At 42.7% G+C, this 144,179-nt stretch overlaps 2 protein-coding genes across 2 annotated transcripts; one reads left to right on the top strand and one right to left on the bottom strand.

The window, feature by feature from the left end:
- Positions 1-17,153: 17,153 nt before the first annotated feature.
- On the top strand, positions 17,154-22,612 carry IL10 (interleukin 10). The gene is made up of 5 exons (XM_043964295.1): positions 17,154-17,402; positions 18,680-18,739; positions 19,047-19,199; positions 20,847-20,912; positions 22,520-22,612. Exons 1-5 carry the CDS (start codon positions 17,154-17,156, stop codon positions 22,610-22,612), a joined length of 621 nt encoding a protein of 206 aa, XP_043820230.1.
- Positions 22,613-74,323: 51,711 nt separating this feature from the next.
- On the bottom strand, positions 74,324-141,658 carry MAPKAPK2 (MAPK activated protein kinase 2). The gene is made up of 10 exons (XM_043962487.1): positions 140,982-141,658; positions 82,861-83,000; positions 82,332-82,396; positions 81,256-81,335; positions 79,677-79,803; positions 79,031-79,106; positions 78,342-78,466; positions 77,873-77,958; positions 77,656-77,736; positions 74,324-76,431 (listed from the first exon to the last, which is right to left on the bottom strand). Exons 1-10 carry the CDS (start codon positions 141,327-141,329, stop codon positions 76,288-76,290), a joined length of 1,272 nt encoding a protein of 423 aa, XP_043818422.1. The 5' UTR covers positions 141,330-141,658; the 3' UTR covers positions 74,324-76,287.
- Between the last annotated feature and the right edge of the window lie 2,521 nt (positions 141,659-144,179).

Raw genomic sequence — 144,179 nt, 5'->3', positions numbered from 1 at the left:
CTTACTAACTGATCTTGGTCTCATGCCACTTGTCCTGATTGATCTACTGCTCTGGGCCATTCCACCCAAATATCATTCTGCCGCTTGTTGAGGTTTTGTAACATACCCATTTGCCCTGCGGAATACAGTTCTTTTTTTACCTGGGGGATAAAAAAGACTATGCCAGCTATGCCAGAAAAGACACAACAGTGAATGAGCTCTCTAGAAGGAAGCGAGATAAGATCTCAGCTCAACTCCAAGAGACACAGAGAGAGAGAGGCAGAGGCCCTAATCTCACCCAAGGGGAAAGTCTCTCAAGTCTCTACAGAAGCAAGGTGGAAATCAGGAACGTGTTAAGAAGCCGGATTCCCCCACATATTTATAGCTTCCAAAGTCTTTTTTGTGTGTGTGTGAGGCAATTGGGGTTAAGTGACTTGCCCAGGGTCACACAGCTAGTAAGTGTTAAGTGTCTGAGGCTGGATTTGAACTCAGGTACTCCTGACTCCAGGGCCGGTGCTCTATCCACTGCGCCACCTAGCTGCCCCTCAAAGTCTTCCTTTATCTCCCCCTAGTGTATCCTCTCCCAAAAAGTGTCTGGGACCCCAGCTTTCTCCTTAAAAATCTTTGGCATTAACTCTGCCTCTCATACAAGTATGCAGAGTTGTTTCCCCAGCTCTAATTAGGAGTCTTGACCCCCTCTGCAAGTGCCCCAGTCTTGAGTGAAATCTCACTTATATACCCCATATACATGACATATATGTATATGTATGTGTGTGTATTTATGTAACTATGTCTCCATATGGGTATGTACATATGATCATTTGCTCCTTTTTAGAGGTCACATTTCTGCTTGATCAGCCCTGTATGTGTCTGTGCGTCTTCTCTATCAGACTGAGAGCCACCTCCCCACCCCATATTTGCTCCATCAAACTAAAGGATTCCTGAGGGCAGAGACTGGCCTTTAGGTCAAAGGCATGTACAGTGGCCTGTGCAAGGTTCCATTCACAATGAGTATTAGTACAAGCTACTGACCAACTATTTCTAGCCAATAGTATTCTTTTCAGTCTTCCCCTGCATAGTCCTACAGTATCATAAGATCCCATAATCTTAAAATTTAGATCTCAAAAGAAATTTAGAGGACATTTTGTCCAACAATCCATCTCTTCATGGCCCATAAATCTCTGGAAATAATAGCTCCTAAGGAGAAGAATGTTGGGACTTAGAGCTGGTGGAGACTTTAGAACTCTTCTAATCTCACCTCACTTTACAGATGAAGAAACTGAGGCACAAAGGAGGGGGAGTGTTGCTCATGGTCACACAGCAGCAAGATTTTAACCCATGCCCATTGACTCAAAATGCAGTGGTTGTTGAGCAGTATGGGCAGACCAGCCAGGAGAAATTGTCCTTTCCAGTACAGGAATCCAAAATTTTACCTGTGTTGGGCATGTCCCCTGCATCTGGGATACAAGCACTCCATTCTCCACTGAGGAAAAAGCTACATTACACAAGTCCCAGGGCATGAGCCAAGAGCTCCTACGTGACATTTCACCATCTCACCCTATGGCACAACAATTTCACAGGTTTGGGGGGGGGGTTTGTTGTTGTTTTTAAACCACAGGGAGAAGATAATTTGATGAGAAAGAGAAACTTCAATGACAAAGATGGTGAAGTTGGACAGAGCTTTCCAGTAACATTCTTTCCGGCCTGAAATTGGCTCTTGTCAGCAAATGTAAGCTCTCAACTTCTGAAAGGTGATCATCTCCCTCCCCCACCCTACTATCCTTCCAGCCCCCACATTGAACACTCTTGAGGAAAAGGCCACATCATACCCTACTGCCAAGCTGCCCAATCCCTCTGCTTTCCACTGCTCTCAGCAGGGCTGACTCAGACCGAAACTTCAACCTCAGGGGTGCCGAGGCTGAGGCCACAAAAAGGAAATACAGGTGAACGTACCACGGTGGAGTGAAGAACAGGTTCAAATTTCCCTTACAGAATGGGCACCTCCAGAGAAGGGGAAGGGAGAGTTAACTGGAAGGAGCAAAATAGGGGTAGGCGTGATGCCAGGCAAACAGAATTGGGGGTGAACACCAGGATCAGATGTGCTGACTGTCTCCCTTTGCCATAGAGAGGAGGAAACTGAAGCAAAGGAAGTTCAGCCCAAGGTCAAACATTGAATCAGAACCAAAGTAGGGACTAGAATCCAATTTTCTTTACTCTTATCCCTGTACCTTTTCCACTGGGTCCCACTAAATCTCCCTTCACCCTGCCCCCAACTCTTCTGGAAGGTCTACGAGCTGCTGGAAGGATGAGACTGCTGTTTGTCTTCCTTTGTATCCCAAATGCTTGGCAAGGTTAAGGGTACATAGTAGGTGCTTAATAAGTGCTTCTTGATGGACTGGTTGGAGTGGACATATTTAGTGAACAGAGCGCTGGATTTGGAGCCAGAAAATCTGGATTCAAATCTGGAGCCTCTGCCTGTGTGACATAGGATGTCACTTCTCCTTCCCGGGCTTCAGTATCCTTATTTATAAAATGGACCAGATGAGCTCTAAAGTCCCTTGAAGCTCTAAATCCCAAGGTCCTTTTCCTGAGAATTCTTCCTTTTCAGAATTTTACAAGCCATGGGGAGGGAGGGAGGGAGGGAGGGAGAGAGAGAGAGAGAGAGAGAGAGAGAGAGAGAGAGAGAGAGAGAGAGAGAGAGAGAGAGAGAGAGAGAGAGGTCTTTGACTTGGATTCCAAACTACTCCTAGTATATATTCTTGCCGGCCCATTAATGTGGTCATGTCATTCCTCTGTGAAAGCATCTCCTGTGGTTCCCCATTACTTTACAAGGTAAAGTCAGACTCCTTGGTCTGGCTTCTATAAACTGGCAGTTCCCTGCCTTCCGGACTTGATCAGATAAGCTGTAGCCTAAGGAGACCATTCTCTGCCCCTCCCCAAATACCAGTTTTGCTGTTCTGACTCATTCATTGCCTCTGCTCAAGTGGGTCCCAGAGCCTGAAATGCCTCGCTGCCTCCTCTAGGAAGTCTTCCCTGATCCCTGGATTGGTCATAATTTCGTGATTCTCAAATGAATTGACTATGCAGTCCTTTACGTGATAGCTTTCTGTGCAGGTCTCTCATCCCCTTACTAAGGCTTTAAATTCCTTGAGGGCAGGGACTATGTCTTGGCTAAATGTTGCATCTCTCCCATCATAAAATTATAGATTTAGAATTAAACTTTAGAGCTTATCGAGTATAACCCCTCCCCCCAAAATTGTGCATATGAGGAAACTGAGGCAGATAAAGTACTGGTCTTGGGTCACCCAGCTAGTAAGTCTCTGAGGCTGAATTTGAACTCAGGTCTTTTTGACTACAGGATCAGCGCTCTATCCACTGTGCCATCTGTCTCTAAGCTATAAAAAGTATTGAGGGATAGGATAGAAACGGATTGGTATCATAGAAAGAGCAGTGGGATTGGAGTCTGAGGACCCTGTCCTCTGTCATTACTGGTTCTTTGACCTTGAACAGGTCACTAACTTCTCTGAACCTAAATTATGAAATTCTGGGATTATTTGTTGCTTTAGAGCTAAAAATGACCTGCAGAAACATTCACTCCAAATTTCTTGTTTGACAAATAAGCAAATTGAAGTTCAGTGACTGATCCAAAGCCATACATTCGGTCGATCTATGGTCAAACAGGGATTTAAACCAAGTCCTCTGTTGAACAATCTCAAGCTTTCCACAATTCTTTGCTACTTCTCCAGTGGCATTGGACCAGCTGGGGAAAGTTTCCTCCAGATTTTACCATCTATAAGATAGATCCAAACAACAAATAATACAAACATGACTTCTGCCCTTCAGGAGCTTATGGGAAAATGTCCTGGAAGTACAAAATGGGAAGTAAGGAGCCTTCATTTCCCCCACTTTACAGTTGGGGAAACTGAGTACCTCAACAACATGGTGTTCCTGTCATAGTCAAATGGACAAACTAGAGATTGAACTAAAGTCTAGATATACTTCTTGCTGACTTGGTTCATTCTTTTGTAGCACAGAAGCCCATTTTATCAAAGCACCAAACCTCTCTTGGTAGCTGCAAAGTCAGCTTGACTGGGGGAATAATTTGCTTGCTCAGCGTGAGTAATTTAGAAGGCAGGCCCTGGTCGGAAAAGTTAGGAAATGTTTGGCTCTTATTGGCAAGGAGATAGCCTGGCCAGAGCTAACCAGAGTCCTTGACATTCATTTAGGGATGTGAAAGTTGACCAAAGAAAGAAAAGAGAATGAAAATGAAAGGAACACTGGCCCCCAGAACACAGAGGAAATAAGGAGGGAAAGACAAGCAGATCTTTGCAATCTGAACTCTCAACCCAGGCCCAGATCCAAATGCCAGCCAGTGACCAGCTTCCAATCTGGTACAACCACGGGACAGATGGCAGGAAGCCATTTCTGGGAATAGGTAAGACCTTAGGTCTCAGCCCAGAAACTCCCAGCCTCTTTCTGTTCTCAAACCACAAAAACTCTGAGTGTGAAACACATTCGCTTCCATGACACACATTGTGTTCACAACGAATGCTGAATCGGCCACTTGGAAACTCTGATTAACAGACTCTAGTCACAGGCTGCCAGCTGGACCTACCTCTTCGTCACTTGGGAGTGAGAGTCCTGTAGATCTGTCCCTGCCTTTTCCTTTTGGACTGCTCTCTCCTCCTCCATCTCATCCATTATTGGAAATAGCATTGGACCAGAATCATCTGAATTCTAATCCTGGCCCTACTACTACCCATTATACCAGTAGAGAGTCTCTGGGCAAATGGTTCTCTTCTCAAGCCTCAGTTACCCCATTTTTTAAAAATGGGGAGAGTATTTTCACAACCTGCTTCCCAAGGTTGTTATGAGTCTTGAATGAGAGAACATATGTGAAGTTCTATCAGAGAGAAGAGATTTAGGGCTGGGAAGTCCAGAGGTCTCATTGTGCAGGGGAGGAACCTGGGGTTCAAGGAGTCTTAATGATATATTTAATGATATCCTCTAGTTTACAAATAAGTACCAGAAACAGGATGTGAACCTAGGCCCTCTGATTCTGCCATACCACACAGCTTCCTTAAACAAATGTCACTTTTTTAAGTAGTAAAAATAATTACACTATTGAGAGAAAGGGTGTGACATAGCCAGTCAATCAACAAGCACTTATTAAGAACCAATTATTGGGGGGCAGCTAGTTGTCGCAGTGGATAAAGCACCGGCCCTGGATTCAGGAGTACCTGAGTTCAAATCCGGCCTCAGACACTTAACAATTACTAGCTGTGTGACCCTGGGCAAGTCACTTAACCCCAATTGCCTCACCAAAAAAAAAAAAAAAAAAAAAGAACCAATTATTCACCAAGCACTATGCAAAGCCCTGGGGATACAAAGGAAGGCAAAAATCCAGTCCCTGCCTTCAAGAAGCTCCCAATCTAATGGAGGACACAACATGCACATAACTAGATATATACCAGATTATATACATATATTTATGTGAGTCTGTGTAAGTATGTATGTGTGTATACACATGTATATGGAGGAGAGAGAGGAAGGGGGGAATGAAAGAGAAAAAGAGACAGAGAGGAGAGGGAAGGGGAGGAGAGAAGAGGACAGGAGAGCAAAAGACAGGAGAGGACAGGAGAGGAGAGGATGGACTTTCAGGGAGGAGGCATTAGCAGTGGGCATAGATGACTTTAGAATCAATAAGACCTGAATTCAAATCCCTCTTCTGACTCATACTGGTTGTATGACCTTGGGCTAGTTACTCAAAATCTCAGTGACATAAAGCAACTCTCTAATACCTATATGGAAGAGTAGGGGCAGAGCTGTATTGGTAAAGAATGTTCCTCAATGGAAATCACAGGTCCAGTTTAATTGTCATCATCACCTAATTGTGCATGATGCTTGGATACTCTTAAGGAGAGTGATATGGAGATATTCCCTGCTCCTAGGAGAACTCGTAATCTAATCAATCAACCTAAAAGTATCTATTAAGCTGAGGGGATATATAGACAAAAAAGAAACAATCCCTACCCTCTATGGGGAAAATAATATATACAATATAAACATATATACACGTATGTGTGTATACATACATGCGTATATACATGTATGTGTGTATACATGCATGTGTATATACACACACACATATATACCAGGTAATTGGAAGGAGGAGGAGGTACTAGCAGTTGGAGGTAGTAGGGAAGGAGTGAGAAAAAGTTTCACATCAGAAAGACACATAAACAGAATTCAGAACATAAACACTAATCATAGAAAGAGATCAACAGCTAGGTATCCATATCATTAAAGGTCAAAAGTTGAGAGAGAATTTCAATGGTAGGAGGCAAGAATGAGTATCTAATTTGAGTAGAGATTAGCTTGGATGGGGTGAATTGAAAGTCACTTTTTTAGTCAATATGAGAATTTCATGGAAGCAGTAAGATTCATTTATAAAAAAAGTATTTATTAAAAATCTAAACCAAAGATTTTCTACTATTGCAGTCAAATTTGGGGAGAGAAAAGCCACCCATATGCCCTTTTCTCTTGAACACTCTTGTCAAATTCCAACAATGACACCTTTTTCCAGGATATAAGATACATCTGACTCCCCAACATATAGGGGGATTGAGCAGACTTTAGGGAGATATAGTTCTGGAAAATATGTAGGTTAATTACTGAATCCAGTAAAAGTAGATTTTAGGAACCAGATTGGCAAACAGGAGAGTATCTAGGAGAACAACTACTTATTTCCCCAGGTTAATTCAGACCCTTCCTCTCCTTCTCATCCCCTTTCAGGACTGTTACTACATCATATACAATGATGCATAGACCAGGCATCATTGCCCCCTCGTTGGTCCATCATGTTGATGAGGTCACATAGGATGGCTCAGGAAACTCAAAGGGGATCCTGGCCAGCCAGAGAGAGTGGCAGTAGTCATGCTGTGCAATGCAAGAAAATCCTTCTGCTCCCAGTTGACTCTAACAAGGGACCAAACGATGCCTTATAACTCAAACTAACAGGATTGTTCTCAACACTAAACGTCCAAGTTTGAATTGCTCACCTATGCTTAAGAGAAGAGACACAAAGAAAAACATCATCAACAAAAAGACACAAAGCCAAAGACTCCTCTAGACCAATCCACATGCTCTATCTGCCATATTGAAACAGTTATTATTTCTGACTTGAGATCCACAGGGGCCCTCATCAAACCTCTACTGGAAATCTCAGACAGACATAGTTATAATTTACAGATCCAGTCAGAGCAAGACAAGAAGCTGTTTCTCCCCCTAAACCCTTTAAGCCTGTGCAGTGCTGCACCCTCCTAAGGGCATTCATCCATACGCCCAACTCCAGGAAACTCTTTGGGTCCCTGAGGTTCTCTGGCTTTTCCTCCTAAGTTCTTATTTCAGTACTCTGCATCATAGTCCCAACAAAGTCCACATGGCATGGTTCACAATGGTCTCCCACTGTACAAAAGTCCCAAGCAATTCCTTTAGCACAATCCTTCAAACTAACCCACAATTAGAGTGGGGAGGAAGGGAAACCTGGGTCTATCGGCTGAAGTTACCACCATCATTCCCCTAAGTTTTAAAAAGACAACACAAATCCAACCAAACTCATCTCTAGTTGTTGAATGGCCACAGGCAGTTTATAGCCTAATCTACCAGGGATGATGGAAGATGCCCTCCAATAAGCAGCCATCCTCACTAGAGGCATCACCAGAAGCATCCCCAGAAACACCAAGGGGACTCTCCTTCCTCTGTACTGCCCACCTCTTATTTCAGCAAGATCATTCTGACCCAATCCTGGATGACTTTGCCAAATAATGAAGAAATGGCCTAACTTGGGCCAGTTCCCTAGCTGGAGTTCCTATACTGAAATGAAATGAAACATTCATCGGAGATGTGATGGTTAATGAAACATTACTTAGCCATGGTAGGGGAAGGATATTTAATAAAGATGTTCCACAAAGACTCCACATTGATTCAGCTGAGGCTAAGCTCTCCTGCCTCTGGGTTGTTGATCATAGCAATCCATCAATCAGTTTCTGGGAGAAGCTGGAGATCTTTATAGATTGTGGTGCTTATGTGACCAGGAAAAAACTATCGGTTGGCCCAAGCCTTTAGTCCTCTGAACAAAAGAATTAACCCAGCCCATTTGGTGGGAGACTGTGTTACATATTCCACTACCCTAACTACCTGGCCTTGTCATAGGCTCAAGACTAGCTCAAACCTTCTAGGCAACAGATAGAACTAGCTCTTCAAGAAAAGAGCTTGGATGGCTAGACTATAAGCTCCATGAGGACAGGTACCATGTTGCAGTTCACTCTAGATGCTTAGACCAATGCTCTACAATTGTTATCTGTTTAATAAATTCTTGTTGGGAAGCAACATGAGATAATGGAAAGAAATTGGGACTTGGATTCAAATCCTACCACAAACGCATTACCACATACTAAGGGTATGGTTATGGACAAGTCATTTAACCTCTTAGAACTTCACCTGTAAAAGGGGATTAATAATACTTGCACAACACACTTCATGATGTTCTTCTAAGGGAAGTGATTTTCAAACTTTAAAGTACCATGTAAATGAAAGGTGTTATTTTTTGTTGAATAAAGGAGGGACTGTCCCCTGTAGAAAAAAATCCTAAATTCTCTGATCCATCTTTCCCTTGTTTTTCATGAGTCAGCCAGATACCTAGGGTGCTGCCAGCTCAAGACCTCTGGGAACAAAAAATTCGAGGTCAGTGGGTTCCCCAAGAAAAATCCAATTGTCTACTTAGGGAAGAAAGCTGGCACCACAGTTACATAAAGGGGAATTCCACTTTGGTTGTCCAAAGAGCAGCTCTTCCGCTGTGGTTTGCAATGTCCTCTTGGCCTGCTTTGGACCCAGAGTCCAATTTTCCTAACTCTTGCCTGGTTTAGGCAAAAAGACCAGTCAAGCTTAGCGCCCTTATGATCCCTGAGAAGATGTTTCACTTTTAACCTGAGATATACCAAAGGAGGAAGGAAGACAGTCAAGTGCAAGCAATTAAATGCCAGAGATTTCCTCATTCTGCCCACTCTCCCCCTCCACCCTTCCTTTCCAGGGTCCTGCCTTTCACTAAATCCTATTGCAGAACAGCTACTGAGAAATTCTGAGCTTTATCAAGGTCAAGGAAGGTTGTATAAGTGAACAATGAGACATCAAGCAAAGATTGCTGCCAGAATGAATGTCCTAGAGAAGAAGTGAAACTCTTACCATCAGCCAAAAACATAAGCATCAACCTAAGAAACAAGTTGACCCCAACACAGGAGGTAACTCAAGCTGAAGGAATCCCCTTTGATCCAAATCAGAAACCATCCTGAAGGCTTGAGTTTCAAGAACTCTGCCAGTAGGGGGTGAGAACATTACTGGAAAGCTCCAAGAGAATGGGACATGAGTTATCTTCCAACACCTTGCTGAGAAATAATTCCATAACTCCCGACTCAGAGGACAAATGAATGAGATCAATTCCTTGTAAGAAACAAAAGGGCATTCTGAAAGGATGTCCAAGGGAGAAGGAGGATTCCCTCTCCTTTCAGCCTCCCCCTCTTTCCTTAGTGAGTCACTTCAAGGTCTACGTCTTAACAATAGTATTTACGTTTTCTTGAGAGAGAGTACCTAGATAGATGGTGCTCTGTGACTCACACTTGGCCTTAGCCCCTATTTTACCCCTGGCCTGAATCCTACTGTTCCAGCAATTGTAACTCAACCTCAAAGTTCCTGAAAAGTGGATGATCTGCATCATTCACTCTCATGCAAACTGAGGATATAGGACTTTCAAGACTGAGTAGCTGTTTTTAAAAGGAACAAGAGGGATATTTTTGTTGATAGTATTTTTTCACAATCAGAATAAATAGAAATTATTGTTTTTTATTATCATCATCATTACTAATATTCTTACTATGCCTTCTTACATGACACTCAATCTTTCATTTTAGAGGCAGCAAGGTGTCACAGTGGGTAGAGAGCTAGACCTGGAGTCAGGAAGACCTGAGTTCAAATTTGTTCTCAAACACTTAGTAGCTGTGTGACTCAGGCTAAGTCACTTAACCTGCCTTAGTTTTGTCATCTGTATTATAGGGATAATAATATCACTTACCTCCCAGGGATGCTGTGAGGGTCAAATGAGATAATGTTTGTATAGTTCTTTGCAAACCTTAAACCATTTTATAAATATTAGTCAATTATTGTTGTCATCTATCTTTGCACTAGCCATCCTCCATGTACTCCTTCAACACCATCACTTGGAATTCTTACTTTCCCTCAAACTTCCATCCAAACAGGAGTTTTTATGTGAAACCTTCCTTGATGCTGCCAAACATTAGTGTCTTCTTAGACCAAATATACATGTGTGTGTATGTGTGTATGTATGTGTGTGTACCTGTTTGGTTTCTCCTGGTATATAAACTCCTGGAGTTCCATTTTTGTACCTGTGTCCCCAGCCCCTAGCATGGTGCCTGGAACGCAGTAGACACTTAAGAAATATTTGTTGATTGATTTAATATTCAAAATACCTTACCTTTGGCATGACACTCCTACCTTCCTGACGCCCTTTCCAGCCAGTTTCTCATTTCATTCTTATACCAACCCTGTGAAGGAGAGAATGTTTTGAGCTCCATTTGACAGGGGACCAATCTGGGACCCAGAGAGATTAGTTATTTTGCTAAAAAGTCACTCATTGATCTTGGGCCATCCAGTTGTATAGTCCATTTGGAATAAGAAAGTGGCCATTTTAAGTGCCCAAGAGCCACTGTGGGCATCTATTTCCATGACTGGAAAAACATTTCCATGTGGGCATTCCTTGGAATTTTTTATCTTTTGACCTGGATCTAGGATTTCAAGGAAACTCCTGACTCTCCATATCAGAATTCTTCTGTAATTTAGAGTCTCATAAAGAGTTGCCTAGGGCATGAGAGGAAGATCATATTTAGGACTGTGAAGAATCTCAGAGGCTATGTCATTCACTCCCCCCCCCAACTCCCATTTTACAGGTGAGGACACTGAGGCCAATGAGGAAATATGACTTGGTCATGATCACATAGTTAGTATGTGTCAGAGACAGGGCTTGAACTCAGGTCTTCCTGACAAAGACTGACCTTCTATCCTGGGCTAAACTTTTTCCACCTGGTTCTAATCCTCTGTAACAAAACAATGGTTACAATTTGATGCAAAATTGGCCAGATTGTCTGGTATCGAGGGATTGGGGCAAGAAGGAATGAATCAGCTTAATCAACAGAAGGCAAGGTGAGTTCTGGGACATGCCCATGGAAGAATTAAGATACTAGGGGAAGTAACTCAAATCTAGGATATATCATCAAGGGCCAAACTGGGGAATCTTTTTCAGAAATCCATAAAAATAGGGGGAGGTTGCCATTACTTGGGAATGATATGGTACAGTTTTGCTGGGAGGCAGGGCATGGGTGAAACATTATCCTACCAACCCATTTAATCTATGAAATGGAAACACACAAGAATGGTTCATTCTCCTACTACAGCAGAATATGGAGCATGTTCTCTTTCTTCTTTGACCAGAGCAAATTACTAATTGTATTAACTCTCGGATGTTGCAGTTCTTACTAAGTAACCCACACCCTCTAACTATTAGGCAACCACAACTTTATTCAGGATATCCCAGATTGGGGGAGGGGGAGGGACTGGAGAAGAGTGGGGGTTATGTAACTCATTGATTCTCAGAAAAATGATACTATATTCTGAATTCTGACCCAGTTAAAATTTGAGAGAACATTCTTTTACCCTTTGCAAAGTGTGAAGTAAATGCTAACTCCATCCCACACCCAACTTCATGCTGTTCAAAGGCCCATGAGGATTCACATACAACATAGGTCTAGAGCAATAAAGGACCTCAGAGGTTCTGTAGTCTAACCCCCTCATTTTACAAATGAGGAAACTGAGGCCCAGGGAGATGAGGTGATTTGTCCATGGATGTGCAGGTTCTGAATGTCAGAGGTGGGATTTAAATTCAGGTCCTCTGACTCCATGGTCAGTGATCTTTCCAATATACCAGTGTTGTCTTAACAGACTGGCTTTGTGGGTAGACATATTACTCAGCCTTACAGGCAGGTAATATGTATGATGTGAGTCCCTCTTCATCCCCCAAAATAACTCCCCCAATTACCTGATTCCTTACATTCCATTTTAATGGGATTGAGAACTAGAGTGCCCTCAATTTTAAAGATAAGGCAAATATAGGGGCAGCTAGGTGGCACAGTGGATAGAGCACCAGCCTTGGATTCAGGAGGACCTGAGTTCAAATCCGGCCTCAGACCCTTGACATTTACTAGCTGTGTGACTCTGGACAAGTCACCCAATTGCCTCACCAAAAGGAAAAAAAAAAAGAAAAGATAAGGCAAATAACTCAGAGGAGGAAGGCAACTTCCCTAAGGTCACAGAGCTAGTTCTGTCTTCACTCCTACTAGTTCAGCACCAAGGTCTTCCACTGCATCCCAGGCCATGACCAGTCATCCCGATTTTCATCTTGCCACTGGACTTCCATGACTCTGGAAGATTCTGGAAGAGAGAGTGAGGATGATGATTTGCGCAACTCCACCTCACCAATTTACTCACAAGCCTAGACATCACTCATTCATGATGTCATTGTTCTTCAGAAACGAAGGATGAACAAGTGTTTTTTTTCCAGTAGTGTCTTCACCAAGGTCATATAATCATTAATGATTAAACATCGGCCTTCTAACTCCAATTCTTGGACTTTATCTCCAGCACCCCACTAAAGTCTTTTGAGTTAAATGTGGCACTTTCCCTGTGGACCTCTTTTAAATTGCAAATATCATTAAAAGGGGTAAAACACCCAATACTTTAGTGTGACTAAGCTTATCCAACAATAGTTGGATCCTCAGGAGACCGGGCGCTGCAAAGCAGAGGAACACTCAAGGCCTCCTGGTAGGAAAGGTGCAGAGCCCCACACACATCACAATGTTGTGAAGGGCCAATCTTAGTGAACATGAATACTGTAGAAACTCCATTTGCCAGATTACCCAAAGCAGTACAAATAGTGGACCCAAACTGAAAAGAGCAGAGTAACTAGCAGAGGAAGTCCAGTTTTCTTACTCCTCCCTGGTGGCATAACCAAGTTCTCTTTCACATTTCATGTCAACATCCAAACTCTGCCAGGGGAGTGACTTCTAAATCTGTCCCACCCCATTTCCTAGAGGGGTTCAGATGTCTGACTCCTTCTAGGTTCCAAGAACACTGAGGGCAATGACAGAAATCCGCTGGTCCTCAGCCTGGTCTTCACAGTGATTTACATAAATTCATAGACTTTAAGGGGTAGAAGTGCCCTACATCTCTCATTCCTCCCTCTTGCCCATGACTCCACTTAGCTGCTATGTTGCTTTAGCAAAATGACACCTTCATCATTCTTTGAACTCAAGCCTCAGTTCTATTCCCTCCACATAGGTCCGATGAGTGCAAATTGTAATAAGAAACATAATACCTTAGAGTCAAATATATAGAACTGGAAGAAAACTTAGAGGCCATTCAACCCTCTCGTTTTACAGATGGGGAAACTGAGACCCAGGGAAGTGACCTGACTTGCCAAGGTCATACAGCTGGTGTGAGAGCATGACATGGTGGAGAAAACTTTGCAATTGGAATGCCACCCCGCCCCAATCCTAGGTTGGATCTTGTATGCAAGTGCCTTCCTTTGCTGATTATCTGCAGTTTATCCTGCTTATATCTTGCTGTACAAGATAACCCTAACCCTGTACATAGTTGTCTGCATGCTGTCTCCTTCATGAATCAGTCAGTCAATATCTCACCACTATGAAACTTACTGATTGTATGATCTTGAGCAAGAGGAACTAAGCCAGAGTTTCAGTTTCTTCATCTGCAAAATGGGTATAGTAATGCATGTGCCACATGCATCACAGGTTTTGTGGTGAGGAAAGTACTTGTAAATCTTAAAACCCTAAAGAAATGGAGTTATAATTATTTCCCTTCATATATTTATAGAATACTTCCATATACATTATTCCAACTGATCTTTACCATCACACTGTGAAATAGCTTGCTGTTCAGTCATTTCAGTCAAGTCTAGCTTTTTGTGACCTTCTTTGGAGTTTTCTTGACAGAGACTGGAGTGATTTGCCATTTCCTTCTCCAGTTCATTTTACAGATGAGGAAATTGAGGCAAGCAGGGTTAAGTGACCTCCCTAGGGTCACACAGCTAGTCAGTGTCTGAGGTCGGACTTGAACTCAGGTCTTCCTGACTTTATGCCTGGTACTCTATCTATGGCACCACCTAGCGGTATTGTGAAATAGAGCAGGCATTATCACCTCAATTTGACAGATGGGGAAATTGAAGCATATAAGCAAGGTGCCTTCCCAGGAGTAGGTGACTATTTGTCACAGAGCCAGGAACTAAAACCAATTCATTCTTTTTCCCAGTACATCACACTTCTTTCCAGAAGAGACCCTTGGCTGAGAGGCAGAGGATAATCAGGATAGAGGGAAGATACCCATCCAGGAAAGAAAAGGGAAGGGAAAATATTGAGATCAAAGAGTTCCCATTGACTTCAAACCCTAATAATCCTAGGGAGCACTAGAACATTCTTCTGCCCTCCTGGCCTTGAAATATCCATGTTTCCTGCCTCCAATTCTCATATCAACAAGTCAACGAGCATTTATTAAGCCTTTACCATGTGCCTGGCCCTGAGCTGGATGCTGGGGACATACAGGCAAAAATCAAAACAAAGCCCATATTCTCAAAACACTCATGGTCTCCTGGCATTTTCTCTGGCTAAATCCTGTGCCTGGAATTCTCTCTCTCCTCCTTTAAGTCCCAACTAAAATCCCATCTTCCCAACCCCTCTTCATTCTACTGTCTTCCTTCTCAATTATTTCCCTTTTAACCTGTACATAGCTTATTGGTTAATACATCTTTGCTGAATGTCTCCCCCATTAGATTGTGAGCTCCCTGAAGGCAGAGATAGTCAGTCTTCTGCCTCTTTTTGTATCCTGAGTGCTTAACACAGGGCCTGACCCATAATACTCAGAGAGGAGACCACAGGCAAACAATTATGTACAAACAAGATATAGGCAGGATAAATTGCAGATAACCAAAGAGCAAAGGCATTAATCTACCAGATAAGCCTAGCACTGGGATGGTGTGACAAGTGGAGGGGTAAGAGTGCCACATGACCACGAGTCATAGACTTCTCTATTTACATCATCCATGTCACTATTGTCTTTCCCTTTTCTCCCCTCAAATATTCCTATCACAACTCTGCTTCTCTGTCCTGAAATAGCTCTACTATGTAATTCCTCTCCAGCATGGAATTCCCTCTGAAGTGGAGGGAATTTAGTTGCTAAGGTAAAGGTTGAGTCAGAGAGAGAAAATTCTCCAGAATAGATGGGAGAGATAATTTCTGTTCCTAGAACGGGAGGGACATTTCTACCTGACTCCCACTCAGCTCCTTTCTATCATCACCTCTTTAGTATTTATTCTAATAATAATAATAGTTAGGAATTACATAGTGCTTTAAGATGTGCAAAACAATTTTTTATCTCATTGGTTGTTATAACAACCCTTTTTCATCATCCCAGATAAGAAAACTGAAGCACAAGGAAATTAAGTGACTTGGCTGGGGTCATATAGCTAGTATCTCAGGCAAGATTTGAACTCAGGTCTTGTCTTTTACCTACTGTGCCAAAGCCCCTAATTTCTATAGTCATACAATCCTTTTTTTTCTTTGGTGAGGCAATTGGGGTTAAGTGACTTGCCCAGGGTCACACAACTAGTAAGTGTTAAGTGTCTGAGGCTGGATTTGAACTCAGGTCCTTCTGGATCCAGGGCCAGTGCTCTATCCACTGTACCACCTAGCTGCCCCCATATAATCTTTTTTAAGTTAAACCTTTAGAAGAGAAGCCAAGTCCAATGTCCAAATCCCAGAAAAGTTGAGTAGATGTGAATCTCTCAACTTAATATCCAATTGGATGTTTCTTTTCGGTGCTTAACTAGTGTGGTGTCTCACACATATCAGATGTTCAATAAATGTTTTATTGATTGCTGGCCTGATGTCATTGATGCTTAAGAAGAGAAGAGGTACCCAGCTCACTAAGCTAAATTAGACGTGGTCTTGCAGAAGGGGGGAGCATAACTAGCCTAGGTCTGTACAATTCTATTAAGGAATATACTAATAAAAATTCCTGGGGCAGCTAGGTGGTGCAGTGGATAGAGCACCAACCCTGGATTCAGAAGGACCTGGGTTGAAATCCAGCCTTAGACACTTGACACTTACTAGCTGTGTGACCCTGGGCAAGTCACTTAACCCCAATTGCCTCCAAAAAAAATTCCTCTAAGCTGGAGACATTCAATGAAGCAGAGACATAGAATGGGCAGAGAATCCATAGGCATTCCAGCCTTGTGTTAGAGTAGAAGATCTTTAACATGGAGTCCATGGACTCTATAGGAGTCTAGATAGATTTCAGAGGGTCCAAAAACTTGGACAGGAAAGAAATTACTTCTTTATTTTATGTATTTAAAAGCATTCTTTTGAAAAGATATCCATAGGCTTCAAAAGGTTAAGAACCTTTTGTTTGAGGGATGACATATACAAGCCTGACTCCCCACACTTGCCCTATTGAGAAACTGACCTTCTCTTCATAGAAGCAAGAGTGGAGATTGGGTACTCTCTAAACTAAGCAGGTTGAAAACTAAGCCTTGAATGCTCAAACGGTATGCAACAGTGCTCAAGAATTTCTCAACAGACAGCATCCTGAAATGGGCTCACATCCACGTCACCATCACCGTTAGCAAGGAACATTCTCTGACAGCTTCAGGCCTGCACTCTTTGAGGTAAAAGCTGCATATTATGTAATAAGTACTGTACAGAAGCGGCAAAAAAAGAGAGAGATTATCTCCCCCCCCCCAACCCAAGTCCTAAAAATAGCCCTAATGGAGAAGTATACAACCACATGCTTGCAATGCAGAAATTTAAAAAAAAAAAACATAAACTCGAAGCATCAGAGCTTCTACTCCAATTCAGTGGAGGGGGTGGGGGGTAGTTGGGCAGTGGGGGCAGGGAAAGGGAGGGACTTTACTAAGAAAATCTCTGCCGGGAAACATGAGTTCTGTGGCTTTGATGAGGGATAGTCCCCATTGAGTATAAATGAAGACCAGCAAAGTGAAGGATAGTACCAGTAGGGCTTGCTCCTGCAAAACAGAGCTACCAGCCAGATCCCAGGACACAAAGCAAAGCCCTACCATGCCTACCTCGGTGCTGCTGTTCTGCTTGCTTTTCCTGACTGGCCTCAGCCCCAATTCTGCCTCAGAGGACAACTGCAGCAACTTCTCCATCACATTGCCCAACATGCTCCGAGACCTTCGAGCAGCCTTTGGCAAAGTGAAGATTTACTTTGTAAGTACACCCACCTGCTTGTGCTTTCCCTTTTTTAGAACTTGTCCTGAACAAGATCCCTCCCTGCTGGGGCTAAGCCTTCTGCCCATACTTCACCATCAGTTCAGTGAGTTGGGCAAAGCCTCACCACTAGACAGACAGATGGATAGATGGAAATATATACACATACATACATACACATATACATGAATAGATAGACATACATAAGTGAATGGATAGATAAATAGATCATTTCTAAGACATTTCCAAGCTTTGCAACACACTCACTGCTTTCTTGAGATCCATCAGAAAGGCAATCTTACAAATTTATAGAATTATTAGAATTATAGAATATTAGACCAGGTAAGGGATGCTTTGGCTCACTAGTACAACCCCTGCATTTTACAGAAGAAAAAACTCAGGCCTGGGAAGGTCAAGGACACCGGTGTAGTGACCACCAAGCTGTGGTTCCTAGTACAATGCTTTTTTTGTTACTGGTTTTGATGGGGTTCCCCCCCCCCCGTTTCCTCATATCTGATCTGAAGTGACTGAGCTTTTCACAACACATCCTGCTGCAAAGTTCTCCTTTGAGAGCACCCAATTTCCCAAAGATTAATTGATTGATGGGCTCTTGGGGATATCTATCAATGGATATTTTCAAGCAGAGGTTGGACTAGATGACCTCTGAGGTCTGTGATTCTATGGCACATGCTTAGAAAATCTATGCCAACTGATATCCTCCTTTCCCTGGGATCCTTAAGAACCTGAGACTGGGTGTCTAGTAGAGGAGGAAAGAAAGCACTGGGGATTGAAGGCAAAGGAACAGAACTGCTGAGCCCAGATCAGTGATGGGGATGGCCCTTTTAAAGAGAGTAGTTTTGGGGTTTGCAGAAATCAGCTGAGAGCCATTGGACAGGATCAAGCCTGGGAAGCCCACTCCTGGGGCTATGTCAGGGCTTTGTCTTGGAGACAGTGTGGGAAAGGGATGGAGAGAAGATCCAGCCAGGATGGGTCAATCTATTTATGAAGTGCCCACTGTGTGTGTGCCAGACGCTGGGAGTAAATGCATAAAGAATGAAATGATTCCCACTCACAAGTAGCTAGCATTCTGAGGGGGATCCTCTACTAAACCCAATTGTTTGGAGTTCCTATTGATTTAGGCCAGGGCCCTGCAGAGCACTAATCCCTGAAATATATCTTCAACCTCTAGACATAAAAAAGCGGGATCCAAGAGACAGCAGTATCAAGGGTACATGGTCACTTCAGGTTACTACATTCTAACTCTTTGCTTTTTACAGCAAACAAAAGATAAGCTGGAAAACAAATTGATAGACAGAACCTTGCTGGAAGACTTAAAGGTGAGGACTTTTCCATGTTCTGGGTAAAACACCTTGGGGCTCAAAAAGAAGATTCAGATTTGCTTATTGGCTGCTGGGAGGTCTGTCTGCTTCTCTGGCATCAAAAAGGGGAAGCTACAAAGGAGACAATGAGGTCTCATTGCCTGCTAACTACTGGTAGAGTGGGTAGGAGTGGGGCTTTTATCAACTCCACAGGAGACCTTAGAAGGAAGAGATTTCAAATCAGAGTTCATCTAGCATCTAGCATCTAGCATCTGCTTTCCCTTTTCCCCTCCCTCACAACTGCTCCCATTTTGGGTCCTCACAGAGTTACCTGGGCTGCCAGACCTTGTCAGAGATGATTCAGTTTTACCTGGACGAAGTGATGCCTCGGGCAGAGAAGAATGAGCGGGATGTCAAAGAGAACGTGGGCTCCTTAGGAGAGAAACTGAGGATCTTCAGACTGAGGCTCAAACGCTGTGTGAGTAGGAGAAGACAATGTACAGCCCTCCCAACACAACACCACATAGACACACACACAGATACATACAACCACGTACATACATGCACATGCAAAAATATACACAACCACATTTATGCAGACACACACAAACACATAACCACACAGAAAGACATATACAGAGACACACAGAAACTCACACACACATATACACAGAGACCTGCACGTGGGGATGGATGGATGGATGGATAGATATTCAACCATAAATATGCCAATAGACAACCCTGTAATCATAACCACCCAAGTAGAGACATACATGGAGAAACATACAAATGTACACAGAGACACAGTGACACAGAAAGATATGCAACCACACACAGAGGCATAAACTGTGAGACTCACAACTACATATGCGTCAATTACACAGAAAGATATGAAATCACATGGAAGCTTACCCACATGACCACACAGAGTCATATAACACACACACACAGACAGACATAAAGAGACTCAACCATATACACACATAAACATCGATACCCAAATTCATCCATGCAGAGAGACAGATTAGCTATTTATTTCTCACTGGGGGTGGTAGTAGGGCAGGGAGGTAGTTGAGCATTTACATAGCATTGGCAATTTGCAAAAAGCTTTCCTGTCATTTCTGAGTCATTAAGTGAGTTTATTAACAACTCCCCCTTGCCCTTCTTTTTCCTCCCCTAGTCCCATTCCCCTGGGACTCCCCCATCACCACCACCACCACCACTTACAATTAGCAATCACTGAGCTCCACTGGGATGCTAACTTCTTAATATGCTGGATAAGAGGCCCTGGGCAAGAAGGATCTGGGGGAGACTCAGCCCCTCAAGCTCCTAAGGAAAGTAACTCAGACAGGGACCAATAGCACTCTGTTTCTTTTATCTGTGAGAATACTAGCGGCTTATCATTTCTAAGTTATTCTGGAGCAGGACTCAAAGTGGAAGTGTATGGGGTAAGAAGGCAACCCACTTCAATTCAGATAAGCCTAAGACTTGGTCTTTCAATGAGTTTCTGTGCCCATAGATAAATAGTTGAACTTCCTTATTTCTCTGACTGAAATTATAAAGGCATTTCCACCAACCCGCCCCCCCCACACACATACATATATACACAAACGTACACACACACACTCACATTTCCTTTGCTTGTTCATTTCCATATACTAATCCAGAGAAATTAGAACATGGAGCTTTGCAGAGAGTGTCTAGTATGCTCACTGGCTAAATTTGAAGGCTTCGTTCTACTGTCATACAAGATTGTTAGTGGTAGTTAGAGGATTGCATCCTCAGCTCTGTTGTGAGGGTAAAATCCAGGGTGGAGAGGCAGAAGATTGGATCTATAATCCCAACTTTGCCAAGGTTTCCTTATATGTAACTTGAGACTCTCCCTCTATTTAAAAAAAAAGTAAATATTCCTTACCCCCTTCTAAGCAAGGATGAGGTGAAGGGTGTGCAGGGTTCAGAGGTCCACAAGACATGAGGAAATCAGAGTGAGGCTGCCTGAGTGCCCCACTCTGAAGTAGGAAGAGAGGGGCCCCCTTACTTTATCCAGGTGGCCTGACTCCCAGCCTTTGAGATGACAAAGCACCCTGGAAGGACTTGCTCACCTGACTTTGATCTATCTTTACAGCACAGATTCCTGCCCTGTGAAGACAAGAGCAGAGCTGTGAAACAAGTCAAGAGCACCTACGAGAAGGTGAGTCCTGCTTCATGGGAGGTGATGGAGGTGAAGGGGTCATTGCACGGGGTCATTTGCTTCTGCCATCCCCAAGCTGTCCAAATTTTCCTGCTTTGCCCAACAGTCCCCCCTGTCCCCTCGCCTCCCTAGGCAAGTGTGGGAACTCAGCAAATGGTGTCAGATAGAAGCTGCTGTCTTGGTTACATTTTGTTTTCTGTGAAGTGTCTTTGAGGGTTTCTAAATGACTCCTCAAGGCATTCACAAGCCTGTACGGTCGGTTTATGCACCAGCTGGTGAACACCTCATACTAAGCAGTGGGGACAGTGCAAGATAGCTCCTCTCTTCAAGAAGCACTTACAGCCAGAACTCTGTGAACAGAGAATCATCACGTGTGCAGAGAACAGACGTGAAAAGAGGCACAGGCTCCCCCGGGCTTAGTCAGGCACACAGTAGTTGTTGCCGGAGCCCTGATATCATTCTGTCTGCCACCTACACTTACCTTAGCTGACATAGCTTGAGGGGTAAGGGGAGGCGGATACCCCCTTCTCTCTGACAAATAAAGTCCCAGCCCATAATTAATTCATCCAACTGCCAGAAATCCTATGATTTAAAGTTGGTGGAAGGAGATACAACCTACTGCACTGGAAAGAAGGGCAGATATAGATTCAGAAGGTGCAGATGCCCCCTCTAATACACAGCTTGTGTGACCCTGGAAAAGTGTGTGGTCCTCGGGTTTCTTCTCTGTAAAATAAAGGCTTTGCATTGGATGAACTATGATGCCCCTTTCAGCTCTGTATCTATGAACTAGGATGACTTTCATTTTACAGAGGAGGAAACTGAGTCCCAAAGAGATGAATCTTTTCTTCAAAAACTAGCTTCATGAGGGATGAGATGAAGGGGGCACAACAACTTCCCCCAAAGAAAGCCAGACAAGTACCCATGATTTGTAAGGACTATTCACCATAGTGAACATAATATAATATAATGTAATAGGCTTCAGCTATTCTCTGCCCTCCTAGGGAAATTACGAAAGGGCAAATTCTCCCACAGGTCACCAGTCAGGCTTTGAGAACCCTTTTTACTGTCCTCAATGAAGCTTTGGTTATACTTTGGGGGGACGACAACAACAACAACAACAACAACAATGATAATAATAGTCCTGTCGTAGTAGTAGTAATACAGTGCTTTAAAGCACTCATTTTACATCTCATTTTTTTGTTTGTTTGTTTTGTTTTGTTTGTGGGGCAATGGGGTTAAGTGACTTGCCCAGGGTCACAGAGCTAGTAACTGTCAAGGGATCTGAGGCTGGATTTGAACTCAGGTCCTCCTGAATCCAGGGCCGGTGCTTTATCCACTGTGCCACCTAGCTACCCCTTTTACATCTCATTTGATCCTCACAATAACCATGGGAAGTAGGTGCTATTATAACCTCCATTTTACAAATCAGGAAATGGAGACAGACAGTAGTTAAGTAACTTGCCCAGGGCAGTGTGTAAGTTTCCAGATCTGAATTCTGGTCTTGTTGACCAGAGGTCCAATGCTTCAACTGCTGCAAGGCCCAGCTATGTCAGCTAGAGTGTGAGAGGTCCAGATTCTGACCAAATGTTTCCTTCTTCCTTGTACAGCTCCAGGAACAAGGAGTCTATAAAGCAATGGGAGATTTTGACATATTCATCAACTACATGGAAGAATACCTAACAATGCATTTCAGTAACTAAGAGATCCCTCAGACCAGGAAAACCAAGATGGGGCCTTGGCTACAAACTGTCCAACAAAATGAGGCATCTCCACATTTAGACACCAGGGTTCCGGGTGAGCTGAACCAGCTTCTGGAAACCCCAGTGATGCCTCTTCCCCTCAACCCCTGGGCTATTTATTACCTTCATGGATACCTCATCTAGCATCTTTCTTTATTTATCAAACTTCTCTTTCAACTATTTAGAAAGAAGACATCTTTTATTTTTAAACTATTTATTGTTTGTGTCTGTTAAATTATATCCATAGGATGATATCCTGTGTATTTTAAAAAACAGGTTATAGGCTGTATGCATCTATGTGGATGGATATAGTTTCTTTTTTTTCAGGACTAATGGATTCCACTTTCTCACCAGTCAAATTTTATTCTTTTTCTGGCTCCCCTCACCTAGGATCCCAGGACTGTAATAACAGAGCTAGAAGGGATTTTAGGGGTTCTCTAGTCCAACCCCTTCATTTTATGGAGGAGGAAGACGAGACCAGAAGAGGCTTAAGTGATTTACCCAAGGTGACAGAGTTAGTAAATGGCAGAGTGAGAATTTGAATCCAGAGCCTCTGACAGGGAGTCCAGCAGGAGCTCCACAGCGCCATACCTCAGTCTCGTGGACCTGCTGTCATCATGACTTCTTTTTCCTCCTCCAGAAAGGGGAACTGACAAATGCCTTGGGCAACTCTCTCTCTACCAATGATCTGATTCATGCTCAAGAGGGATTTTAGGGGTTTTTTCCCCCTAATTATCTTGAAATCCCATCACACCACAGCTCCCCTTTATTGTACCCCATTCACATTTGCTACTTGCTTCATTCTTGGAGGCCAAAGACTATATTTTATTTTAAATGACCTGATTTTGGTTCTAATAGAACTCAATTTTAATTCTAAGGGTTATAAAATTCCTCTGGGAATTGCAGGGTATAATTTTGTATCAGAATTTTATTTTGTAATAAAAAGAAAGAACACTCATGAAGTGCATGTTGTCATTGTTGATAAAAACCGGGGGAAACTTGGGTAAATATCAGTTGGCCTGAAAAAGATTTGGAGGATTTTAGTGGACCACAGGTCAACACAAAGCAATTAAAAAGTCTAATACTATCTTGGACTGTTTGAATAAGGAAGTAACAGTCCAGCCACACTATTTCCTGGTCAGATCACATCTAGAGAGTTATGTTCAGGTCTGAGCATTACAGTTTAAGTACAATGATAAACTGGACATAGGAAAACAACCAGGTTGGTGAAGGACCTTGAGAGTTCATGCCAGGTAAGGATCATTTGAAAGATCTGGGAATGTGAAGGCTGGAGAAGCAAAAACACAAGTCAACTGTGATGGTTGTACTGAGGTATCTAAAGGATCATCCCACAGAAGAGGGATTGGACTTGTCTGGTTTGGTCGCATAGGACAGACCCAGCCACTGTGAATGGGAGTATGTGGCGGGGTTTTTCGAGTTAGAGCTCTCCAAAAGTAGAATAGGCTGTCTAGGGTGGTACTGAGCCATCTGTCATTGGAGGTCTTCAAGAAGAGGTTGAATGACAACTTTTTGGATAACCTGTACTGAACTTTTTTTAGGTATGGGTTGAATTGGATGGTTGTTGAGGGTCCTTCCAATTCTAAAATTGTAATTCTGTGACTTTTGCCTAATTGAGATTGCCAGGTAGCAGTATCCCCCGTGGGACAGATGCATTTGCCCTGCTCTGGTCTGTCTCACTGCTCTCCATTATGGATTTCCTCCATCACTCCCCTTTTCTGGAAGGGTTTCTAGACAAGTGGTCATGTGGACAGAGTTACAGTATCTGAATTTCAACAAGGACCTTTATAAAGTCTCTCATGATATACTTGTGGGTCAGATAGAGAGATGTGGGCTAGATGATAAAATATTTTATGGATTCATAGCTGGGAGATGACAACAACAATAGTACAGTGATGGTGGTGGTGGTGGTGGTGGTGGTGGTGGTGGTGGTGGTGGTGGTAGCAGTACTAGTACTAGTAGTAATACAGTTCATTAAGGCTTACAAAGTGCTCGTTTTACATCTCATTTGATCCTCAAAACAACTTTGAGAAGTAGGTGCTATTATAATCCCCATTTGTATCTGAGTTGTGTCTTCTTGATCTCATTTGGGGTTTTCTTGGCAAAGATGCTGGAATGATTTGCCATTTCCTTCTCCAGCTCATTTTACAGATAGGGAAACTGAAGCAAACAGGGTTAAGTGACTTGCCCGAGGTCACATAGCTAATAAGCATCTGAGGTCAGATTTGAATTTAGGAAGATAAGCCTTCCTGACTTCAGGTCCAGAACTCTATCCACTGAGCCACCTAACTGCCCAATTGATTGATTAGACCTGAAGGATTCACTGATCAGACAACATCTGGAAATTCATGTCTAGTTCTGGATGTCACCTTAAAGAAGAGACATTAATAAGTTAGAACAAATCCCAAAGACAGTGACCAGGATGGTGAGAAGAACAAAAGCCATGACATATGAGGAACTGAGAAAATTTAGCCTGGAGAAGAAGAATGGGATATGACAGCTGTCTTCAATTATTATAAGAGTTGCCATCAGAGAGATTAGCTTTCTTCTTCTTGGCCTCGGAGGGTGGAATTAGGAACAATGGGTGTGAATTAAACTTCTCTATTTAGGCTTGATAGTAAGAAAAATGCCCCCAAATTAACACCATTTAGAAGTGGAATGGTGGCGGGGAGGCTAGGTGGCGCAGTGGATAGAGCACCGGCCCTGGAGTCAGGAGTACCTGAGTTCAAATGCAGTCTCAGACACTTGACACTTACTAGCTGTGTGACCCTGGGCAAGTCACTTAACCCCAATTGCCTCACTAAAAAAAAAACAAACCAAAAAAAAAAAAAAAAAGAAGAAATGGAATGGGTCTTTCCCAGGAATGAGAGCTTGAGTAGGCAATGGAGTAGAAGGCCTCTGAAGTCTCTTCTAACTTTAATGTCTATAATTAACATTTTGGTCAACCTGCTGTCTCAGGCTGAACTAGCAACAAACTAAAATTCCTTCTCGTTGTGGTTATTTTCATTATAGCAAGCTGCTCCCTAGCTGTCTCTCTCCCATTCTCGATTTGTGCAGGCTTTTAAAGCTAAGTGTAAGATTTTACATGGAAACATATTAAATTTAATCTTATTTGCTTTAGGCCATCCTTCCAGCCTGTTGGGTTCATTCGAAATCAAGGGACAGCCAGTGTGTCATCTGAAAATTTGATAAATATGCCTTCTATGTCTTTGTCTGGGTCAGTGATAAAAATGCTAAACAGATTAGAGCCAAGAATAGCCTTGGGTCACTCCACCAGAGATCTTCCTCCTAGTTCTTAAAGGTGACCCCCAGAACTAGGGATTTATGTGGGGATTTATGCAGTAAATTGGGGGTTTGGATTACAGGTCTTTTAGCTTTCAGATTCTAAGATAGAAAGAGGAAAATGTCAAGTGAATATCCAACAATTTATGATCTCTTTTAAGGACCACCAGCATGGATTCAGGAAGATTCATCTACCTAAGTTCAAATCTGGCCTCAGAGACTTACTAGCTGTGTCATCCTGGGCAAGTCACTTAACTGTTTGCCTCAGTTTCCTCATCTGTAAAATGAGTCAGAGAAGGAAATGGCAAATCACTCCGATATATCTGCCGAGGAAAACCCCAAATGGTGTCAGGAAGAGTAGGATACAACTGAAAACAACTAAACAACAACAAAATAAGTGTGTAGTAGGGGCTTCCCCCAGATAACTTTATTAGAGGTAGATTCTTAGACTTACATTCCCAAGAAATGCTAAGACTCCTATAATAAACATAAAGTCAACATGTGTCTAAAGGAACTTAGTTTCTCATAATGCTATGGGCCCAGGGCAGGAATATGCTGGTAAATGTTTAACTGGCTCTCTAGGAAAAACTATACCACAACACACTCATAAATTTAATCTGCATTATCAACATTTTACCCATCACTTTCTTAACAATCAACAAAACAAACCAAGCCTTGATTTGTGGCTTTTGACATTTTCTGATGCATGCTGTAAATGCTTTGGAACAAGTCGTGTAAATGAAAATTTAGCAATAGGTTCTGATGAACCTGAGTCCCAAGCATTGCCCTACCCTGGGGTCTATATGAAATGAGGAGGAAATAAGGGATTATCAGGATGAAGAGGTCAGCTATCCATGGGGGTGGCAGTCAGTCAATAAGCATTGATTAGGCATTTACATTATACCAGGTACTGTGCTAAGTTCTAGGAATACAAAGGCAAAAACACAGTTACTGCCTTCAAGAAGCTAAAACTCTAATGGAGGAAACAATATGCCAACGTGCCCCCCCCCCAATTGCATACACAAGACATTGACACGATAAATGGAAAAAAGAAAAGTCACCAGAAGTGGTGAGAACCAGAAAAAGGCTCCCTGAAGGAAATGGGCTTTTAGCTGAGTCTTGAAGGAAGCCAGGGAAGCCAGTAGGCAGAAATTAGTATGGAGAACATTTCGGGCATGCTAGCAACAAGGAAGAGTCCCAAGATGAAGAGGAACAAGAAGTGTGGCTAGATTGTCAAGTATGTGGAAGGGAGGGAGTCAGTGGAAGAAGACTAGCAAAGTAGGAAGGAGGCATATTGTGAAGGGCCTTGAAACACCAAATGACAGTGATCTCATGGTGCCAATGAGAAAAATCCAATCCACAGGGCAGGACAAGCAGGCTGCTGACTGAGCAGCAATGGACACCTGAGCCTAACAGAAGATAGAGTATACAACAAACCAGCAGTGCCACAAAGAGGGACCTAGAGCTGAAACAGGCATAAACCAGGCATGTGAATGCCCAAACCAAAACTCTAAGGGAAGCGGGTATTGCCACAAGATAGCACGTGACCTTGCTATCAGCAGAGTTCCTAAATCTTCACATACTACTTCCCCCTTAGTGTTCCGAAGCTTGTTTCTATAGGGATGGGAACTTGAGCCTCCACAGAAGAAGGAGAAGAGTCCTATTCCATGGCTGCTTGATTCCAAAGCAGGTCCTATTTCTACTGGAAAAAAATATGCTTTTTTTTGACAAATTCATTTTATTTTATTATTTTCCAGTTATATATTACATATAAGGATAGTTTTCAACATTTGTTTCCATTGGATTTTTAGTTCCAAAATTGTTTTTCTCCTCTCCAAGACAGAAAGCAGTCTGATATAGGTTGTATATGTACAATCACATTAAACATATTTCTACATTAGTCATCTTGTGAAAGAAGAATCAGAGCACAAAGGAAAAACCTCAAACAAGAAGAAAAAAAAAACAATCCCAAAGTAGAAACAGTATGGATGAATCTGCATTCATAATTCAGTTCTTTTTTCTGGATGTTGAGAACATTTTCTATCACAAGTTCTTTGAAACTGTTTTGGATCGTTGCACTGCTGAGAAGAGCCAAGTCTATCCCCATTGTTCATCACACAATGTTGCTGTTACTGTGTACAATGTTCTCCTGGTTCTGCTCCTCTCAGAGAGCATCAGTTCATGTAAGTCCTTCCAGATTTCTCTGAAATCCTCCTGCTCATCGTTTCTTAGAGCACAATAGTATTCCATTACATTCATATACCACAATTTGTTTAGCCATTCCCCTATTGATGGGCATTCCCTCGATTTCCAATTCTTTGCCACCACAAAGAGAGCTGCTATAAATATTTTTGTACATGTGGGTCCTTTTCCCTTTACTATGGTCTCTTTGGGATACAGACCTAGCAATGGTACCCCTGGGTCAAATGGTATGAACAGTCCCATAGCCCTTTGGTCATAGTTCCAAATTGCTTGGTCGAAGTTTTCTTAACCAAGTGATCAATCAACAAACATGTATTAAGCACCTACAACATACCAGGAACTACACTGGTGCTGGGGGTACAAATGCAAAGAATGATACAATTCCTGCTCTCGAGGAACTTACATGCTTGTGTGTATGTATGCATGCATGTTTTTTGCACATAAGTATAATGGGAGAGAATATATACATGTATAAATATAAAATCGACACAAAGGATTAGGACAGAGGACACTTGAAGTCAGGGAAGGGATCAGGCAAGGTTTCACACAGAAGGTAGAGCATGAATTGCATCTTTAAAAAAAGATCCTATGAAGCAAAGGTGCAAGGGGTGCATTCTGAATTTGGCCAGTACAAAAAAAAATGGCGACAAAAGATAGGGTTTCATGTGAGATGATCAGTCAGTTCAGCTAAAAATCATCAAGAAAAAGGAGTAATGCCTAGTGAGATTGGAAAGAGAAGTTAGGGCCAGGTTGTAAGGGACTTGAAAAACCAGAAGTGTTTTTTAATTTTATCCTCAAGGTGATGGGCAGCCACTGGCCTTTACTGGGTAGAAGAGTGATATGGCAAGAATTATGTTTAAAGAAAATCACATTGGCAGCTTTGCGAAGGGTGGGCCAGAGGGGGAAGATGCTTGGTGACCAATAGATGATTTTAACATTATAAAAATTGCAGGTAAGTGATGGGATCAGAAGCCATATCTCAACGGTTTGAGCAGTGAGTGAGAGGAGAGGAGGTGAAGAGAAAGTAGAAATGTTTTTTCCAAGGAGTTTAACTGAGAAAGGGAGAATAAAGGACTCCAGCCTGATGATATGGTAGGGTCTCATGGAGGTTTTTCAAAGATAAGGAGGCTTGAGTATGTTTGATGTGAGTAGGGAGGAAACCAGCACAGAGAGAAAGATTGAAGATTAAAGAGAAGAGGGGTATTTGAAGGATCAATCTGCTGGAGGGGTTGGGATTAATGGAGGGCATGTATCCAGGAATCGGCCCTGGCAAAGAGAAGGGCCACCTCATTATCAAAGATTGGGAGAAAGGACAGAAGAGTTGGGAAGGGTAGGTGATGTCAAGGGGTTTTGAGATAAAGTGAAGGGAGATGAAGTTCAAGGTCTCAGTGTCCCTAGTAAAAGAGGCAAAGTCCACAGCAGAGAGGGAGGGGAGCAGAAGGAGAAGTGGGAGGTGAGAAGAGAAAGTTTTGAACAGCTTAAGAGGTTTGTGTTTTCAGGGAAACTACTGGGCATTCTCAGGAGATAGCTAGAAACAAGCCAAATTGAGATATTCCCAGAGATGCTTCTGGATAAGGGCAAATATGAACCATGCTATTTATTAAAGAGAAATTAAAATAAATTATTAAATTTAATCAGTTCTAAATTTAAAATTTAAATTATTAAAGAGAATTTCCCCAAGATTGAACCCAATCCATTTATCCTTAATTGGCACATGGAACACAAGTAGATTTGACAAAGTGTTTTGCCCAGAGGCACATGGGTAAGCATTAATTTGCATAAATATTTCTCTTTTGACACTAAAAAACTGAATCTTCCCTCTCAAAATCCCCCAACACCAACCTTTACATGACAGTGTTGCATTATTGTTCCTGGTCAGAATTCCCATCGAAGCCAGCCTAGGCCTGGGGGAAGAGGCAAGAGAGATCAACCTTTCAAAGCAGGCTGAGCATATAGCCATAATATCAGGCCCCTGCATAGCATATACAAAGACTCAAGCTATTTCTCCCCTTTCCATTCTTCTTTGGTCTCTGAGGGAGCCAGAGGACAATGACTTAGATGGAAGGAGAGACAATAAGGACAAACTGAGTATTTTTAGAGTAACCCCAGCCTGGTTGTGACTATGGGGTCAGTTTTTCAGTAAGGCCTGACTCATTTTGGTTAAAGTAACCCTCGGAAGGAAGTGGAAATGATCAAAGAGACTACTATAACATTAAAAGTCAAAGTTTGACTAGGGTCCTGGGTGGGAAATTGATAGAGAAATTGTAAAGAGAATAAGGAACTAAAACTCTTCTGAGTTCTAGGTTAATCCAGGGAAGACAAAAAGAGGCAGAGCAGGCCAGTGGTATGTCCATTGACTTTCTTGGTGTTGGGCTCCTCGTGCTAGGCATCCCTAAACCATCTCCCCTTTCTCACCCCAGCTAATATACATATTGGTCAATTAATTAGACAGGCATACAACAGACACAAGGTTTAGCACATTCTTTTCATTGCCATTTAACTGTTAACAATCAAATATTGCCACACAAGAATACCCTCTATTCCCTACCCCTACCACTGCCACTAACCTAAATTGATCTAGCCTGTCATTATGAGTTCACTCAGCTAATGACTGGTCTCATCCTAATAAGGATATGGTAGCATGATGTCATGGGAAGAACACTGGATTTGTAGTCAGAGGATATGGGTTAAAATCCCGGATTTACCACTTACTTCCTATATGACTTTGGGCATAAAGTGAAAAGGGGTACCCTAGATATCTTCAAGGGTCCCTTCTATCTCTGAATCTACGTTCTCATGATCTAGGACAACAAATGAGTAAACGGCAATATCTTAAAGGACTAATTGAGTTTTGTCGGTGGGCTCCAGGAAGACTATAACGGCCCAGGATCCATAATAGCTCTTAGAAGTAATTTAGCTAATGATCCCTGGCCTGTGTGATGCCTGGCCTCCAAACGCACAGGATACAACATTTCCCGTGCCTCCAGAGACAAGCTAGCTGACCAGAATCCAAGAACAGCTAGCTGCTCAAGAATCCCAACTGAGGACCACCCAAGGTACCACTAGTGTGGATAAGAAATCATCCACCTGTCAGAAAGACCTGGGTTCAAATCTGGCCTCAGACATTTGACACTTACTAGCTATGTGACCCGAGGCAAGTCACTTAACCCTCATTGCCCTGCAAACAAATAATTTTTTTTTAAATTAAAAAAAAAGAAAAGAAATCACCCACTTTACAGTGCCACATTGCAAGCAGAATCCTTTTGACACACAGGCTTCAGGCACTCTCTCTGGCTGACTCTCATGCCTGAAATTCTCTCCCTCCTCATCGTTACCTCCCAGCTTCCTTCAAGTCCCAGCGAAAATCTCACCAACTACAAGAAGCCTGTCTCCAATCCCGCTGTGGGAATTTATTTTGATTTGGAGACCCTGCCTTTGGACTGAGATTAAAAAGCCTTAGGCCCTCAGGGTTTTTTCTGTGTGAGGGGCTGGTGCCCCTCCCCCTCCAAAAAAAAAAGCCCCATGGGCTTTTCAGGACAGCTGGGGGGGGGGGAAGCCCCAGATCCCTACGCCCTGAGGGGAGCTGCCCCGGAGATCCCAGGCTTGTCCTGCCAGGCCCTAGCATAGCCCATGCGGAGGTCCAAGGAGTGCAGCAGGGAGCACGGCCCCTTGAGCCCCGCTGGTGGCTGGTGGATTAGTTTGGCGTGGGGGGGGGGGTCCCAAGGTTTGGGAAGAGAGAAGGAACAGACATAGAGCTAGTGAGACAGTGAAAAGGGGCGGGGGGACACCGGAGGACTAGGACAACGCAGGGAGTCCGGAAGATTAAGAGGATGGACAGAAGGGGGGCTGCTACAAGGATGCTAAGGAGACTGAGGCTGTGTAAAGAGAGGGGCTGACAGAGACAGAGAAAAGGCTAAGAGCAAGGAAGAATGCCAGAAGGCTAGAGATGCGGAGTGAGAAAGGGACGCTAGAGATGCCAGGGGGTTGGCAACAGAGGTGAGGACGCTAAGGGGCTTTTCAGGGGGTCAACAAAGTGAAAGTGGCTTGGAGTTAGAAGTGAAAGTGAAGCAGGGAAGCAGAAGTGAAGGAGAAAAAGAGTGAAAGTTAGAGAAAGCTGGAGCATACCCTAAGGCAAGAGGCGGCAATGGCCCTTATTGTATTAAAAGCAGACAGATTGTATAATTTGCATTTCTTAACCCTCATCATTTACATTGATTTTTACAAATAAATTCTGCTTTGATTATTTAATTAAGAGGCTTCTTAATCTTTTGCTTATCAATTTGGGAGCAGAGCAAGTGTGGAGAAATTTTTAAACGGCCCATATTAAATTAATAGCAGTCAGATAGTCAGTTAGTCAAAAGTTCCCACATCAGTCCTCCAGTCAGATTAGGGCCCCCCCCCCCAATGCGATTAGGCCCAGCTAGTTAGCAAAACTATTCTTGTACCCCTAATTCTCAAGCCTTCCCTCTATTCCTATTTATCCCGTGTGTGTACACACACATGTGTGTGTATATGTATATATATATATCCAGATACATATGTGTACATGCATGCACGCATGTGTATGTATATATGTAAATATACATATATAGGGAGAGAGAGAGCGAGCAAGCTTATTTGTACACATTTGTTTGCTTATTGTTTCCCCATTAGACTGTCAGCTCCTGGAGAGCAGGGACGTTCTTGGGCCATTTTTTGTATACCCCCTGTTCTTCTCACATTTCCTGGTATATAACACATACTTATTGCCAAATTGACTGATTGGCAATGCCGCATAAAAGGTCGAAGGCTTTTCAGTGATGGCTGGGTAGCATTCTTGTTGCATCTCTGTGGCCCATTTTTATTTTATTAGTAACTTTTAAAAACCCCATGGGTAGCACCAACACATGAGCAATGTCTAAATGTGTGTATGTGTATAGATCTATATGTATTTATGTGTATATGTATGTGTGTGATTGCATGCCTGCCCATGCACCCTTTTCAGGTTCCTAATCAATACTTTGGGTAGTCAAAGACATTCATGACACACTTTTGATATCAGTGTTAACTGATAATAAGCGTTATAATAACTAATAACAATAACTACCCGAGGCAAGGAACACCCATTGACAATTGGAGTTGGCACTGGGTAAAGGTGAGAGGTTAGCCTGAGATGCAAAAATTCACCACAGATAACCCACAAAGTTTGTACAACAAGTCACATGTAAATAAGAGAGCTGACTTTGTAGGTATACCCCACACGAGGCTGCCCTGTGACAATGTGGTAAACGGGAAAGAAAACTGACTACTGTTTTATCCTGATTCAAATACCTGTTCTGAGGTGTATTAGCTAAATTATTATGGGCAAGTGATGCTCCTTATCTTAACTTTCCTCATCAGTAAAATGAGGGTGATAATACTTGAACTCCCTATCTCTCAGGGTTGTTCAGAGGAAAATTATCTACAAACCTTAAAATGTTATAGAAATATGAGTGATCATTATCATCATTTTGCAGAAATGCTTCGAATACAATTCTCTGTAATTTTGCTCAGCCCACTGTCCAGTCATAATTTTATTGATATGAAAGCAACACTCTCCTCCTGTAGCAGTGTTTTCCCTATGCTGCATTCAGCCGGAAAGGGAGCAAGCATTGATTAATTGCCTACTATGTGTAAGCTACTTTACAAATATTATCTCATTTTGTCCTCACAACAACCCTGGGAGGTAAGTGTTAAACAAGAAGCCCCTTGGAAAGGCCCTACAGTATCCCAACAGTGGAGAAAGGTGATTTAATGGATAATGAAAACAGGAGTTGCACGTTCGATCAATCAGTCAATCTCAATAATAATCAATTGAATGAAAATAAAGTGGTGTTTTCCTGAACATTCTCTATTCACTACCCAGTCTCTTTCAGGATCAACCTGGCCCTGGGCACTAAGGCCTATTCTCTACTGCAAAATACAAAAGTTACAGCAATCCCAATCATCCCAGCAGCCAGGTGGTGCAGTAGATAGAGCTCTAGACCTGGAATCAGGAAGACCTGAGTTCAAATCCAGCCTTGGACATTTTAACTATATAACCCTGGGCAAGTCACTTCACCTCTATTTCAGTTTCCTTATCTATAAAATGGAGATAATAATTGATCAAATGAGATACTATTCATCATGTGCTATATCAGTGCTAGTACTTATTCTTTTTTTTTTTTTTTAGTGAAGCAATTGGGGTTAAGTGACTTGCCCAGGGTCACACAGCTAGTAAGTGTTAAGTGTCTGAGGCGGGATTTGAACTCAGGTACTCCTGACTCCAGGGCCGGTGCTCTATCCACTGCGCCATCTAGCTGCCCCGCTAGTAATTATTCTTAACAAGAAGAAATTCCCCTAAGATCACTGATTACTACCTGGCATGATCCCTACTCTTCCATTCCCATTTTACCTATCAGGTATGAAACCTGAAGAATTGGAGAGAGAAATACAGGTTCTATAGTCTCCTGAGAGTTGGGGCGGGGACGCTGGAACCCACCAGCGGAAGCTGCTGTGGTTACCCCCGTCTGACAACTGGTAGAAGAGGAAAAAGTAAAAGACTTCCTCAAAGGTAGATGCTTCCTCCAAACATAGCCTCCCCTAAAACATAAGTCAGGAAGAGGTGTTACTCATGACTCCTTCTGACTCACCTTTCATCCAGTCAGAAGTGAGTGTGCCGTGAGTGGGTGGAAAGGGTGGTATTTGATCAGTTTGTAGCTACCCTTGGGTCTTACTCAGGGGAACTCTTCATGTTGGTCAGGGTCTGGTGGGAAGCACATGCTTGGTGTAGATTATGAGGTGGGAAAAAGGCTGACAGTCAGGTTTCTAGGTATTTCATTCCAGTGTCAGCTTACTGTAAAGAGCTTAGCACAGTGCCTGGCACATAGTAGGCATTTAATGGATGCTTGCCTCTCCCCTAACCCCTCCCTACAATAATTGCCTCTCCTATACTCTACCATCTCACCACTCCAGGCAGAGTGAGGCGATGGGCAGGAGGCAGAAGTGGGGAGGGAAAATCATAGGCTCTGTCAAGGGTGACATCATGGCTGCATTAGGCCCTGGGATAAGGTGAAAAAGAGAGAAAGAGAAGGCAAGATGAGGAGAAATGTAGCAATGATGATGACTAAGATCATAGATTAATTTCAAAGTAAGCAAAGTTTGCCTCTGACCCCCTGCTATTGCCCCTTCTGGGTCCCTGCCCCTTGCCTCCTTTCCAGGAACCCAATGCCTTCACGCTAGCCAAAGTCCTCTGAACAACTGCTGACATTGAACATTTTTACATTTCATATGATCCTCACAACAATCTGAGGAGATGGTACAGTTTTCATTTTACAGATGAAGAAACTGAGGCCTAGAGAGGTCAATTTATCCAAGGTCACAGACCTAGTGAGTGGCAAAGCCAGGATTGGACCTGGTTATTCTTCACCTCTGTGCCTCCCCAGCCCAGACTCGAGGTGCTATGTGTTCTACATGTCTGCCTCCTTCTCTCCTCTGCTCCATCGGCTTATCCCAGCCAGGAAAGCAGTCTGATTAAGCTAACCCTGCAGCCTTGTGAATGATGACCATTGTAAGAGGGTTTGTTTATAAATCCAAATGAGTTTCTAATTGGGTAGCAGTTCAGGTCTCCCAGAGGAAATATTTTCATATGGGACAACCTTTCCTTTAAACAGTCCCATTCGGCTCATTCAATTCAAGAAAACGTTATTCAGAATCAACTCTATTTCAATGGTATTTTGTAGTTTTACTTGCTAATATGAGGCACCAGACCTCCAAATAATATTAAATTCAGTAGTTTTTAAAAGCTGTTAGTTACTTAGGAAGCAAAGTGGTAGAGAATTACAAGTGTGTGGTCAAGATCTCTTCAAAGATTGAAATATCTGCATTCACCAGCTCTGTATCCGCTAGCTTCCTTTCACCTTAAAGCAGAAAGGAGTCCAAATTTTCAAACCTATTATTTTGTAAATGCCATATAGAAAGGTTTGTGCATGTCATCCTCCCATCATAATATGAGCTCCTTGAGAGCAGGGGTTGCATTTTTGGCTTTCTTAGCATGGTGATTGGCACATAGTAAGTTTTTAGTAAATACTTATTGACTGACTGATACCACAGGGTAGTGGTATTAAACTCAAATAGAAATGGGAGCCACTAATCTGTCCATGGAGTAGCTTGAGTGGTATAGTGGATAGAGTAATGGGACTGGAGTCAGGAAGACCTGAGTTCAAATGTGGCCTCAGTCACTTCATAGCTGTGTGACCCTGGGCAAGTCATTTAACTCTGTTTGCCTCAGTTTTCTTATCTATAAAATGAGCTGGAGAAGAAAATGACAAACCACTCCAGTATCCTGGCCAAGAAAATCCCAAATTGGGTCACAAAAAGTCAAGCACAACTGAAAAAGACTGGACAACAACAATTTGTATATATTGACTTAGTATTAAAATGGAATATTACCTATGTCTTACTGTATTTTTGTTTATTTTGTTAAATAGTTCCCAATTGCATTTTAATTTGGTTCAAACCACATTCAGAAGTATTGTAGATATAATGTAACAGGCCACATGTTTAAAACTTCTGCATTGGGAGAATAGAGAGACAAAACAACTGTCACCAAAGAGAAACAATGGGATCGATGATTTATTATCAAACAGAAAAGGAAGGATTTTTTTACTTTTAACTTTTTATTTTATGACACACTAATTCTTGAAGCATTCCATATGTTTGGGCAGCTTGGTGGCACAGTGGATAGAATTCTGGGCCTAGAGTCAGGAAGACCTGAATTCAGATCTGACCTCAGACACTTAATAGCTATGTGACCCTGGGCAAGTCACTTAACTCTATTTGCCTCAGTTTCCTCATCTGTAAAATGAGCTAGAGAAGGAAATGGCAAACCACTCCAGTATCCTTGCCAAGAAAGCCTCAAAAGGGGCCCAGAGGAGACAGGCTTGACTGAAACAGTTGAACAACAACATTTTATTGCAAATTCCATTTATTACTGCAACCTATACAGTCTACATCCTTAGAGACAGTTTTTCCTCAAACTGTGATTTCATTAACATTAGGAGTCACCTGAATATCTCTACCAATGAATTCTGATTGATCATTTTAGAAAGTTCCTATGGGAATGAGAGGTTAAGTGACCTGACCAGGGTCTCACAGCCAAAAAGAAGCAGAAGCTTGAATCCAGGATGAACTGTCAAGTTAAGGCCACCTATCTCTATGTCCACTAGTTTCCTTTCACCTTAAAGACAAGAAAGAACCGAAATTTTCAAATATATTGTAAACAAAACCATTACTGACTCCTTCAATTTAACATAAATGTATTCATTTAGATAAACATTGTAATGTTCCATAGGATGTCTATATACTATGCAATCATGAAATGTGCAATAGTGAAATCATATACTAAACCATATTGTCGACCATTATTGGATTGAATTTAAGGTATATGTCACCTTTAGCCAATATTGGTAGCCCATGTGTCAATTGCACCTTGACTCACTGACACAGTGGAACAAATCAACCAATTAATATTCACTAAGTGCCAGACACTCTGCTAAGTGCTGGGGATGCAGAGAGATAAAAGACAGTCCCTGCTCTCGAGAGAGGCAATATGCAAACAACTACATACAAACTATAAAGAGAATAAATAAATAAAAAATAATCAAATAAATCTTCAAGAGAGGGAAGGCACTAGAATTAAGGGGGGGGGTCAGGGAAGGGTCCTGTAGAAAGTAGTATTTTAGATGGGACTTGAAGCCAGAAGGCAGAGATGAAGAGGGAGAATATTCTAATGGGGGAAAGATGGTGAAGATGACCAGAGTCAAGAAATAGGGTGTTTTGTTCGAGGAACAGCAAGGAGACCATCATAGCTGGATTATAGATTACATAGGGTGGGGGAAGTGACTGAAGTCTAAGAAGACTAGAATGATGGGGGAAGGGATGGGGCAGCTTATAAAGGGTTTTGAACAGCAAACAGCAATTTTTTATACATGTATTTGACCCTGGAGGTGATAGGGAGTCACTGATGTTTATTGAGTTGGGGGAGGGAGGCACCTGACATGGTCAGACTTGCACTTTTGAATAAAAGGATTGCTTGGAGTAGGGAGAGACTTGTGGCAGGCAGACCCACCAGCAGGCTATTACATCAGCCCAGGTGTGAGGTGATGAGGACCTGCACCAGGGCGGTAGCAGTGTCAAAGAAGAGAAGAAAAAAAAAAAGAAGAGAAGAAGGTATATACAAAAGATGTTACAAAAGTAAATGATAGGCCTTGACAATAGACTGGATGTGTGGGGTAAGAGAAAGGAGTTGAGGATGACACTTAAGCTTCAAACCTGGTAAGTAGGAAGATGGTGGTGCCCTCAATAGTAATAGGAAAATTTGGAAAGCAGAAAGGAACGAGGTTCACCTTGGATGCCTTAATCGATATTAATTTCTGTGGTTCACTTTGCTGAAGGGTTGGAGTCAAAGAAACCTGGGGAGACTTAACAACTGATGAAAAGTGAAATGAGCAGAAGCAGGAGAATAATTTGTACAATAACAGCAATATTGTAAAGATAATAAACTTTGAAAGAATAACCTACCAACCAAATCATCAACCTCAGTTCCAAACAACTCCTGATAAAATGTACCATCTATCTCCAGACAGAAAGCAGATGGACTCAGAGTACAAATTGAAGCATATTCTTTTCTTTCTTTTTCTTTTTTTTTTTTTTTTGTGAGAGGCAAGGTGGTATGGCTAATGCAGGAATTTGTTTGGCATGAATAAATGTATTCAAAATGGTTTTTATTTTTCTTGCTTTCTCAATAAGTGAGGGAAGGGGAAGGAGTGGGGAGAAAATTTGGAACTGAAAATAAAATTGAATTGTAAAAAAAGATAATGAGACATTAGGGTATAGAATACATTTTATTTAACCCTCTGAATCAGGAAAATCTTCTCTTTCACAGAATCTTTGAGTTGGAAAGAACCTCAACGAGCAACTCAAAAAGAATCATCCCTTCAATGAACCTGATATGGTCATTCAGCCTCTGCTTAAAGACCCCCAATGAAAGGGCGATCTGCTAATTTCCAAGGAAGTCCATTTTCCTTTCTGACAGCTCTCACTCTTAGGAAATGTTTCCCAAACCTAAAGTGTCCTTTTTATAACTTAATAGGGGTAAATGTCAATTCTTACATTTGGCTTTTTAAAAAACCAACTTCACACATGTAGAATAGAAGAGGCAGGATTGGAAAGCAATTTGTTTGAAAAAGACCTTGGGGTTGAAATGACTGTAAACTCAATATGAGTAAGCAGTTTGATGTGGCCACCAAAAAAGTTAATTCAATCTTGGGTTGCTTTGAGAGGTTTAGCTTCCAGGAATAAGAAAGTGATAGTCCCTCTTCATGTTGTTCTAATAAGACAGCATCAGAAGGACTAAGCTTAATTTGGGGCATTTAAGAAAAACATCCATGAACCAAGGTAAGCTAGATGTGGTCACACAGAAGATAAAAAGATTAAACATTGACACTTGGGTGTCGGGGAACTTAAATGGATGAGAATGGGTGAATTTAATTCAGGTGATTGCTACATAGGTTACTGTGGGCAAAAATCCTGGAAGAATTGAAGTAGCCCTCATAGTCAATAAAAGATTAAGAAAAGCAGTACTGGAGCATAATCTCAAAAATGACAATGATATCTGTTCAAGGCAAACCATTAGAAATCATGGTAAGAAAAGTGTATGCCCCAACCACTGATGCTGAAGAGGCCAAAGCTGATCAGTTCTATGAAGACCTAGAAATGACATAATTTGAGAAAATAATGGGATTTGGCAGGTACTCAAAGGCCCCACCTGGAGATTAATCTAAACTGATTGAATTAAGTGAGAGTGATTGACTTCGATGATTAGCCTACTTAAAGTTAATTAGATCTTAACCACACCTGGAAGGGTATTGTTCTCAGAAGCTAAGCATTTTGAACTCAACATGAGATCACCTTAAAGTCCAATAAACCAATGGATTTGGATGATGCTAACCAATCAGCTTGAAGCAGTGTGTAAGGACCGCCTCTGCTCCAGACCTATAAAAAGCTTCCACACTCAGTTTGCTGGGCAGTTCGTGGTTGAAGCAGGCTCATGGCAGAGGACTTGAGGAATAACCAGACCAGGCTGGAACTCTAGGCTAGATAGGCCTTTTCTTAACTTTCTGAACTCCACGTGTTATATTTTTACTAATACCTAGTATGCTTTAATAAATGCTTAATGCCCAAAGACTGGTGCTAAAGCTTCTAAGTTCTAAAAGAACTGAACATAGAATAACTGATTGATTTAAGATTGGAAAAAAGGAATACAACAAGGCTGCATGTTGTTGCCTATTTTAATTATATATAAAGTACATCATGCAAAGTGCCACATCACCTTGCCAACAAAAGTCCATGTAATCAAAGGTATGTTTTTTCCAGTGGGAATGTATAGTTATGAGAGTTGGACCATAAGGAAAGCTGAGTGCCACAGAATCAACACTTTCAAATTGTGGTGCGGTGGAGAAGACTTTTGAGAGTCCCTTGGTTACCAAAAAAAAAAAAAGAAAAGAAAAGAAAAGAAAAGAAAGAACCAATTCACCAAAAAGAGAGAGAGAGAGAGAGTCCCTTGGACAGCAAGGAGATCACATCAGTCAATACTCAAAGAAGTTAACTAGCACTATTTACTGAAAGGTTAAATGCTGAAGCTGAAGTTTATGTACTTTGGCCACATAATGAGAAGCTGGGACTCATTGGGAAAGACCCTGATGTTGGGAAAATTAAAGGCAAAAGGAAAATGTGATAGCACAGGATGAGATGTATAGATAGTGTCATGGAAGCAAAAAACATGAGTTTGGACAGACTTCGGGATATGTTGGAGGATAGAAGGGCCTGGTGTTCGATAGTCCATGGGGTCATAAAGAATCAGACATGAATGAACAACAACAACAAAAATAACATTGATAAACTGGAGAGGATGCAGAAGACAACCATGATGATGAGGGGGTCTTTGGGCCATATCATGTGGAGATCCATTAAAAGACCTAAATTTGGTTAGCCTGGAGAAAAAAAGACTAACTTCAAATATTTGAAGGAAAATTGATTTCTTGGTCTCGTCATTCTTGGACAGTGGCTTGATGACATCTTTCCCCACCATGCTTTTGTGCTTTCTTAGTCTTAGACATGGGAGCCTCAGCTCGATCATCAAGGACCTTCTTTTGGGTTTTATCTGCCCACGGTTTCTAGACATGCTCCATGAGGATCAATTTATTCTTGGACTCATTTCCCTTTCCCTTCAAGTATAAGCTGTGGTACACATGGAAGGCAGTATTTTTGGTTTTCCCATCATGGGCAGAGCAAAGAGCATAGAATCATCATCCTCTTCAATCAGGTCACATTCTCAGGCATAAGAGTAGTGGTTGTACCTTTGCTCTGACAAAAGCAGAAGCTGGATGACCATTCCTCAAACATGATATAATGAGGATTCTATTCAAGTACTGATTAACTAGACAGCTACTAATGTCCCTTCCAGCTGTGCCATGCGGGGAATTCAAACCTCCTCAGTACCCCCAGCTCCTGAGTTCCCTCCCTCTGGTAAGGGAAGGAAGAGAAGGGGGGAAAGGAAATGAAGAGCTCCTTCCAGATCCTCCAGTTAGGGGGCAGCTGAGTGGCGCAGTGGATAAAGCACCAGCCCTGGATTCAGGAGGACCTAAGTTCAAATACAGCCTCAGACACTTGACACTTACTAGCTGTGTGACCCTGGGCAAGTCACTTAACCCTCATTGCCCTGCAAGAAAAAAGAAAAAGGAAGTATGCTCCAGATCCTCCAGTTAAGGATGGTGCATAGGGCAGGCATCTCTTCTTTTCTCACTCAGCTACACTCCTCTTGATTTCATGATGTTCCCTCAGAACTCCATTATCCAACAAGTCCATGTTAACACTGAAACTCACACCTCATCAGTGTCTCCTGCTCCTGGGACTCTTTCTTTCCTCTAACTGGAATGGGTAGAAAATGGAAAGTTAAGACTTCTTCCCAGATTTTCCATTTAAAGAGGGTGACCAGGGCAGACATCTCTTCATTTCCCACTTGGCTTCACTTCTCTAGACTTAATTATCCCTCTCCTACTTACAGCTTCTTTTTATGTGTCGTTTCCCTCCATTAGATTGTTAGATTATTTAACTTGAAAAGGCTACAAGCAAAGATTAAAGTGAAAAGAAAGTTGGTGCATGATCTTTTGTTTGCAGATGATTGTGCACTCAGTGCTGCCCCTGAAGCTGAGACAACAGATTATGGATTGAGTCTCTGCTGTTTGTGCTAATTAACACCAAGAAAAACACAAGCTCTCCACCAGACAGCACCACGCTATCCATACATGGAACCATTTGTTATAGCAAATGGAGAAACTTTGAATACTGTGGATAAGTTCACTTACCTTGGCAGTATACTTTCCAGGGACATACACCTAAATGAAGAGTTTGACACACAAATTTCCAGAACTAGCTGAATATTTAAGAGGTTCCAAAAGAAAGTGTGGTACATCTGAAAATGTACAGAGCTATTGTACTGATCTCATTGGTGCATGCCAGTGAAACCTGGTCAGTCTACTAGCACCATGCCAGGAAACTGTATCATTTCTATTTGAACTCTTAGGAAGATTCTGAAGATCACCTGGCAGGATAAGGTACCAGACACTGAGGTCCATTCTCAAGTTAAACTGCTAATCATTCAAACTCCACTGCAGAGAGCACAACGCCAATGGACCAGCTTCGTTGTTTGAATGCCAGATACACATTTGCCTAAAAGACTATTTTACAGAGAACTCTCACAAGGCAAGCATTCACATGGAAGTCTGAAGGCTGCCTCTTTGTGATTGTTTTCTTTTGGATGTTCACTAACGAGCTCTTTAGTCTCTTTCAGGAGGGGGTATCAAGTAACTTTTTGCCCTTGGTGGGGCCCACCTTCCCTCTGAACCTATACAGTCTACATGACTCACAGTACCCATGAAAGATTAGGTCCATGTTGCTCCTCTGTGAGCACCCATCTTACCCCATTAGGCAAAGCAGATGGTGGCGTCTGTGGGTGTCTGCACCTTTCTTATCCCTTTAGGCAAAGCAGATAGTGTTGTCTGCGGGCTTCTCTCCAGGTCTAAATGAAGCTGAGAGCTTCCATCTTCTTCTTTTGTTTTGTTTTATTTTTTGTAATCATTTCTTGTCAAGGCTCCACATTATTTCCCTATCTCTATCTCTGTCTGTGCACTCATTGGACACCAGTTCCTGATGCACATAATTCCATGGTAGCCATGAAGAAACACAGGCCTCTCTCCAGGTAAGACTAGTGCTTCTGTGCCTACCTATCTCCCTGACCCTTTAGGGGCTGTTCCCTATTGATCTGAACCCACCTCTTTGTAGAGCCCAAAGCCAGAGGACATCAAAAGGGCTTGAACTCTATCATCCCTGACGTGCACTCTCAGATCTTCACTTTTGCTCCAGTAAGCTGTGGCAGCCTATTTCCCCTAACAGGGCAATTCATTTATTAAGAACTGAAAGAGACCTTATAGATGATCTGATCCTTTATTTGACAGAAACAGAAACCAAGGCCCACGAAGATTGTGACTTGTGCAAGGATACTCATGGTGGCTGAATCGAATTGAAACCCAAGTCCTGATTCCAAATCCATTGACCTTTACACAGCATCATGTTGCTTCCCCCCTTACCCCTTCCCAGTTTACCCCAGGTCAGGCTAGAACACCCAAGGCCAAGGCCCCCCAAGGCCAAGGACCCCGGCAGCAAGCTGATGAGGAAAGGGAAAGAGTCTCAGTTATCGCTTCCCTTCACTTGGGGAAAAGGCTTAGGAGAATAACCCTGGGGCCAGGAAAACCATTTGTAACCCCCAGTTCCAAGAATATCGGATCCATATGGGGGAAGCTCTGGGCAGAAGGAAGAGACAGAGACTTAGGGTGGGAGCCTTTTTGGGGTACAGATACAGGAATCCTCAGTGGGGGGCCCCCAGATCAATTTCTGCACCACTCAGTTGCTCCTAATTCTATCCCCATGCTCAATAGCTCCTAGAAATGTTTGGGTAATAACTATTAAAGTCATTTATTTGAACTTCTTGTCATTATTGGCTAATTATACCACAATGGTGATTAATCATTCACTAAGTATAGACTAGATTAATTTTGTTATAACAAGCTCATGCTTATCTCCAGTTCATCACTATCCCATATACCACATATCCTATCAGTCGCCAAGTCTTAGAGATTCTGTTTAACAACATCTTTTGCATCTCTCCCTTTCTCTCAACTCATATAGCCACCATCCTAGTTCAGATCCTAATTGTTTCCTACCTGCACTACTGCAATAGCTCATTTTGGTAGCCCTGCCCCCAGTCTCTCCCCTCTCCAATCCATTCTCTACATAGCTATCAAACTGATATTCCTAAAGCTTAGGTATGACCATGTGTCATAAAAAGTTATAAAAATGGCCTTCTTAATGAAGGGGTAAGGGTAGAGAGGGAAGAAGGGAGATAATTTGGATCTCAAATTAAAAAAAAATACCAAGGGGGCAGCTAAGTGGTGCAGTGGATAAGGCACTGGCCCTGGATTCAGGAAGATCTAAGTTCAGATACAGCCTCAGACACTTGACACTTACTAGCTGTGTGACCCTGGACAAGTCACTTAATCCTCATTGCCCCAGAAAAAAAATTACATGTAACTGAGAAAAAATTTAAAAGCAAAAAAAAAAAAAAGAAATTATAAAAATGAAGAAGCGGGGAACAGCTAGGTGGCATAGTAGATAGAGCACCGGCCCTGGATTCAGGAGTACCTGAGTTCAAATCCGGCCTCAGACACTTGACACTTCCTAGCTGTGTGACCCTGAGCAAGTCACTTAACCCCCATTGCCCCACAAAACAAAAACAGAAACAAAAACAAAATGAAGAAGCATAGTCAGTATCAGAACAATGACAATGGAATTTATGATCATGGAAATGGAAATAACAATAACAAAAATCAAAACTGAATGTTGTACAATTATAAGGACCAAGCTTGGCTCTGAAGAGGAGGCATGAGAATGCATCTCCTTCCCTTCTTTGTAGAGGTGGGTTTGATTGTTATGTTGGTTTGATTGTTGTTCAGTTGTTTTCAGCCACATCCAATTCTTTGTGACCCATTTGGGGTTTTCTTGGCAAAGATGCTAGAGTGGTTTGCCATGTCCTTCTCCAGCCCATTTTATAGATGAGGAAACTAAGGCAAATGGGGTAAAGTGACTTGCTCAGGGTCACACAGCTAGCAAGTATGTGAGGCTGGATTTGAACTCAAAAAAATGAGTCTTCCTGACTCCAGGCCCAGCATTCTATTTACTGCACAATCCAGCTGCCTAGCTATTGGTTAGTTTTCTTGAACTGCTTTTTTTCCCTTTTTAAAATTGTTTTTTATTATAAGGAGTAGTTCTCTGAACAGGGGAAGAAGTCAGAGAAATGAAAGTGATGAAAAAATAAAAGTTATCAACAATTTTTAAGAAGAGTGGCACCACCACCAGTATCTTGTCATGGAAAACCCATACTCAGCTCCTCTAAGATTTTAGTCCAAGAAGGGCTTTCATTGTCTACTCTACCTGCCTCTCCCCCTACCAGTGCCCCAGAAATTTGTGTTTACACCTACCCAGTCAGACTTAGTCATCTTCAGAAGAGAAAACATAAGAACCACCATATTCTGAAAGAGTAACCTAAACATTTTTTCATCCCGGGGCCTCCCCTTAACCAATTATTCACTCACTGAGGCTAAATCTCTTCCAGAAGTAGAGCCAGGCCCAGGCAAGGGGCTCATATCTTTCATCACTCAAGAAGGACCTCTTTATTTTAAATGCCACCTCCAGCCAACTTCAGCATTCTTCCTTACTTCTCAGGGGAAAGGAAAAAAAAAAAAAGCACGAGGTAGCAGCCACAGCCTCACCCCTTCGTGTTAATCTAGCTAGTCTTTCCCATGGGTTCACGCACCCCTGATACAATCTATGTGGGTGTGGGCATGCATAATGCCTGTACACAAATGTGACTCAATCTCATTCTTTATTCTTTGCCTCCCATTGTTCCTCTCACCCCAGAACACCAGCTCATCTGCCCCATTCCCCAAGCCCCAGCTCAAACCCTCCTCCTCTGTAAAGTCCTTCCTCTTCTAAGAGCCCCTGCAAGACAGTGTTGAACCATGGCCCTCTTGCAACTGACTCCCTCTAGCAAGTTATGATAGGTTTTAAAACTGATGAGTGTTTGCCTTGTAATGACTCTCCTTTATGTGTGTATGTCCTGTCCTCACCATGAGGAGACATATTTCTACTGCATACCTCCAAATGCCGGTCATATGGTAGAGTTTAACAGATACCTGTTGAGTTTAAGAGAAAAATGAAACTCCACCCCTCCATCTTCCCAACCTTCCCACCACCCCTGTCCAAATAGAATCGAAAATGAAACCTCACTATAACATTCCCCATCAAAACATGGGCATTTTTCTATCTGAACTTTGGTCTCCCTCAGTGTCTATCACAGGGCTCTGCAACAGACATTTAATAAATGATTGTTGAATTAATCAATCAATCAATTAATTAGTATGGAACTCAGTACCTAGGAGGAAGTTCACTCCATTTTCTTCTTTACATCAAGCTAAAATATGCCTCCCAATAGCAGTCCTCCATTGATCCTAGTTTTTTTCTCTGGCGAATATCTATCCCTTCTTACAGTTAATATAGTGATAATAATAACTAACGTTTACATAGTGACTGACATGCTTAATGTGACCTTCACAAGGTAGGTACTATAGATATTTCATAGATGAGAAACTGAGACTCAGAGAAAGAAAGTGATTTGCCCAGGGTCACACAACTCAGAAGCTGTCATAGACAGGATTTGAACCCTAGCCAAAACACTGAGCAGTACAAAATCCTGCTTATCAACAGGAAGAAAAGGGCCTGTCCCAAATTTTCCAAGTACTCCATGTTAAGGGTAGACTTTTTTTTCACTATCTGGACATTTTAAAACTCTCCACTACTACCTTATTTTGGACACAGAGAAGGCTCATACCCCAAAACTCCAATCGAGTTTTCTTGGCTGAGAAGGAAGTCATTCTCATTTGCCATTTCCCTTTACCTCTCCCTCTCTTTCACTCCACTTCTAAGTCAGCCTTCACTCAGCTACAAAGCTTGGAAAGCCCACTACTACTTAATACACACAAAACACACATACCATATATGCACATGCACACACATCTTGGTCAGATTAACCCAGATTCCACTGGCAAATTGCTTTAGTGTGACATCTGGAATAGTTCAAAAGAAGGTCATCATGGCTCTGCTCAGATATTCAATTCAAGCATTTATTAAGTTCCTACCATGTGCAAGGCATTGTGATTGGGATCAGGATTTTTTAAAAAAAATTTTCTTTCTCTATACCAGCACCTCCCTGTATTCCTGGAAGAACTGAGTTGGAGTAGTTAAGTGAATTAGGATGGTTAGTGTGGTCACTGCCACAATATACATTGAGGGTTAATAAGAGGAAATGGGGTTGAAATTGTAGCAGGAAGGATTGAGGTTAGCTAACACTAAGCAATTCCTCCATACTGAGGAATATGGAACTCATACACAGGAGACTACAGTAAAGCTAGGAAATCAGTCCTGTAACCAACCGGGAAAAGGAAACAAATGACAACTTTTTCATGCCATGAAGGCCTCTTTCTATTCAGACTGATTAGTACTGGTTCTCTCTATTCCACATTTCAACAGCTACTCCTACAGTGCCTCGCAGTGTTTTTTTCATATGTTTCACAGTTAGGCAGTGAGGTTGTACAGTGGATAAAGCACTGTGCCTGGAGTCAGGAAGACCTGAGTTCAAATCCAACTTCAGACGTTTATTATCTGTGTGATCCCGGGCAAGTCACTTCACCACAATTTGCCTCAGTCTTTTTATCTGTAAAATGGGGATAATAATAGCACCTACCTCCCAGGGTCATTGTGAGAATCAAATGAGATAATAATTGTCAAGTGCTTAGCACAGTGCCTGGCACATAGTAAATGCTATATAAATGTTAGCTATCATTATTACTATTGACTTGTTTCTCCTATAAAATAATAAAGTCATTGAGGGCTATTTGCTATTCCCAACACATGATATTCCATCTCCTGCCTCATTGCCTTTGCACAGGCTGCACGCCATGCCTAGAATGCTCTCTCTTCTCTCCTCTATCCTTCGCAATACCTAGATCCCTTCAAGGCTCAGCTCAAGTGCCGCCTACTTCAAGAATCCCTTCCTAATTCTTGCAGTTGTTAGTATCTCCCCATAGTCCCCAAATCACTAGGTATTTATTTTGTATATATTGTGATGGGAATTTTTAAATTTCCTTTTATCAATTTTTATTATTCAGGGCTTAGGGCCATTCCTCCTGCAACTTTTGGTTAACTGAAAGCCTATCTTTTGTTAATATTAACCCCAACTGCCAAAACCTGCCTCATGGAATAATCATGTTAGGGAAGACTGTTTGACATCACTCAGAAGCCAAAGGGGAGTTTGACCTTCCCAAATTGATATGTTATTTGAAGAAGAATCCCAACTGTCCCTGACTCCTTTATTATCTTGGTAACATGTAAATATCTTCTCTCAATCAGCTCTAATTGTAACCTGATTTAGTTTATCTATAGAGTCTGTTTCATTAGATTTGTTTCCTTGAGAATTATGAGATTATAATTCCACTTAAGTCTGTTCAACTTTTATGACATTGAAGGAAGCATGGGATTATAAATCTGTCCTTTTTATCTTTTATAGTCTAAAAGAATGTACAAGATTATAACATGTAAAAGAATTTCTCTCTGACATGATTTTCTCTATAAAAGCTTACCAGAAAATTCTAATTTGAGTTTAGGTATATTTTTTTTTCTGAAGCCTGAATCTGAACTAAAGCATAATAAAACCTAGGTTTTTACCTCTAGAATTTCTGTTGTGATAGATCTATTTTGACAGCAATTATCTACAACAGGAGCTCAAAAGGAGATCTTTCTCCCATAACAATATCCTGTATTTATCTATCTATGAAAATGTTGTATTCCTTTAGTAGCATGTAAACTCAATGAGGTCAGGACTAGTACCTCCTACTGTGGACTAGATGGTCCCTAGGTTTCCTTCCAACCCTAAAGCCACAATCTGATGATTCTATAACTGTCACATTTGTATTTATAGTCTCAGAGTCTAGCACAATGCTTCAGTGTATATACTATGGCTAACAGGTAGAACATTTTCCTTAGAAACATCAGGATGAGTGACTCTAGCAAAGAAATTGGGACGATGGAGAGAGGAATCCCCTCCTTGCCATGTTCTACAGGAAGTTCATGAACATTACAGAGGTTCTTCAAGAACTCTGTCCTAAACAACTGCAGTGGTAATAAGCATATTAAATTAGGATGAGCAACTTGATTTTGCTTTAAGCATCCATTTTTGTGTATAGTTTGACAATGTTGCATATGCCCCTCAAATTTGGGGGGTTCATACCAAGGTTCTGTCCAGCCAGAGGCCATGCATCTCCCTTAGGGGTAGTAAGTTTCCATCAATAAAGGGCAGCTAGGTGGCACAGTGGATAAAGCACCAGCCTTGGATTCAGGACCCGAGTTCAAATCCAGCCTCAGACACTTGACACTTACTAGCTCTGTGACCCTGGGCAAGTCACTTAACCCCAATAACCCAGCCAAAAAAAAAAAGTTTCCATCAATAAGCACCCCCTTGAGCAAACATGGGATGTTCACATTTCCTAGTGCAGGGAACATGAGAATCTGTCCTCCTCAAGACCCAGGACCAGGCTGATGATGGGGTTTCACATGAGTTGTTATGGCTCCAGCTAAGAGTGTTTACAAGTTACACCTAAATTCTGATTGGTGATTGTTTACCAAAGCTTATGATGAAAATAAACTATCATTCAAAGCTAATGCCATAGGGGGCAGCTAGGTAGCACAGTGGATAAAGCACCGGCACTGAATTCAGGAAGACCTGAGTTCAAATCTGACTTCAGACACTACACTTACTGGCTGTGTGACCCTGGGCAAGTCACTTAACCTTCATTGCCCGGCAAAAAAAAAAAGGTGGGGGGGAGGGCAGATTGATAGAGGGGGCAGTCAGAAACAAAGCTAATGCCATTAGCAACTATTGTTCAATTTGTTTTTCAGATTTAAGGAAGGGAGACACACATCATTAGTATTTATTTACAAAATCTGGAGGTCACACATATATTAGTAGCTGTTTACCAAATTTAGGGGATATACATGTTATTGCCAAACTATACACAAGTACTTGCTTATCTTCCTCCAAAAAACAACTCACATAATAACCTTTTCATCCCAAAATGAGGCTGCCCATCCTAAATTAGCACACTTAGCCCTACTTCAATAACCAACTGCTAAGATCTAACTATCTTCTCAGCTGACTCTACCTGGGCCATTCCCCTATTTTAAAGCTCTCAGTCTCTTCCATTTGCCCTCATCTATGAGTGGTCAGAGAAAGGAAGAAGGGGATGGGGGTGCAATACTTACCCAAGGATAAGTCCATTGTCTCTACCAATCCTTAGTCAAATTTTCTGAATCTTTCATAAGCAAAAGCAGCATGCATTACGATTGAGGAGTAAGTAAAGCCTGAAAAGTTTTGGCTCACATCCTTATAAACTTCAAAGTGAAACACTGCTATGTTACTTAGTAGACTGAGTTGTTCAAGGATGACCAGGTTAACCCACCAGCTACCCCCCCACCCCACCCCCGCAAAGAAGGTCTCCTGAGCAAGTTGGAGAAGTTTCTCAAGGTTATGGTTTTTGTCTTTTGATTTTGACATTTCACAGGTGCAACAATTAGGCTGTCAACCAGTTGTGAATAAATGAATTTAAAAATATTTCCCATGTGCTAAGCACTGTTCTGGGTGCTAAGAATACAAATGTAGACTGTCCTATTCTGAATAGGGGAGACAACATATGAAGGTGAGTTCAGGGGGAGAGTGGCTAAAAAGGCCCAGTGGTCCTCAGTAACAATTGAAACCAGAAAGAAGACCCCAAAATCAGCAGGGCAGAAGAGACATCCCCTTACTAGGACTAATAATTGATTCATAGTTCATTATAGTAGTCTGAACTGCCACGAAGTAAACTGCCCTGGGAGCCAGAGAATCCCCACCCACTACTATTGGGATAGGGGAATTGGGCAGAGGGGCAGAAGTGGGGAGGGGACTCTATATAGGAATGGGAATAGGGAGTGAGCAGCCAGCTGGGAGGAGGAAGAGGATGGGGACATCAGCAAGAAGAGGGCTCCCAGAATTCCACTGAGCCCTCCAGTACCTGCTGAGATCTGGGCAGTGGATAAATTGAAGTTGTGGGGAGAAGAAAGAGAAGGGTTCCCCAAAGCACCTGCTTTAGTTATTCCTCACTCTCATCATGGGAGTGGCCCATCTCCTTTTCAGATTATACATTTTCTTGGTGCTGCTCCTGCATTCCTTGAGTTCAAATCCATGTGGCCAAGGATATTACAAAGGGAATTTCTGAATGAGGTAGGGGGTTAATTCAGATGACCTCTAAGGCCTCTTCTCATCCTGAACCTATGAGTCCTCTGCCTTTTGGAGGCCACCATAACAAGTGTTACATTTTAGCCAAGGCCTGGGGCCCTGGAAAGCTTAGAGAAGAGAACTCCGAGCTTTTCTCTAGAACAGGATCCTAGGCAGGGCAACAGTCATTATCCAATCATAACTAAATCAGATCACAGGATTTTGGCGCTAGAAGGGATGTTGGACATTATAAAGCCCCCTTATCTCATGTGACAGACAGAAATTGAGCTTCTGAGATGTGAAAATATTTCCCCAATGTCACACAGCTAGTAAGTGTCCAAGGCAGTTCTTTTGACTGCAAACCCAACACTTTCCACTGCACCACACTGATGCCACTGACAATTTGAAAATACGGGCATGAGAGCCAAGAGGAAAACTCATGCCTCCCTGGGGTTTTAGATGGGTCTTTAGAATTGGATCAAGCTTTGAAAGACAGGCACTTGGAAAAACACGATGACCAACCCACAATTCATAAGGACACCTAGTGAAACATGCTATCCACCTCCAAATAGCATGCTAATAGACTCAAATGCAGGTTGAAACATCTTTTTTTCCCCTCTTTTCTTTCCCTTACCTTTTCTCTTCCTCTTTCCTCTTCTCCTTCTCCTTCCTCTTTCCCTTCCCATCCCATTTGTTTTACTTGACTATCCATATTTTTAACATGTTTTATTTTTATTGCTTTTCAATGAGTGGGAGAGGGGGAGATGGGTCTGAGACAATTTGGAACTGAAAATGAAATAAAATTGAATTTAAAAAAGAAATGTATCAAGACCCAAAATTGAGCATTTAGCACTTGGAAAAAAAATTGGTTCAAGCTCATTTCTCTTGGAAGAGTCAGTTTCTTAAACAAGAAATATCTACAGCTGAATTCTTATGCTTCAGTCCCATCTGCCCTAAACTCTGTGGGCATCTTTGCTGAAACTTTACTGGGAGATTTTCATGTGTGTCTTAGCAGGAAAGAGAGATGTGGGGGCTTAAAGAGTGGTTCTAAGGGTGGGGGGGGCAGACAGACTTTGAAGAGGATGGGAAACGTGTGGTTTACTTTATTAAGGGGATGAAAAGCTGGGCCTAGGTTGAGGGACAGCTCCAGACTCTCTAGTCATCCTGATACAGGTAGCTTTGATGTTCTGAGAGAAACCCCTGTGACTCAGCCTCCTTTCACATGGTTACTGCTTCACTAGAAGGTGCACTTCCACAGCCTGTGGTAGATAACAGCCCCTACCACTTCCCATCATCTGCCTCTGGCCCATTGATACTGATCATCGCCTCTTGCTGAGCACTATCTGGCCATTTAGCACTACCCCTTCCCCACTCCCACCCCCCAAGTTCCGGACCAAGGGAATGGAGGAGTTGGGGGGAGGGGCTGGTAGAGGAAGTAGAACACAAGAGAATTAGAATAGCTGGTGTTTCTATAGTACTTTACTAAGTGCTTTGCTAAAAAAGCATCGTCTCATCAAATCAAAGCAGCACGCAGCTACTATTGGTATATTATATTATAGTATATATTATACTATTGGTATAATGGTTAGAGCACTAGTCTTAGAATCAAGAAGACCTGAGTTTGACTCCTTTTTCAGACACTTGGTAGCTGTGGGATGCTGGGTAAATCATTTAACCTAAGTCTGTTTCCTCATCTCTATAAAGTGAGGGAAATGAACTCAATCGCCTATAGAGTTCCTTCCGGTTCTCAATATATGAACCCATTTTAAAGATGAGGAAACTGAGGTGGAAGGTGGAAGGACGCACTTGCTCAAGGTTACACAGCTAGTGAGTGTCAGAGCCCGGACCTGAACTTGTGTCTTCTGGTCCTGGATCCAGGGACCTTCCTATTTTGCCATGCTGCCTCTCCAGGTGGACCTGGACAGGCTTATCATCTCCCTCCTTAGATTGTGAGCTCCTTGAGGGCCACTCTTTTTGTTTGTTTCTTATTTTGCATCTCCGGTGTTTAGCCCATATTAGGTGCTTAGTAAATGTCCACTGACTTTATTGGTGAGGTATCCACCATGGTAATGTAACCCCAGGAGTCCCCATGATAAGCCTGGATACCATTGCAGTTATATTGGACTCCATGATGTGTTTTCTCAACTCAATGGACTGAACCATCCATGACTTCCCTCTGCCTGAAGGAAAGAAGTCACGAGACAATCCAGTGTAGCCCTTCCAGCTGGGCATTCCTGGCTAGAGATATAGCAAACAATCTTTTATAGCTCCCCAACCTGACCCTGAGAAGTCTAGAAGGTTTAGCGAGTAAAGGTGAATCATTACCAAAGTTGGGGGCAAAGGAGGGGAGAAATAGAACAGGAACTTGGGGACATACCATGCATTTCTCTCTTGTAGAAACCTCAACATGATTCAATTCAACAAATAGGTATGAAGTATTTACTGCATGCAAGGCCCTATGCTAGGAATTACAATCCTTCGAGTCATAGCTAAAATCTCACCTTCTACAGGAAGCCTTTCCTGATCCCCCTTAAGTCTAGTGCCCGCCTTTTATCTTCTCCAATTTTCCTATCTTGTTCTTGTTTGGATAGAGTTGTTTGGAGCTAGGTAGCTCAGTGGATAGAGCTCTGGGCAAGGTGTCAGGAAGACCTGAGTTCAAATCTGACCTCAGACACTCACTAGCTATGTGACCCTGGGCAAGTCACTTAACCCTGATTGCCTAATTCAGTGAAAAAGGAAATGGCAAACCACTCCAGTTATCTTTGCCAAGAAAATCCCAAATGGTGTCATGAAGAGTTGGACAGGACTGAATAACAACAATAGAGTTGTTTGCATCTTGTCTCCCCCATTAGACTATGAACTCCCTGAGAGCAGGTGCTGTCTTTTACTTAACACAATGACTGACATATAGTAGGCACTTAATAAATGCTCAATGACTTATTGACTAGGGACATTCCTATCAATTTGGCCTACTTGTCGGAAGCTCCCTCCTCAAAACAAAGCAAAACAAAACAAATTTAAAGGCCTTTGTTCCCACTGTTCCCACAGCCTGTATTGTTCTCCTTCTTCCTCTCACCTATTGAAGGTTCCCATGTACTATGATATGCTATCAACTCAAAACTTAATTCCCAACATTAATCTAATCCATAAGCAGGTATTAAATGCTTATTGTGGACCAAGCACTTGAGATATAAACAGAAAACAGAAACAGTTCCTTCCATCAAGGAACTGATGTTTAGTCATAGGAAATAACATGTACATGAATAAGTGCATACAAAGTAAACTATCAGACACTCAGTTGATTGGAGAGGATCCAAGGAAGTCTGAATGTAGAAGGTGGCACCAGCACACAGTTTTGAAGAAAACAAAGGATCCCAAGAAATGGAGCTCAGAAGATACTAAATCCCAGGGATGCAAAGATGTGGGGAAAAGAGATTGGAGTATGGTGCTGGACTAGGAAAACCAATATGGCAGACCTTGATAGGACACTGTGTGTAATAATACCAGAAAGGTAGATTGTGGCCAAGCAGCCAGGTGGCCCAGTGGATGGAGCACTGGATCTAAAGTTAGGAAGACCTGAATTCATAACCTGCCTCAGGCATCACCCTGGGCAAGTCACTTAACTTGCCTGCCTCAGTCTCTTCATTTGTAAAACAGGGATGATAATAATAGTACCTATCTTCCAGGATTGTTGTTAGGATAAAAATGGAATATTTGTAAAACACCTAACCTTAAATGATAGCTATTATCATTTAAATTATTATCATTTATTTTAAATAATTTGTCATATATACTAAATACATTATTGATATTATAATATTTAATGATAATTAAAATTTTTAATAATTTGTTAAATTATTAGCATTTAAATGCCAGAGAGAGAATTTCTCTTTTCTCCCGGAGGTAAGAGGGGCTTTTTGGAGCAGTAGAACTTCATTGCCAGACCTTCACTTTTGAAAACTCACTTTGGCAACTGTGTAGAGGGTTAGATGGCATGAGGAGAGATTAGAGGCAGAGAGACCAGGTATAATAGTGTCTGGCACATTGTAGGCACTTAATAAAAACTTGTTGATGGACAAATGGATAGTTTAGGAGAGAAGAAATGAAGGCCTGAAATAAGGTGGTAGGGATGTGAGTGAAGAGAAAGGGACACCAAGGTACTGATTTGGCATTCACACTTTGAGGAAAGTAGCTGAAGTATTATGGGAAGGGGAAAGTGGATCCTGCTACCTCCTAAGATCCTAAGATTGGGCTTTTTCAGGCTTCCAAAGTAACAGGTGAGGATCACAGATTTACAACTAGAAGGGACCTTAAAACTCATCTAGTTCAACACCCTCATTTTCCTAAAAGGGAACTGAGGGCCCAGACTGGAAGAAAAGGTGCCCCAGCAAAACAAAACTGAAAAACCACAGGGCCATTTCTTCACTGATGCACATAGGGCCACAAAGTCCCCCACTCCTTTTACCTATTGGACATTCTCTTCTGGATTCATGCTTTCTGGAAGGCTCTAATTCATTAACATTAAAAGTTCATTTTGGTTTTTGTAACTTCAAAGAATTCAGAATATCAGTACCAAAATTAAAAGATACTACTTAATTTAAACAAAAACCTCGAGCCCTCTTTTTATGTTCATTGTACCATCATGTCAAGGAATTTAAATATTTTATTAAAAATCTGCCCCGGAAATGTCTGTTGAAACTGTGTGAAGCAGAAGAAAAAGAGGTTTGCAAGCGGAATGTAGAATTACCCACTGGTGATTATCAGATCACAGAATCCGTTTTCAGTAACAAAGAGGTACCAGAGAAGGCTTGATGCTCATTTTTAACCATTTCCCATTTTTTCATGCTGCTGAGAAGCTGGGTTTTTAGGCTGCTGAATGGAATGGGTGATGTTCTAGCAACAAAGAGTTTACCAGCTAAACTATTTAAATCCCCATTTTCACTTTAATCAAAAGCTAAAGGATGGTTACTTAGGCATCTGGCTATACCTCCAGCTAGGAGAGCTGTCAAAAATTAAGGACTCTGTGAGAGAAAGCTCATAACACTCTCAATGATCACAGTGATACAGTAAATATCAGTACTGGAAACCTCAAGTGATCAGTGCCAAGTGCTTAAACCCCTTTTAGGAAGCGGCTAGGTGGCTCAGTAGATAGAGCACTAAGAGTAGACACACTGAGTTCGAATCCAGCCTCAGACACTTACTAGCTGTGTGGTCCTGGGAAAGCCACGTAACTTGCCGGCCTCGGTTTCCCCCAACTATAAAATGGGGCTAATAACAGCAACCTACTTCACAGGGTTGTGGTGAAGATGAAATGAGATGTTTAGGGCTCAAATAAATGCTTGATTTCTTCTTTTCCCCTTTTAGGATCCACAAACCCTGATATAACGGATAGAGTACAGTCGTCACCTCTGACAAATACAGGCTGTATAACCCTGAGCACTGAAGTGAATTAACCATTCAATGAACCACCAAGAAATTCTAAATTGCAAATGCCTTGCTGGTCTGAGGCTTTTCCTGGTTTCCCCAGCAGCTAGTGTCTTCCTCTCCAAGATTACATTGTATTTCTTTATATGTGTTTTGTATATAACCTGCATATCTGTTTTACATACATTAGCATAACAGGTGTAATCAATGGGGTAACCTGGTCTGAATTCATTACACTTGAGTCCAGAGCTGGAACCCTGGTGGGAAGAGAGCACCTTCTAACCCTAATTCCATCTTTAATCTTAATTCTAATTGTTCCCTTTACTCAGAATTAGGTTTAAGGTGTCTGATGGATTAAAAATGGAATTAGGGCTGAGTTAGAAATAGAATAAGGGGGAGAGTCCTGAGATTCACACTCTGGGGCCTTTATCTCAATACACAGAAATTATAATTTTTAAAAAATCTTTTGATTTTTAAACTGATTGGATATTTAGATTTTTGATATGTTTCCTTTACAGATCAGTTTCTTTGAGATGACTTTTGTATGGATGTAGCTGAAGTACTTATCTGTTGTATTACTGTGCTCTTTGAATTATTTGTTGTTGTTTTGTCCTTCATTTTCAAAGAGGACCATGACATCGGGGAGATGATGTCATGACTTACAGGGAATTGGATTTAAGTGAAGGAGGGCTGTGCAAAGTCACCAACCTCACTGCCTCCTCCAGAGCCATCTGGATCCAGTGGCAAGATGTACATCAGTACGATTGGAGATGGCCCCAGATGTTTAAGGCAATTGGGGTTAAGTGACACAGCTAGTAAATGTCAAGTGCCTGAGGCCAGATTTGAACTCACATTCTCCTGACTCTAGGGCCAGTGCTCTATCCACTGTGCCACCTAGCTGCCCACAGAAGTTATGAGCAATTTTTTTTTAATCTCCTTCCTTTCTTTTTGAATTTCCTTCAGATTGATTTCATAGTAGCCCTAGGGAGGGGCAGCTAGGTGGTGCAGTGGATAAAGCACCGGCCCTGGATTCTGGAGTACCTGAGTTCAAATCTGGCCTCAGACACTTACTTAACACACACTTACTAGCTGTGTGACCCTGGGCAAGTCACTTAACCCAAATTGCCCCACAAAACAAAACAAAACAAAACAAAACCTGTGCCCAATGGACTTTGTTGAGATTCTTTGGTACAAGGCCCTGAGGAAGGACACTTGAAAGTACAATGCTTGAGGTCCTCAACTAACTTTCTAAAACTAGAGATGTGGACAAATGTAAAAATTATACCTAGCTAACTTTCTGGGAATAGCAAACATATAATTAAAAGAAGAGTTTGGTAATAATCAAAAGAGTCCCCTGACCTACTGGACTAGAAGCTGGAGGGGCCATTCCATGGATCATGCATAAATGTGGCCCTGAGATATCCACCTAGTCTGGGGAGAAATGCTTCGGGTCAGTGCTGAAGGAATCGCTCCATGAATTGATACATAAGTCTTTTATTGGTCCCTGTGGACTTGTACTTTGGGATGATATAGTCATCCTTTATTGGTCCCTTGGTGCCTATTACAGCATTGAGGTGGGGATTGTTTGATTGTAAAAGGGGATTTGCCATTGGGCCAATGTAACTCCTCCTCCTCCCCCACCCCATCTCTGACTCTGTCTTTCTCCCTCTCTCTCCTTCCCTTCTCTTTCTTCCCCCTCCACTGCATCAAGATTCTTTGAGCTCCTCTTCAAATTTCCATCAAGTGGTAAGGGAATCTCCCTCCCTTCTTCCTTGACAGCTAAACTATGGTGGCTATGAGCATGTGGCAAGAAGTACATCTGCTTGGCTAAGTGAGCATGAAGCTGGATCTCAAATCCCCACTTTGATCTTTCGTTTTGTGCCTAGCCAACACTGGCTCCCTCAGGAAGTCCAGAGTCACTGAAACATTGAAAACATCATCTCTGACAACTGGGAAAAGAGCCAGCTATGGAAGAAGAACCCTGCTCTTGAGGAGGAATTATTCATCTTTCCCTAGTATCTCTTTCAAAGTTCAATGGGAGAGACAGTAGGTGATATCTCCCCCACCCCCCACCCCCACCATCTAAATCAGCAAAAGCAATAATTTTCCTAGTATCAGATACAACTACTCAGCAGAAAATAAGCCCTTAAGAATAGAACTCCAGAGTTGAGCTGCAGAGAAAATAGTCCCAAGGAACCCAATCAGATGACATTCCCTCCAGAAATGCTGTACCAGAAGGATGAATTGGCTTGGCCAGATATTCCCTATACATATCTCCCTACTAATGGACATTGTGTCATGTATACTTATTCACTAGCACTGTATTTATTTGTTGAAGAGTGAGCCCCAGGTTTATTGCAGGGATATCTTGTTACTACTGTTCAAGCTAATCCATTTCAGTAAATGCTTTTGCTTTGAACTATCAATGGTGAATAAACAGGTCGGGGCTCATTAATTATAGTTTTAGGAGTGTGGTCCCATAGAGTACCTTGAACCCACAGCAGCAGCCTCCCAGTATCTCCACCAAGCATAAGTTGAAGTGTAGTTAATACCAGACATTGTAGGAACTCTCAAGAAACACAAGGGAGAAGATGGAGTGAGGGGCTTAAGATTCAGTCTCAAACTCACCTAGGTCGCCTGTACTTATTACCACATGTTCATGTCACCATAGTTGCCAGGTGAGGAGAAACAGTATCCATTCCTTTTACTAGAAATCTGAGGAGTCCAGGAGAGTGAAACAAAAGGCAGAGGGACTCCTTTTAAAGTTTAGTGACCAGTTCTAGTTCTGTGGCCAGTCCTAATTTGACACATACCACCCTCCAACCTATCACAGGACCAATAAGAGGTTGGTCACACTTATCCCAAAGTGCAAACCCTTCACTCCTGACCCTGAGCACTTCTATCCAGAAGTGTCCCAAGTCTCATGTGGGATTCCTAGGCATTCTCCCCAAAATGACTTCTTGGTCCACTGGGGACTACCCACATAACCCCATCACATCTCTATACATACATGTGTCTTCTCTATTATAATGTAAGTTTCTTGAAGGGAGGGGTTGTTTTGCTGTGTCTTTGAATCTAAAGCCTAGCATATAATAGGCTCTTAATAAAGGCTTGAGGAGGGCAGCTAGGTGTCCCTGGAGTCAGGAGGGCCTGAGTTCAAATCCGACACTTAACACTTACTAGCTGTGTGACCCCAGGCAAGTCACTTAACCCCAATTGCCTCACCAAAATAAATAAATAAATAAATAAATAAAATTTTAAAAAATAAAGGCTTGAGGGATTGATTGATTTGCCTCATTGGGAGTTTCCTCCAATTAAACCACAGGTCCAGACCCCACCCCACCTGCCAAAAAGTTAGCTTAAACTAAGGCCATATATATGACAGCCTCTTAGAGGTAGCTTTGAATATATGATGTTTTAAGCTAACCCTTTGCTTTGATCCATAGGATAAAGCAATATTGCAAGTAATTCCCTTTTTCTTGGGCATTTTCTATCATATAGAGCACTGGAAGTTGCTTAAGGTACCTTGGAAATTAAGGGGAAAGATTCACCATCAGTAATGAGAATAGCCAAAAAGAGCATGGTAGAAGTTAGAACTTGGGGTCCAAGTGCTACAACAATGTGTCAGGAGGAGAAAATACAGGGCTAGCCACATAAAATTCAGTAGCCCCTTATTACTGACAGCCAGTATTATAATGTGTTCTGTATTAAGATGGTTTTCCATTTAAATGACTAGAAAAATTAATATATGATTCCAATGCTTGACATATTCAGAGTTGGAATTTCCCACCAGTTCACTGGGTATCTAGAGAGGAGGATTTCACTTTGAATGAATGGGGTTCATTTTCATTTTTTTTTTTTACTGGTCAGTTAGTATCCTCAAAAATTTGTGCTTCAATCTGTTCCATTCACTGGGGCTGAAAGCTTAAAGATGTTTGCATTTTTCTGGAAGCAAAATATCCCCTCAGGACCTTTGTTCAGAATGTTCCATAAACCTAAAATGTTTTCCCCCACCTCTGGCCATTTGCTTGAAGGGAAAAAAGAAATCTTGTCATTTTAGCAGACTGATGGCCTAATGACTCTATAACTGGCAGCTAAACAAAACAAAAACAACAACAACAAAATGCAAACTTAGGCTTCCCTGAGATGCACAGCATCCAAAGCAAGGGGGAATAATTGTCCCCCTGTATTCTACTCTAATCAGGCCACTCCTAGAATTCTGTCTTCAGTGATTTGACCTAGCTTAGGGCAGCTAAGTGGCTCAGTGGATAAAGTATGTGGCCAGGAGTCAGGAAGACTCATCTTGGTGAGTTCAAATCTGGCCTCAGCCATTTCCTAGCTATGGGGCCAAGGGCAAGTCACTGAACCCTATTTGCCTCAGTTTCCTCATTTGTAAAATGATCTGGAAAAGGAAATAATTCCAAATGGGGTCATGGACAGTCAGACATGAACAACCATTGTTTAGAAAGATCATTGATGTTCCATGGAGTAGTCACAAACCATACCTTGTGGGGAATGGTTGAAGGAATTCAACATTTGGACTGGGGTGGGCTTAGAGGGAATGTGCTAGCAATCTTCTAGAATTTGTATGGCTGGCCAGTGGAGGCATGATTAACTTTGGTCTGCTTATCCCCACAGAGCCAAACTAGGATCCATAGAGGAAGGTACAAAACAGTAGATTTAGGTTAAACTATAAAGGGGGGGAAGGGGGAATCAATTCTCAATTAGAGTTGAGTAAGAGTGAAATATATGTCTGGGGAAAGAGGTAAGTGGATTCCTCTCCACTGGAAGATGGCCATTGGTGGGGAATGCTGCAGACAGAATTCCTATTCAGGTCTGAAATGAATTAGATGACCTCTGAAGTTCCCAACAATTCTTCAGTTCTAAAATCTGTTGACCATGTAGCCATTTTTCAAGCCCAACCTCCCTCCAAAGCTGCCCAGGAAAGCTTGACTCACTCTTCCCTTCTCAGTAACTCTCCTTCCCACCTCAGACCTGGATTAGCACTTGTGAGTGGGCACCACTTGTCCCATTTGATAATTTTGTGTATCAGTGTCGTGTCCTCCTATTAAAGGATTCATGAGGTCACGGGGCTGTGTCTTATTTAATTTTTATTCTCTTTCAACCACAGTCTTCTGCATACAGTATGTGTTTGGGGAAATTTTTTTTCCCCAAGCTTGTGGAAGGGCTTTGTAGACTGTTCTCTTGGTACTCAGCAAGCTATACTCTTACTCAGAAGACACAATGAGCAATTTAAAGGCTAGAGCCGTTTCTTATGTATTAGTCTAAGGATCAGATTTGTTGTGGGTGAATTTGGAATCACTGGTTTGCCAAATGGTAAGATGTCAGGCTAGGGAGCAGCTTGTCAGGAAGCCCAGACCCTTGGAGTCCCTTGTAGTCCTGTCTGCCACAGGACTCACTATTAGATGTGATACAATGGGGAGCACACTCAACAGGCGCCCAGTAGCTATAACTATTCATTTACATGTGATTTGCATGGTATCTGAGATCAGAAGCACTGGGGAATCTTCTCTTCCAGAGTAGCAGAAAATGTAAGATGAATATGCTGGGTGACACAGGTCATATTCCTTAAGGTCCCTTCCAGCTCTAGAGTCTACAATCACATGAGGAACAGAACCAAAATTGCAAGGGAAAAAGGCCACCCTAAAGATTTAGGGGTGGGGAGAACTAAGGGGGAAAGTCAGTCCCACTATTTTACTTGCAAATCCTCCCTGGGTGGAGGAGAGTAACAGGATAAGAGTAGTCATGATTTTCCTGGTCACTAAAAGCTGGAAGATTATGCAAATAAGAGATTTGCATTACTAACCTTGTCTCAGGCAGGTTTTAACTTTTCCCTCATCCATTTCTACCCATGTCAAATTGGTCTCTAGGCTAAACACAGAAAGAAGAAACTTTCTGAACTGGGGATATGAGTAGAAAAAGCAATTTGTTTGGAAAAGAGCTGGGGTTCTAGATGTCTAAAAGCCCAATGAGTTAGTGGCATAAAAGGGTGGCCAATCAAGCCAATGCCATCTTAGACCACATTAAGACAGGCATAGGATCCAAGACCAGGAAGCTGAGAATTCTGCTGTTTTCTGCCCTGGATCACACTGGAGTATTATGTTCAGTTGTAGGTGCTACATTTTAGAAAAGACATTGGGGAGGCTGAAGAACATCTACGGGGGACCAGAAGGACAGTAAAGGGTTTCAAGATCATGCTATTCAAGGATTGTTTGAGGCAACAAGGAAGTTTTGCCTGGAGAAGAGAAGACTTAGGGGATAAGTGGCTTTGCACCTCAGTCTCCTCATCTGAAAAATCAACTCTCATACCTTTCAGCGGTCAATCCCATGATTCGATATTTTGTGGCAAAAAATAACCTCCCCTCTAAAGACACAGAAGAATCATAGGATGGAGGTGGGAAGCTTGTGTATTAAAATTTAAGTGTGGTCCCAAGTAGAAAAAGCATCATGATGCAAATGAGAGGAAGTCAAGTATTTGAAGTCAAGGGACCTGAATGCAACCCCCATCTCTACTACTTATTGAGCTGTATGGACTGGAGCAAGTCACTTAACTTCTCTGGGCTTCAGTTTCTTCATCTGTAAAATCAATAGGCTTGACTAAATGAAACCTGTGGTCCATTCCAATTATAAATCTATAATTTTGATCTCATCCCTAGAATTTTGACCAAGTGATGACTTTTAAATTAATTAAATTTTATCTTTTTCACTTAAAAAAATCTACCTTCTTTTCCTCCTACCACCACCAACTTCCCCCACTCCATTGAAAAATAAAGTAAAACAAAATTATTGTAACAAATACACATAGTCAAGCAAAACAAATTTCCACACTAGCTATGTGGCAATTTTTTGGCCACAACAATGCATAAAAATGGGAATTAAGTTAGAATATTTACACCAATGAAATCTTTGGATCTCCCTGATCTTTAACTATATGCATTTTAGTGGGAACTTTCAGGAACAAGTGATGGATCATATTTAATATGTTAACATGCATCATGAATTCTTGAGAGCAGATGTATTAGAGTTAAAGGAAAAATTATTCATGATACAAGAGAAATGGAATTTTAATTGTCATCAGGTGGACTAATGGCAATTAGGTGTGGGATAGATGATAAGTCAAGATAAACTGATGGAAAATGAAGGGACTAGAAGAAAGGACCCAGAGGAGACGGTTTCAGAGAAACCCATGAAGACTTAAATGAACTGATTCAGAGTGAGGTAAGAAAAACCTAAAGAAAAAATTATACCATAACCACACTGTAAAGGCAAACAACTTTGAAAGGTCTGAGAATTCTGACCAATGCAGTGACCAGTTATAGAGAGATGAGGCATCTTACCCACCTCCTGATACAGAAGCGATGAATTCTGGGTGCAGATTGAGACATATTTTTTTTAAGTAGTCAATGTTGGAACTTGTTTTGCTTGACTAGGCATATTTGTTATACAGCGTTCATTTTTTTTTCTCAATGGAGATAGAAATAGTGGAAGGAATAAAAAATAGTTTTAACTGAAAAAAAAATTTTAATAATAAGAAAGGACCCAAAGCAAAGCTTGAATCACAGCTTAAAGAAAGAAATTGGGATGAGAGAAGAGATTAGGGGTGCATAAAAATTAAATCCAAAAAAAAAAAAGAATAAAGGCAGAAAAGTTAGTCAAATATTTCCTAAACTAGAATCCAGGTAGATGACAACTAGGTAAAGCTAGTGATTCTCTAGACAAACGTTTGGACCAGACATCAAAAGGGATTGAACCAAACAAATAAATGGTCTTGCTATTTCTAGGCCCCCCCAAAATAACTTGGGGTACCTAGGTGGTGCAGTGGATAGAGCACCGGCCCTGGAGTCAGGAGTACCTGAGTTCAAATCTGTCCTCAGACACTTAACACTTACTAGCTGTGTGACCCTGGGCAAGTCACTTAACCCCAATTGCCTCACTAAAACAAAACAAAACAAAAAACTTCATCTTGGACTTCAGGGAGGAAACAGGGACAGATGGTGAAAGAACATTAACCCTGAAGTTCTGGTTTTAGGACTAGAAAAGTAGAGTGAAAACCTGGAAGGCACTGGTTAAATCCTTTAATTATCTGCCTAGCTGAGGAATGAAAAACTTTAACAGGAAGTATGCAAGATTGAGAGTTGGGGAAACCTATGTTAGATTCCTAGTTTTGCTACTTCTCTCTCCACATCAATAAAAGGATGGGGTTATAATAGTCTCCCTTAGCTAAATAGAGCCCTTTTTACCTCTACTGGTCCATAATCTACCTCAGCAGGGTAGAATTTGTACCCAGGAATTCCCTCACACCAAAATGAAATTTGAAACTGTATTACCAGGTGGCAATGGATAGGACAGGAAAAGGAGGTACCCACAAGAGGAGAGAGTGGGCAGAGGCTAGGACTCTGGAGCAGACCTCATAGAGAAATCTCTTCCATATGGGTGGCAGCAAAATAATCAAATAAATAAATAAATTCTAGCCAAGTCTAAGGACAGAAATTTTCCCTGGGGAGCCTTTATTTTTTGATTCTTTCTCTCTTAGTTTCTGATCTTCACAATCCTGCATTGTTTTTGTTGTTTGTCCTTCTTACTCGAAGAGGATCATGACACCGGGGAGGTGATGTCATCACTTGCACTGAATTGGATTTAAGTAAGGGAGGGCTGTGCAAGGCCACCAACCTCACTCTCTGCTCCAGAGCCATCTGGGTCCAGTGGCAAGATATACTTCAGGATGACTGGAGATGGCCCCGGATGTTTAAGGCAATTGGAATTAAGTGACTTGCCCAGGGTCACACAGCTAGTAAGTGTCTGAGATGATATTTGAACTCAGATCCTCCTGACTCCAGGAGCAGTGCTTTATTCCATTGTGGCACCTGGCTGCCCACAATCCTGCACAGTATTCAGAACAAATATTATCTCTATTTTACAGATGGAAAAACCCAAAGAGGGTGTGTAGTAATGCCCAAGTCAAATCCAGGACAGGAATCCAGTTCTCTTGGCTCCCAAGACAATTCTATGACCACTTGGTGCCTCTGAGTTCTATCTGCAGGCAGGCCACACGTCACACCTTGTATCCTCCAGAGAACTACAAGCTTTCCTTGAGGGCAGGGAGTTTTTCTTGTATCCTCTAAAGCACTTTACCTGATGATGGGTACACAGGAGCTTTCATGTGACTGTGTTCTCCTCTTGCCTCATTATGGGGCGATGTTGACCCCAATATCAGTGGTTGAAAGTCCTATCAACTTGGAAAGGTGGCCAGCATGGGCCTTCCTGGGACCAGGCCTGTTCAGAAAGGTTCAGCACCAATGGTGGCCACAAGGGTGATCAATTTTTTTGGTCGTGACAATTCTGAAAGACCTACGGCAGTATGCCTCAGTGAAAGGATATTGAGATAGAAGGTCCTGTCCTCTCCTTTCTAAGAGAAAATGTTGGCCCTATATGGACTAGGCTTGAAGACAGTCAGAGATGTATCCAACCTTGTGAACCACAGGCATCAGGTCTGAGTCCCTTTCAAATAACTAGTATCTACCCAGACCTTAAGGTGACTATCTGGAAACAATTTGAAAGTCTTTAGGATCTGGCCAGGGGCAGAGGGATGTTGGGTACAACTCATACCTCTGAGACTTACTTCCTATGTCACCTCTGGTAAGTCACAATCTCACCGGGCTTTACTTTCTGATATGCAGTTTAGACTAGGGATAACACACTAGACTGGAAGAGCTAATTTCAAAGCCCACCTCAGATACTAACTGTATGACCTTAGGCAAGTAGATTAACCTCTACCTCAGTTCCCTTATATATAAAATGAAAGGGTTGGACTCAGTGGTCCTTAATCTTAGTGACCTATAAACCTATGATTCTATGAAAAGACATGCCCTTGGGCCTTCATTCAGAATTTTGTTGACATTCACCAACAACTTTCCCCTGGCCTCACTTCTCCACCCAGTGCCCAAAATGTATTTCCTTCAGAAGCCTGGCCCTATTCCTTTACTCATATACTGCCCGCGCCCCTCCCCCTACTTCCTGTTGCTTACCAATTCAAAGGAAACCCCAAACAATTTACTGTTATTGTTTACCACCTCAACCACCAAGTTACCCACAGGGTATGAGAGTAGCAGCTCGAGCTGACTCCCAGTGGCAGCTTTTGGTGCATTTGGCAGTCTCTCCAGATCAAAATTAAAAAAAAAAAAAAGGATCTCAGGATCTGGAGGAACCTCCAAGGTCAGCAGATACAGCCCCTCATTTTACAGATAACAAACTGAGGCTAGGAGAGGCTTGCTGAGATAAGCATCAGAAGGAGAATTCAAGAAGTGCTCCTTTAAGAAGGTCCTCACACCCCGGAAGGACAGATTTAAGCAGTGGTAGCAAAGAGGGCTTGTTAAGACTACCCTGACCTTTGAGGATCCGAGCATTTAGAGCGGAAGGAGATTGGAGAGGTCAAGAAGGAAGCCAGAATTCTACCACATGGTGTCTGACCCCAAATCCGGTGCTCTGCCCCCTGACACCACATCTTGCCTCTTTGTAAAAACACTTAGCATAGTGCCTGGCACATAAAAGCGTCTTATACAGGTTTATTCAGACAGTAGTACCTATTTAATAGGTGATTATTCCCTTCCCTTCTCCCACCCTCTTCCCCTGAATCATAAACTATGCAATGCGCAGAAAGAGTAAGAAGCCTTGGATGAGTCATTCATCCCTTAGCTATATGACCATGGCCTTGAATGGCCCCCCCAAGGAGCTTGGAGATAGGTGATGGCCCTACCACTTCCTGGTTATGTCACCTTTGGCAAGTGGCTTCACCTATCTGTGCCTCGGCCTCCTCCTCCTCCTCTGGAAAATGGGGATAATTTGTGCAGTGCACCTACTTCTCAGGGTTGTTGTGAGGAAAGTACTCTGCAAACTGCAAATCAGTGGGTGACTATGTGCCAGCAGCTAGGTGGCACAGTGGATAAAGCATTGGCGCTGGATTCAAGAGGACCTGAGTTCAAATCCAGCCTCAGACACTTGACACTTACTAGCTATGTGACCTTGGGCAAGTCACTTAACCCTCATTGCCCCACCAAAAAAAAAAAAAAAAGACAGATATTAAAGAAATTTGCAGGGGCAGCTAGGTAGCACAGTGGATAAAGCATCAGCCCTGGATTCAGGAGGACCTGAGTTCAAATATGACTTCAAACACTTGACACTTACTAGCTATGTGACCTTGGGCAAGTCACTTAACCCTCATTGCCCCACCAAAACAAAACAAAAAAAAATAACCAAAAAAAATCCTCTATCTTGGCCAGAGAAGTTCAAGTTTTCTTTAGGGCTTGGAACATCAAGAGTGGCAAGACTCACAGTCCCTAGGTGCCAAGGGGCCTTCAACTAGCCCTCCACAAGCATAAATCCCAAGCTAGCCTTTTCCTCTCTAGGATATATTCTTGGAGGACTAGGAATGGGCAGGCCTCAAAGCCAGAATAAAAGGAGCCTGGGTGTGAGCACACAAGAGAAAAGCCCACCAGAGCCCTTGCTGCTTCCTCTGTCCAAACCCTAAACCTCATACGTACTATGAGCCTATTAGCCAATGTCCCCTGGCCAGAAAAGAAGTTTCAATCACCACCACCACCCCAGCCACACTCTCCTCCCCCCCTACCACTTCTCACTTCTATTAAGTCTTCTTATCACTTCTGACATTTCCTCAAGGCCCAAATAAGTGCACTGGATTTCTTTGAACACAAAACCTCAAGCTGGCTTATTTGGAACCCTCAGTTCCCAAAAGCAATGAGTAAGGGTTCTGACTAGGAACACAACCTCAGCAATCCACCGATCACTTCTCAGAGACCAGGGTCCCTCATTCACCTCCCTTAAGAGGCTCTCTCAGATCTATAGTGCTTTCAGGTTTGCAAAGCAGTCTTTCCCACAGCCTGCAAAAGGCAAGTAGCACATGTTTATTGTGACTACTTGACAAGATGTGGAAACTGAGTCTCAGAGAAATTCAGTGACTGTTATAACTGCCAGGAAGCTTTTCTGCATATTAAACCTAAACCCCCTGCCTATATCATATCTGAACATAGTTGTTTGCAGGTGAGCTCCTCACAAGGCAGGGCTCTTTGTGTACTCAGCCTAGCACATAGTAGGCACTTAATAAATGTTTGTTGACAAAATGGCATTGTGATGAAAATCCATTCTACCTGCTGTTGTCCCCAAGTTTCTCCAAGTGCTTGAGAAATTCCACTCCAGGGATGGGCTCAATTTCCAGGTTATGAGACCTCTCCCCACCCCCAGTCCTCACCCAGGCTGAGCACAGGAGAACCATGATGAGTTTGCCAGGTCTCCTGCATTGAGGCTCTGCTACTAAGAGATTGCTGTAGCTGGAAGGGACCTTAAAGAGGACGTTTAGGACAAAGAATATAGAATGTTGGATGTCAGAGCTGAATGGGACTTTTGAGACCATTTAAGACAGCTAGGTGGCACAGTGGATAGAACATCAACCCCAGAGTTAGGAAGATCAGAGTTTAAATCTGACCTCAGACCCTTACTAGCTGGGCAAATCACTTAACCCCTATTTGTCTCAGTTCATCTGTTAAATGGGGATACAGTGGTGAAGGAAATGGCAAGCTGCTCCAATATCTTTTCCAAGAAAATCCCAAATGGGATCATGAGAAGTCAGACATGACTTAAAATGACTGAACAACAACAAAGGAGGTCCAGCTCCAATGCCACCACCTCTGTGACTCTTTCCCTCCTTCCCTCTCCAGGGAGAAATCAGCTCTTTGCACTTCAATACCAATTTATAGCTCTTTGAAGCACTTATCCTCTTCCATACTCCAGTGGTGTATAAATGTCAGCTTCTGCTCGCTATAAACTCCTTAAAGGCAGGGATCCTATCTTACTCATCTTTGTGTCCCTTGTAACAAGCATTCATTAAGTGTAAACTAGGTGCCAATCACTTCACTAAGCTTGGAGCTGAGGATGAAAAGACCAAAGGAAACCCTCTAGCCCCATGGAGCTGATGTTCTATGGAAGAGGTAATACATATAAAATCAAAGCATACACAAGGTAATACATATAAAATCAAAGCATACACAAGGGACTGGGCTGATTCCATTGGTGGAAGGAACTCCCTTGGAAGCTCTTGTCTCCACTGGGGGTTGGCCCCTTTTCTCCGACGTTTAGTCTTAAGAGTTACCTAGAACACTGAAAGGGTGAGTGAGCTTCTCAGGATCACACATGGCCAGGATATGTCAGGAGGAAGACTTGAACAATCGGATTCCTAAGCTAACTCTATCTGCTGCGCTACACTACCTAGACAAAATGTAGGTGAGATAAATGATCAGGTGAATCGAGGTGCATAAACCAACCAGCAGCCGAAGGGTGCGGATCAGGAAACGCTTCACATAGGAGCTAGAACAATGTTTTGAAGGAAACAAGAGATTCTAATTGACAGAGGTGAGGGGGAAGAGCATTCCAGGTACCAGTGAAAGCCTGGGTAATAGGGTATTATACTGAAAAACAGCAAGGTCAATTTGACCGAGCCAGAACAGGCAGGAAAAAGAGTAATACCTGATAAAGTCAGAGAAATAGATCAAGGCTAGGTTTTGAAGGATTTTGAAAGCCAAATAGAGGATCCCGTACTTGATCCTGGAAGCAATAGGGAGCCAGTGCAGTTTATTGAGTAGGGGAGTGACCTTTATTTTATGAAAATCACTTTGGTGATGGAGGATATGGAGGATAGATTGGAGCAGGAAGACCAATCAGAAGGCAATGGCAATAGTCCAGGTGAGAGGCGATGAGGTTCTAAACTAAGATGGTAGATATGTAAAGTAAGAAATAACAAGATTTGGCAACTGATTCATTAAGTGGGGTGAGAAAGCCTGAGGTTTCGAGGATAACACCCATGTTGAAATCCTCAGTAACTGAAGGAGGGTGGTGTCCTCAACAGAAATAGTGAGTATTGGTTGAGAGGAGGTGAGAGAGACCAGTTTTAGGCATGTTGAATTAGAGATACTAGAGGCATGATGGTTTGAAATATTTAAAAGGCATCTGAAAAAACAAAAAAATAAAAATAAAAGGCATCTGGAAATACACAATCAGCTCAGTAGAGAGCCTCTTGATAAGGTCACTGAGTGAGTATATAGAGATAACAGAACCCAGGACCACACCCATGCCTGTTTAAATGGAGCCTAGAATAACATTAGTTTTTTGTCTTGTCACATCACACACACACACACACACACACACACACACACACTGATTCAAATGGAGCCACAGTCAACTAAGATCCCAAGATCTTTTTCACACAAATTGCTTTTCCCAGTTTGGGAGCATGACACAGATGATGAACCAGCAAAGGATACTGAGGAGCTGCGTCCCAGGTAAGAAACAAGAGGAAGCAGTCACAAAAGCCCAGAAAGAATATGCAGGACGGCCCAGCGCCACAGGGAGACTGAGAAGAGTAAGCATGAAGACACAGGATGGAGGTGACTTTGGAGAGAGTCATTTCAGTTGAGGGATGAGATTGGAAGCCAGATAGATGACAAAGGGCTGAGGAGTGAGTGAGACAGGAAGTGAAGACAAGAGCTGTAGATAGGGGTTTGGGTTTTGTTGTTTTTAGGAGGTTGGCTGTACCATTATCCCTTCTACATTTGGGGAGTTGGGGCATGGTACCCCCATAATCTGGAAAATACACATAAAACTTTTTGGCCCTCCCTTCCTACCAGAGAAATCTGATTTTTTCTTTTTCCTTTATGGGCTGTTTACAGTACCTTATTCTAAAATTTGGGTTGATATTATACAATACTCTACACGTATTTGATGTATTTCTGAGTTTCTAAACCTTTTCTGTGTCACCTGGTGGCCTTCCCATGTTGTCTGCAGCTTCCACAAAACTCCTCCCAAATTCCCATTTCGTTTTTTATGCGGATCCCACCATATAGCAAAACCACAATGGGGAAAGTCATGATGTGGAAGAGATGACTGGAAGAGGAAGGAAGATATAGGATGATAATTTGAAAGAATGGTAGGCCCTTCTGAGATGGCTGGTTGGTTTGTTTTCCAGGACAGAGGAGATGAGCACATTGTAGAGAAGAGTTAGTGATAAATAAGAAAAAATCAGGAGATGATAGGAAAAAGGAGGATGGGGCTCCCAGTGAATGAATGGTCTCTAATTTCTCAGTCAGGTATGAAGCTAGGTCCTCGACTAAAAGGATGAGGGGAGAAGATGATGTTGGAGAGCTGAGAAGTTCGAAGAGTTTCTTTGGGGAGTGGGAAAAATCAATTAGAAAGGAATAAAAAGACAGGCTCTCGGGGGTGAGTGCAGACGTTAAGTGACTTGCCAAAGGTCACACAGCTAAGAAGCATCTATGGTTGGATCTGAACTCAGGTCTTCTCGATTCCAGGTCCAGCACTCAGTGTACTAAGACACCACTTATTATGCCACATGGTGTTACATAGTAGCTATTCAAAGACTATTTGCTTTGTTTGGTATTCAAGGTTCCACAATCTGCTGCTAACCTCCCTTTTCAGTCTAAACTCATCTCTATTCTTCTATGCCTCAGTCAAACAGTGTCTCTGAACACATTTCATATCACCCCACCTCCAGGCCTCATGGTTCTCCAGGCCTGTAATGTTCCTCCATCCACCTATTCAATCTAGACCCATCAGAGGCAGTAGTGGGGATGGTAAAAGGAGTGTTGCATTTGTTGTCAGGAGATGGGTTCAGAAGCTTGTTGTTGTTTGTCCTTTGTTCTCGAAGAGGACCGTGACATCGGGGTGATGTCATGACTTGAAGTGAATTGGATTTAAGTGAGGCAGGGCTGTGTAAGGTCACTAACCTCACTCTCTATCCAGAGCCACCTGGGTCTAGTGGCAAGATACATATCAGGATGACTGGACATGGCTCCAGATATATGGGGCAATCGGGGTTCAGTGACTTGCCCAGGGTCACACAGCTAGTAGTGTCAAGTGTCTGAGGAAAGATTTGAACTCGGGTCCTCCTGACTCCAGGGCCAGTGCTCTACCCACTGCTCCACCTAGCTGCCTCTTCCCTACTTGTATGACCATGATCAAGTTACCTAATCTCTGTGAGCCTTGGTTTGCTAATCTGAAAAATTGGGAGAGAAGGAGAGACTGGGGTACACTATATGATCTCGACATTATCTTTGAAGTCCATCTCAACTGCCGCCCCCTCCAGGAAGGCTTCCCAAATCTCTAAATTAGTAATGACCCTCCCCATGATCCATTCCCGAACACACCTGTCCAACTTCACAAGATACTGCATTTGTGCCTCTCTCGTGCACTGATCACTAATATGGTTATTCTTACATATGCCACATTCCTACCCACCGCTATTCCCTATTCTTTTCATACCTAACTCACTGGGTCATTGGAAATAAAGAACTTGGTAAGGCATTCTAGAAATAGGAGCAGTCATGATTTTGGGGGAGCTGCTGCTATCCTCATGAGGATATAACTTTATCTAAACTGTCTATTTCTTCCAGCTTGACACACATTCCCAGTATACATTCACTGTGTTTAATTGCTGGTGGCACAAATGCTGAATTCCCACCTCCCTCTGCTGGACTGTCTCGTTACTACACTCCCAGCCCACGCACTACCCAGTCGTCCCCCACAAGAGTGGCAGCTCTCCCTCTCCATGTGCTCTCTCTTGTCCCCACCTACCTGGCTTAGAAGGTTATCTCCTAAGAAAATAGAAGTCATGTATGGTAACCACAGGATCCCATGGCAAAGAAAGTAAGAGGTCCTGCCCCTGCTTTGTTCCCCACAAAGGAAAACTGTGCTTGGTGAAGCTTGTTTCCATCCCCCTACATCTTCTTCATCAGATGGAGGGTGGCATGGATTCTTAAATACAACTCTCCCATCTGCAGACCCTCCCCTTACTAAATCCAGAGGAGAACATCTCAGTAAATATACACCATGGGCTCCAGGCTAGGCATCCGCCTGGGGTCTCCACAGCTTCTCTGATCAAATTAAGTAAGAGCTCATCACAGGGGATTCCCATTCCCCTGATGGCTAGCTATTTCCTTTCCCATTCCACCCCCGCCCAAGATCCTGGCAAATTCCTTGAGCCATGGACTTAACTCACTGTCTCCTGCAATCCCCTAAATGCTGGATTTGGAAGAGAGGAAAAAGATGTAGTACCAGCCAGCAATGTATAAAGAACTGGGAGAAAACCCAATGCAGGAGAAAGAAGAAAAACGTTCAACTATTAAATCTGTTTAGTAAAGACAGTTTTGATCATACAAAACAACAAGTTAACAATAATCTGAGGGCCAGACATACCACTGGGTTGGGTTGGGGGAGGGAAGATCAGGAGGCAGGCATTCAACCCAATCCCCCAATGCCCCTCCCCCATATGCCCCTGAGGGAGATGAAGAACTGAAGAACTACTCCCAACTCCTTTGCCCCCTGCCCCCTCCACTGCACTGGGGGGGGGGGGGGGAGAAGGCCTAAGACACTAGCACACGGGGTTCCCCCAATTCCACACCTATTTAATACTGGGAAGAAGGGGGAGGAGTCTCTCCACCCCCATTGGCCAGTTGGAGAAGTCACTGAAGGGTGAAGAGAGTCACCAGTGAAGAAGAGGGTAGAGGTGGGGCATCTTTGGTGAGAAGGCTTCCTCTCTGTCCTCCAGGTCACTCAAAGGAAGGACAGAAAAGAGAACCCAGAGAAAGCAAGCCTAGGGAAGGGGAAAAGGCAGGGGGTCCCACAGCTGGAGAGAGGGCCAAGCAAAACATAAAAACTACGGCTGCCACAAATAGCCCAGGCTCATCCCCAGACAGGGTGGGAGGCTCAAAGGCGGCCCGAGAAGAACAAAAAGAAAAGGCTAAAATCAAGGAAATATAAAACCAGGATAGCTTTAAAATAAGGGAGGCAGGCAGATAGGACAAGTTGGATGGCCCTAACCACAGAGAACCAAAGGACCTTATCTCCCACTCGTCTTCCAGAATGGGGCTCTGGCTGCGCCCTGCTTCAGGTAGCAGACACCATGGGATCAGACTGGCTCCAGATTGGGGGGAGGGGGGAAATGGAGGAAGGTGTGCAAAAAACCCCCCAACAACCCAGGGCCCTGGACACCATCCTCCCTACTCCCTGGCCCTGCATATCTCTCGGTAGGAAAGGGGAGGGAAGGTGTTTTCCAAACACATAGTGTTCAGGGAAAGTAGGAAAAGAGGGATGTTCTGAATCCAGGGCTGTCCCCTCCTCCACAAGGTAGCTCTGACTTCCCCCATTCACTAAGGAGGGAGGGAGAGAGGAGGAGGAAGAGAAAGGCTCCCCAACCTTTTAACTCAGTGCCAATGTCAGGGAAGCCCTTCCCCCTGCCCTCAGCACCCACCTGCTAGAGAGAAAGACCAGGAGCCACCAGTTTTAAAATCTTAGCCGGCTTCCCATGTAGATAAATATGTGGACTTTTCCCTGGATGGGTCAGGTCCCAACAGGAAAGCTCTCTGAACCACATCAGGGCCCCCTACCCACCACCAACACTCTATCAACACACTGATTCAAGCCCCCTGTCCGCACACTCACACATCCAGCCCTGGATGCCTGCCCCTTAGCCACAGCTCCAGCTGTCCAAAGCCTGTGAGCTAAGGCAGGGGAAGCTTTCTGGCCCCCAGCCCTAAGGCCAAGTCCCCCTCACCCATCCCATACCACAAAAGCCCTGTCCTCCACAGGGCTCAGCTTCCCAGCCACTTGGCCCCCAAGTCTACTGAAGCCTCAGACTGGGTGACAGGAGGGCAGAGGGAACAAGATAACACACACTGAAGCAGCTCCCTGAAGCAAGCTCCCCCAGAATACCTTTGTTTAAAAAAAATCATCCTGTGACTTGGGAGGGAAAAGGGGGGAAGGAGGAGAAAAAAATAGAAATTTTATAAAAATTCAAGGCCAAATCAGCCGAGAAAAACTGCACAATGAGGAAGATCTTGAGAGCAACTTGCCCCCTTGTCCCCACCCTCCCACCCTCCCAGGAGTCAGGTGCCCCCAAGAGTTGTCCAGGAGCTCCAGGGAAGGTGGCAGGTAAAGGATCAAAATTCATCAGCTGACAAGTTTCTGGGCTCCATGCACGTGGGAGCTGGGGGAGGACAGTTCTGTGTCTCTGCTTTTAAAAAATATACTTAGAGAGTTATTGCTTGCCCTCCAGCAGGGTGGAAGGAGGGCTGAGGGTGGCTCAGTGAGCAAGTGCAGCCGCCTCCAGAGCCCGGGCTTTCTTCCGCCTCTTTAGGAGCAGAGGGTTGGTGGCATCCTCAATCTTCTTAATCTTGATTTGCTCGTAGTCAACACGCATGGTGGCCAAGGCACTGGTCATCTCTTCCTGAGGAGGAGAACAGCAGGGGTAAATAGGAGGAGAAGAAATAAGGCCAGATGAGGAAAGAATGAGAGGGAAGACCCAAATGAAGCACAAAGATGCTAAGAAGAGGGAGCAGAATGTTTTTTTTAAAAAATGAAAAAGAAAAAAGGTAAGAGGACCTAGAATGGTCAGTACGTTGGATTTGGCTGACAGCACCTCCAAATTAGGGAGGAACCAGTGAAGAACATGGCTTCAGACAGACAACATCATTGTTTCAGGCAACTCTCCCAAGACCCCAGAGGTAAGGACATCAAGCATGGGAGAAAGACAACTGCAGGAGATTCAAGAACCCAATTCAACAAACATTGACCAAGGGGGCAGCTAGGTGACACAATGGATAAAGCACCGGCCCTGGATTTAGGAGGACCTGAGTTCAAATCCAGCCTCAGACACTTGACACTTACTATCTGTGTGACCCTGGGCAAGTCACTTAACCCTCATTGCCCCGGAAAAAAACCAAAACAAAACAAAACAAAAAAACATTGAACAAGTGCCCAGGAAGCTTCTCCCAATCACTATTAATCCCACTGCCTTCTCTCTGTTGATCATTTCCTGTTTATCATGTATAGAATTTGTTTGCAGAGGACTATTTTCATGTTGTCTCCCCCATTAGGTTGTGAACTCCTCAAAGGCAGGGACTGTGTTTTGCCTTTCTTTGTATCCTCAGCTCTTAATCGGGTGCCTGGCAGAAAGTAGGTGTTTAATAAATGCTTCCTGACAGTCTGATATGGTTCCAGTCTAGGCTCTGACACACATGTGACCTTTACCTCAGTTTGCTCATCTGTCATTAGATGATCATAAGGTCTCTTCCAACTCCCACATTTGCTGACACTAAATAAAGTGAGAATTCATTATGGTGGGGGTAATGGAGGGTAGCTGCAGAACCTATGAGAAAATTGAGTCTTCTTCCCACAGTATGGACTAGTACTATCTAGGGATACCTGGGAGTTTTGTCTCTTTGACACAAATACACTGAAACAACAAAAGACTAAAGACACTGGATTCCAAGCATCCTCTCCCTCCCTCCCTCCCTCCCTTATTATCCAGTGAAATAACATTTGTAAAGCACTTAGCCCATTGCCTGGCATACAGTAGGTTCTATATAAATGTTTATTCCTGTCCCCTTCCAGGAGCCAGCACCCACCCTTTCATCTCCATCCCAACTCCAAAGCAATGTCTTTTTCTCACCTTCACATCCTCCCACCTCTCTTTGTCTTCCTTCAGGACTCTGCTTGTGTGCAGTGGAGTCTGAGGGACCTGCATTGATTGCTTGGAGGAGAGAAAGGGGATTTAGAATCAGCCCAAAAGTAGGAGGATTTCCCCCAGACAGGAGCTGACTCCTGATCTTCCCATCCCTAGAGGGTGCTCTCCCAGGGTTAAGGTCCTCCCAGCAGACATAACTCACCATAATCCAAGGGTGATTCATAAACTCAGTGATGGTCATTCTTTGAGTTGGTTCTGTTTTTAGCAGATTCCGGATAAGCATTTTGACTGCACAAGAGGTAAAATGAAGAAACTGATTTCAGAATTCAGGTTCCATGCTCCCACCACCACCACCAACAACTACTTACAGCCCTAAGAGAGAGAGAGCAGGCTCCCACTGGGGAGAAGATTCCCCAATGGAGAGATCACTAAGGCTTAACCACATCTAAGCTTTCTGAAGTCCCCACAAGCCTTGATATCCTTCACACAATTATGCACACACAATGAAGCTATTTCTCCCTCTCCCTTTCCCCCTCCCCCCCTCTTTCTCTCTCCATCTCTCATGCAAAATACATGGTTTTCTATATCCACAGGTGAATAAATACCCACATGGGTACACTGTGTGCACAGTGGAAAAGTTCCCTTTGCCCCAGAAGGCTGGAGTCCCTTACCTTCCTCTGATACCTCTGACCACTCTGGATTGGGAAACTCATACTGGCCCATTCGGATTCGTGTCTTCATCCCAGGAGAGATGGCAAGACCATGGTTGGAATAGAATGGAGGGTAACCACACAGTCTAGACCCAACAAAAAGAAGAGGGGAAGGAGGGAAGGTTATGAGAGGTGTTACTTGAGAGACATATACCAGAAAAAAAGGGAAAGTCTGCTTCTTCCCTTGTCCCACTGGTAGAGCGGAAGGGTATCTTGGTCCCACTGTAAAAAGTAATCCAAGAGGGCAGCTAGGTGGCACAGTGGATAAAGCACCGGCCCTGGATTCAGGAGTACCTGAGTTCAAATCTAGCCTCAGACACTTGACACTTACTAGCTGTGTGACCCTGGGCAAGTCACTTAACCCCCATTGCCCCGCAAAAAAAAAAAAAAAAAAAAGTAATACAAGGAGAGTAATCAGGAATTCTGTGCATCAAGTACCTGCTCATGTGGACAGTTCCCACCCCCTTTTTAGTTTCAAGATAGGGGCAGGGGAGAGAGGACAGATTATTTATAAAGACATCCCACAGAAATCCACATCTAAACAGAAAAATAATGGCAGTGTCCTCCCACCCTACCTGACACCATTCATCCAAGTTTTTGCCTATGAGAGAAGAACAGTGCCTGCCCGACCCCCTTCCCAAAGCACTCACAGGATATACATGATGACACCCAGAGACCACATGTCACAGGATTTATCATATTTCTCAGGGCCCAGGACCTCTGGAGCTGTAAAGGACAAGAAGTTAATGGAATTGGGATATACTCCCAGAAGCATGGGAGAGGTCATCCTCAGTGCCTCAGCAGAGCCCATGGGATGAAGAGGGCCATATTCACTCTTCTGGGGATACCGCTATATCTATCCCAAGCCCCGCAGGAGAGACCCACATTGGGAAAACCAAAATGGAGGATGTCATAGCCCCTCCTTTCTCCCAGAAGGAGAGGAAACATCTACCATTCTCCACAGATAGTCCAAGGCTACAATCATCAATCATTTAATTCTAAAATTTAGAGATGGAAAGGAAACCTGAATATCATCTAGTTCAGTCCCATCATTTTAGGGATATGGAAAACTGAAAAGCCTAAGGATGAAATAACCTGTCCAAGGTCCCAAGACTATAAAATATGCAAACTGGAAACCTTCATAAGCCCTTTTGACCATGCCCTTGCTTACGATCATAAATATCAAATCCCATGTCTGAGTGAGGCTCAAAAGGCATGACTTTCTTTGGATTACTGGCAACCTGGGCATAGTGAAGAAGGAGCAAAACAAGGGAAGCATCTCCTCTTGGAACTTACCCACGTAATATGGCGTGTAGCAAGGGGTAGTGAGGGAATTATGGCTGGTAGTTTCCTTGGCAAAGCCAAAGTCGGTGAGCTTCAAAATAGCATTGGGCCGTTTGGAGGAGTATAAGAGATTCTCAGGCTGCACAGGAACAAAAAAGAGAGAAACAAGTAAAGGCCTTAAGGAGCCTGTGGGACTAAAAGTAGGAGCCATGAGGACAGCCAATTCACCCATTAAACAAACATTTACTAAGTGTCTGCTATACTGTGTGTTAGGTACCAGGGACACTAGAGGAAGCAGGGAGAGGGTAGTGACCAGCAAATTCAAGAAAGACCTCATGTAAGAGGAAGCACCTGAGCTGAGACTTAAAGGAAGCTAGAGATTGTCAAAGGTCCCTAGGGGTTTGGGGGAATACATCTGGCATGGGGAACAGTATGTGCACCAGCAGAGAAACAAAAGTTGGAATGTTATACACAGAAAAGAGTAAATAGACCGAGTTGGCTGGACTGGAGAGCAAGTGAAAGGAAGTAATATGCAATAAACCTGAAAAGGTAGGCAACAGCCAGATCGTGAAGGGCTTTAAACAGCAAAGGGGTTTTTGCTGCATTCCAAAGGCAATAGGGATACGCTAGAGCTTCACTCACTCACTCATTCATTCAATCAATCAATCAACAAGTACTGAAACCATCTGAAAAGCTTAGAACTCTTCTAGATGCTGGGGTGTCTGGGAGGAAATATAGAAGCATTGTTCAAACAGAAGGAACTTATAATCAAGTTAGGGAGAGAAGACACATGAAACATCTGCAAGAAAACAACGTAAGATAATGAGCAGCTTTCAGGGAGGCAGAAGTACAAGGAAGGAGATATTCCTGTGGGCTGGTGGGAGAAGGGAAGACTTCATGCAGGAAGCAGGACATGATTTGAGTTGGTCTGGATAGGCAAAAAGAAGAAAGGAAGGGATGGACAGGCAAATGCCTCTCAAAATCCAGCAAGTAAAATGAAAGATTACAACCCAAATCCAATGAAGTCAGTGTGGACCTAGCTATGCTCAGAGTTGGCAGTGGCCAGTGTTAGGGAGAGGTTGTTTCAGCCTACAGAACTTGGTATAAGGAAATGAACCAGAGTACTCATCATTGGTGTTGTTATTCATCCACGATAACTGAGTTGACAGTTAACTGTTTCCCCTTTACAAAGTATTTGACATATATTAGCTTGATTGATACTCATGACAACCCAGTGATTGTACAGATATTATTATTGCCATTTTATAGTGGGATAAGTGAGGCACCAAGAATGATAATCAACATTACATATAAGGCTTTAAAGCTTGCAAAGCACTTTTAACTCACTTTAGCTACATAACCTGGGAGGTTGGTATTAACAGGTCTTATCTGTACTTTATGGAGGAAGAACCTGAGGATCACAATAGTTAGGAGACTTGTCTAAGGTCACACAGGGAGTGGCAAAGCCAAGATTTGAATACCAGTCTTCTCACTCCAAATCCACCATATCACTGCCAACCCTTGCTAGTATCATTCCATAGAATCAAAGTGGGGCAGGTTGGTGGGGAAGGAAAGGGGAAGTAGCAATTACCTTGACATCCCTGTGTGCAATGTTGATTGAGTGTAAGTACTGAATTGCTTCCCCAATGCTCTTCATGATGTCTGAAGCCTCTGGAGGGAAGGAAGAAGAAAGACCGGTCTTAAAGTTGAGCCTAGCAATGCTAATACAACAACTCCAACTACTTACTGAGGGACCCTAACCTCAACATGGAACTCCAACAGAGTAGAATGGTATTCAGTGTTGGAAGTCTGGAGCTGCATAGGTATTAAGCCCTTAGACATCAACAATCAACCAAGGATCTCTAGCACTAGAGTATAAAGGGGAAAAAGTCACTGCTTTGAAGGTGTTTACATTCTTTCTTTTCTTTTGGGGGGGGGGGTGACTTGCCCAGGGTCACACAACTAGTAAGTGTCAAGTGTCTGAAGCCAAATTTGAACTCGGGTCCTTTTGAATTCAGGGCTGGTGCTTTATCCACTGTGCCACCTAGCTGCCCCCAAGGAGCTTACATACTAATGATGATCTATCCCTAGAGCAGGATTTCTTCACTTGGCATCCACAGACACCCCTCCAAGGGGTCCATGTCAAAAGTGCAAGGGGTCAGGGCAGCTAGGTGGCACAGTGGATAAAGTACTGGCCCTGGATTCAGGAGTACCTGAGTTCAAATCCGGCCTCAGACACTTGACACTTACTAGCTGTGTGACCCTGGGCAAGTCACTTAACCCCCATTGCCCCGCCAAAAAAACAAAACAAAACCAAAACAAAACCATTTGGCTTTCTTTGTAATCCTAGGCATTTTACTTTATGCATTTAAGAACAATATTCTGAGAAGGAATCCATAAGCCACACCAGACTGCCAAAGGATCCATGAAGTTTAAGAACATTGCCCGAGAATGATGTCAGCAAGGTCAGTCATGACCCCAAACTGGAATTACTCACCCTGGCAGAATTCAAGAATCCGGGGCATAGTTGGGGGGGGGGGGACGGGGCTGGAGCCACAGCTAATAGAGTAGCCCTTTAGCCCTACTACAGAAAGTCTCCTTTGGGAATCGGTTTCTACAGAACTTACTACTCAAACCGTTCTGCCTTGGCCAGGAAGGCTTGCTCACCTCTCTCTGTGAAGGCCTGGTCTCCCCGGTCCTGTATGCGGCTGAAGAGCTCTCCACCATCCATGCTGAAAGAAAAGCCAAGAGACAAGTGATGGGTGTGTAAAAATGGAGTTTCTAGCTCTCTCCCACCTCCCTAATCACACACCATCCCTTAACAATAAAAGTTAAGCACTCCCATGTTAAGATTGCCCTATTAGGGGCAGCTAGGTGGCGTAGTGGATAGAGCACTGGCCCTGGAGTCAGGAGGACCTGAGTTCAAATCCGGCCTCAGACACTTAACACTTACTAGCTGTGTGACCCTGGGCAAGTCACTTAACCCCAATTGCCTCACTAAAAAAAAAAAAAAAATTCCCGATTACTGCCAAGCGGGTTATGAGAATAAACTAAACACTGGATAGTTGGATTGAACGGGGCTGAAGGCAGTGTTGGAGAGGAATGGGGAGGCAGAAGAAGTGGGAGGCTGACCCAAAGGGCTGAGCAGGGGATTCGAGTTTGAGACGGGGAGGAGTGTACAGGAAGAGCTACTCACCATTCCATGATAATCAGGAGACACTTCCTTCCAGCGTACAGATTCTCATAGACATCCACAATCTTGACAATGTGTGGACACTGAGAGGCTCTCCAATGCAGATCCACCTCCCTTCGGGCCTTGGGGCAATCCTGAAGCATCTGCAGAAAGAAACAGAGTCCGTGAGTGAATGACCAAACCATGTGAGACAGCAAAGCACCCTGAAGGTGAGACACCAGGTGAGTCAGACCTGAACAACTGAAACAGCTGAACAGCAAAAAGAGTTTAACAAATGCTTTCTCATCCACTTATTTATTCATATCATGTGGGCAAATCATCACCCCACAGCAAGTGTGGGGACGAGCCTCCAAAATCAGTTAGAAAGGTCTCTGAACAACACTGATCCCCTGGGCCTGCCCCTGAAACCTTTTCTGTATGATGGGACCCGCCAATGTTCGAGAGCACAGCCTTTAGAAACTAGAGTCAGGAGTATGTCTGCACCACAATGAGGCATCAAACTATTAATATCTCACAGTTAGCCAGCACACTGCAGAGTCCTTTCTTAAGAACAGTTCTATGACGGGCAAAACAGCAAGTGTTTTTGGACGAGACTTGTGGTTTCACTGTCATAGTATTAAAACTCTCTACCAAAGCTCTGGAATTTATAGACCTAAACTATAAGCTGGAATAAATTGAGTGCCAGACCTAGAATCAGGAAGACCCAAGTTTGAATTCTGCCTCAAACACTTACTAGCTATGTGACCTTGGGCAAGTCATTGAACCTATGTGCCTCAGTTCCCTCAACTGTAAGACGGGAATGCTAATAGCTTCCAGGGGAGTTGTATGAATAATATTGGCAAAGTGCTTAACAGATGCTTAATAAACGCTCGTTCCTTTCCTTCATTCAACGGTTGTGTGCAGCACAGGGTTGGTGAGTGATTTACCCCCTGGTGACAAAAAAGCAGCATCTGAAGCAGAAGGTGAGCTCAGCTTTTCCTTTTCTAAGACCAGCTCCCTAGGCACTGATAACACCTCGCTTCTTGGTACAAGTATTATTGAATAGGTTTTTTTTAATGGATAAACAGACTTGGAGAAGTGAAAGAGCTTCTTCAAAGTCACACGCCTGGTAAACACAAGAGCCTGCGTCTGACTCCGTGTCTAAGGTTCCTACCACTTCACCACCCTGTCTCTCATGCTGATTGTGAGATCAGAAATAAACCAAACTTGATCTCCCTGGGATATTTTGGAACTGGCAACTGCCCCGAAGAGCTTCCTAAGCAGTTCCTGAGTTACACTTTCCAGCCGAGTCCATCTACCTAGGGAGTTGGGATATAGGGACTTAGGGGAGGGAGGTGTCTGCTAGAATGGTTAAGGTAAGACACAGGGGGAGATGGAAAGGGCTTAAAGAGAGGAGAAACTGGGGGTGCTCCAAGGCTCATCAAGCTGCATCCCCAGAAGGTACTTTAGGACCCATGTCCAAGGCCATTCCACTTTTCTGTTCACTCAGATCACCCCCTTTCTTCTTACCCAACCAATAAACAGGTATTGAGCACCTATATCAGGGGCCCAGCACAATGCCAGGCATTTTGAGGGGACACAAAAGAATGAAGACAAGGTCCTCATCATCAAAAATCTCACTTCATAGGGGAAAAAACCCACCTCCCTGCACGAGGCAACCAAGATGAACAGACAATGTGCAAATGAGCAGTGACTTGTATCCCAAGATCCCAAACTTAGGGAGTAAACAGTGGGAGCTGGCATAGTATGAGGGAAGGCTACTTGAGAGAGGGAGGATTTGAACTGGTCTTTGAAGGATTAGACCGGATATGATCAGACAGAGGAGAAAGAGAAGGCATTCTGGGGTGGAGAGAAACAAGGATGCAGGCAGAGAGGGACAAACACTCAAGACACAGGATAACCAGATTAGAACAAAGGATAAGAAATGGGGGAAGGAAGAATAAGGAAAAATTAAAATTGGGTAGGCAGGGTTGGAGACAGACTGTAGAGGGCTTTGAAAGCCAGGAAGATGTATTTTCAGCCTGAGACTATCCAAGAGAATGAAGCTTGTTCTAAGAGCAAAAATACTGGGTTTGCAGTCAAAGGGCCTGGGCCACACTCTCTGTGTGACCCTGGACAAATTATTATCCATCCAGACCCAAGTTTCTTCATCTGTAAAATAAGAGGGTCAAACTAGATCTTCTATGAGGTGTCTTGTAGCCCTAAATCTTATGATCTTTTGAAGTCCATGCAGGGGATGGTCTTTCAGAGGACACTTGAGCTAGATGATCCTGTGACTTCCTTGGAAGTCATAAGAACATGCCCAATCTGGCTCCTGCCTGACCTTTGGCATGTCTTCATCTGTAGAGTAAGCCAGTTAGAGTAAATCCACAATTCGTCAAAATAAATGAAATCGTTTTGTGGAGTCACACTGCCACCTAACGACTATGTCGAAATACTGCACAGCTTCTCAGTTGTCCCTCCCTTCAACTGGATTATCAGCCCAAGGCAGAAATAAAATTGAATTTTCCTTTCCAAGACTCCAGGGGATGACCATGTAGGATGGGCTGACGCTAATCTGTTTGCCTATTACAAACTCCTGAGGTGGCACTGAGCAGGAGAAAGGAATCTTCACTATTTAACTCAATTCAACAGACATTTGAAAACACATCCCAGGAGCTAGATGCTACATGGCAGGAAGAGGGGGGGAGATTTATAGCCAGAAGGGATTTTAGAAGTCTATCTAGTCTAACACCTTCCTTTCACAGGTGAAATCATGTATACACAGGTAAGTAAATATAAAGTGTATATGCTAAATAGCAGAAGGAAACAAGCACTTATTAAGCACTCACTACGTACCACGAAGTGGGTATTATCCTAGTTTTACAAATCAGGAGACTTGAGGAAGGAAGAGTTTAAGTGACTGGCCCAGGGTCACAAGCCTAGTAAGTATTTAAGGCTGGATTTCAACTCAGTTTTCCCTGACTCTAGGCCCCATTGCTCTATCTGTTGTACCACCTGGCCCAAAGGAATTTAACAACTTGAAAAGTTAGGGAAAGGCTCTGTGTATTGTATAGCATCTGAATTGTAATATGAAGATAAGGATTCTAAGAGGCAGCTAGGTGGCGCAGCACACAGAGTGCTGGGACTGGAGGCTGGAAGACTCATCTTCCCTAGTTCAAATTTGGCCTCAAGACACTTACTAGCTGTGTGACCCTGGGCAAGTCACTTAAGCCTATTTGCTTCAGTTTCCTCAACTGTAAAATGAGCTGGAGGGGCAGCTATGTAGCACAGTGGATAAAGCACCAGCCCTGGATTCAGGAGGATCTGAGTTCAAATCTAGTCTCAGACACTAGACACTTACTAGCTGTGTGATACTGGGAAAGTCACTTAACTCTCACTGCCCCATCCAAAAAAAAAAAAGAGAGAGAGAGAGCTGTAGAAGGAAATGGCAAACCATTCCAGTGTCTCTGCCAAGAAAACCCCAAATGGGGTCATGAAGAGTCGGATATGACAAAGCAGCAAAAAAGGAGGGTATCTATTTAAGACACAAGAGATTTAGAGTCAGGTTTTTAGGATTTAGGGTTTGCCTGTGCAAAGGAAAAAATAGGGAAAGGCAGAATGTTATGTATGAGGAAGACAGAGCTGGTCAGTTTGACTAGAATGGAGAGTACATGAAGTAGGGTAATAAGAAATTTGTTTGGAAAGGTCAGTGGGAGGCCACATTGTGGAATACTTTACATGCCAGCACTATCCACTAATGACAGAGTAGAAGAAAAAAAATTGATGCCCAGGGAGGAAGAAACAATGAAGTCTTCAAAATCACTCAGTTCTTATGTTGATACCTTTTCTAGACTAAGATGACAGCCCCTGCCATCAGGCTTTGATGTTGGTTTGTCCATTAACTACCAGCCAGTTCTGCTGCTGACTGATGGCATGCAATTGAAAGATGTCTTAGCTGAGGTTAAGGAGGCTGTTTGAGCATGGGAACAAAGCAAAATAAGTAAGCCTGTTTGAAAACCTTCCAGTTCTTAGCATCATGTCTTAAGATTCTAAGGTAGGTAGTGTGGCATAGCCCCAGACCCATAATTCCTAACAATTGTCCTAGCCCAGGATTGCTGGTAAATGCTTCACAACCAGCTTGGGGGGTGGGAGGGTGTCAGGGAGGATGTACACACTGATACACTTTTTCTTTGTTTGTTTGCTTTTTGGTTTTTTTTGCAGGGCAATGGGGGTTAAGTGACTTGCCCCAGGTCACACAGCTAGTAAGTGTCAAGTGTCTAAGGCTGCATTTGAACTCAGGTCCTCCTGAATTCAGGGCCGGTGCTTTATCCACTGCGCCACCTAGCTGCCCCCACTGATACACTTTTAAGCTTAATCTGCATTATTAACATTTTCTCCCTCACTTTCTAAAGTTGAGACAATCAACAAAAGAATAAATGAAACCCTCCTTTGGAGTGTTTTCTGAGGTATAAAGGCTCAAACTAAAAATTTAACAGTCAGCTCCCAAGAGCTAGTTTGAGCTGGCACCAGCACACACCTGGTCCTAGCCGGCATTACAGAGTTAATGCTGTCCATCCATACACTCACCAACAAACTATATGACATAACTTGGCACAGTAAATGAATACAATGTTTGCAGCCTGAATAAATCAGAGGTCTCAAAGACTCAATGTGTACCATGGGCTTGAACTTCTGCAAATCACTTGCCCCCTCTTGGCCTCAGGCTCCTTACCTGTCAGGTGAGGTGCAGGGTGAGGAGTTTGATGAGTGCCTTCAAACTCTTATCACCCTGATCCTCTATCCATGTTAACTTTTTTTTTCCCCAAAGTATGTAAATATTGTTGAGACTGATAAAATACAAAATAAGAGAATTACTGGAATACATAGTAACTTATTGTCATATTTTTCTCGAAAATGTTAATAGTATAACTGTACCATGTTATGATTCACACAATCTTTGGTCATAAAGAGATCTGAATGCTCTAAAAAGTTGGAAACTCTTGCCTAAGACCACTACGGAGGAAATATCCAGCCCACAGCGATTTCTCATCTCTCCAAAACCATAGTCTGTGTTGTTTAGACAGCAATGAATCATGTACTGTCTTATGACACCTTTCATTGTGTCATAACCTCTCTCTTTTTTTGTCTTTTCCTATCTATAACTCTTTTCCCCAATCAGATTATAATCTTAAGGGCAAAAACTATGTCTTATAAATCTCATTACTGGGGCAGCTAGGTGGCACTGTGGGTAAAGCACCAGTCCTGGATTCAGGGGTACCTGAGTTCAAATCTGGCCTCAGACATTTGACACTTAACTAGCTGTGTGACCCTGGGCAAGTCACTTAACCCTCCTTGCCCTGCAAAAACAAAAAACGAAAAATATATAACAAAGAAAGACTGTTATTTTCATTAATATGGAAACATGCCCCTTGAATTCTTACAGGGAGAAGTTTCTTAAAAACAAAAGACAGGGGGCAGCTAGGTGGCGCAGTAGATAAAGCACTGGCCCTGGATTCAGGAGTACCTGAGTTCAAATCTGTCCTCAGACACTTGACACTTACTAGCTGTGTGACTCTGGGCAAGTCACTTAACCCCAATTGCCTCAGCAAAAAAAAAAAAAAAAAAAAAGACGGGGCAGCTAAGTGGTTCAGTGGATAAAGCACTGGCCCTGGATTCAGGAAGACCTGAGTTCAAATCTGACCTCACACACTTGACACTTACTTACTAGCTGTGTGACCCTGGGCAAGCCACTTAACTCCAATTGCCTCGCAAAAAAAAAAAAAAAAAAAAAAAAGGACAACAACAACAAGCCACTTTGGTAAGGTGAGCAATTGAGCCTATCAGCTGGAGCTGTGAAGAACTTAAGGGATCTTCTGAGAAAACTACAGAGCAGAGAAGCAAATTCTAGGGGAGCTAACATACAGGGACTGAGAGCCTAAAAACGTCACAGATTAATGGGGCAGGGGACAGGCTGGTGCTCTGGGGACACCAGATAACTTGGTGAGGCAGCAATTTCAACCAAAATCCAAAAAAGCGCCCAATAAAAAAAAGCCTTGGCTTGAGATCAGAGGGTAAAAGTCAGGTGAATTGCCCAGAAGAACGATTAAGACCTAAAGGAAATTATTTCAGATCTGGGGAAGGGTGGGGATGAGGTGTTAGGGAGCATTCAAGTACACCAGGTACTAGCTGGTACAGTGGAACTGGGGTTAGGAAGATCTGAGTTCAAATCTAGCCACAGACCCTTAATAGCTATGTAACCCTAAGCAAGTATCAACCTTCTGTCTGTCTCAGGTTCTTCTTCTGTAAAACGGGGACAATAATAGTACCTCCCCCAGGGTAGTTGTGAGGTTAATAGGAGGTATTTGTAAAACACTGCAGACCTTAGACAGCTATATAAATGGGAGCTATGTAATCACTAGACCTAGGAAAGAACCTTGAAATGTTCTGAATCTTGGCTAAGCTGAAAAATACAACACCATGATGAGTGACTTAGCTTAAAAATATGTATGTGTGCATGTATGCACATGTTGTGTGTGTGTTTCAGTGTGTATGTGTGTGAATATGCATGTATGTATATATGCGTATACGTATGTGTGTACATGCATATACACATAGGCCTATTTCCTAACATTTCCTCACAATGTATGCAACAAGCTAATTCTGCATGGTGGGCTGTCTGTGGGGGGCAACATGCTCTGCCTGGGAAGTCAGCAAGAGCATGAGAAAAGCAGAGGTCCAGGAGATGTTCCCACTTCTTACCCCTGCAGTGTGGTAGCAAAGATTGGCATTCTCTTATGACGCAGTACAACCCCACATTTCATCACATCCCTTTCTCTATCTTACTTATATCATAGGCCCCTTTGGCAGTCTGATGAAGCTTATGGATCTCTTCTCAGAATAATATTTTTTAAATGCTTACCAGATAGGATTACAAAGGAAACTAATTACGTTAAAATACAACTATCGAAGTATTTGTTTAAAATATAATTTCATAGACCTTAAGTTAGGAAGCCCTTATAGGCATCTCCTTGTCTACCATGGTATTGAGACTGATGTAGTATAGTACAAAGCAAACTGACCCTGCAGTTAGAAGCCCTGGGTTTGAATCCTGGCTTTAATGCTTATTAGATGTGACAATGAGCATATGCTACATCTGATTCTGTTTTCCCAACTATAAAATGAAGAAATAGTTTACACTACATACCTGCCATGGGAGAAGTGATTTGAAAACTTTAAAGTGCTAGATAAATTCAAATTATTATTAGGCTGACATACAGATTCAAATAAAGACTGGGGTGTAGAGGCAGGGTGAATAGGGATCTCTATTCAACTAGGCAAGCCCTTCAACCCCCAGTGTTGTTAACTGTGAGTCACACAGGGTAGAGGCTGGAGGTCATAGAATCTGTTCCCTAAGCTTGACCCAATCCGGGCTAGTATCAAGGAGAAGCTGGGTCACTGGCCAGGCTATTGTGAGAGTAGGAGCAGACAGGCAACCAAGGACAGATCCCATGTTTCTCCCCCCACCTCCAATGGCGTCAGAAATCCTCTGATGGGGCCAGGAGCACGGGGAACCATGCCTGGTCCAACCTATTTCCTTTAGAAGGATGAACAGCATGAACAGCTCTGCAGAGACGGTGTTATTAATAGCTGCAGGGGGAGGAAATATGGGATACTCTAGGGACTGCTACTGAAGGAAGCTCCGCTCTGGCATCCCAATGCTCGATTTCTCCTCTGCTTCTCACATCACCTAATTAACTCAGACAGCTGGTGGAGAGGGGTCGAAAAGAGGTAAAATGCCACCAAGTCTTCCCTCCCTCCCCAGGCCTCTGATTCAACAAGTCTGATTCAGCCATGAGAACATCACCCACGGTAAGTGTAAGCATTAGTGTTCTGTGTTTGTTAAACAAGCCCTCCTTTGCCTCAGCACAGCATCCAGGCTGTTACTCCTCTGCTTTTCCTCACACACTGACTACCTCCCCTTCTAGGCTTTAGGCTCTTGGAGAGCAGAGATGGTTTTATTGGTGTATTTTTAATGATTATTCCCAGGACCCTTCTCCTACAAGTTCCTAACACAATGCACAGTTAATATTCATTGTCAGGACCTCTTTCAAGTTCTTATTACAATAGTCAGAAGCACTGAATCCTTCTTCCTATCCAACACACACAGCCCCTCCCAAGTCTAGACCAGGTGCTGACCAAAAACTCCATTTTCACCTCCAGGAGCCTTGGCTCCCATCCAGTTACCCCAGAGTTCAAGGTTAAGAGCATAATAAGCCAGAAAAGACAGGCCTCTGCTTCTACAAAGTCCTCCCTGCTAACAAGCAAGTGTCAAAATGTAGAGACCCCAACGCTCCAGTTGCTACTACCCCACACCTGAAGGCCAAAGCACACTTCCAAGAAAGCATCTGATGCCCAGCTGGCCCTGGCTGCCTCTGAAGTGACAGCAGGTGGAAAGAATTTAGCCTGTGGTGGTAACTCAGGTTCTGGGGAGTTGGGGGAGGGGGGAGATGAGAGATGAGAGATGAGAAATATGATTCCCCACCCATGCACTTCTTCTCCCTACTCCTTCCAAAATACACATTCCAGGAGACTAAGCTAAAGGGAAGAGAATCCTAGGCTTCCCCGAAAGGAAGGGAAAAGGAGCAAAGTAGGGATGACTCTTCTGTTTCTTCTTCCAGTTTCCCTTGGCCTTAACCTTGTTTTAAATTAAATTAAATTTTTTTTTAGTTTTATTGACCTGACTAGGTTTTACATTATGAACATTTCCAGATGACCCCCACCCCATGAGAGTTCTCTTGGAATAAGGCAAAACAATTCAGCAAAACTAACAACGTAGTGATCTCATCTGAAAGGACATGCAATGTTCCACACCTGTAACCCCTCAACCTATATTTTTGGTTTGGGGTTTTTTTGTGTGTTTTTTTTCTGTGTGTGTGTGTACCTATATTTTTAAAGTATTCTTTTTAATTAACTGAAATCTATTTTCTCTCCCTATCATCTTCCATCCTATTAAAAAAAGAGAGAAAAGAAAAGAAAATCCTTTGTAACAAATACAGTACATAGAGTAAAGCAAAATAAATTATCACTGACTCTATGCAAAAGCATACTCATTCTCTGAGGGCAGCTAGATGGCACAATGGATAGAGTACCGGCCCTGGAGTCAGGAGTACCTGAGTTCAAATCCGGCCTCAGACACTTAACACATACTGGCTGTGTGACCCTGGGCAAGTCACTTAACCCCAATTGCCTCACAAAACAAACAAAAAAAAACATACTCATTCTCACCCCTAAGTCTATTACTTGTCTCTGGAGGTGGAGAGTATGTTTTATCATCAGTCCTTTCATCATTCAAAATTCTTACATCTTTCAAAGTTGCTCATCTTTAGAGTTTTGTTATTGTATAAATTTCCTCCTGCACATTTCATCCTTCATTGGTTTATAAAAGTCTTCAGAATTGTTCATTTTTATAATATTGGTCCTATAGTATAAATTGTTCTTGTGGTTCTGCTTGCTTCACTCTGCATCACTTCATAAAAGTCTTTCCACATCTCCTGGAAATAATCTATTTCTTCATTTCTTACAGCACAAGAGTATTCCATCACATTCATTTACCAAAACTTATTAAGCCATTCTTCCAATAATGGGCAAGGCAAATCTTTAGTTTTCAGGTTTGTTTGTTTTTAAATAACTTCAAAAAAAAGGCTGCTAGAAATATTTTTGTCCACTTAGGACCTTTCCTATTTCATGGAACTCTTTTCAGTATAGGCCTAGCAAGGATATGGCTGTGTCAAAGGACATGAAATGTTTAGTAACTTTTTGTGTATAATTTCAAATTGCTTTCCAGAACAGTTGTACCCATTTACACAACCACCAATAGAATATCAATGTGCCTGTTTTCCCACAAACTCTCCAACATCTGTCATTTTCCTTTTTTATCACCTTTGCCAATCTGTAGGGTGGGAGGTGGAACTTCAAGATTATTTTCATTTTAATTTCTCTATTAGTTATTTGGAGCATTTTTTCTTATGACTAAAGATACCCTTGAGGTTTTTCCCTCTTGCGAACTGAAGTTATATCCTTAGTTCATTTAGCAATTACAGAATAGCTCATTCTTATAAATTTGAATCAATTCCTTACTTAGAAATGAGACCCTACTCAGAGAAACTTCCTACAAAGATTTTTTTCCCCAGGTGTTTCCTTTTTAATCTTAGCTTTATTGGATTTATTTAGGCAAAAACTTTTAAATTTTATGTTAAAACTAATGATCCATTTTATCTTCTGTGATCCTCTAGCCCTCGTTTGGTCACTAACTTTTCATCAATCCATAGATCTGGTAGAGAATTTTTTCCATGTTTCTCTAATTCATGTATGATGTGACCTTTTAGATTGGGAACATGTATCCATTTAGAGCTTATCTTAGTATATGGTGTTGGATTAAATCTAATTTCTTCCATATTGCTGTCCAGTTTTCCCAGCAGGTTTTTTAAAATTAAATAGTGAGGGGTGGCTAGGTGGTGCAGTGGATAAAGCACTGGCCCTGGATTCAGGAGTACCTAAGTTCAAATCCAGCCTCAGACACTTGACACTTACTAGCTGTGTGACCCTGGGCAAGTCACTTAACCCCCACTGCCCCGCAAAATAAAAAATTAAAAATAAATAAATAAATGGCGAGTTCTTATTCCAATAGTTGGGGGTCTTTGGGTTTATTGAACAATAGGCAACTAGACTAATTTGCATTGTATGTTGTTTGCCTAATTTGTTCCCATGATCAAGTTATTTTTAACCAGTAATCAAATTGTTTTGAAGATTATTATTATTATTATTATTATTATTATTATTATTATTTGCGGGGCAATGGGGGTTAAGCGACTTGCCCAGGGTCACACAGCTAGTAAGTATCAAGTGTCTGAGGCCCGATTTGAACTCAGGTACTCCTGAATCCAGGGCCAGTGCTTTATCCACTGTGCCACCTAGCCGCCCCCGAAGATTATTATTTTGTAATATAATTCAAGATCTGACACTGGTAGGCTGCCCCTTTGTCCGCTTTTTTTCATGATTTCTCTGTCTCAATACAATTTCATTATTATTCTTCTGGTTCTTTTTCCTTAGCTCTTTCTAAAGCTTGGGGAGGAGGAAGAGAGCATGGGGATCATAAATCCAGAGTTGGAAGAGACCTCAAAGGCCATCTAATCAATCTAACCCCCTCATTTTACACATAAGGAAATGGAGACCCAGGGAGATTAGGTGAATTGCTGTCCTAGGTCACACAAGTAGTGAAGGTTAAAGGTAGGATTTGAACCCAGGTCCTTAGACTCCACAGGCAATGCTCATTCCACAATGATAGTGGGAAGTATCCAAGTCCTTTGGGTTAGCCCTCCTGCAAGCCTGACCCTTTCCTTAATTTTGGCAGAGCTCTCCTTGCCCTCACTCTTTTCACAAGGGAGATGTATGGCAAGAAAGTATAGCTACTTCATTGTTTACCATCTGTGACCTCCACTGGGTTCCTAAAGAATGATGTGAGCTGAGCAGTGAAACAAAGAAAAGGAAAATGGCAAGAAAAGAGCAAAGGACCAGGGATGCCCTGTAACACTTATAGCCTGAACCACATAATATTTTTTTTAGTTTTTTTTATTTTTTAATCATAAAAGTATTTTATTATTTCCAGTTACACATAAAGATAGTTTTCAATATTTGTTTTCATAAGATTTTGAGTTCCAAAGTTTTCTCCCTCCCTTCCCTCCAATCTCCCCAAGACAGCAAGCAATCTGATATAGGTTATATATGTACAATCCCATTTAACATATTTCTTCTGCATTAGTGATCTTGTGAAAGAAGAATCAGAGCACAAGGGAAAAATCTTAAAAAGAAAATAAAACAACAAAAAGTAGAAACAGTATGGTCCAATCTGCATTCAGAATCCACAGTTCTTTTTGCTGGATGTAGAGGGCATTTTCCATCATGAGTTCTTTGGAAATGTCTTGGATCATTTCACTGTTGAGAAGAGCCAAGTCTATCACAGCTGATCATCAAACAATGTTGCTGTTGCTATGTACAATGTTCTCCTGGTTCTGCTAACTTCACTCAGCGTCGGTCCACTTAAGTCTTTCCAGGTTTTTCTGAAATCTGCCTGCTCATCATTTCTTACAGCACAATAGCATTCCATTACATTCATATACCACAACTTGTTCAGCCATGCCCCAATTGATGGGCATCCCCTCAATTTACAATTCTTTGCCACCACAAAGACAGCTGCTTTAAATATTTTTGTACATGTGGGTCTTTCCCATTTTCTATGATCTCTTTGGGATACAGACCTAGTAGTGGTATTACTGGGTCAAAGAGTAGGCACAGTCCCACAGCCCTTTGGGCAAACTAAACCACATAATAATTAACATTTGATTTTACTGCCTAATTCTTTGTCTTATCTAAGTCACTGTTCCTCACAAGTTATAAGTTTGATAGGAGTAATTGGATTTCTTCTTTCCCTTGTATTCCTCAATGCCCAGCACATCATAGTTACTCAAAAACATTAGCTGGTTAGTTAATATGACCTTCACTTAAGGCTCTAATTTTTTTCTTTTTTTTTTTTTTTAAAGAAGAATACTCTTTTCCTTCCTATGTGTCTGGGGAATTTAGCACCATTGTGAATGAAAGAGTGGGAAGGGGACTTGAAATCAAATCACATGAGTTATGGTTGAGCTTAAAGGAACCTTGTGAGTTATGCTGGCTGACCCTTATTTTTACAGATAAGAAAAAAAGACTAGAGAAGTTCAGTAACTTGCTCAAAGTCACAAGTATAGAAACTGGAAGTGTCAGAGTTTGAACTCACGTCCTTTGACTTCAAAGCCAGAGCCTTTTCCACCATGTCATTCAACCTCTCTCATCTTTGGCTTCAAATATTTGAAATACTGTTCCACAAAATTAGGAATTAGGCTGAACTCGCTTAGTCCCTGGAAGGCTAGGGTAGGAGAAAGTTAGAGAAAGACAAGATCCCAACTCCACAGCAAGAAGAACCTAACATCTAAAGCTGTTTAGTGATGGGTCATAATGGATTTTGAGATTTAGAGATAGAATGGATCATACAGGGCACCCAGTTCAACTTCCTTATTTTACAAATGGAGAAGCTGAAGCCCAGAGAGGTTGGGCCAGGTAATACCAGCAGTAAAGAGCATGGCTACAATTTAGACATTGGTCTTCTGACTCCTGAACCAGTACTCTTTCCATTATGCCATGATTCCTCAAAATGGCAAGGGCTCACAGAAGGAACAGCCTAGTTCCCTACCAGCAGGGGGCAAGGCATCTGAAAAAGTCAGCTTACTTGTTAAGGGTGCTGTGGAGGAGTTTCCTCTTATAGAGGCCTTAGGATCTGTGATCTGGGCTAGATAATATCAGGGGCTCCTATTCAAACCTTCACCGATTTTCCCCCTTGCACCTAAACCAACCATAAAATAAAGCAGGTCTTCAAAATCAATGAGCCTGGGGGCAGCTAGATGGTGCAGTGGATAAAGCACTGGCCCTGGATTCAGGAGCACCTGAGTTCAAATCTGGCCTCAGACACTTAACACTTACTAGCTGTGTGACCCTGGGCAAGTCACTTAACCCCAATTGCCTCACCAAAAAAAAAAAAATTAAAAAAAAAAAAATCAATGAGCCTTTGACAGAAAAGTCACCATGGAAGTAACATAAAGATATGAGCCTTATACAGGAAATAAACCCTTCTGAAGAACTGGCCCTATGATGAACAAGCTACTTCTGTTTTTAAAACCTATAAACTCATGTTTACAGAGAAAATCCACCAATAAACTTGTGGAAAGAAAAGGGCAAAAATGATGATCTGCCTTTTGGGCCCCCTGGCAGAACCACACAGCAAAATAGCAGCTGGGAAGTGACCAACTCCTTTAGCAGTTCACTTTCCTCTAAAGCACCTCTCATCCCTAAGATCTTCCTACTGCCATGAGCAGTCAGCTCATGATACCCATTCCCTTTTGCCTTACTATAAACTACTGAGATTTCACTTTGCACCCACACTCCTAGACCTCAAGAATGGAGAATAAAATCAATGATTGATTCACTTTCTCCTGACCATCTAAAAGATGACTGAGGAGATTAGGTTCAATCTAATGCATTATTATTGTATTTGTCCAAATTCAGGCCACACTTCTTTCAAGCGTGGCTTGTATAAAACCAGAGTTTGACCTGACTACACTTGTTGGGGGATAGATGGTGATGATAGTAAAGAGAATAAAGATACAGATTAAAATATATGTAATAAAATATCTCAAGGTGAACTAAAAGAAATAAACAACTTTCACTGTCATTTTCCCCACATAATTATTTTTCAGTGTATACATATATATTCTTTTTCTTTCCATGATATCTCATTGCAGAGTGTGCCCAATATTTCAATATATTGGTTCAGACTAATATAATATATAAAACAATCTAAAACATTAGACATTATAAAGTAAAATTCATTTAAGTTCAACAACATTTGTTAAGTGTTTTGAACTTGAAGGCATTGTTCATAGCTTCAAAGGATTACGTTTGGTAATTCTGTACGTCAAATTTCTTTGGAATGAGGTATCCTTATGAAGAGAATAATGACTCAGGTACCTATTACCCAGAAATTACAACAGAATGTAAAAGTTCCTTTCACCACTAGGTAGAGTGCCAAATTTTGCCACATGGAGTATCCTGGTCCAGGAAAAAAAGATAAAGTTGCCTAGGGGCCAAAGGTCTCTCTATTAACTGAAGCGCCTTGGCATTGGGACAGGTATTTGAAGCTCTATTGCCTGGCAGAGGTTAACATCTTCAAGGAGAGGAAAGGAAAGAGATGAGAAGTACTAGACTGGCTTAAAGGTACTATTCTCAATAGTCTGAAAGACCAGGAGCCAACTGTCAAATAGACAATTTGCTGTGGAACTTTACATGGGGAAACTTAAAGAACTGGAGTTCAACATGATAACCAGGAGTTATGGACAAAGAGTAAACTGTTCTATTAACCTACCAGACCTATTCTACATTTGTCTTCCTACTTAAGGCAAACACCAATTAATTATTTGCATATAAATGTAAGCTGATCACCACCACCCCCAAGAAAGCAAGGAAGGATATTTTTTCATACTCCATGAGATGAAGAGCTCCTCTATGTCTATAGACTTCCATAAAATAGAAAAAAAATAATCCATATGTCCAAGAAAGAAACCAAGGCAGACAGTTAACCAGTTCTGAGAATCTATTAATATTGAGGTAAAGGAAAGAAAAGGAAATAAGAATTCTAGTTTGGTGGGCTGGAGACAGCCCCCTGGTTAAGGCTAGGAGAGAGCCACTGACTGGTATCTTTAAAACCTCAATTTTGCATACCAGTTTCCTATGTTTGCCTGAGCCCTAAGTCCCCCAAAAGAAAAAAAAAAACACTGAGTTTCAGGCAGAGATGAAGAAGGGAAACCAACAAAGACTAGCTGCTATTTGTAAACAAGCCCCCTTCCAATCAAAGTTGGGGGCAGGGGAGATTGGAGATCTTGAATTCGTGTATGTAAAATTAGGTAACAAAGGAAGTGTACTACAGGAGTCAGTTATTCTACCAGTCCAAAAGTATGCAGAAAATAAATATAGCCCCCCTCCTCCATAAATTGCTCCATAAAAAATATGCCAAAGTTACTTTTCTCAGCATAAGTCTTACAAAGCTTCCCTTCCTAAATATTCTAACCACATGGGGGCAGCTAGGTGGCACAGTGGATAGGAGGACCTGAGTTCAAATCCGGCCTCAGACACTTAATACTTACTAGCTGTGTGACCCTGGGCAAGTCACTTAACCCCCATTGCCCAACCAAAAAAAAGTGTGTGTGTGTGTGTGTGTGTGTGTGTGTGTGTGTGTGTGTGTGTGTGTGTGTGTATTCTAACCTTCTAACCACACTACCAAAGGGACAGGACTTATGCTGCTTAGATCCAGGTGTTAGAACTGAAGGGGGAGAGGGAAACAATGTGGAATGGGCTACCCCAAGGGACAGTGCGCTCATTCTCACCAATAACCTTCAGGTTGAGGTGAGGTGACCATTTGATGAAGAGGTGGTAGTAAAGATTCTGGTGGGTCCAACTGTCCTCAAGTCCCTTTCTGCTAGCCCTATGGTTGTGGGAACCAAAACCATTGTCAAAAGGGTGGTGAGCATTAGAATGAAAAGAAAGATAGGAGGAACTCTGTATTCCTGCAGCTATCCAACAGGTAGGATTCTGAACTTCTGAAGAAAAAGGCAATCAGTGGGCTTGGCATAGTAAAGAAGACTCACAAGTGCTGAGAATCATCCTACTAATCCAGAAGAAAGTCATGGTGATGGTGGGCTAGAGCTTACTATGGGATAGAGAAGTCCTAAGTAGATCTGACTTGGCTAACCAAGAGGTATCCTGCCAAAACTGAAACCCACCGCCTAACACATTCTTTTTAATATTCCAAAAGATTGTCCAACTGGACTGAGCTTTAAACTAGAATCTGAAGAGGAGGAAGAAAATGGCCCAGATAAACTACAAAAATCAAACACTAGGGGCAGCTAGATGGCGCAGTGGATAGAGCACTGGCCCTAGATTCAGGAGGTCCTGAGTTCAAATCCAGCCTCGGACACTTAACAATTACTAGCTGTGTGACTCTGGGCAAGTCACTTAACCCCAATTGCCTCACCTCCCCCCCCAAAATCAAACACTAAAGACATGAAGTTTGTCATAATATAATAATAGGTATGGTGCCCAGTGATTCTCACGTGACAAGCTGAGGAAAGAATCAGAAATAATAACTAACTTCAAGTGGGTACATATCACTGCAAAGAGTATGAGTGAGCAAATACATAAATTGAACAAATACAAAAAATAAATACAAAATTGAAATTCTAACACAATGAGGTATATATGACTTCACTGGGTAACCAAGAAATAAGATTACTAACTGAAATATGTCTTGTGCAAAAGAGAAGACAAAACAAAACAGAAGGTGAACAGCACTACCTAGCAAAAACCATATATACTTGTGTGAAAAATCCACAAACCTGAAAGTAGAAACATGATAGAGAGCATGTAGATGATAAAAGAAACAGAATTAATCACTGCTGTCAAAGGATATAATGTAGCTCTCCAAGGGAGGCAAAGGCTATGGATGATTCCTAGTCTCAGTTTTTAAAATACTACAATGGGACAGCTAGGTGGCACAGTGGATAGAGCACTGACCCTGGAGTCAGGAGGACCTGAGTTCAAAGCTGGCCTCAGACACTTAACACTTACTAGCTGTGTGACCCTAGGCAAGTCACTTAACCCCAACTGCCTCACCAAAAATAATAATAATAATAATAAATACTACAATGGTATTGCCGCCAGGCTTTACACACAGCTGGTACCTAATAAATCTTGAATCAAAAATAAATAAAACTACTATAGTAGCAGCAGGCAAAGGTGATAGAGGGCTTCAACTATCTAGACATTTCTGGAGATCTCATTCTACTAATAACAAAGTAATCTGAAAATTTCCTGATTTATATAAGTTAACCATCTCATCTTTCAGAAAGCAAAAGGAATCAATAAAGTAAACTTGATTCCGATTGAGGAAGAATTGGTTGGTGATGTAGAAATGGAAATCTTGGGAGAAAGTGGCCATATTAATGTAAGTTGTAAATATATGTAATGATTGGAATGACATTTGCTCATGGGTGCTGTCTATCAAGGCTACCAGCCAATCAACTTGAGGAGCCTCCTATGGTCTGGGAGGAGACAGGAAGGAGGAAAGGGAGCCTGCGCAGAGAGCGCGGGCCCTTTTGGCTTCCGGACTTGATTGATGGTGGTGGCGGCAGAGGACTTCACCGGAAATTTGAGGAAAGATAGGAATGCCAGGCTGTTAGAATTCTGTTCTCAATCTTTTTCTTTTTATTTTCCAATAAACCCTTAAAAACCTAAACTCGTTTTATCAGTGATTTTTAGTCAGTTTCCCCCAAACTGGGGGAACAGATTAGAATCCACATTTAGAATCTTAAATTACACATATAGAAGAAGAACTTTAGGTAAAGATATATACCCCAGACCTGAGGAAAGTAGTTTTTTGGGGGAGGGAGGGAAATGGGACAAAAACACATCTGAAAAAAGGATAGGTATAATCTTGTGGCCAAACTTTGTAAATGGGGAGATGACTCAAAAGGGATGAGAGGCAATATATAAATCACACATTTTCCTAATGAGTAAAAGTGGTAGAAGTAAAGAAAGTACTTCATAGCCTCTTTTGAGGTCAATTTTTAAAATAATAACAATAATAGCTAGCATTTACATATAGCTTTATGGTTTGCAAAGTGCTTTATATACCTTATCTCATTTGATGATCACAATAACCTTGGAAGGTAAGTACTATTATTATCCCTAAATTACGTAGTTAGTGTCTCGGGCAGAATTTGAACTTGGGGCTCTCTGACTCCAAGTGCAGCACTCTGCCACCTAGCTGCTAGCCATGTAAAAAATACATGTAAACACAGACAAATTTTTTTTTTAATTTTAAAAGAGGAGCACATAGCCCCATAATGATGATGATGATGATAACCATCATGGCTAATATTTACATAGCTCCTTGAGGAACATTAAAGTGCATACATTATCTCATTGGATCCTCATGACAATCCAGACCATAGATGTTGTTGCTGTTGTTATTATTATTATTATTGCAGGGCAATGAGGGTTAAGTGAGATAGATGTTATTATTAACCCTATGTTACAGATTAAGAAATTGAGGGTGAAAGAAATTAAGTAACTTTCCCAGTTTCACCCTGCTAGAAGTGTATGAGGCAGGATTTGAACTCAAATCTTCCTTGAATTGAGGCTTACAACAACAACAACAAAGACGAGAGCAAGGGCTTTTTAAGGGCAGGATGGGGGTGGGGGTGGGGGCTAGCATAGGCTAGATCCACTGCTAAAAGATGACAGAAGACACACAACTACTGTTTCCCTGGGCAAGTCTTGACCTTTCAATGTTCCAGACAATTCTCTAAGGTCATAAGTTGCAGAGAAGGTACCTCTAAGCACACTGCAAGAATGAATTTCCTTATCCAGGAGTTCCCTATGTCATGAAATGAAAGGTCTAGGCCTTATCCCTGTGTGAGAAAAAAGAAGGCCCTGGACTAAGCTGGCTGCAGTGTGAATAGGAGAGACAGAAGCAAGAAACTCTGTTGAGATGAAACAACAGGATTTGATAACCAATGGATGGAGACAGACAGACAGACAGACAGGAGTCAAAAATGACTAGATAACAGGAAGAGTGTCAGTACTAGTAATAGCAGAAATAAAAATAGGGAAACTGGACTACCATGTACTGTTTGGTGGATTGTGAATTGGCACAACCAATTGGAAAAGCAATTTGGAAGGATGATCCAAAAGTTTCTAACCTGTACCTATCCTTTGACCTCATGATCCTCCTCTTTAGGCCTATACCATAAAGAGATCAAAGAAGGAGAAAAGGGACTCATGTACACAAATTCTTATGCCAGCTCTTTTTGTAGAAACAAAGAACTGGAAACTAAGGGAATGCCCATCAATTAGGGAAAGGCTGAACAAATTACAGCACAAAAATGTAATGAAACATTATTGTGATACAAGACCGTTTGAAGAGGCCTTTTCAGCCTAGAAAGATTGATAAAAACTAGGGCAGAGTGAAGTGAGTTGAGCCAAAAGAACAATTTCTACAATAACAACATTGTAAGGACAAACAACTTTGAAAGACTTAAGAACCCTGATTGATGTAATAATGACCATCCACCATACCAGAAAGCCGGAGTGAAACATGCTGCCAACCTCCTGGCATGGAGGTGATTGAGACACATTTTGGGGGGATGTGGCCAATGAAGGAATTTGTTTTGCTTGATTTATGCATTGTTTAAAAACATTTATTTTTCTTTTCCTTCAAAGGAAATTGTAGGATTGTGGGAAGCAAAGAAAGTAAGAACTAGAATTTTTAAAAATTAAATTTAAAAATAAAAATAAGAAAGGCAGGGGAGAAGGTTGAGTTGTGCTTTGTTTTGTTTTGTTTTTGTTTTTGTTTTTAGTGAGGCAGTTGGGGTTAAGTGAGGGGAGAGAGAGAGAGAGAGAGAGAGAGAGAGAGAGAGAGAGAGAGAGAGAGAGAGAGAGAGAGAAGAACAACTATGGAGCAAAGTCATAGAAGATATAGGAAGGGATGAGAGAAAGGGCTTAAACGTTGGCAAGAGTAGAAAACATGGATGAAATTGGGTTCAGGACACTGCAAGATTCAAAGAAGTCCAAGAAAGAAAGAGGAAAAGTCACCTACCTACTCAAAGTGAGTAGAAAGGGGAGTTTGAGGCTTGAGAAGAAAATACTCTAGAAGGCTTCGGGGCTCTTCCAACTTTCAGATTCTTAGATTTCAGAGGCAGCTGCAGCAGGGAAAGTGAGAGAAACTACCAGAGATGTCCAATCATGGCTTCCTTGAAGTCCCTAACCATGGAAGCATTAAAGGAGATGTTGATGGTTGCTTCTTCAGGTCCCTTCCAACGCTCAGATTCTTTGCTTTGACAAACAGCATCATACTATCTAGTAGAAAAAATACTGGTCTCAAGTAAGAAGACCTGGTTTGAAGATAGAACTCTGACATTAGGTAACAATGAGCAAGTCACCCTCAGAACTGACTCCTTATGACCATAATACTATTTGCCCTGTATGATTCACCGAGTTGTCATGGGGGAAGCACTTTTCAAAACCTTAAAGTGCTATATAAACATGATCTATTAGGAGAGAAAGAGTGGGAGAAGATCAATGTCAGAAAGCAGCAGGAGCAAGATCTGTCTGAGACCAAGGTAACCAGGGGGGTCACGTGAAAATGAAAGGTAGATGGGGCATGTAGGTGGCACAGTGGATAAAGCACCGGCCCTGGATTCAAGAGGACCTGAGTTCAAATCTGGCCTCAGACACTTGACACTTACTAGCTGTGTGATCCTGGACAAGTAACTCACTTAACCCCAATTGCCTCACCAAAAAAAAAGAAAGAAAGAAAGAAAGAAAGGTAGAGGGAAGAGGAAGAAGAGTACTTCAGCTGAACCCAAAATGTTCATCTTCCCTAGAAGGTATAGTAGTTATAGTTACAAGACCAAGGAGACCTTAAACAGCAGAGGCACCAGGCTGGGCTCTAATGGACATTCTACTCCCAAGTCCTTTGTTCTCTGTTTACAGGAAACCCGAATCCTGCTATGTGACCTTCGGTTATTCATTAGGCAAATCAATTAACTTCTCCAGCACTTGTTTTCCTTACCTGCATCATTATGGGGTTGGACCTGATGATCTCTTACTTTTACATTATATTTATTATTATGAGTTTATTCATTTATAGCCATGAACATTTTAGCATACAAAGATTAACAAAAAATAGGCTTGCAAAGGAAACTGAATTCATTACAGATTAACAATGTAGTAACAAAATTGACTTATATGTATCTCCTTCCGAACTTTTGTTTTCTACTGCGTATTTTTTCAATATTTTATTGATGCTCTTTTTTTTGTCTCTATTGCTAACCCCCACTCTCCTCACCCCTCAACCCTGCCTTGTAAAAAGTATAGGTAAAGTCAAGCACAACTCCATGCCCGAAAATGTGTGCTTCATTGTGCTCCTGACCAGATCACCTCTAAACTTCCTTCTAGCTCTAGGCCTCACATTCTGTCCCAACATCATTATTTCTCTCTCCCCAGATATGTGTAATGATTGGAATGATGCCACCTACTGGAGACTTGCTGTGGGAAAGCTCCGCCATGAGGAAAATGCCTCAGAGACATTGTGGCTTTTCCTTGGCGTCAGGAAATGACGTTTACTCATGGGTGCTGTCTATCAAGGCTACCAGCCAATCAACTTGAGGAGCCTCCTATTTTCTGGGAGGAGACAGGAAGGAGGAGAGGGAGCCTGCGCGGAGAGCTCTTGGGCTTTTGGGTTCCTGACTTGGTGGTGGTGGTGGCGGCAGAGGACTTCACAGGAAATTAGAGGAAAGATAGGAATGCCAGGTTGTTGGAATTCTGTTCTCAATCTTTTTCTTCCTATTTTCCAATAAACCCTTAAAAACCTAAACTCGTTTTATCAGTGATTTTAGTTTCCCCCAAAACTGGGGGAACAGATTAGAATCCACATTTAGAATCTTAAATTACACATATGCAATAATACTACCTTACATTTACATAGCACATTGTACCTTTCAAAGTACTTTCCTATCCCATTATCTCATTTTAGCCTCCTAACAACTTTTATGAAATAGATATGAGGTATTTTAAGATGAGGAACCTTAGGGGCAGCTAGGTGGTACAGTGGATAAAGTGCCAGCCCTGGAGTCAGGAGTACCTGAGTTCAAATCAGGACTCAGACACTTAACACTTATTAGCTGTGTGACCCTGGGCAAGTCACTTAACCCCAACTGCCTCACTAAATAAAAAAAAAGGTGAGGAACCTAAGGCCAGTCATGTGACTTGCACAAGGTCATACAATACCATGTGGAAGGAATCTTTCTTGATTCAATACTCTTTCCACAAGACCACACTGTGATTCTATTTACCAGAGAAGTACCCTCCTAAATGTTAAGACCTTATAACTAGCCCTTCTCCTTCCTCATATCTCTACTAAGTATTCTTTTTCTTACAGTATATACTGTGATTACAGTGTCTTGGGCCCCAACTCTTAGGGAGTTACAAAGAGTAAGGGGGAAGAAGATACACGTCCGTTCCCAAAACCACAAAGCAACTGCCTTTCCCTCCCACGAACCAAGAACAACCACCTAGCAGCACTTCCTCCCTTCCCTGTCCCAGCTGGGAAGAGGCAAACTGCTCAGAGGTCACGACTCGGAAATAATATGAGCTGAGAAGCAGGAGGAAGTCCATGGAAATGTTTGGGGGCAGGGGAAATCCCATTCCTCCACCTCCCCCTCAACTTTGGCCAGAGGCCTGTGCAAGCTGGGCTCCACCCCCTGAAGAAGCAAGCAGCCAGTGGACATACCTCCAAGGGCCTATCTTGGTCCAGATGTACAACAGCTGCAGAGTGAGCCGATTGTTTGGGGGGGGGGGAGGAAGTAGAGCCCCAACCTGGTCATTGAAGAGTTCACGGCAGAAATTCAAGCTATGCCATTAGTTAAGGAAGAGCTTTCCCCAGTGCTCAAAGGGGCCTCCAATTTATGTAAAAACTAACCCCCACAGGAGTTATATGTTTTCACTCTCCCTACTATAGTAGGAGTATGCAACGGACTTCCTTTGGCAGTCTACGGATGCCTATGGATACTTTCTCAAAGTCATGTCTCTGAACGTGAAAGATGAAATATACAAGATTATTTTTCAAAAGTCAATTATATTGAAATAGTTATTCCAAAAAAAAATTTTTTTAAAGTTCATGGACCCCAGGTTTAGAACCCCTGTTCACCAGAGACATTGAAGACAGCCATACCTACTGGGTACTAGCCAATGGATATACAGTCGTAAATCTAGCAAATCACCCAAGGCTACTCAAGGAGTTACACTTGGGTGGGGGAGAGGTGGGGAGGGAATGAGGAGGGCAAAAAGCTCTGGTCAGTAATTGTTTAACTTAATAGTTCCGTAAGCTAGTACTAAAAAAAAATATTTAAAAGAAAAAAGAGAGGCCCTCGCAGTCAATATATAAATCCTCTACTTTCACACCAAAACAAATTAGTTAATGCTTGCCAGGCTATTCAAATATATCTCCCACTAGGCCCCTCAAATTACACTCTTTGGTGGTTTTTCCCCCTTTCAGGACTACATGATACCACCTAGAAACATGTGGATTTTTTAAAAATATATTTTGTCCTGGCCCCTTACTCCCTAGCTTTGGCTGGTGATGCAACCCCCAAAACCAGTGAGGCCCTTCTGACCTCCATAAACAAACCAGCTTACAAACAATAACAAAGGAACTAATTCTTATTCCCTTTCTAATTTTCTATTCCACTGCCACCTTAACCTGTCCCTGGATTGGCAGTGGAATTCCAACATGGGAACTGGTACATATTTAACTTCTGTCAATAGGAAGACATGGTCTACGCTAACTCTAAATTTGGACCACTTACCAATATGCTAGATTCCAAAAGGGCCCCTGACACTGTTAAGCACATGAGATCATACAACTAGAGCACAAAGAAATTTTATTCCAACCCCTTCACTGTCTGTATGAGGAGGAGCCCAAGGCCCAGAAATGTCAGAGGACTTGCCAGGGATCACAAAGGTAGTAAAATCATCCGAGGCAGGACATGAAGCCAGGTATTCTGACTCAACAGTTAGTATTCTTTTTTTTTTTTTTAAGTGAGGCAATTGGGGTTAAGTGACTTGCCCAGAGTCACACAGCTAGTAAATGTTAAGTTGTCTGAGGCCAGATTTGAACTCAGGTACTCCTGACTCCAGGGCCCGTGCTCTATCCACTGTGCCACCTAGCTGCCCCCAGTATTCTTTTTATTATACCACTACCTCCCACATCATCCTAATCTCCCTCAGAAAAGCCAAAAATCCCTAACTCCTAGAATTCCCATAATAATCCACAAGTTTTGTGGAACAATACCTGTGAAGGAACTGGAAGAGCAAATGCATTTTGATGACTACATGAAGAGAAAGACAAGGGCATGGAGGGAGGGGAGCATTAGGGAGAAGTCAGACAGTCTCCAAGAGCTGGGCTCCTAGGACAAGATGGGGTCTGATGGGGAAATGGTCTGACCCTCCGTGGTTCAAGTGCCAAAAGGTCACTTCTGCAGATTCATCTGGACAGGTCCTGTCTGAGAAGGGCAAGAACAATTTCCATGCTGACAAATTCTGCCCAGAAATGGCTTCAGTGTGATACCATCAGGAGTGATGCATTCCTGTCTGGAAATAATGTGAAGTGTATATGATGGGAAGGGGAAGGACTCATAGAGGCTAGCTAAGTGGTCTGGAGTGTTCCTCTTACTAACACACCACTCGGCTGAGCTCAGTCAAAGACTTCCTTCCCTGTCTCCACCTATGAGGGGCTAGCACAAGTGTGGAAGGAAGCCAAGCAGAGCCTAAAGCTTAGTGGTTCCAATAGGTACAGGGGAAGACACTGAGGTCAAGGAGTCTGGCACACAGGTAGATGAAAAGCATATGGGGGCGGCTAGGTGGCGCAGTGGATAAAGCACTGGCCCTGGATTCAGGAGTACCTGAGTTCAAATCCAGCCTCAGACACTTGACACTTGCTAGCTGTGTGACCCTGGGCAGGTCACTTAACCCCCATTGCCTCACTAAAAAAAAAAAAAGAAAAAGAAAAAAAAGAAAAGCATATTCTGGAGACTATGTTCTAGCTCTCACTCCTTCCAACAAAGTCAACAGCTCCCTTGTTCCTCAGAAGAGGCAGAAGCTAGCTGAGAGCAAGTGGGGCAAAGGCAACTCTGGTATCATAAATATCTGATTTAGTCCTCTCCTCAAACTGGCAGCAGATACTCTCCTAAGGACAAACAATTCCCAGGAACTCTATCTAAATGCTGACTCCTTTCCCAGTCCTTCATCCTCATCCTTCATCACTGACTACTGGATTTCCTGGGAAACACTCCAATACTTGGTGAACTTCCTAGTGGTGAGGTCTACAAACAGATCCTGGGATTTCCCCAGCCCTGGGTTCCTTCCAGGGAAGGAATCCATTGAGGCCTCATCCTGTCACAGCTTCCTACATAGAAGTCCCATATCTCTGGTAAAAATCACTGACAACTACCTCCCAAACCACTACCACCCAGCTGGCCAGCCAGTGGAAGAAAATTTACTTCAGACATCCTCAAAGGCAGAGGCAGATCCTTTGATTAAGGGAATAGGGATGGTCAACAAAAATGAAAATGGAAACAACCCCAAATAATTGAAACTAAAGGCTATAAAGTTATAATGACCATACTTTGTCCCTCAAAAAGAGATAGGAGAAGGCTGAAGGATTATATTGAGAAACATAAGTGATACAAAAACAAAACATCTATGAATAAAAGGGTTGTTGGTTTTTTAAAGACGTTAGGAACCCTCATCTGTTGCCTACACTCTCCTGATCCCTAGCATCTTTTTTGACTGTAAAGGATATCCCTGTAATCCTTGGACTAGAAGGAGGCTTCAGAAGGTCAGTTAGACTGTTTACCTCCCACTGAGACTAAATTCAAACTACCAGAAAGATCACGTGCTTTTTAGCATCTTAGAATTCTGAGTACTTTACAAGGTCTGGTGACAATAATGTCTAATATTGATACAGCATCTTAAGGAGTTTTCCACATATTTTCTCATTTGATCCTCACAACAGTGGGATATAAGTACCATTACACCCCTCCTTGTTTTATCTGTGAGAAGATGAAGGCTGAGAGATTTTAGTGACTTGCCCAGTCACACAGCTAGTAAGTAACTGAGGCAAGATTCTAACTCAGCTCTTTCTGATTGAATCCGGTGTTCTGTCCACCACATCCCACTGGACTTCCTCCTCCCTAACAGCTAAACTGCCATTTCTCCTCTTCTAATCCAACTGCTGCTGCCTTTCAGCCTATTTTTCAGTGAAACATGATGGTTCTTTCCAGGGGCACACACCAGTGCTGGGGAAACACTTCTAGCACCTCTCCCTTCGTGTTGGCCAATGCCACTCTCCAATTCACAAGGAGCGGGGGCAGGGTGGGAGAAACATTTAATAATACTGTTGTATCCAGGGGCCTTGATCTTAATATTCAGAACTGCCTGCCCCTTTGGGAAGAAAACACAAGCAGAGAGAGATAAGGAAGGAGTCAGAAAGCTAAATCTCTCTCTTGTCCATTTGCAGGATTAGCAGGCAGCTGCCTCCCGATCACTTTTGCCTTTACTAAGAAGTCCCCCATGACCTGGGCCCCAAGGCGGGGTGTCTGCTGAGTATTTGTTCCCCCCACAAACAGCAAACTGCTGCTTCCTGGCTGTGACAGATGTAACCACCATTGAGCCTTTTCAGGTCGGGACAAAAGCCTTCTCCAGAAACACAAAGCCAACAGGGAACAAGACAAAACCAGCTTCAATAGAAGCCACCTGCCAGGGGCCCTTCCCTGCCACACCTCCTGCTCTCCTACAGGCCCTTTTCAAACCCTTCCAGGCTGAGGAACAGGTTGATTGCTGGAGCCTCGAAAAGTCTCTCCCCTGGGTCAGGGAGTGTAGGGATTTGAGGAAAAGGGAATTGGAATATCTTACCTATTCAGGGCAATTCAGCTTTGGGCCTCTGTCCTAGATGGGTGGGAGTCCCTAAAGAAAGAGAAAACATGCAAGCACACGCAGGCTTTTTTTGTCTTTGGACCAGCACACAGTGCTATCTAGACTAAGACCGGGGGTTTGATCCCCACTGGGGGGCAGTTATCTTCATGCCTACACTGCCAAATTATTCCTGGACCTGACTAGCTAATTTGCAAATATGAAGGGAAGAAAGGATGGATGACTTCGTGGAACCCACCCTGACTAATGGAAAAGCAGCTCTAAGTGCACATGCACAGGCAGGTACCAAAACCTTCCTAAAGGGGTTGGCAGATGTCACCACAGCTTCCATAATCATTCACAAAGGCAAAGGCACGTAAGAGTGGAAGGGCAGGAAAACTCAGCTAGTGAGCAAGACCCTAATGAGGATGGGGCAACAAACATTTTTGACTCAGTTTTTTCCCCTCCATTCTGGGTTTATGTCTAATCATCAGTAACAAATGCTCCTGAGCTAACTGGAGGACCAAAGTGATGGAGTAAAGAACCTGTCAGGCCCTGACAATGCATTCACACCAACCTGCAGCACCAGTTCAGATGCCCCCTAAGTTACTGCTCGCAATTTCTCCTACTGTATACACTCCAGGCAGGTTTCATGTTATAATCATAAGCCCAGTCTGTCCCATCCACCTGTGCAACAGGAGTCCCAGCTGCCAGGGAGCAGAGGCTTCAATTCCCTGGCTATCCCCTCACCCAGGAAGCCTCCTGAACAGACTCCCCTCCCTCAGCCTACCCAGAGTTCCCTACCTACATTTTTTTTTCTTAGAATACCCTTTAGCTGAAGTAATTGCAGAGATGAAAACTATAGTGAACAGCTGGGCCACCTGTCACTCCCAGAGGCGACCCAGGGATTTCTTCATCCTTTTGTTCTAAACAAGCAAAGGAAAGGACCCTCAAAATCTGCCACACCTCTCTACTATTGTGTTCAGAAGAGGCAAAAGCACAGCTTCACTCTGGTTTCAGGGCCTAAAGTACAGAGGATTCAGAGTTGGAAGAGACCTGAGAGATCCTCTACTCCAATGGAGTCAAACTCAGGCAATTGACTTAGAAAACTACAAATTATTATCTATGCTGCATTTTTCTTAAATGACATTTCCCAATGACATTTAATCTAGTTCAGGCAGCACCCCAAGGAGTTTTGTGGGGAGCCGGGGCCTGAAGGCAGCAAGTATGACATCTCAAATCCAGGACAGTCCCCTAATTTTACAGATGAGGGAACTAAAAGCCCAGACAATGACTTGCCATGGGTCAACACGACGATGCTGCTGCTGCTGCTGCTGCTGATGGCGTTGATGGATAATGATGACAAGGAGGAGGATTTATGTAGCTCTTTAAAGTTTGCGAAGCACTTTATAAACATTTCATTTAATTCTCACATACCTCAGAGATAGTGCTATTATTATCTCCATTTTGCAGATAAGGAAACTGAAGCATATAGAGAGTGACTTGCCTAAGGTCACACAGCTAGTAAATGTCAGAGGCCACATTTGAACTCAGGTCTTCTCGAGTCCAGGGTCCAGTACTCTCTACTATGCCACCTAGCTGGATGAAATAAGAGCTGAGATTCAAAAATAGGTTTTCTAACTCCAAGTTCAGTGCTTTTCCCATTTTATCATACTACATTTTCCATTTAGGATTGAACACTGGCAAAATCACAGACTGTTAGAAGTAGGAGAACATTCAACTCTCCTTCTCAAAATGCCAGACAGAAAGGTAGAATGGTATAGTGGTTGGAGCATAGAACTTGGGAATCAAGATAACCTGGGTTCAGGATACTCTGCTTCAGACACTTACTAGTTGTGTTCCCCTGGGCAAGTCAATTAAACTTTCCAGGCTTCAGTTTTCTCAACTATAAAACAATAATCTCCCAAGGCTGCTGTGAGATGCACATGAGTTAAGGTTCAGAGGGTGCTTTACACAATTTGGAATTATTCCCAAAGGGCTATAAAGCCGTGCATACCCTTTGACTCAGCAATACCACTATTGGGTCTTTTTCCCAAAGAGATCATAAAAAAGGGAAAAGGACCCATATGTACAAAAATATAGCTGCTCTCTTTGTGGTGGCAAGGAATTGGAAATTGAGGGATTGCCCATCAATTGGGGAATGGCTGAACAAGTTGTGGTATATGAATGTAATGGGATACTATTGTGCTATAAGAAATGATGAGCAGGAGTTCAGAGAAACCTGGAAGGACTTGCATGAACTGATGATGAGTGAGATGAGCAGAACCAGAAGAACATTGTACACAGTATCAACATTATGTATTGATCAACTGTGATAGACTAGATTCTTCTCACCAATGCAATGGTACAAGAAAATTCCAAAGGACTCATGATGGAGAAGGCTCTCCAAATCCAGAAGAAAAGAAAAAACTGTGGAATATGGATGCTGATTGAACCATACTATTTCTTTTGTTTTTGGTGCTGTTGTTTTTCTTTTTTGCTCTGATTCTTCTCTTATAACATGACTAATGCAGAAATATGTTTAATGTTTTATATATATATATATAAATCTATATCAGATTACCTGCTATCTAGGGGAGGGGGGGAGGGAGGGAGAAAAATTTGAAATTGGAAATCTTATTAAAACAAATGTTGAAAACTATCTTTAAATGTAACTGGAAAATAATAAAATACTTTTATTAAAAAAAAAGACATAAAGCTAGAAATCTTGTCCCAGTTGTTATGAAATCTGGTGCTATGATGACGTTTACCTCTCCCTCCTCAAACAAACAAAACTGGTCAGCTTTCTCTTGCTGTCAATATTCCACATTTAAAATATTATATCTTTTGATGTGATCTTTAAAAAAAAAAAGGTGCTTTATAAACCTTAAAGGTCTAGATGAATATCACCAATAGAATTCTCCTCTGTGAAAAAAGGTGCTATTCTCATTCCATCATTAATGTTACAAGAGGGCATAGTGGCACTGTTATAAACTTGTGTTGTGGACCCTCACCCCAGAATTCTGACTTGTAACTCTCCCTCAATAGCAAGTGATGGTGTCTATTGCACATTCCATAAATGCATCCTGATGCATTAGAGTTTCGATCACAAAATATCCAAACTGATAGTTGCAGGCAGAACTGTTAGGCTTGATGGCATTCCTATTTCTAGTAACCCTAGGTTTCATCCTGCTGGCCATTTCATCCCTATACCAAATGCTACTTCCATAAGTTCTTCCATAAAGAGCTACAGTTTCAGCGGTGTAGATCTCTCACCTTCTGCTGCTGTTTCTAACCCCTCTAGGTCTTAGAAACCAAACCTCCTAGACCCTAAGTCCATTCTTTTTCTATTATACCCCATTCTAGATATGGATCTTGGCTCAAATAATCCATCCCATTGTCCTTAAAATTTTCACTACACTGACAACAGCGGTTGCTTTAGAACAGGGGTTCTTAACTTGGGGTTATAGCAAAGGTTGTGTTTTTTTTTTTAATGAGTAACTATAATTCACTTTCCATTGTAATCCTACATATTTTATTTTATTATTCTGAGGTGTCTATAATCTTCTACTGCAAAAGGGTCCATGATACACACAAAAAATGAAAAACCCCTCATTTAGAAGTATTCATTAATAAGTCAGTAGCAAAATTATAAAATGAGTCAATTTATTTTGGTTGCAGTTAGTAACAAACATTTAGAAGGTAGTATGCCAAGCACAAGAGGAGATTTAAAGTTTAGATCAGACTGGATCCCTACACTTCCAGGGTATGCAGTCCAGCAGGGCAATAGAACGTATACACAAATAACTATATCACAAAACAGAACCAGAAAAAAAAGTGCATGAGAGAGGTTCAGAGATCTTTGGAATCTAAGGAAAGAAAGATCATTTCTGACAGGTAGGATCAATCAAGGGTCCACATACATGGTGGCATCTGAAAGGTACCAGGTGGGCAAACTTAGTAGAGGTGTCATTCTGAGGAAGCCATACTCATGTTTCTCAAACCTTCTTCCTGCCCTCCTAAACAAATACACTTTAACTTACAAAAAGGTGGAAAGACAAAAGAGCAAGCAGAGAGACTAGTTCCTAGTCAAACAACTATATATATGGCTAACAAAATTAAGCTTCTCCAGGAAGCTCTTAAAGACAAAAGGGTCTCCTTGCCAGCGCCCAGCCCCTACTCCCAAAAGATTCAACTGCAGGCTGAAGAATTCCTTGGCTAGATTCACTGCTTCACTTTTATCTTCTCCACCCAGGATTTCTTAGCTGTAGCTGGTTCTGGAACTGACGCTTTAATTCCTGATTAAAACAACTTTATTGTTTAAATACCAGTGTTGTCTCCCAAGCAGGAGCTGCCTGCTCATTACAGCTCAATAATCAGCTGTTCTGTAAATGTTTCCCACTGGGTCTTGCCTCCTGCAAGGCAGGATGCCAGGGCTGGTGACTCCCAAATGCCAAAAAGGCCTGGGGATGGGAGGGGGCAGTGTCTGCACTAAAGCAGCAGCAAAAGAGAGAAGGAAGAGAAACCCCAGAAGAAGCATGGACCAAGAAGTGTCTTCTCCCATACTGTGTGGAAATGGATGGGTCAAGCAGTCACTTAAACAAAGTTAACTGAAAGCAAACTGGTGCAAACGTTAACTAGAGAACTAACAGAAACTGGCAATGTTTTTTTACTCAACCAAAGACAGACAGTCCAGTATCCTGGTGTTCCTGGAAGCTGGAAACTTCAGAGAAAGAAGCGTGACAAAGATCCTTCCTCCAAGTTAAGAGCTTCTCACTGCCTTTCAATGCCAACAGCCCACTTTAAGCCCACCCCCACCCATCCTGAAGATGGACTACTAGAAACTCCTCCAAATAAAAGATTCCATCTCCCGTCTCTCTGCTTTCTCACAAGGAGTCAGCCCCCCATGCCTGGGATTCACTCTCACATCTCACAAAATCAATCCCTAGCTTCCTTCGAAGCTTAGCTCAAATGCCATCTCCCATAGCAAGTCTAGCTTTTTCCTCCTTTGAGTTGTGACTGTACTCATCCAAGAAATAACAAAATACATAAAATACAAAGCACTGCATTTGTTGTGTACATGTTGCTTCCCCCAGTAGAATTTCCCAGGTTAGAACACGGGAGGAGCTTAATAAATGCCTGTTGAGTAAAGATGCAGCGGAAGGTACTATGTTCTCTATCCTACTCTAGAGCTGGGACACTTGTTCTAGCAAGAGATTGTCTGGGGATTTAGAGGAGATAGGATAGGTAGGGCTGCCATATGAAAAAGAATTATATTTATTCTGGAATACTCTAGAAAGCAGAGCCACGACAAAAGAATATAAGTTACAGGGAGAGAAATGTGCATTCAATCCAGTTTTTTAAAATATTCTAATAATTTTAACCACCCCCAAATCAAACAGAATGCCTCAAAGAAGTTGAGTCTTCATTAATGAAAGTATTCAGATGTTGAACATTTTAGTGTGGCAGATGAAAGATGAAATGACTCAGGAAATAAAGGTTCAAACTGCTGGGAAGACTTCTGTCTAGGAACAGATTCCTGGACTGAATGGAAGACTGGAATAGACTGTTTCCCAAGCCAAATGACTTTAGGCTGGTAAAATATTGAAATTCCCCATCATTGTAGACCCCTCTGGCCTGCAAAGCTTCACCATGAATCACTTTTAAGTGTACAGATAGGTTTGGTGAGTGGAGATACCAAGACACCGAAAAGGGCAGAAGTGAGAAGAACAAGATACAGGGAGAAGAAACAGGAGCTCATCCTAAGTTCTTACATTTTTGAGGAAGGCTTTTGTAAAAAGTTTCACAAACAATTTGTAAAAATTTGTTAAAACATTGGTTGAGGGTCACTGAAGTATATGGCATTTAAGGTCCTTTCCAATACAACAAGCAATTATTAAATGTCTACTACATGCAAAGTTCTGGGAAAACAAATACAAAATGACAAAGTGTAGCTGTCTGTAAGGAGTTTACATTCTCCTGGAGGTAGTAAAAGTGGTAAGGGGTGGGGGGGGGGAGATAAAATACTTATACTGCTAAGTACATATGAGATATGAGAAGGGAGAAAATATTAATAACTGGGTAGATCAGGAAGGGGACCTGAGGTCTTGAAAGAAACGAATGATCCTAAAAGACAAATGTGAAGAGAAATGCATTGTAGGCACTGGAGGAGAGTTTGAGAAATATCCAGGAGGTTGTTTATGCTAGATCTTATAGTCAATAAAATTAGCCTAGAAAGGTAGACTGGTGCCAGATTGAGAGAAGTTTGGATTTTTATCCTACAAGCAATAAGCAGCCACTGATGCTTCTGAAGCAGGAAGAGATATGGTCAGGTATTCTTGAGGAAGGTTATTTTGGCAGCTATGTAGAGGCTAGATTGGAAAAAACTGGAAGTCAAGAGTCCAAATGGATACTCCAGTCTTTTCCAATCTAGGGTACAGAACACACAAGTACAGAGAAGGAAATGGAAGAGAGCTGTTTTGTTAGAGTCAAAAATTGGCGACCGATTGGACATCGGGGAGAGCAATGAGGTGAGGATGACTTGAAGTTGACAAAACTGGATGACTAGAATGATGATGGTGCCCTTTACATAAGTAGGAAAATTTGGAAGAGCAGTCTGGGGCTTTGGAGGAAGGGGGAAGAATGATTCTGTTTTGGACACCGTGAGTTTGAAATGCCTACAAAACATCCAAGTAGAAATAGCCAACAGACAGGTCAGGAGAATAATTAAGGCTAGATAAAAAATATCTGAGAGTCACCTTTACAGAAATAACTGAACCGCAGGAACTAATGAGATCCCCTCCGGGGGACATAAGTGGGATAAAAAGAGTGCCCAGGATAGAATTTTTAGGATTCCCACTTTCAAAAGATGGGGACGTTTATGATGATCTGAAACAAAGGAGACTGAGAAGGAAGAGACAAATAGAACCGGGAGAAAACAGTGTCATCCTAACCAAAAAAGGAAAGAGTACCCAGAAGGAAGGGGCAACTAATGTCAAACAAAACTCATTAGTCCCAATGGTTGAGGATTGGGAAAAGAGCATTAGACTTCACAATGAAAACGTCACTGGTAACCTTGGAGAGAGCAGTCTCAGTTGTGGGACATGGCAGAAAGCCAAAGTACAAAGGCTTGAGGAGTAAGTGTCCAGTAAGAAAGTAGAAGCAATGGGGATAGACAGCTTTTTCTAGGAGTTTGACCATTAAAAGGACGAGATAGATGGGGTTGAAATTTTGGTCAAGGAAAGGTGTTGTTGAAAAGAATCTGTGTTTGATTCTTTGTATCCTTGCATAAGCATCAACAAACATTAAATCACCTTTGCAGCAAGTTTCTCTAGTAAAGGTCTTATATCCTAGATATATAAAGATGTAAGAATTGCAGCTATTCCCCCCCTAGATAGCAGTTCTCAAAGGATGAAATCCAAGTTATCAACAGCCATGTGAAGGAAGTTCTGGAATCACCTCAATAGACAAGATCAAACAATAAAAACCACAGGGCTTATAAGGAAAATGGGGCTTGGGGAATGACCCTCCAAAACTCTGCCACATTTTTTAAAAAAAAAAGATAACCTAATTTTAAAACAGTAGCACAGTTTTATATGTATTAAATGGTAAAGAATGACACATTTTTTTTTTAAAGATAAGAACCTAATTTTAAAACAGTAGCACAGTCTTATATGTATTAAATGGTAAAGAAATATATAAATACTACTAAAATATAAATAGTGGCTGAAACGGGGACATCCGGCTGCTGTTCTACCTGTACCTTGGCTGAAGAGCAAGTTGGGACTGGAGGCTAAGGTAGAATGGGTTGAGGGGGCAGAGGCGAGAGGGAGGGGGAAGACCAGCCTTCCTCTAATCACAGCTCCTCCTGCACCAGAATCTTTTGGCACTTTGCTTGTGGAAATGAGCATTGGAAGGGTTTCAGCTTGAGAGTTATTATGAAATGGAGCAATTTTCTGAGTTCTCTCATTGTTTCTTGTGGAAGGAATCTCTCAGAAGCAAACCCAAAATTCAAGTCATGCTCAAAATGGTCCACAATCTATCAAACTGAAACAAATTCATGTTTTCAGAACATTCATTATAGCAAAAACCAACTGTACTTTGTTCTGTTATTTCTCAAATGAACTTAGAAATGTGGGGCATTCTAGTTATCTGCATTTGTATTTTATTCTCCAACCAGACTGAGATGTTTCCCTAATTAAATTTTGTATTGTCTCAAAAGCCTCATTCAGTGTTTTGTACACAGTAGGCACTTAAGTGCCGGCTGAATGAATCCCCAAGAAGACTGAATTTTCTATTCAAGTAGTCTCAACGGTGAATCCAAATAAACAAGTTTTAATACAGCTCCTTCTACATGTGACTATCTCTTCTCCAGCACAAGAGCTGCCTGGTACAACTGACTGCCCTCCTGAAGCTTCAATCTAGACACAACTCAGAAGGGGAAATGTCATTATCAACTGCACCATAGGCAACATAATTAACTAACCATTATGGAAAACAGAACAGTCTAAACAGCCTATGCCCAATGGACTTTACCCTTCTCAGTGCAATTAATATCCTGCAAGGCTGGCTACTGACCACCCCACCCTCAATCACTCGATACCAGGTTTGTAGAGTGAGGCCACAGAACAGCATCAACCCTTTGTCTCCCCAAACCAGGGGGATTGTGCCCCTAGACACAGGAAGATACAGAATCATCCAATACTTGGCTAACTAAACAACTTTTTCTTCTGATGTGTTTCCCTAGTGTTGCTGTCAAAGACAATTCTATGTTCCCAAATGTCACCATCTCTACCCAATGTAGGCCCCACATTCTCCAGAACCAATGCTAAAAATGTCACAACTACCAGTGACTTGTCAATCTTCCCTCCTCCACCCTCCAACTACAATCTAGAGGGCTCAGAAAGTTCTGCTTTCCTTGATTATTGATTCAAGAAACTTTGATTATTGATTCTAGAAACTTTGATTATTGGTTCTAGAAACTGATTCCCCTTTTGACTGAAGTGAGGGATGGCAGCTGGAGGGTCATCTAGAAAGGACAGAGATCATCTAGTTCAACCTCTTCCATTTACTGAGGAGGTCAATGATGAGACTTACCCAAGGTCTCATATGTAGTAAGTTGCAGAGCTGGAATTTGAACCCAGATCCTCTGGAAGGAATCCCCAATTCATTTACCAATATCCTATTAGAAACATGCTTAGAAGTGAGCAGATAAATTAGTGATCTGATGCGAGAAGCACCTCTACCTTTGCACAGCAGATCAACCAGGAAAATGTTGTGACTAAAACACTGAGGGTCTTGGGCTAGATATCAGGAACAATTTCCATGTCTAAATAGACTTCCCTATCAGAAACAGGTAATCAAGCAAGACTGTATGTGATCTCCTTCTGAGGAGATGAAAGGAAAGGAAGAAAGAGAGAGACAGACAGACAGACAGAGACAAAGAAAGCAAAGAAAGAGAGAGAGAAAGAAAGAAAGCAAAGAGAAAGAAAGAAAGAGAGAGAGAGAGAGAAAGAGAGAGAGAGAGAGAAAGAGAGAGAGAGAAAGAAAGAAAGAAAATACCCTTCCTTCTGGGCTGGTTTGGTCATTGTCCTGCCTGAAAGAGAATGGACCTTCAGGCCCATAGTTTCCACTTTGCAGACACAGCTAACCTACTGAAGGAAGAAGAAGAAAGTTTGTCTACTCAGCCTTGGCAGTGGTTTGTGAGGCAGTGTGGGGTTGAAGAGGGAAGCAAAAAAAGATGAATAATTATAAGAGAAAAGGGACAATAACTATCTACTCTGAGACCAGTTATTTTTTTTCTGGCCTTTACTGGAAGGGTTTTTCTCCTCCTTTGCACTCTATAAAAAGAAAACACAAACACACACGGAGGGGTGTTGCAACTTCCTTTGTCTCAAGAGAGCACTCAGGACAAGCAGGCGTAACCCCACTCTTTCACTTTCCCATCTGCACCAGCGATTGGTTGTATGTGTCTTCAGGTCTCTTCTACTCAATCCTCCCAAAGATGCCAAAATCTAAGAATGAGAGAGTAGGAGAGAGGAGAGAAGCTTGGTGGCAATTCCTCAGAGACCAAGAGGTCTTTCTCTCTTCTTCAGAGCAGCCTGCATGCTCACATTGGTCCCAAACCAAAGCTAGATGAAGCCCTACCTAGGAAACTTGCCTCAAAGAAACTATTCTTCAATGCAACAGAGAAGTGCTTTGTTGGGTCAGAACCGAGATTAAAATAACTGCTCTAGCCCACAACTTTAACCCCATCATTCCCCTTTTCCCAACCTCTCCTTGACTCTGGCCGGGCAGGACCATATAGCAAATATTCTCTATATGTGCAAAACCCTAAACAAGAGGAGAGGGTCCCTGACCTCAGAGAGTCTACATTCTAATGCGAGAAGATTATAACTGGAGGGATCAAATATTACAGCCATTACTGCCCTGCTCCAAATTTCTGACACCACTTTCCTCTACAAACCCTATGATTCAAGTATATTGGCCTACTTGCAGTGCCTGAAATAGGACACTCCCTCTTCCGTCTTCATGCTTTCACACTGGCTAAGCCTCATGCCTGGAATGCTCTGCCCACTCACCTCTGACTTCTTGGTTTCTCAAGCTCCCTTCAAGATTCAGCTCAAACCCCAGGAGGCCTTTCCCGGACTCTCCCTGTCCCCTCTTCATGCCTTCCCTTGTTAAGACTCCCTCCCATCTACTTTGTTTATATCTTGTACATCTCTAGTTATTTATATGTTGTTTCCCACATTGGCATGAGAGCTCCTAGAATGGAGTCTTTTGTTTGTTTTGGTTTTGCCCTTTTTTTGAATCCCTGGTACTTGGCACAGAACTTGGCAACCTAGTAAGGTCTTAAAAATGCTTTTTGACTGACCCACTCTTAGCCAAACTGGCCTATTCATCGTGTGCTCTGCTGTCTTTGGATGTCCCATCTCTGAACCTGCCTACCTATCAGCTACTGAAATCCTAAGCATGCTTCAAAAGCCCAGTTCAACTATCAGATTTTCCTGACCATTTCAAAGGCAAATCTCTCCTATCTCTTAATCCTGTTCAGCAGGCAATGGGATGCCCCAGAAGCATCCAAACTAAGAGACCTCATTCCAGCAGCTACACAGAATATAGAAAAGGGAAAAACAAAAGGCAAAGATACCTTAAGGGTCTTAAAGTTTTTCTGCGTCATGGACCCCTTTTTCATGAAATCTATAGATTCCATCTCAGAACAGTGTTTTGTTTTTGTTTGTTTGTTTGTTTGTTTTTGTAAGGCAATTGGGGTTAAGTGACTTGTCCAGGGTCACACAGCTAGAACAATGTTTTTAAAAGCATAAAATAGAATACACAGGATAACAAAAATCCTAATTATATTGAAATACAGTTATCGAGCAAAAAAAAAGGGGGAAAGAAATACAGTTATCAATTTTTAAAAGTTCACTCCAGGTTAAGAATGCCTGATCGAGGGGCAGCTGGGTGGCACAATGGATAGAGCACCGACCCTGGATTCAGGAGGACCTGAGTTCAAATCCAGCCTCAGAAACTTAACACTTACTAGTTGTGTGACCCTGGGCAAGTCACTTAATCCCAACTGCCCAGCCAAAAAAAAAAAGAATCCCTGATCGAGAGATAATGAAGGCCTACAGAGAGGCAGCAGGGCCTACAGAGAGACAGTAGTCTTAGAGCAGGGGAGACCTACCTTCAAGTCCTGAATTTGACACTCCTGGTTATGTGACACCTTAGGTAAACCATCCAATCATTGAGTACTCCAAGCAACTCTCAAAGACAAAGTTACAGAGCAGGCACCATTGGCATTGAAAGAAGGAATTCTCTTACTGGGATACTAATTAAATCATAGGTCCAGTCCTCCCCTCCCCTCATACAGAACTTGTTGACTGATTGGATTCCTAGGTTAACTAGAATGGTGAGGGGGCCAGAATAATTAGAAGGAATGGAGAGGAGATTAATTTATAGACATGTTGAATGTGAAGTACTGGTAGCTGATTCATGCTGTCAGAAATTCCAAACTGGAACTCAGGAGAGAGTTTGGGATGAGAAATATTGATGTAGGAGTCATGTCATAGGTCAGGGGAAGGGATATAATTGTCAAGAGCAACAAGAAAGAAGAGTCTTGGAAACACCCAATTTCAAGGTAGGAAGAAGAACCTTAGGAAGGAGATGGGTTATCAATGGTAGTGTTTCAGAATTCAAGGGAGGAAGAAATCCCAAGAAGGAAGACTGAGAAAAGGGCAATGAATTTTTGACAATTAGGAGATTCCTAGTTTCCTTGGAAACAGCAGTTTCAGTAGTGTTAGAAATGACAGCCAGATTTGGAAGCGCTGAGGAGGGACCAAGTAGGAAGAAAGTGGTCTAAAGTCCCCCATCAGGTGAGGGCAAGTCCTTCCAGGAGTTTGGGCTGGGAGAGAAATAAATGATCCCTTCAAGATATAGCAGAATCAGGGAAAGGCACCAGGAGGCAATGAATTCAAGAGGCCAAGGATGACCAATGGAACAGGGTCTCCCCACAGGAATCAGAAAGGGATAGTTGAACGAAGGGCATAGGCGCTTCTTTGCATTTCTCATAACACCCTATATGGAGGAAATGTTCAAATAAATATTTGAAAATAAGAACTGAGGAATGAGAAATAATAATGATCAAACCAGAAAGGGTTAATGAGGGAACTCTGGATGTGTCTCCATAAGGCTGAGAGAAGGCAGGAAGAAACACAATATATCGTGCAGCCCCAACCTAGCAATCCTTAGGGACAAAGCAATTGCCAAAACTCCAAGATTGCTAATTAATTTTGTTTGTGATTATTTAGCCCCATGGCCTGTTCGAGAATCTGTTCTAGTCAGAAAGCAAGGGGCTCTGAGCTCAGCTTTTGGAAAAGGCCAAACCTTAGTCGTTCTAAATCCTTCCTGTCTAATCTAGCAGCATTGTTATATAGGACCGAAGGCTAAGAGAATGACCTTGGCTCTGAGATTTTATTTTGGTCTAATCTCGCCAGTTAGTCCTCTCCCAAACACAGGTGGGGAGACTGGGGGTGAAGGGAGAGAAGTGTACAAAGTGGAAGCTACTGACAGCAGCTGGAAGGAGGTAGAGGTGGGGACAGGGATGGAGAAAAGAACTGGAAATAACATAAAAGACAATGAAATTCGGGTTTTAAATACATAATAAAGATGACACTTAGATCTATCCATAAGCTACAAGTCCAGGTGTTCAGTAATCAAAGCCTGACAGATCATCTAGGCCTCATTTTTCTTTCTGAAAAAAATGGAGGAAAGAAAGACTTTATCCCTCTGGAAACCAGAATATTTTATAAGGCTATGAGCCTTCTTCTCTTTGCAGGAGACTACACTCCCGAACTGGGCCTAGGTCCCAGTTAATCGCTTACTTCACTATCCCAATTCTGAGGTAGGGGGAACAAGTCAGTTCAACTTCCTCCCACCTTTTCTCATTAATAAACAATTTATACTTACAAAATGCTTCATATATGCACATTAACTCCTCTGATCGTCACAACAGTTTTTGTGAAAGCGCAACAAATATTACCCTCATTTTACAGATAAAAAAATTATGGCTAAAAAATATTAAATTACTTGTCCAATATTGTCTTGGGCCAAATAAAAAAATCAGATCTCCCACATCCACGGTATCTACTACTTTAAGATAGAAATTCTTAACCTTTTTTGTCATGGATCCCTTCTCAGAATAAGTTTTGTTGTGTTTTTTTTTTTTAATTCATGAAATAAAATACATAGGATTACAAAGGAAATCAATTACAGTGAGGTATAACTGTCGAAATACTTTAAAAAAAAAAAAAAAAAGGTCACAGAGCCCAAGTTAAGAAGCCCTGCTCTTGGATGTGAGAATGCTGACAAACAGACTTCTCCCCTCCATGAGCCCTATTTTACAGAAGAAGAAAAAGATTAAGCCCAGAGAGATTTGGAACACAAATCAGAGGTAGTTAGGTCTTGATCCCAAAGTGCCTGAACTTCCGTCTGAGACAGAGGACAAGTGTCACTTTATCCATCATTAGCCTATAGGTCCATGGCATAGTTGGATTAGAAATCAAAATTCTGTTTTAAAAGTTCAAGTGGTAAGGGAAGAAGCTGGGTGAAATGAACAGGGCCTAGGGAGAAGCCATTCAATTTGTGATGGTGGTAATAATAATAATAATAATAATAATAATAATAATAATAATAGTATTTAAATAGTTCCTTGAGATTTGCAAAGTGTGCATGTGTATATATAGCATATTTTTATATATATATATACACACACACACACACACACATACATACATACATACACAAATTTCATTTGATCTACACAACAACCCTGTGAGGGGGATCCTATTATTATCTCCATTTTACAGATGAGGAAACTGAGGCTGAGAGAGGTTAAAAGACCTACTCAGAGTCATACAGCTAAGTAAATATCTGAGTTGGGATTTGACCTCAGGTCTTTCCGAGTACAGGTAGAGCACTCTATTTCCTGCACCAACTGGCTACTTACTTTAAGAAGCCAAAGGAGGGGCAGCTAGGTGGCACAGTGGATAAAGCACCAGCCCTGGATTCGGGAGGACCTGAGTTCAAATCTGGCCTCAGATACTTGACACTTACTAGCTGTGTGACCCTGGGCAAGTCACTTAACCCTCATTGCGAAGAAGGAAGAAGGAAGAAGAAGAAGAAAGAAGCAGAAGCAGAAGCAGAAGCAGCAGCAGCAAAAGGACTTTGAAAATTGATTTTACAAATTGGCAAAAAATCTGCCTATTGGTTAATATTATTGCAGTCATCTACATTAGGTATTACAAGAATCATTGCTCCATACTGACACCGAAGTACCCAATATCCCAGAAACTGCCAGCATCCAGGGCTGCCTCATTTTCATCGGTCTTCTCATCAAATACCTTTCAAATAGGTAAGACATACATTATAAGAGGTTTGTTTGGTAGAAGGGATGAAAGCATGATGAACAGAGTACAAACTTTAGAGCCAGGAGAAACTTCAAATTCTATCACTTTTCAAGTAAGGAAACTGAGGCCTCAGAGATAGTGATTTGCCCAAATTCACCCAGATCATTAATGGCAGAAGACAGAGCCCTGGTCTGCAGAGTCCATAATCTAGTTGTTCTTCTCACTATATCAGGTATCGACTTACACTCTCATCTAGTCTCCTTTGTGACCAATGGGATAGATTTCTCAGAGTCAAAGGTACTGTTTTTAGCATGGAAATAGCCTCCTTATTCAAGGATCAATAAACCCATAGGTTTGGCCTCAATGGCTTGGTTTTCTATCCAAACAAAGTAATCAGGAAGCCCTCTTCTACTACTATTTTGACACTCAAGAGTGAGATCCAGCAGTTACTCTGAAGTAACTAATGGGAGAAATAGAGTACTATAGACCCACTAAGGGGTGACATGGGAAGTATTGAGGCATAATGGAAAGAGCTCTAGCTAAGAAGTGCAAAGACTTGAGTTGTCTTAGCTCTACCCCTTACTTGCTGAGTGGTTATGCCCAATTCATTCACTTTGCTGGTCCTCAGTTTTCTTCTCTGTCAAACAAGGATGTTGAACTACATCATCCATAAACTCCCCTTCCAGCTCTGGCAACCTATGTTTCTGATGCTCAGTCTGTTCCCTCCAATACAAGATTTCCAAGGAGAGGAAGGATGTCTCTGCTGCTGAAGCAGAAAAGGAAGAGCCCTGGAAGGAAACAGAGAGGTGAGGGGAAACCCTGAGGGGGACTTGTGGTCAGGGACTGATTACAAGAACAAGAACCTAGTTAGGAGAAACAGAGGGTGCCAATCTGAGTCAGCAGATAGGGGTGGGGGAGGAAAAAGAAGGTGCTCTATATCTCTAGATCCACTTGTAATGGACAGGGAGTATTTGCAAAGGGAGAAGCTGGTAAAGAGCAACATTCAATAATGGTGATGGTGATGGTGACAAAGAAGACAAAAAGAATTTATACAGCAATTCAAGGTTTGCAAAGCACTTTATACATGTTATCTCATTTATTCTTCTCAACAACCCCGGAAAGCAGATGCTCTATTATCCTCATTTTCAACCTACTAGAATCACATACCCCCACATACATAGCCTCAGACACCCTCAGAGAACTCCCGGCTCTATCATGATGTGCTAGTAGAGTAAGAGTCACGCTCCCATCCCCTCCATGGGAACAGCATCAACATACTACCCTTGAGTACTCCCACTTCCATGCAATCCTCCCTGCCCAAGAGATTGATTCAATCCACTGACATTTATGGAGCTGATGCTACCTCTCATCAGCTCAGCACTTAAGTTTCCAAAGGCTTTTTATATCCATTCTCCAGCAGGCTACAGCAGACATTATCTACCCATTTTCTAGAGAAAGGCTCAGATAGGTTAGATGACTTGCCTAAGGTTACACACTGAAAGGATCAATCATAAGGCTTTAGAGCTAGAAAGACTCTCGGGATCCTCTAGGACAGAGGTTCTTAACCAGCTGTCCAGGGATAAATTCCACAGGGTCTGTGAACCTGAAAGGGGAGGGGAATTACATCTCCATGTGACTGATATTTAGCATTTCCTTCTATTATGAATTAAAGCAACAAAATGCTATTTTTGAGAAAAGGTTCCTAGACTTCACCAGACTGCCAATGGAGCCCAAGACACACACAAAAAACTTAAGAACCTCCTTCATTTGACAAATAAGGAAACTGAGGCCCAGAGAGGAAATGGCTCACCCAAGGTCACAAAGGCAATAAAGAGTAGAGCCAGCATTCAAACTGGAATCCTCGAGATCTTAACAACTGATGACATGATGGAACTAGGACTCAAATGTCAAATCCAGTGATCTTTCAGCCTAGCAGATTCCACAATTTATTATCCACTGAAGGGGGCTGGGGGGAAAAGAAAACATCCTAAGGACCCACATAGCTACAATACATAAATATTCCTCAAATCTCCTGGAAAGTGGTCCATTTTCAATTCAAAGAACAAGAGGATGAAAGGAGACATGGACATGGTTCCTGACTTCAAAGAGCATGCAATCAAATATCAGAGACACTACATAGATCTTCATAGACCAGACACTAGGTAGTGCCAATGGACCACTGGACTGAATTAAAATGCAAGTGAATTTCAAAATGGTGGCAAATGTAGAGTCTTCCATTTGGATTCCCAAAAAAAATCAGTATCATAAGTGTAAGATGGGGAAAACATGGTGAGAAAGTGGTTTATCTGAAAAAGGTCTGAGGGGTTTATTAGACAAATTCCACATGTGATAACTGACATGGCAGCCAAAAGAGCTCATGCAATCTTGGAGTGAAATAAAGGAATGAATTCTCCAAAAAAGGAATCTACTGTTCCATCAGAGTATTGTGACCAGGTCTGGGCACCACATTTTAAGAAGGATATTTCTAAGACAGAGATCAGGGTGACCAGAAAAGTGAAAGGCCTTGAGTCTATGCCAAATGAAAACTGGTTGAAGGAACCAGGTGATATTTAGCCTAGACACAACTCAGAGGGGGGAAAATATGTATCTTTAAATATTTTAAAGAGCCATCATGTGGAAGAAGAATTCATTAGTCCTGCCTAGAGGAAAGAACAAGGAACAAGGGGTAGAAATTGGAAAGAGGCAAATACATACTCAATAAAATGAAAAACGTCCTAATGATTAGTTCAAGTCAAAAGGGGGGGGCAGCTAGGTGGTGCAGTGGATAGATCACTGGCCCTGGAGTCAGGAGTACCTGAGTTCAAATCCGGCCTCAGACACTTAACACTTACTAGCTGTGTGACCCTGGGCAAGTCACTTAACCCGATTGCCTCACTAAAACAAACAAACAAACAAACAAAAAAAAAAAACCAAGTCAAAAGGGAACGAAACTGCCTGGAAAGGGAGCGAGCATCCCGCACTGAAGGTCTTCAAAGCAAAAGCTAGGTGATACTTGTCAGGCATATAATAACAGGGATTCCTTTTCCAGGCATAGATTGAACCAAATGGCTCATTTGAGGTTCTTTCCAACTCTGAAATTCAGTGAATGAGTCAGTTTGTCAGAATGAACAGACCACTAACCTCTGGATCTCAGTGATACAAGAGGTGAGGAAGATGGCTTTTCTTCCCAAACTTTGCTGACCTAAGTGATGTGGAAGATGTGAATAAGAATCCATGACCTCAAAGAAATTCTGATCTCAGGGGGAGCTGGGGTGGAAGAGATGGAAGAGATAGGGGCTGGTATCAGGAATAAAGCATACATAAAGCCATAAAGACAAAATACAAAAAGTATATTAGGAAGACATAACAATACAAGGAAAATTCAGGAGGGAAACTTTTGTCATTTCGGATAAAAAGGGAAGCCGGGAAGCCTTCAAAGAATCGTAGATTTAGGGTGGAAAGGGACCTTTAAAGGTCATCTGGTCCAAGTTCCACATCATGAAATGAAAAGATAAGAAGAGGGCATGAGATAAGGCGGGAGAAGAGGAAGAAAACTGAGGAAGGAGAAGAGGAAGAGAAAGAACATGGAGATGGGAAAGTGGGAACAACAGAAAAGCCACCCTGGCCAGAGTTTAGGGAAGGAGTAATAAAGATCTAGCTGGAAAAGGTAGGCTGGGGTCAATGCCAAGTAGCCTGGCATTCAACTAAGAATGGTAGAATTTGCCCAGTGAGCAATGGGGAATTGTTAAAAGTTAAGCAGCGACAGAATCAGAGCTGGGCTTTAAGAAAATTCACCTGGCAACATTCCCAAAAGGTGAAAGAATCAGAGGATCAAGAATTTTGAGCTAGAATGAAATTCAGAAGTCCTTGGCTTTAATCCCTTCATTTTACAGAAGAGGAAGCTGAGGCCCAGCAAAGTCAGGTAACTTGCCCAAAGGTCACACTTTTCACTATACCACTCTAAAATGTTATAAAGGAGCCTTTACACCATAGCTGAGACTTGAACAGGGTGGAAATGAACAAGAAAAAGCTCTCTACTGTGGCCACAATTAACAGGAAAGAAGTTGAAAACATCAGGATGATGATAACATCCAAATCTCCGTGCTCAGGTTATCCAACTCCTGGCAAACTGTAGTTGCTGGTGGTTTCCCTTTAAGAAGAAAAGCCTGGGAAGCCTAACTGGAAGAAAAAAGGAGAGATGGGATGGATCCTGACCAGGGGCACTCCAACCCCTAGAAGACTACCTTTCCCGCTATTTTTGTGCCCTTAAATATACAAACCCCACTGTTTCCCACAGAAAATCCCAATTTCTGGAGAATAAGGTAGAGCCATTAGACCTCTGAACCTGGGGTCCTTTAGTGGAATGTTCACCCTTAAGCTCAAGACTGAGCCCAATAGTCACCTGCCTCTACTCCCACTTCTACAGAATGGCTTCCTTTGTAAGGTTAATAGAGCCAGATGGCTTTACCTCAGATTAAACTTTATCTCTTGTCAGTTCTTCCTAAAATAGGATTTAAGAAGCTGGGAAGTAAATTTAGTAGAGAAACCTTAATTCTAGAGTTTTCCCCAACTTGGCCTGAGTTTTCTCACCAGCTAATGAAATAATGCTTACACATGCCACCCTCTCCCCCACCCCAACCAGTCCTACCTCCCCCAAAGAGGGAAAGAGTAAAGGAAAGCTAACCCTGGCAACATAAAACGCTCTCTGGGCAACAAAGATGTGGGGCAGAAGTGAACAGCAGACTCCCAACAGTATCCAATAGTTTGTTTCTCTCCTCTCTGGAGACCGATGCGAGAGACACACTCTAACATATGAATATCCATATCATAAACCTTAGGAAAGAGGGGAGAGGGAGGACAGTCATTTTGGTCTTTCATCACCTACTCAACAGTCCTCAATGACTCCCGACTTTCTACCACATCCAGTCCAAACCACCCTTTATTATCTCCTCCTCCTTCTCTTGCTCTGACCCACTGAAACAATCTTATTTCCCATGACTCCCCTAAATGGGCCATATTTTCAGCTTGGGTCTGTCTCCTCCCTGGCCCCTAAACACTCATTTCTATGTCTTTGCCTTTGCTCTTATTTCCCCCACTAATCCAAACCTTGCTGTATAGACCAAGTTCTGTCCTTTCAATGATTCCTTCTTCCCTGGTTATCCTATCCTCCAAAGGATTTCCTCCTACATTTATAGATCTGTCCTAGCCGATTCAATCCTCAGTCCTCCTTTACATACTGTCTGACGTGATCTCCAGTTTCACCAGTTAAACTTATTTCCCAGGGGCAGCTAGGTGGCGCAGTGGATAGAGCACCGGCCCTGGAGTCAGGAGTACCTGAGTTCAAATCCGACCTCAGACACTTAACACACACTTACTAGCTGTGTGACCCTAAGCTAGTCACTTAACCCCAACTGCCTCACTAAAAAAATAAAAATAAATAAACTTATTTCCCTAATTAGATTATGAACTCCTTGAGGGCAGGGTCTTCTTTTGTATCCTTTACACTTCTAGGCCTAATAAATGCCTACTAATTAATTCAGATATTTATCTAGATGGCTTCACTAACCTTTGATACTCAACTCTTCACTTTGCCTGCTCCACACCCCCTTCTCTAATCACACCCTAGCTGGAGAATGTTTTAAAAGCTGACCCAGAGTAGTCACCAAGGTAACCACAAGCAGCTGGTCAGATAGCCCCCCCTACCCCCCTTAAGCAGGGAAGGAGTAGGGAAGGTGGTAAAAGGAGGAAGGACACAGAATATTACTGTCAAACATAGAAGAGAAGTAGCAAAAAGAGAGCTTGTCTTGAAGAATCTTACTTAGATCCCCAGTGGAAAGGAATGAGTTTTTTCAGCAATCTAAACATGAGGAGCTTAAAATTACAATTTCCTTTTCTCCTCACCATCCTCAAATGACTAGGAGAAACTTTTGGGTGCTCTCTGATCAGAGTTAGTAGGTAGAGAAAAAGAAGAGATGGAGGGATGAACCCTTCGTAGTCTTTCTAGCGGAGTACCTCAGTCTGGGCATGTGCTTGGAGTGGAGGGTCCTTTCAAAGCAAACTGCATTCCTGAGATGCTCCAAGTTCCCTGAATGTGACCTCCAATTCCAGGGAGCCCTGAGACTTTGGGGGGGGGCGTTGAGGGAAGGCCAGAGATGGCAAGGAGCCAGACAATACTGTCCTTCAAAAGGTAGGCAAGGACTCTTTACCCAAAGAGGCCTTCCTGCCATGACACTTCAGGACATCTCCTGCTGGCAGAGGAGTCCTGTGAGCTTTCTTCTAAGAACTACAAAAACAAGGGAAGGAGGCCCAGGTTGGGGGAGAGAGGAGAGAGGGTAAAACTATTCCAAGGGCAGGGGCCAGTGCACAGGCTCCTTCTGGCAGAGTTAAAAATAAACTCTTAGCACTCCCTGCCCTGCCCCTCCCCTCCAGAGGCCAATGAGCCTTGGCAGATAAATCTCTCCCTTCAGAGGAAATGAGGCCCCAGGGGTGGTGGGGCAGCACTGGAGACAGGGACAAACTATATAACTTTAGCTGAAGGCATGAGGCCCTGAATTCTTACCTCCTGGCTACCACCATCATCCCATGCCATGCCAACTCAAAACCCTAATGACAGAACAAGTCTATAGAACACCTCTATATTTCTGCCACAATTAACAGTGCCAACGCCTGCTCTGGGGACCAAAGAGATGGTGAGAAGCAAACAAAGTCAAACTAAAGAAAAATAATTTACCCCAAACTGGCACCAGAAGGTAATTCTAAACACTTGTAACTGGCACTGTCCAGACTGCTGAGGCCTCCTGGAACCCCAGTCAGGAGGAGGAAGGAGGAGCCTGCTGAACCAGCATTTCACCCAGTAATAGGGAGAATTCTGAAGCCAGGCAGATGGAATGGTGCTCAGAGGAAATTTCTGCAACAGGGACCTGACAGGCCCCTATGACGCATGAATCAGGCAGCACCATGCCTGGGCCCAGTTATTCTTGGAAGCCATCAAGATGAGGTCACACTGTGAGGACTGTAACCTGAAGCCCCACTCCATGGTAGTGGTGAAGAAAGTTGGGAGCAGACGCAGGAAAAGCCAAAGCAGGAGCCTTCCTCAGGGAGCATTTCTAAGCCAAAGAGCAGGCAGGGTGAGGGCAAGCCCCCCAAGTTCTCCTCCTCACCCCACAAACAATTCCTGGCAGAGGAAGCTTATTCAGGGTACAAGTCATGGAGCAGAGAAGTTGGCACAGCTGAAAGCTCTACCAACCTTCCAACCACTCTCCTCCTCATCCTCCTCTCATCCTTCCCTTGGGGGCACTTGAGGGGGAAAGGCAGACCCAATCAGCCTTTTCAAAAAAGCTTGTCAGGAGAGTACCAACCACATGGTTCTCTTCCCAGCACTCAGGATTGTGACTTGGTCCAACTCTACTGCACAGAGTCAGATGTGGAGAATGAGGAGGAAAGGAGAGAAGCAGAGGGAAAGGGAACTAGACAATTCAGCAGCCTGGCAGGAGGTGGCCCAGGAGTGAAATCTCAGGGGCCAGGCTGTCAGGGCAGACTGCAGTGGTGGCAGATTTCTTTTTAGCCAGCTGGGACAGAAGGGAGCAAGTAAGACAGTCCCCTAGCCCTGGGCATGATGCCAGACTGCAGATGTCCAGTGGGCTGGGAGCCCCATCACAATCTGGCTATCACAGCAACAGAAAAGTGGTCAATACACCACATATACACACAGAGACAAGGCAGAGTCCTAAGCCACAGTGAAATCAGAAAGGGTTTAAGTGGTCAAAGATTCCCTTCTTGACTCAAGTCAACAGAACGATCCCTTTATCTAGTCTCACCTCTTCCTTACAGGGACACCTAGCCGTCAGGTTGTAACTTCACAATGGCTTCAGGGAACACAGAAACAGAGATGGACCAGCCAAAGTTATAGTCCTCAGCACTATGGAATCTATTTCAAGAGCTGGAAGGCGCCTTACCTATCATCTAGTCCAGCCTGCACCTGAACAAGAATCCCCTCTAAAACATCCCCAACAAAAGTGGTTATGCCACCCTCACCTGAAGACCTCCGATGTGAAGTGATCATGCCACCTCCCCTGAAGGCTCCCAATCTAAAAGAGTCCATGCATCCCATTCCACTTTGGGATAATTAAGCTTAAATCGGCCTCTCCTCAACATCCACCCATAACTTCTCATTTTGTCCTCTGGCTCCAAGCAGAATAAGCTTAATCTCACTTCTAAAAAACATTCCCTCAAATATTTGAAGATATGCATCAAATACCCTGAAAGTCTTCTCCGCTCCAGGCTACATATCCCAAGTTCCTTCAACTGATCCTTTTAAAGCATGATGTCGTCCTGCTTCCCTTCCTCTTCACCCCCAACTCCTTGAGAGAAAACACAGAAGTCAATAACAGGTATTTTGCTGTGGTTTTCCCCTTTGTCCAAGCACCTTCCACTTTCCAAATGCTTTCTAGTATGCTCCTGCCACCTTGAACCCTTGAGGTTTCCAGTAAGGATGACCAAGGCCTTTCATGGAGGTTCAGGTTTCAAATGGACTAAAAGAGTTATTTAAGAAATGGAGGAGGTGTGTTACCAATAAGGACTGAGTCTCAGGGACACTTCACAACCTCCAACACAAGTTAACAGATAGCCTATTCTTTGATCTAAAAAACATGGTACAAGATTCAGAAATGCCTTCATGGCCAACAACTGACTCTACATTGCTCCCTATTCCCCATTCCCTCATCTCTGAATCTGAAGGTTAGAATCAAGACTTAACTGATCAAGATGTGCCACACTTAAAGAGATTGGCTTCATGAAGCCATGGATCAGAAAACTGTGGTAAAAGGGAAGTAGGCAAAAATTATATTTTTTTCTTCTTCCTCCTCTGCCCAGGGCCACCTGAGATATCTTGCTGGCACATCTGGAAAACCAAGAGTTCCACAAGACAGAATCCCATCTGCTTGTCTAGTCGGTCCAATTCTCCTTGTCAAGAGCTTTCAAATTCATTTTTCATGAGAATTTGGCAGTGGGGTAGGGGTAGAATGGGGGGCAAGAGGGAAGAGAATAGAAATACCTTTTCTTGTAAGTCAGAAGTGTCAAAAAACAAAGCCTACCACATTCAAAGGTAATTGGGAGGGGCAGCTAGGTGGCGCAGTGGATAAAGTACCAGCCCTGGATTCAGGAGGACCTGAGTTCAAATCCAGCCTCAGACATTTGACACTTACTAGCTGTGTGACCCTGAGCAAGTCGCTTTACCCCAACTGCATCACAAAAAAACCCCAAAAAGGTAATTGGGAAATATTTGACAAAATAAATAAAAATACAATAGATCATAGATAATGGTAATATATATTAATCTATTAATAGAGTGATATATTGATTTATTGGCTATTAATCAATCATATTGTTCATTATTAATATATAATTAATCTAGTAACATGATGGGGCAGCTAGGTAGTAAGTGCAGTGAGTAGAATGTCAGCTCTGGAGTCAGAAGGACCCAAGTTAAAATCCAGTCTGAGACATGTAATAGTTGTGTGACCCTGGGTTAGTCACTTAATTCTGTTTCCCTCAGTTTTCTATCTGAAAACTGAGCTGGAAAAGGAAATGGCAAACCACTGCAGTATTTTTGCCAAGAAAACCCCAAATGGGAGCCACAAATAGTTGAAAACGACTGAACAACAAATTAAAATAATCTATTAATAATCTATTTTCTAAGTGAATATGCAGTCTACAGGGATCCTAATGTATGGTTTAGAGGCGCCACTGATGTCAGTGCTCAAATGCCTACCACCTCAGAAGTTCCCACCCCCACCACTGGTGGAAGACCACTATTAAAAGTGGTCTCCCTTCCAAAGCACCGGAACCTCTCAAATAGCAACCAGACAACCAAGGGGGAAAGTTTTCCATTCCTTCACAGTTGTTAACACCCCATCCTCTGAAAAAGGAAATGTTTTAATTCTCCAGACACCCACTGATACCTGTAGTCTTGAGCCTTCAATTTAGGGCCTGCTTTTAGCCTCCTGTCTTTCACACCCATCTATCCTAGATGTTTGCTGAAGATTAGGTCTCGAGCGCCACCATGCCCAGAATTCATAACATGCACAGCACTGAGAAGTCTCAGGCTGGATCCTGTGCCACAGTATGCCAACAGCTCAACTGCATCAGAAAAAAAGCCAGAGATGGGTCTGACCTATATACAAGAGAATTTTGTTCTCAAGAAATTAAACAAATGAAAGGTTTTCACACAAACCTCAACACATTGTCCTCTTCCAACCTGACCTCTGTCTTCAGGGAAGGGGAAGGGATAAGCATTTACATATACCACATATTATTTCTTAGGCACTATGCCAAACCCTTTTTACATATATTATCTCATTTGATCCTCACAACAACCCTTTGAGGTAGGTGTCTTTATTATCCCCATTTCACAGTTGAAGAAACTGAAGCAAACAAGGGTTAAGTGACTTGACCCGGGTCACAAAGATTGTAAGTTTCTGAGGTTGGACTTGAACTTAAGTCTTTCTGACTCCAGGCCCAGCTCTCTGTCCACTGTACCCCCAGCTTCCAATTGCTTACTATCTTAACACTACCACTCCCTCTCCCCATATCTTATATGCAGAAGGTGTTGAAATGAATTTAAACTGAAACAAATTTTATAATATAGTCACTATTTGACCCTATCCAACCATAAGCACCCTCAGTTTTAGTCAAGCCACTGTCCTGAAAACGTGTTCCTTCTTTCTTTACCCAGGAGAGCTCTCCTCACTTAGAATGCCTTCCCCTAAACTTAGCCAAGTTTTATACTATGCACCCAAGGCTCAAGTCAATCGTACATTTTCAGGCTCCATTCACCCTAGATACTCTCCCTCTTCTCTGAACAACCTGAGGTAGGCCACATTACACTGCTTAGCACTTTAGGAATACCCAGTCTTGTATTCTCAGCAACGATCATTTACTTGTGTGTATGTATGTACATATGATATAATGGGCTGCAAGTTTAAGAAACCAGGATTCTTGTCCTTGTTCAGGCAACTCACTGCATGACCTTGGGCATGTCACCACCTCAATGGGCCTCAGTTTCTTCAATTGCTAAATGGCTGGACTGGATGACCCATCAAGTCCTTTCTAGTTCTAAATCTATCTACCATGACTATCACTGAACATTTTAGTATTCTGAGGTTATAGATTGAGATCATGCCTTATATTTCCATATACAAATCTAAAGAAAAAAAAGGAAAGAAATGAAGAGATAGTTACAGAAAGAAATGATGGAAAAAGACGAGAAACTACAGGTTCTTGTTTTCTCCAGTCTACACCATGGGAAGACAAACAGAGATAAGTTATGACAACATTCTGGAAACCTGTAGTTTATGAAGCAATAACATGCTTCAACTAACTAATCAGAGAATAGTGACAATAAGCTTGGCTTTAATTAAGTGTATCAAGCTAGTGTAGAAGAATAATTACTACACAATGGGGGCAGGGAGGAAGAGTAGGAGAGGGGAGTACAACTGAGAAACCAGAGAATCCCATCTGGGAGTATAACTGATTGAGCACATGTGAGTTGAGACTAGGATCATCACCAACCAGAAGAAAGGAGTTCAGGAGAGATGAGTTTTAATCATTTTGCCACAAACTAGCAGTATGGCTTCAAATAAGTCACCTCACTTCCCAGAATAGCAATTCCTTTTGTCTGTAAAACCAAGGCTTCAGAGGGCCGCATAAAGCAGGTGACAAGATGATCACTAAAGGTCCCTTTCCATTTTAAAATGATAGAATCCAAAGTATTTAATAAAAAGTTACATGGGCTCCAAGCACTGAGAGAAATTTTTGTTTTAAAACAATTAAAAACAATTCCTACGATAAAACACCAGCCCTGGATTCAGGAGGACCTGAGCTCAAATCCGGCCTCAAACACTTGACCCTTACTAGCTGTGTGACCTTGGGCAAGTCACTTAACCTTCATTGCCCACCAAAATAAATTAATTAATTAATAATAATAATAATAATAAAACAATTCCTAGGATTGATTTAAAGAAAAGCTTTTCAAATAGTAGCAAGAAGGAAACAGTGAGATGCTGGACTTGGAGTCTGAGTACCTACTGGAGTTCAAATCCCAGTTCCAGGATGCTCACACACACACACACACACACACACACACACACACACACACACAGAAAGAGCTGTATGACCTTGGACAAATCACTTACCTCCCTGGGTCTCAGGCTCTTCATCTATCTATAAAATCAAAGGGTTGGACATAAATGGCCTCTAAGTCTCCCTTGAGTTCTGGTTTAGAGACCCACAAACTTTGGACAATTTCCCATGACCTCGTCAAGACTCTTGCCTTGTGGGTTCCTCACCTACATTTCAAAGTAACATCTCTGGTGAGAACAGCATGTGTCAGGCTCAAAGGGAGCATGGTTTAACAGTGAAAAAAACACCCTTTAGCATCACAGCTATGACTGAGGGGCCTAAAAGGGTAAAGTCAATGACAGCTGGGGAGGAGGAGTGAGTTTCAACATGGGAAAATGTCCTAATTTCATCTCAAATGCTTATCGTCTGGGTAACTGGTCAACCTCTTTGAGCCTCAGTTTTCTTGTCAGCAAAATCGAATACTTTCCCTACTTGATTCACAAGGGAGTGGATGAAAAGCAATTTACAAACTCTAAAACAGTATTTATGTTTTCAAGATTTGCTTGGGGTAGGCGGTGGGGGAGATGGGTAAAGGATGTATTTAAGGACTAAAGTCAGACCTTCTATAGCCCATAGTCATAAAGTCAAGCATTTAGAGCTAGAAGGGATCCAGAAGTCATCTTAGTCCAACACCAGCATTTAACAGATGAAGAAAACTGAAATGACTTGCCTAGAGTCACACAGCTGGGAAGTACCAAAGATAGAATTCAAACACAGGTTTGCCAGGCTCCACATCCCTGTCTCTAGAATGATAAGTAGGAAAGAAAAAAAAAACCACGTACTTAGCAAGAGCAAGGAGGATATGACAAGGTAAGACCACAATACCCACCAAAACACATTTAAAGGTTAGCTAGAAAGGAACAAAGCTGGTCATTTTTTTTAAGCCATCACTTAACAGGAATGAGAGGTCACTAGACCACAGACAAGGCTCAGAGCATCATAACAACTTTAATTTCCCATCACCAGGCACAGCCACAAAGGGGTCCCATCCATAGCACCCATCTCTACCCAGAAAATATACACTTCAATAAGCCAATCAACATTTGGGAAGCCTCCAATTCTAACCCTTCCTCTCAGCCCAGGCTTTCTCCCAACTCACCAGTCAAGCTAAGGCAACTACTTTTGATCTCCAAGCTCCCCAACTTCACACACAAAACTAATATTTTAAAATATGATCTCCCTTATCAGCACAAGAGATTAATCAAAAGTCAGGATCTTTCATGTGTATTTCCAGAGCACCATTCTTCAGAACAAGATTCCCCCCTTCCCCTCCTCCCCCTGTAATTATGTCTTAACCAATATTTGGATATGGTGTAGCTGTTGACACTGCTGCCGCTCTCCTGATGCCTCACCCAGGCTTTCTTCCTCTGTTATTAAGTTTTTACACAATGAAGTGTGGGAAATGTGCAATTTAACAGTTGAGTCAACTCATGAGATCTAGAAGCAGGCTGTCTGTCAAAACACAGTGACTTCACTCTCCTCACCCACTTCTAACCTGAAGAGAAGGATAAATTATGCTCATAAAAACCCATTGTGCTAAAAGTGTCATTTAAAACAGTCGGAGATTCTCCTTTCAGGACCACAAGGAAAAAGATGTTGAAAAGGCAAAGTCACTTTCCTGATAATTAGAAGAGAAATTTCAATCTTCTCTCTAACCAACCCAACCCCCACCCCCCAACCAACACAAAAATCAATTAGTAAATGTTTCAAAGGCTTTTGGTAGATTACATAGACTATCCAGGCCTTTTATTTCTATGATAAGAGCTTTGTTTTGATATCTTTATACAGTATTTTCATTTCTCTGGGAAAAGCTCAAACAACTCATATCCCTGAACAGCTGATGGCCAAGCTCTCCTGGGAAGAAGAATCTGTCCCAGGCTTAACACTGTGAGTTAAAGTGGTCAAACTTTGCATTCTTCCCCAAGGTCATAACTCTAGTTTCTCCTCCCCCACAATGGACTGAAAAAGAAAACTGGTTTAGGAGACATTCTGAAAAGGAATAAATAGGTCATTGGTAGCTTATATTTTGTCCCTTCGAAAGATCGCTCTTCACAACCTTCAAAACTCAGAACATCCCTTCAGCTTAGATTTAGAGAAACGTGGAACTACAAAAGAGAATTTGAAAGTAATTTGGCCAGTTTGAGAAAAAAAAAACAACCACTCATCTTTTGAGCTAGTTAGTACATATCTACAGCCAAGAAATCTGTTTTGATGTGCTGTCCCTCAGAAGGAATAATGGCTACTCCAGCAAGAGTTTAGGCACCTTTTTAAAAATAACTACTTTGGGAAGGAAGGATGTTAACACTAACAATTGACATCCACCACTTCACCAGTTTACAAAGTGTTTTACCTCCATTATCTCGTTTGATGGTTACAACTATTCAGTGAGGGAGGAACTGTAGATACTATCTTTATTTTACATCCTAGGAAACTGAGACTCAACGTCACTAATTGAGGAAGTGACAAAGCCAGGATTCAAAACCCAGGTCTTCTGTTGACTCTTTCCCACGACAACACAACTGTCCCCTCGTATAAACAAGGACTTTTCCCCTCTCCTCCAATCACCAAGATACCTATCAAAAACAGACCAGAAGATGGAAGTGTTTGACCTTCAGAGAGGTGCCTGCCTCCTTTTAAAACCTCTATGGGAAGCAAACTCACAGTGAAGATTCCCCTTAACTTGCCCCTGGCTCTGACGAGAGGCTGCTTTGTCCCAACACGGTATCTCCAAGGCCAGACTCCTCGCCTCCCCGGCTGCTTTCTTGTGCTTCCCGACCACCCTCCCCCCCCCCCCATCCTCCTTCATAAAGCTGAAGCAATTCTTGATGGAAAGACACACAAAATCTCTCTCTTCTCTAAGGTTTCAGGAGATGCTTCGTTCCACCCCACACACCTCATCAAGGATTTACTAACAACTTCAAAAAAGCCAAGTCAAGGTGTACATAATAATTTTGATCAGTGGAACTACGAAAATAGCAGATAGAGTATCATAGCCTCCCTCTCTGGAGTGGTATGGGGTTGGGGGGTGGACATTGAGAAAGGGAAAAAGCATACTGGCCAAAACAAATCACCCTCCCCCACCCATGGGTCTAAGGCGGGGTTCCCCCTCCGGAATCTCCGGTCTGGCACCTCTCTAGGCCAATGCATTTGAAGTAGAAGAGAGAAGACTTTTACTCTAGAGGGCAAGGGAAGTGAAATCACACATTCCGGCTCCCAAATAAGGAAAGAGGCAAAATAAACCTCTACGATCCGACTTCTCCAAACCAACCAACCAACCAGCTCAATGAGTAATGGGCCTTTTGTGCCGGCAGAGAGAGAGAGAGAGAGAGAGAGAGAGAGAGAGAGAGAGAGAGAGAGAGAGAGAGAGGCAAAGGGAAAGGAAGGGAGGGGGAGGAAGAGGAGGGGAAGGAAAGAGATAGGGAGAGGCAGAGAGAGGGGATATGGGGAACCACAACCCCTTAAAATCACTTCCTTGAGACCGACCACGGGTGTTAAAGCAGAAGCGATCTGACCATGTAGATTCAAATGAAGCCCGCTCAAACCCCAAAATGGCATAGTCCTCCCCAGTCTCTTTGGAGTTCACCACTATACTAACTCCCTAAGGTGACCGGAAACTGTCCCGCGATCACAGGGACACCAAAAATCTGCTCTGACCTTCCCCTCCCCCAAAGTCACACACTCCACAATAACTCCCAACAATAACACCTCCTCCCCCCCCCCCCCGCGCAGCCTCTCTACCCCTCCCCCTCCTTGCCTTGGGGGGCTCCCAGGAAAGAGCTGGGGGAGAAAGGAGGATCAGGTAGATCTTTTTAAGCAGTTTCAGGCTTCTCCCAGCAAGGTGGCAGTCGCCCTCTGGAGTCCCCTCCTTCTCCTCCCGGGCCGCAAACTTACTTTGAGGGCGAATTTCTCCCCGGTCTTCTTGTTGAAGATCTGCAAAACTTTCCCGTTGATGCCAAGCCCGAGGACCTGGCTGGTGACCTTGTAGTCATCCGTGATGGCATTCTTCTTGATTTGCAAGCTCGACTTGACATAGAACTGAGGGAACTGCTGGGGGGGCTGGGGGGGCGGCGGCGGCTGCGGCTGTTGCGGCGGCGGTGGAGGAGGCGGCGGCGGCGGCGGCGGCAGAGGCAGCACCGGGGGCTGGGGCTGGGAGGGGGGCTGGGGCTGCTGGGGCGGGGGTGGCGGCGGAGGGTTGGGGAACAGCACGGGCGGGGTCTGGCCCGGCGAGTTAGACAGCATGGTGCCGGGAGACCGGGGAGCGGGAGGAGGAGGAGGAGGACTCGGGGCCGTCTCCTCCTCCGGCCCTGGACGGGGCCCCCGCCAGCCCCCGCCCGGCTGGGAAGTTTGCTCCCCGGCGGCGGCAGAGCCGGCTTCCCCAAACCAGCTCAGCCCGGGCTCCAGGCTCGGCCCGTCGGCGGCTTCCGTCGGTCGGTCAGTCCGTCCGTCCGGGCGTGCGGACTCGCGCCTGCCCCCCGGGGGGCCTGGCGCTGCGGGAAGCCGCGCGGGGACGGCTGGGGGCCGGCCCGGGGGAAGCTCAGCGCCACAATGTATCCAGCCCCGGGGCCCGGCGGCCGCGTCAGAGCCTCGGCTTCGCCGGGGACGGCCCTTAAAGGGGAGGGCCAGGGGGGCGGGGTTTGGAGCCTGTGAGGGGGGGTGGGGAGGGGGTGGGACGGACCAAGGGTAGGGGTGGGGGAGGGGAGAGGGAACCCTTAAAGGGAAGGATCCGAGACTAGGTTTGGAGTTATAAGCGGTCGGGAGAACCTGAGGAGGGAGAAGAGGAAGAGAGAATCGAAAGAGAAGGCTTCTTCGAGGCCAGCTCTACACAAAGGGAAAGGGAAGCTTCCGAGTAATTCTACTCGAAAGCCCACTTTGTATTCAATTGTGTGATTCCTATTCTGGCATCCGAAGCTATGGCTGGGGAAGGGGAAGGGGGAGGGGGCGGGGGAGCAGGGGAGGAGGAGGAGGGGGAGGAGACCCTGGACAGCTCTGACTGCAGAGAATGAGAGACTGGCTCCCTTTCGGCTCTGATGTTCTATGGCTTTGTGACTCGGGCTCATAACTGGCTCAGATAAGGAGGGAACGAAAGATGCAAAGAATCATAGGATTAGAGCTAGAAGTGACATTAGATGTCATCTGGTCCCCTACCCCTTTATTTTGTAGAGGAGAAAGAAAACAGAGTCCCGGCGGAGGGGAATCAGTGACTTAGCCAAGATCACACTGGCAGTAAATATCAGAGCCAGGATCTAAACCCAGGCTTTCTACCCCCAAATCACAAGGCATCACAAGATGCCTTCCTTCGTCGGACTCTGCCAGCTTTTAAGAAAGACTGTGACATTACAAAAAGGAAAAGGAAAGCGGGTCTCTGGCGGGAAAAGGAGTGTAAAAAACATGAGTTTCTGGAGGGACAATAAAGACTGCTTGATAGTTATTCATTCAATAGACGTTAAGTAAGTACCTCAAGCGAGGAAAACACTGTGCTAAAGTTAGTGGCAGAACATTGAACTTGATGTCCTGAGATCTGGGTTCAAATCTTGCTTCCTGTCTTCTGCCTTCTTTCATTTACTTCCCTGTGAGTCAAAACCTCTCGGAAGATCATCAGTTGCCTTCTTTTGTAAAATGGGGATATCGAAAACAGACCAGAAGATGAAGGGTTTGACCTTCAGAGAGGTGCTTCCTTTTAAAACCTCTAAGAGAAGAAAACTCACTGTGATGATTCCTTTCACCTGTTTCAGAAAGAGGAAGGGGCAAAGGATTTGCCCATTTCACAAAGGTTGTGGAAGCAAAACCTTTGCAAACTTTAAACAAAAATATAAAAGTGGTTCCTGCCCTAAAAGAGCTTACCTAGCTCCCTAGCCAGGGTTTCCCATCAGTTGTGGAATGGCTAAACATGCTGTGGTATATGATTGTAATAGAATATTATTGTGCTATAAAGAAATGACAAACAGGATGATTTCAGAAAGGCCTGGAAAGACTTATATGAACGGACACATAGTGAAGTGAGCAGAACCAGGAGAAAGTTGTACACAGTATAGTTCAGTGATTGACAGTTAATTCTCAGCAATACAATGATCCAAGATAATCACAAAAGACTCATGAAGAAGCATTACTATCTGCCTCCAGAGAAAGATCTGATATTGTCTGAATATAAATTGAAGCATGCTTTTTTCACTTTTCTTTTAATCAAGTCTCCTTGTACAAAATTACGAACATGCAAATGTTAGACATAAATGCACACATATAACCTACATCTGATTGTTTTCCATGTCAGGGAGGGGGTAGAGGAGGAAGGAATAGAATTTGGAACTCAAAACTTTAAATAAAAATGTTTTAAAAAAAAAAAGAAAGAAGGTCGCTAAATTGGGTTTTAAACTACAGAGATAATTTCAATGATGATGATACTACAGACAAGTCGTTTGAATCAAATGTTGGAAATTCCAGAATTCTCTGGCCTTGAATCCTAGCACCTGGAAGAGTGCCTTTCATATACTAAGCACTTAAATGTTTGATCTGAAATGAATTGCTAGATCCATGGCAATCGGCCTGGAAGAAGGTATCAAGTACAATGCCCCAGGGATCCATTCTTGGCCCTGTTGAATTCAACTTAACAAGCATTTACTCAGTGTATTGTACTAGGCTGTAGACATGATGACAAAATGAAAATCAGTTCCTGCCCTCAAGGGGCTTATATTCTAGGTGTACCCTTTCATTGTCCAGGAAACACTCCAAACTAGATTTTAAAGAAATTATACATATATCTCTATATACACATAGAAATAGATATGTATGGAGGAAGCAAGGACAGGTTATAGAGCATAAATTCAAAAGTGTTATAACCCTTTGGGGAGCTATACTCCAACTATGGCACAGTGGAAAGAGAGCTGGTCCTGGAGTCAAGAGGATATGAGTTCAAATCACGCCTCAGATACTTATTAGCTGTGTGACCCTGGCAAGCCACTTAACCCCAATTGCCTTCCTCTAGGGCCATCTCCAGTCATTGTCTGTGATGTATATCTTGCCACTGAACCCAGATGACTCTGGAGGAGAGTGAGTGAGGTTGGTGACCTTGCACAGCCTTCCCTCACTTAAATC

The sequence above is a fragment of the Dromiciops gliroides genome, chromosome 4 (genome assembly GCF_019393635.1).
Source record: "Dromiciops gliroides isolate mDroGli1 chromosome 4, mDroGli1.pri, whole genome shotgun sequence".
Classification (NCBI taxonomy): Eukaryota; Metazoa; Chordata; class Mammalia; order Microbiotheria; family Microbiotheriidae; genus Dromiciops; species Dromiciops gliroides.
The sequence above is the reverse complement of the archived record's forward strand: the minus strand, read 5'-3'. Positions and strand labels throughout refer to the sequence as shown.

Excerpts from the sequence above, each read along its gene's own strand:
- IL10 (XM_043964295.1), top strand. The coding sequence starts at position 17,154 with ATGAAGACCAGCAAAGTGAAGGATAGTACCAGTAGGGCTTGCTCCTGC. Across the intron at positions 17,403-18,679 it reads GCAAAGTGAAGATTTACTTT|CAAACAAAAGATAAGCTGGA; the intron begins GTAAGTACACCC and ends TGCTTTTTACAG. Across the intron at positions 18,740-19,046 it reads CCTTGCTGGAAGACTTAAAG|AGTTACCTGGGCTGCCAGAC; the intron begins GTGAGGACTTTT and ends GGGTCCTCACAG.
- MAPKAPK2 (XM_043962487.1), bottom strand. The coding sequence starts at position 141,329 with ATGCTGTCTAACTCGCCGGGCCAGACCCCGCCCGTGCTGTTCCCCAAC. Across the intron at positions 83,001-140,981 it reads GGGAGAAATTCGCCCTCAAA|ATGCTTCAGGATTGCCCCAA; the intron begins GTAAGTTTGCGG and ends TTCTTTCTGCAG. Across the intron at positions 76,432-77,655 it reads AGAGGTGGGAGGATGTGAAG|GAAGAGATGACCAGTGCCTT; the intron begins GTGAGAAAAAGA and ends TCTCCTCCTCAG.